Source organism: Cynocephalus volans, chromosome 1, assembly GCF_027409185.1.
Source record: "Cynocephalus volans isolate mCynVol1 chromosome 1, mCynVol1.pri, whole genome shotgun sequence".
Classification (NCBI taxonomy): Eukaryota; Metazoa; Chordata; class Mammalia; order Dermoptera; family Cynocephalidae; genus Cynocephalus; species Cynocephalus volans.
In genome coordinates, this window is record NC_084460.1 from 80,986,128 (window position 1) to 81,130,306 (window position 144,179).

At 38.1% G+C, this 144,179-nt stretch overlaps 1 protein-coding gene across 4 annotated transcripts; it reads left to right on the forward strand.

Moving 5' to 3' along the window:
• The first annotated feature begins 10,843 nt into the window (after window positions 1-10,843).
• On the forward strand, window positions 10,844-105,003 carry MME (membrane metalloendopeptidase). 4 transcript variants are annotated; one of them, XM_063087633.1, is made up of 23 exons: window positions 10,844-11,005; window positions 15,274-15,443; window positions 16,318-16,353; window positions 44,108-44,269; window positions 45,223-45,303; window positions 45,396-45,491; window positions 45,614-45,732; window positions 47,404-47,469; window positions 60,234-60,368; window positions 62,396-62,497; window positions 64,036-64,172; window positions 64,282-64,375; window positions 65,493-65,621; window positions 66,362-66,460; window positions 69,098-69,178; window positions 70,455-70,558; window positions 80,679-80,737; window positions 86,755-86,874; window positions 88,373-88,506; window positions 88,617-88,682; window positions 92,006-92,101; window positions 92,445-92,521; window positions 99,654-105,003. In XM_063087633.1, the coding sequence occupies exons 2-23, from the start codon at window positions 15,284-15,286 to the stop codon at window positions 99,751-99,753; spliced, it is 2,253 nt and encodes a 750-aa protein (XP_062943703.1). In that variant the 5' UTR covers window positions 10,844-11,005; window positions 15,274-15,283; the 3' UTR covers window positions 99,754-105,003. The 4 variants fall into 4 exon arrangements, with proteins under 4 accessions (XP_062943703.1, XP_062943713.1, XP_062943707.1 ...); XM_063087643.1 differs by lacking the exon at window positions 10,844-11,005 and adding an exon at window positions 11,136-11,243; XM_063087637.1 differs by lacking the exon at window positions 10,844-11,005 and adding an exon at window positions 11,258-11,421.
• Window positions 105,004-144,179: the final 39,176 nt, after the last annotated feature.

The window sequence follows — 144,179 nt, forward strand, 5'->3', positions numbered from 1 at the left end:
GTGTCTTTGAAAGAATAATGGTTAAAACATTAATGTAATAATCCAGGAAAAATAAGAGAACAGAGTTAGGCTAGCTAACATTCGCTTTGGAAAAGGAATGTAGGGGAAGGATTTAAAAGACCCTGTGGAAATAAAAATTTTAGGACTTGGAAACACCGTTTATTGGGGAGTAATAAAGAAGTCATCAAAGGCCACTGAGTTGTGGCAAGCCTAGGTGAACTGGGACAATGCTGATTCTATAATGTGTGTAGGTTCACAGGAGCACGGGTATGTGAAGAGTCCTGCAAATGGAAGGAAAGTAGGATATATGTTGAAGTAATTGATGTGGGTACGTTTGGGAGTCATCTGCCATGAAATGAAAGCTGAAATAATGAGAGTGGATAAAAATAATCAAGGAAGAAAATGGTAGAAAGAGAAGAAAAGGTAAAAAGGAGGAAAAAGAGGAAAGGAAAGACTAGTGTCAACACAATATTGTGGAAGCTGAGTGAAATGAAAGTTCAAGAAATATATAGGTTAAAGATTAAGGAAGGTCGCAGGACTAGAAATAAAGGGGAAATTAAAGTTTTCCGTAAGAGGAATGAGAGGATTGGTCAGAGTGGAGCAATTCAGAGTTAAGGGAGGTGTGTTGAGGCCCAGGTACGGGGGAGCCCACAAGTGACTGATCTGGAGGGAAAAGGAGCATCCTTGTAAGTGAAGAGTACTAATCTTACTGTTTCTCTTTGGGACAGCTTAGAATAACATTTAACATTAGTCATTCCCTGCTGCAATGTGAAATTGTGCCTTAGCAGGTAATATTACAGGAGGAGAGAAATTGTATCTTAAGGAGAAATCTCTTTTACTTTTATTAACACCTACCTTAAATAGTTACTGGAGAAATTAATATGACCCTGAATTCCTTAGCAGAAAAAAAGACTTACTGAGTTTCAAATGAATAAAAAGCTATGCCATCAGACTAACGAACTGGGAATAGGCTCCATTACTTCAGCTATTTTAATACCCTGGTACTCATTCAACTGAACACGAACATGACTGAACCCATCCCTTGTCTTTGTGGTGTCAGTCAATCCCTACAGAAAGACCTTATTGGTAACTGCCTGCCTACCCAGCTCCAGAAGCATGTTACAAAATGGGCATAACCAGAGGGAACAAGAGATTTTCTTCCCTGGGGAAGGTAACTGCTGCTTCTGCCAATAACCATTATACAAGACAGGTGGACTAGGTGAATGGACAACACTTCTACAATAATACAGTTACTTAGATAAAGGCAAAAACACGACAGACCACATCATTGAATGTTTTTGGAGCTGTCTTTCAATAATGTACAATTTTGCACTAGTCAAACAGGTCTTATTAATACTTTCATTCCTTTAATTTTTCCGGGCTAATTTTAAAAGTTACAGTGTATCAATATGCATTGAATGAACTTTTGTGTAATAGCATCCCCAATACCTGAAAAAACTTTTTACATTAAAAAGCATCCCGCAGGGCTGGCCACTTAGGTCAGTTGGTTGGAGCGCAGCTTTATAACACCAAGGTCACAGGTTCGAATCACTGAACCGGCCACCAAAAATAAATAAATAAAATTTTTTTTTAAAAAAGACAAAAGCATCTTGTAACAGTTAATTTTCTTTAGGATTTGGCATTTAGATACTCTAAACATTATAATAAAAGTATACACTAAAAGCCACTATGTACAAACATCTGCATCTACAGATCAGGTTGAATTTGCCATTTTTTGCTTGGACTTAAGAATTTAGGTAAATGCAGAAAACTGAATTGATAAGAATGCTTGCCGCAAGAATGATGGCCTGATGGAAAAAAGAATTAAGAATGATGAGGCTGAAGATAAGCTTTATCTTTGCAAAAGGATTAGTATGGTATAAAGCATAAATAAGTAAAGCATAGAACATGAGTCTAAAATCCAGATATTTCTATTTCACTTGGCACTTTTCCTGGAAATGTTTCAGATCCAAGAGAAGCTGGAAATTGATTACATGTAGAATATGATCATTTCAAGGTTAGACGCAAACTTTCCCACTCAGGAGTTGCTTAGAAGCCACATTTCTATATCTCTCTTGTCCTAGTTTTGACTACTTGGAATCAGCACCTCTGTCCAAGGTCAGGGTCAGAAACAACCAGAGATTTAGAGGTTAACCATGCCAAGGCTGAACAGCTGTCCCCCCTGAGGAAAATCTGGGGTGTCTGGGTTCTTTCTGTGGCTGTTGTTTTGTAGGATTCAACTTCCCGCTCTCACCGCCAGAGTCAGGGCCACAGATGTCCGCAGGAAATGCATCAGAGAGGTCTCATGTGAGTGAATCAGATGCACATGTTCCTTGGTATGCGGTGAAGGGCACACTGAGGGCTCAAAATCAGCCTCTCTCCAGGCCAGAATCAGTTCCAGCCCTGTGAAGGCCGAGTGTCCACACAAGTTGCACTGTGAAGCCACCCTCCTTTCCCCTTTCTCTACACGTTGCTGTAAAGGAATTGCAGTGTGTCCCTGGGATGAAACACGTAACCATCTGGGGACGTGGGGAGATGAGCGTATCTCTGTAATTGAGTTTAATCACATTCTCATGTGAGGGAAAGCGCAGCCTTGTCCGCACAGGGACTTCCCTGCTCTGCAGTATCAGAGCACATGGAACAGTTTAGCCAGAGAACAGGCTCAATTCCATATTTCAAAATTTAATTTTCAGTCACTTCATTATAGCCAATTGCTTGGTGAATGAGTGTTTTCAAAATAATCCTTTCATGACTACTGGCTACTTTTTCTTGAGTGAAACTTGAAGTTATAGTATTTTGTCAGTCTTATTACTTGTCCCGTCACCACAGTTAATTATTGCCTTTTGGCAGGTAACAAATATTTAAATGTTTTACTAGATTATCAGAAGTAACAAACAAACATTGTTATAATCTATCATATAACAGAAATGCTACAATTTCAACGGGATGTCCAGCATCCTATCCACAACTTACCACCACCACCACCAAATGTTCTCTCTCTCAGTGAAGTGACAGATCTACCCAGTTTCCCAAAACTGTGGGAGTCATTCTAGATTCTTTCTTCTTTACCTTCAATATAAAAAAATCAGTAAATGCTGTGGATTGCGTCTCAAAAATCGTTTAATTGCCTTAAATCACTTACGTATTTTTAAAACCTCTCTCGTAAGAATTATTATACTAGCCTTCTAACAGATCTCCCCGCCTCTGTCCTTGCCCCCCTCCAGCTCTCCTTCCCTTTCCCATCAATGCCCCATAGGCATTCTAACAGACAACTCCGATCTATTGCTACCTTGCACAAAATTCCACCATGAATTTTTATTGCATGCAACAAATGTAAGCACTTTTACATCACATACAAATTTCTCCATTATCTGTATTACATTGCAACCTTCTCTCAAGAAACCGCTCCCCATATCTTCTGCCTCTCCACGCCTTTTACATTCCAGCTATACCTTCATTTCAGTAGTTGTAGTTGACATGAAGTCATCAAAATATTACACTGTATCTCATACAATATTCAAGACAGAATGCTCTCTATGCTGTCTTGAGAGACATGCCTTTACCCACCTCCTTTATCTGGTGAATTTCTACCCATTCTTCAAATCAAATAATAAATGATGAAGGATTCGGATATATGCAATAACAAAAAGTTGCTTTATCTTATATTTCAAGTGAACTTTGCATGTAACTCAATTATGAAAATTACCACATTCTGTTGTAAATGCTTGTTTACATTTCTCTTGCTCATGCAACTATGGACTCACTGATTACATAAGCATTCCATATTTGTGTGTGTGTGTGTGTGTGTGTGTCTATGATATCATGCACTGCATTTTATTGGTTTTTCACTCAACATTATTATTCTGAGATGATCATCCATTTTGATTTGTCTAGCTGCAATTGCTTATTTGCATTCTGTTTTATGACTGTACTACAATATTTTATCCATTCTCCTTTCAATGGACTTTTGTGTTGTTTCTAGTTTTAAAAAAATTATGATAGACAATACTGCTATGAAGTCTTGTACATATCTCAGAGTGCATGTGTCTAGGTTTTTTTCTAGAGTATGTACTTTTAGAATTGTTGGGTTGTAAATTATGTGCTTCTTCAACATTTCTAGATAATGTCGATGTTTTCCAAAGTGATTTGCTAAAGGGCAGTTTTTTTCAAAACTGTGTTGGCCTATCAAAACTTTTATTGGCCTATTGAAATGTAATGTTTGGGTTACTTTTTCCATGGAAATCCGTAAGATCTCTGCCAGAAGACGTTTATTTCCATGGTTTTAAACAAGAGCTATTTGCATTGCTATCAGTTTCCTACAAATTCCTACTCTACTTCATTTACATAACTGTTAGTTTCCAACAAGGGCAATCTTTTCAGAGTTGTAAAATAGCCTGGTCAATGGAAAGTCAACCAAAGGTGCACATCCCAAAAGAATCACATAATCCCTGCAGGATCTGCTAGCAGGGATATGCAAACTGCAGCCAGCCACTCAAGTCCAGTTCTGTTTTAGAGCCCACTGGGTAAAAATTATTTTTACATTTTTAAGGGGTTGTTAAAACAAAAGAATGAAAAAAAGAATAGCAATAGAGACTTTTGTGGCCCTGAGAACCTATCTGACCCTTTGCAGAGCAAGTTTCCCTACCCTTGTGCGAGCCCAGGCCGAGAGTTCCACTGAAAAGACAACCAATAATCTGTTTTGCCCTTTACAGGGGCACTTTTTTTCCCCCTCCTGGCACATTGCACAAATTCGTACTTCTACCAGTGTTTTATAAGAATTCAGGTGAGTAAAACTTGGTTTTATGTTGGAGTTTTAATTAGCACTTATCTATTAATTGATGAGATTGTACATCTTCTATGCTGTGGTCATTTCTATTTATTCTTTATTTTAATGCCTGTTCATGTCTTTTATTCAATTTTAGGGATTGTTTGACTTTTATTTATTTGCAGCTCTTTATATATTCTGAATACTAATATTTCTTCACTTTTATATGTAGGAGATATCTTCACCTAATGTGTGGCTTTTTTGAACCTTTTTTACAGTGTTTTTTGGTAAACAAATGAAATTTAATTTGTAAGTAAATTTATCTCTATTGTTTGAATTTTGGGCTTTATCTCAAGGTCATGAAGATATTCTGACCATTTTAGCACTTCAAAAAAGTTTTCCCTGTCATTTTTAAATTCCTAATTCACGTAAAATTAATTTGTTTTTGCATATCTATTTTGTTCCATTGTCTATTTTCCCTGAATCAATAAAATATTACTAATTACTACATTACTATAATATTGCTTTACATATCTTGTTATCTGGTAGGTTAAATTTCCTTTATCTTTTTTTTTCAGGAATATCTCGGCTAATTTTCCCTTGTTCTTGTACAAACATTTTATAGTCAGCTTATCATATTTCTAAACAATACATTCTATTGGACATTTGGTTGACTTTTAATTTAATCTACTGATCAATTTGAGGAGAACTAATACCTTCTTTATATTGAACATGCAACCCTAGGTACCTAGCTTGTCCCTCAATTAACCTGGTCTTCTTTGGCATCTTTTAGTGAGGATTTATAACCTGCGCGCCTCTTTTGGGATTTATTTTTATGAAATGTCTATATCTATATTTATATCATTACCCATCTATACATAAATATCTTTTTAAGATTATGTTTTTAAACCTTTACTTTCTCTCTTATAAAAATGAAATTAATTTTTAATATTGATTTTATACCCCCAAATCATTTCTCTCTTATAATATGAATAATTTTTTGTAGATTGCTTTGATTTTTCTGAATTGATGATTACACTATTTTTAAACAATGACTGTTTTGTCATTATTTATTTAGTTTTTTCTTTCTTTCTCTTCTCTTCCCTCCTCTCCCTCTCTTTCATCTGTCTCTGCCTCTCTCTATTTCTTTTCTAACAGCACCATCTAGGCCCTCTAAAATAATACTTAATGTGGAGCCAAATTTGTTTTCTTAGTTTTTTGGGGTCATTTTTATACCTTGCTGCATTCATTTTACTGTCATAGAATTTATTCTGTTCTTTTTCTAACTCTTTAGGTGTTAGGTGCTCACCTTTTAAAATTTCAGCTTTTTTCCTCTGAAGTAAAATCATTTAAGGCCACAAATTTCCTTCTGTATACCTCAATTGATATATATTAATATGCAATATTTTATCATCATTCAGTTATAAGTTTTTAAAAAATTTTCATTATGATTTCATCTTTGATTTATGTGTTACTTAAAAGTTCGTGCATCGTTTAACAATTTCTAAATGTATGTGTGGTTTTAATTTACCTTTCTTTAGTTGTTTTAAGGTCCAAGAATTTGTTATTTCTCATGAAAAATCTTTGAAATTCATTAAAGCTTATTAAATACGTTGGCATAAAATCAATATTTATAAATATTTCATGACTGCTTAAAAAATGTGTATTCTCTAATTATTGAGTGAAATGTTTTATATACTTCCATTAGACAAATTTTTAATATTGTTACTCAAATCTTCTCTATCCTTACTCATTTGTGCACTTGATTTATCATCTATTGAGAAAGGTATACTAAAATCACCCATCAACATGGTAAATTGTCAGTTTCCCTTTTTAGTTCTTGTCATTTTTTTGCAGAACATACTTAAAATTTATGCTACTGTTTGGAATCGAGTTTAGAATTGTGACATCCTGCTGAATTGATTGGTTTTTTTTAGTAAAATTTTATTATACTTTGTCTTATTACAATATTGCTACACCAGCAATCTTTTGATTTCACTTGTTTGATATATCTTTTTTCATCATTTTGCTTTCATCTATTCTATAGTGTTATGTTTCAGGTTTGTCTCTTTTAAACAGAAGCTGGCTGGATTTTGTTTTTGTTTTATTCCAGGCTTTGTTTTCTAACTGGAAAATTTGTTTCAATTATATTTATTGTGATTAATATATTTTGATTTATTTCTACCATCTTATTTTCTTTCTGTTTATTCTTTTCAAATATTTTGTTTTTTCTCTTAACTTCTTTTAGGTTTAGTTTTATTTAATTCCAATTTTTTTCTTTTAGGTTTACTTTTTTTTAATTCCAATTCCTGAAGTTTCACTAAAATCAACTGACAAACACAGATTAATAGGGAAAAAAAGGCAAAACCAATTTATTTGGTCATAGTTTTACATCACACAGGAGCCTTCAGAATGAAGACCCAAAGATGTAAGGAAAACTGTCTACTTTTATGCTTAGGTTTTGTGAAGTAGGAACAGCCGTATAGAAATGTGATGGGACAGGAAAACTATGATCTGATGCTAACAGACTGAGTGGGGAAACCCAGCACAGCCTGTGTGTTCAGACTCTTCTTGGCCTCTCTGAAGCATTTATTCCTCCAGGGTGTGGGGGTAGGACCCTTTCTGGAATGGAGGTCTTATAACCTACGGTCAAACAAGGTAGGTTAGAGAATGTCTTTATGACTAGCTCCAAGACAGAATGTAGTGGAGGGAAAAAAATTAAGTCTTTATGGCTAGCTTTGGAGAAAAGATGTTCTGGTTTCCAAGACTAGCCTTGGGGAAGAAGGATTCTAATTTCTATGGCTTGTCTCAAGGAAAGCTGAGAGACTGGAGAGCAGGAGAAAGTCTGAGGAAAACTTTGCTTTTGAGGCTGCTTCTGAGGCCTTCACTTTGGAGTTTCACTTTCTGAACCCAGGCCCCATGTTCTTTGCTTACCATTCCTTCTTGCATATCAGATCTTCCACCAAGTATCATTCCGTTTCATAAATTCATTCTCAAGAAGTTCCTTCAGTGAGAGTCAGATTTTTATTTGACACAGTCTAGTTGGGACCACTTTACTATAAATTTTAACTTAGGAATATTCAGGCCACACAATTGTTATAAATTCTAGGCCTACATCCATTTGAAGTCCAGCCTGATCGTGAATTCTCACAGGAAATTTTTGCTGTTCATTTACCAACCTGAGTTAAGGACGAAAAAAGCAAGCATATTTATATTTCTGGGGGAAGTGCTGGAGGGAAAGTGGGAGTGGGATTTAAGTTTTGGGTTTTTTGTTAATCTTTTTCACTGTAGATGTTTCTTTTCAGTGGCCCCAATTTTATGGAGGAATCCTTTATCTGACTTTTCTCCTTGCTCTGGACTAGGTTTTGTATGAAGTCCCTAGACTTACAAGTCCTGTTAAAACTGAAGCTGTAAGTCACCTACGTTTGGCGAAGCCTCCTGATATAGATGCCGTGAGGGCAGCCTCTGTCTTCTGCACTCACATACCTGTCTAGCTTACTGGTTGTCCTTGCTTTTGGCTTCTAAGGTTTTCCTTCACTTTCTTGCTGGCACAAGGGTGCCTTTAAAGGGCCTTTTAAAAATAGTTTATCAAGCATTTGTAAGTGTTACATCCAGGGACAGTTTTTAAGAATCTATTGTGCTTACAGTCAGAACCAATGCATTCCACTCTTAATAATTTATGCTTGGCTGCCAGGACTACTTTATCCCCCATTCCTATAATTGACCAGATTGAGTGATCATGGACAATCTCAGTAAGCCTCAGTTTTCTGTGTTTACTTACTACAGGTACCTGGGGGCTCTTTGTTAGATCCCCTACAGGGGAATTTATCTCAAACTTGCATAACCTCCTTCTGGGAAGAGATTTTGCATTCTTCATGAATCCTTTAAGTTTCTGATGAATTTTAAAGAGATTAAGACTTGTGGAAAAACCAGTTGCACACCTATTTGACTATCAGCTGAAAGTCACAGTCTAAAACTAACTTTAACTAGGCATTTTTTTCTTTTGATCTATGTTCTAACTAGATTTATTCTTTTTCCTATAAAAGGCCCCCAACAAGAGTGAAACTTTGAATTGGCTTCTTACAGATTGTTTTTTTCTCTTGCAACAAGATTGAAATAAAACTCTGACATATGTTCAAAACTGAATAATCTGGTAAATTTTCATTAGTGACTCTTATTTAAAAAAAATTGAAATCAATTATGCTTTCAGTTTTCAATTCTAGGTTTAGAGGCAGTATAAACAAATCGACCGCCCTATTTTCTACTGGTATTAAGATTTTTCCTGAACTATAAGTGTACTATTACCTTCCAAAGGAAATTTTTTTGTTTAAAATTTTTGTGCACATTGGAAAACAGAACATAATTTTTTAAAGTTTAAATAGAAAGGTTAAAACTGGATAGATGAGCTTAATTTGCATTTACTATTGATATGCAAAATTTTAATTCCTGTCTGATCAGGCCACTCCTTTTACCAACATTCATTAATATGCTAATTAGAAAAAAAGTATTAAACTTTTAATGCACGTGGCTCCATGTGAAGGAACTGAGAACTGACGACATGAAAAAAAAGAAAAGATTTTTCTAACTCATTTTAACCCATTATTGGTTATGTAAGGCTGAAATAACATTTTGATAATTTACCGGAAAAGTAATAAAAATTAATCACTGAAGTGTTAGAAGATCTAGATTTCTCACCTAATGAATTTGAATAAATCACCTTTTTAATGCATCAATCCCCTCAGTAAAATGAGGATAACAGTAACTCAGCATTTGAGTCAAAATAAACTGAGTTTACAGGGTTGTTGAGGACTAAGTAGGGTCTACAGAGGCACAGAGAGAGTAAAGCAGAGAGATATGGATAGCACTTTTGAAGTCTATTCATTAGACTTCTCTGTATTAATCTAATTATTTAAAGATCGGTTAACTTTTTTTTGAAATGTCTCTCCATCGTATTCCACTTACTATTTCATTAGCAGGTATTCCCTTCTCTGCTCTTCAGCTTTCTCCTAAAAAGGATGTAAAATTTGTCAATGAAAAGGGGCTGCTCAAGCAGTAAGTTATTTTGATGTTAAAGTCAGATAATTTCAAGTTCAGGAAAACCTAGCTGCATTTCAGTGTGAGTTCCCCAGGGTGTGTGTGTGTGTGTTTGCAATTATACGTGATTCATATGAGGAAAAGGATAATGTTAAAGCTACTTAGGTATTTGGCATTGAAAAGCTGAATTAAAAATCCTGGAAGCAAAAAAAGAGTGTGTGGGGGGGTCAGATCCTCTGAGTTCCTTACTATATATAGCGGATAAAGACAACTTTGTTAAAGGAATTACCTTTGTGCAAAAAGTATTTCCTTGTTGTTTTACCCTTTTGAGAAGGGGTCACAGTTTCTTAAGTGAAGATAGTGTGCTGCTTAGCTGCATTAAATTGACATGGGTCCAGACACGTTACGCCTAATTTTAGTAGGTAGGGCATACACACGTTAGCTTATTTTGCCTTTCTCGCCCTCCGTCCCCCCTCTCCCCGCTGCCCCCCACAGGTACACACGTTGTAAGGTTCCCTGGTCAGCAGGTGGGAGTGGAGAGTTTCGGTAGACCTTAACGTCATATTGCTTTGACCAAGAAAAAGAAAGGAAAGGGAGAAAAAGAGACAGAAAGCAAAGAGGAAGGGAAAAAAGAAAGGAAGGAAAGAAGGGGAGGGAGGGAAAGAAAAGGGAAGAAAAGGAAGGGAGGGGGAGGGAGAAAATTCTAAAAATAAGAATGGAAGAAAGGCAGCTTGGATGCAGGGAGGAAAAGAAGCGAGAGAGAGAGAGAGAGAGAGAGAGCGAAAGAAGAGTGTGGGAAAGAGAAGCATTGTTGTTTCGGGTCCGCTAGGGAGAGAACCTTCACCGCACTACAGAATCCGAAGAGACAGTTTATTGTTTTCTTGAAAGCCCCGAAGCTAAGCAATTCCAAGAATGTTTGGCAAAGCTCTCTTGGGAATGGCGAGGTGGGCGCCTCGGTCGAGGGGTACTTTCCCACCGCCCCGCTGCCGTCCCCCTCCCGTGATGTGACAGGATTTGGGAGACCTAGCGGAAACCTTCAGGTCACCCGGGGAACTGCTCCTCTCTGCGGTCCTGCGGCGGCGAGCGGGGGGTGGGGTGAGGGCGCCGAGACGCGCGGGGCGCGGAGATGAGCAAGTGGCTGAGCCTGACCCGGCGCAGGCGGGAGCAGCCGCCAACTCCCGGAGCGGGACCTGCCGAGAGGCCACGGTGAGTCCCTCCGAGGGCAGGTCCGAGGGGTGCCCGGGTTCCCCGTCGCCCCGCGGCGCCGGCAGAGGCGGGCCCGGAGCCTCGCCGGGGTCCGGCCGCCGCTCGGCCCCGCGCGCCCGGGCGCACGCACTGGCGGATCCGCACGCGGCGGGGCTCCCGCGGCCGCCGCCCGGCCCCGCGCGCTCATTGGCCGGGATGTGTCTGCTCAGCGGCCGCCAACTTCTCCCGGATCCCACTGGTGAGTCCCGGGAGAGCGAGCTGGTACCGCCGAGCTGGGCGCGCAGGGTCCGGAGGGCGGGAGCGCCAGGGCGCTGGAGCCGGTGGGACAGGGACCCCAGGGCGGAGGAGGCGTGCCCTGGGCCGGAGCCGCAGCCCCGACCTGAAGAGTGAGGGGAGGGATCTGCGAGTGATGTCAGGTCGGCGCTTCAGGTTCATTTCCATAGCTGCCTGCAGCCTCTGCCTCGAGGAGTTATGTGTGGTTCCCGGGATCAGCGCTACCAAATTGCAGCGGGGCTGATTTGGGGGCTGGGAATTTGCCATTCCGCTGTACCCAGACACTGATTTTTTTTTTTTTTTAAGCAAGGTTTGTTTTTATTTTGGTTTCTGTCGGATTTTCTCCTCGTGTGTAACTCACTTTTCTATTTTTACTTTTCTTAACCTGAAAATCTTCTCATTGTCCCACCTCTCCGTCTTGCTTTGAACCTTGATTTCCTATTATGTAATTTATGCGTAAATCACGCAAGGGTTGGTTGGGGGGTGTTCTTTTGTAGATGAAAGTTTTAAGACCTTCTTTATTAACACTTCCAAGTCTGTGTGTATTTGAAAATACGGGTAATTATAATCGAACATCCGTTTTTAGCCTCTTGATCAAGTCTGTTCCTCCCCCATATATGATCCCCATGGCAATTTTATTAAACAGAAAATTAGTACCTGACTTGCAGCGTCAGCGTTTGGAAGCTGCTCTTCGGCAAACCGTCTGTGAAGGGGTGTAGCTTCATTCCCTTGCATTATTGCTGGGTTCCAGCACTTAAAAAAAAAAAAAAAAGGAGTTTCTTAGACTTGATGCTGTGTTTTTGGTTGTAGAGTAACACTACACATGGGAGTAATGTGGTTGGGACTTTGTGTCCAGAACTGCATATTTCAGGCCAGGGAAACACCTACTAATTAAGTTTCGGGAAACAAGATCATTTCTCTTCTCAGCTTCTCGTAGACACAATCTGAATATGGAGCCTGTTTCTCCTCTTTCTGTGCCTCAGTTTCCATAATGCAAATTGTGATTGCATGGCACAAACTCAGGGACTTGGAGAAATAAGTTAAGGTTGTAATAAGCTGTGAAGATGAAAATTGATTAGACACAGACTTCCCTTTAACAAATCAGTAATCTTCCGGGTTTGGTGATTTGCCTTTATGATAAAGTGATGCTCAATTGGTATAAGAATTACTGGTTTACGGGGCTTTGAAATTCAGCTTATACTTAAGCAATATAATGATTTATTCTTTGGGCTGTGCTGTCCAGCTAAAGTTTGCAAGGTTCTTGTTGGGTTAGACCTCCTAATTCTCTATTTTCTTCTGTGGTAATGTCTACTTTTTGATTTAAACTTTTTAACACATCTCCAGTTGAGGTGAAACATTTTAAGAATGTAGATATATAATTGCATATCCTGCTTTATATGGGACTACAAATATCAACTTTATAATTTTTGGTATTCTTTTGTTTACTTGTCCCCTTTTAAATGTGGTTGGGTGTGGTTGAGTTGGATATTCAGGTAACAGGGGGTTAATGGTACATTCGGTACTGAGGCTCAAGATTCTGACCGCTATTTTCTTAAATGAAAACAACGAATCATCTAGAATTAACTGGAAATGAATGACAAAGTTAATTAGGAGGTTAAACTTGCATCATTTCTGCCTTTGATCAATGCTTTTGAAAAATGCTACTTAGGAGCAGAAGACTTCTTTAAAGAATTTACAGAGCATTTACAAGAGGGGCAAATGGAGAAAGAATTTGAAAGTGATCCAAAGATGATATTCTTTTGGTGCAGGTAAAAGGACTAAACAGCCTCAGTCACTGCCTTAATGTCCCTGTAACTATTTCTGCAGCCTTAGGTGCCTAACCGTTAAGAGCACAGCTGCCCCGGTACCCGGATCTCAAGGGTAAGGAAGGAAAGCCAGGGTAAAGTAACCCGAAGGGAGAGAGAAATGCCTGCCTACTAACTTTACTAAACCAGGAAACCTCGCAGTACCCAAGAGCACCTTTAATTAAACCCCGTGGTTGCCCTGGTTCGCTGCCCTAAGTTTAACTTTACAGAGACACCAATATGTCGTTTCTGAGAAAGAACACAAAGAATGATGTGGGTCATTTTATACCAGTAAAACATTTCTCTAGATTGTCTTCTGAAATATCACTGGAGTAGGGGGAGAAATATTTAAGAAAGGGAAGTAGTCAAGCAAATGTGATTGATGTTCAGATATTCTTTACGCCAGCCTTGAAATCTGGGGGAACTGGGAAAATTATTCTTTTTATTGTTTACCTCTGTGTGGTGTCCAGGTGTTACATTTGTTCCCATCTTTTCTTTGCCAACCACCACCCCTATTAAAATAGGACTAGGATCAATGCAATTCCATATCATAACCCCAGGGGCTGAGACTAAGCCAACATGAGTTACATAACCATTAAGTAAGACATTTTAACATTCAGGTACATCACATTCCACTGTTATTGAGCAGACACAGTTTTCATTGTGTAATAAAATATTTTTATTTGATCGTCTGCCCTTGCTTATAGCCTCATGTAATCAAGGGGACAGCATGCTTAAGACCTTGTATCCAGAAATTTAAAGTCCACTTGTGGTTCACTTATTAAGAACTCACTGGGGAGGTTAAATTCATAGTTACCTGCTGGATCTCCCCGACAACTCTTCCAATGTAGAATCTGTTTGTACTTTCTCCTATGCCTCAGTTTCCATAAAAGACACCCTCAGGAAGTTGTGTATATTCAGCAAAGATCTTTAACTATAAGGGCATTTCTGGGCAGTCACTTCATCTAAAAAACTACGTTCTGATTACTCTGTATTTAGCTATAAACAGCTAACCTGTTAGTTTAAGATGTTTTCATGCAGTCATACAAAAAAAATTGAAGTTGTCTGTTCTAAGCTTTGGTGACTGATAAAGAATCACTAGGCCTTTAAAAGAAACATTTAATACTAATATTAAAATTTTAATATTTAGGCTTGTGTCTCCTTAATTTTTCCCCCTAAATTTCTGCAATAAGTTAGAAAATAGCTTTTATTGCATGGTAGTTTTATTTCAAACAATGACCAAATGTATTTTTTACAAGGAACATTGACTAGCTGTGCAGCCTTGGGCAAGTTACCGGACTTCTCTGTGCCCCTGTTTCCTGAAGTATAGAATTGGAATACCAGTATCCATCTCATGAAGGTTAAGTGAATTACACACTAAGAATCGTGACTGGCACGTGGGAAGTACTTAATAAGTGTCAGCTATCATTAGTAGAAGTATTAATATTATTAATTTAAACACAGATTAAATATGATAACAATTGACCTGCAAGGTAGGTTTATTTTTTTTAATCATGTATTTTTTTCCTCCTTCAGTTGCACAAGGAAATATTAACATTGATATGGTTAATATCTCTCATCCCAGGGTGTAGACCACGGACTTTCAGAATGTTGTGTACCTAGTTAATAGATACCTATATCAGCAGTAATAGTAATTTTGAGCTAAAAATGAAAGTTGTTTTTATGACTAAAATAAACTATCTCAAGTGTTTATTTCTATTTGTATTTCAAATTATTGCTTAGTCAAAATCTCAAGATATTATTCATTGATTTTTGAGCTTATAAAGGAAGCCACTGGAGCAAGATATAAAGTTAACCTTTGATGTTGGTCCAGAGTTCAAAAGGGTGAATTTAAAACTTTCTTAATGATGGTACAGCAATTATTTGCTTCTGAACTGTTGAAATAACCCTACGTGAGTATTTAACCAAGTTTCTGTCTAATTTTGCCCAGAATCTTTAGTGATATATCAAAAAAAACATAAAGTTGTGACTGGGACCTGTCAGCTTCATCTGTTTCTGTATTGTTTCAGCATCAAAATTTTGATTTTTCAACAGAAAACTTTTATTTCCAATTTAAAGTAACTTAACCTTTTACTTTTATTCAGCCACATTAAGCATTTGGAAAACTGTATATACATTTTCTCTTTTTACCTATTTATTTGTTATTATAAGTATTTTCATTTTTTGCAGATTTTAGGTGATGGGCAGATCAGAAAGTCAGATGGATATAACTGATATCAACACTCCAAAGCCAAAGAAGAAACAGCGATGGACCCCACTGGAGATCAGTCTCTCAGTCCTTGTCCTGCTCCTTACTATCATAGCTGTGACGATGATAGCACTTTATGCAACCTATGACGGTGAGTTCCTCCCGCACCTGTGCATACAGAAAGCCAAAAGAGGATGAAGACTTCGTCTTCCGTTTTTACCATCTACCTAACAAATATAGTAAGGGTAGAGACACTTAAAGATGGTGATATAAAAGTTCATTTATAAAATGTAACATCAGTATGTCAAAACAATTACCTTTGACTAAAGTACAATGTCTTTTATGTCTGAGCTAAGTTGTGAATTTTCAAGTATATTTAGTGCACTCATGCTTACTTTATGAGAATTCTTTTATTTATTTATTAATTTTTTTTTTTTTTTACATTCTATGTTGTTGTGGAGCAGTTGGAGGGAAGGGGAAGAAAGAAGGAAATAGGGTGGGGGGAAGGAGGGAGGGAGAGGGGTGGGGTTGAGGCCTGTGGCAACCCTAATGTATAATTTTATTTAATTGGAGTATGCACAATTTTATTCCCAACTTTAGTAATAGTCATTAGTCAACTTTAGTTTTGTCATTGAAATTCTGAACGAGCTTCACAGGAATTTAAGAAGTCTGGTTTGAGTCTTGGAAGTTTTTCACAATAAAAATTAGAAAGATTGGTTCTTTAAATGGGAAAAAAGTGATTACCAGATTAAAACAACTGATTATTTCAACTTAATAGGCCTATGACTTAGTTGGTAGAGGGGATATAATAACATTTTTCTTTATAATAAAAATTTCACATTTAGAATTTGCCTATTTTATTTCCCTATATTCATTTCTAGCCACTGATAATGATATATTACTTAGTTTTTAGTTCTTGCTTTAAGGAGCTGCATAATTGGTGGTTTTTAAAAGAACAAAAAAGGTAAGGAGAAATTAGAAAAAGAGTGTTGCAAATATTTATGAATATACCCTCCTTTTTCTAGATGGTATTTGCAAGTCATCAGGCTGCATAAAATCAGGTAAGAAATGGTTTTCAAATTTGATAGTCTTACAATTAATGTTTAACATTTAAAAATCAAATTCTAATGTATATCTCTACATTTGCTTTGTTTATGCTCTTATTCGCTAGAGATCACTTATTTATGTGTCTGGTTTTATAGTCAAGGAAAATCAAAATATATTTAAGTATTAAATTAATTAACTTGTTTATTCTAAAAAATGACTCACTGTTTTCAGTCCTGGGGTGTATGGTAGGGCAATGGAGAACAATCACTCTATTTTTATGGAGGCTGCCATGTATTTGGAGAAAGAAAATGAACACACGTGAAATGGCGAGCATCATAACATCAGCTATTACATTTCTCAACACACATCATTGGAGGGATGGCAATCAGAAGGGAGTGATATGTCAGTGGAGAAGTTGCTATTCTTGAAGGGCCTTGAAGAGGAGCTAGGATTTGGAAGCAGAAGTGCAGACAAGGGAATTCCAAACAAGGACAAAGAATGACAAGAGTAAATCATGTTACTAAGAAGTAGTCAAAATGTAGCTTTGGTAGATAGGGGTACATTATGGAGAGCCCTGAAAGGCCTTGATGTTGTAATGAAGGAGAAACAGATATTTTCTTGAATGTTTTCTTGAATGGGAGAGTGATGAGACAAAAGTTGAAAGATGCTTGTGGGAATGCTAGGGTAGATGGATTGAGTGAGAAACAATAAGCCTCGGAGGAAGGTGGGCAGGTGGGGGGTGCTGCTGTGATCCAGCAGTGAGCTGAGGAGGTGGATCTGTGTGGGGTAAGAGTGCTGTTGAGACAACAGGAAGGAGAATTGGGTGACTTGGTGGAACTGACTTGCTAAATTGTTACACTTCTCACTGTAACAGGGATGAAAAAAAGATTACTCAAAGCAGCATGAATGCAATGAGAAGCCCGAAGGGACTGCACCTCAACAAAACTCCTGTTAGAAGGAGAAAACTGGGTACAGCCCCGATTCAAAGTTAGCTTCTGTTTTTTATTGTAAAGACAGGGAAGTTTCACAAGAAAACTTGTGAAACTTCAAAAGGACACAAAGACATTGGCAGTGTGACAAAAGTTATCCATGGCTAAATATAGCTTAAACAATGGAAACTAGTAACATCAGTAAAATCACATGACATTCCAAAGTACAATTTATGAAAAGCTAAGTTGGTCAAACTGTGATCATTATCTAAAATATAACTTCTCCTTAAATGATTTAAGCAAAAGTTACATTCTTACAATTAAATCTAAGTATAATTGTCTCTAAAGTTCTATCAACAGACAGCTTGCCCTTAGCAAACATTTTTTTTACATCTTTCCCTTCAGCAATTCTTAAAATCTCTTATTAGGATCAGTATGACAACCACCTGTTAAATCTAAAATCATTAAAGTATACAATCCCATACCTAAGCAGTGATTAGAGTTGATTAGATGGGCTGTTGCCACGTTATCTATGGGCCTTTGCCCCCTGGCCAGAGACTGTTGCCTCACACATGTATTACCTAAAAACCCTATTCTAGAAATCAAATGAGAATGAAGATTCCTAACCCTCCATACTAAATGTAACAAAGGATACAAATGAGTTAAAAATGAGGCCTAGTTTAAAAACCCAAGGGACTGAGGAAAGTCGTGGCAGCTCATACAGAAATGGAGAAATTAGGAGATGGATTTGGATGTGTTTGGTTTAAGACAGGGGTAATATCCAGGTGAGAATGGACAGCAGGAAGGCAGAAATGGGGAGGAATAAGAAGTTGGAATTTGGATTTGTGATCTGTCAGCTTAGGGGTGATGGTGGAAGCCTTGGGAGTATTTTGAGTTCCCAGAAGGAGAAGAAAATAGGTGCATGGGCTGAATCTAAGGCAACATCAATAATTAAGATAGAAGGAAAATAAAAGTCAGAAAAAGAAACAGAGAAGTATATGGAACTATGTAAGTCACATCAATTAGAGTGTGGTGAAAAAACAAGATCATATGTCCTCTCTTCAAGGAGAAAGATGGTAGCTGGGTACAGCACCCTGGGATATGAATACAATACGTATGCCCTTTAACAAGAGATTCTAAACTTCCTTTCTAATGTCTACATGTCTTCCAAGAAATAAAGTGTCCCAAATAATTTTAACTGTTTTCTGTTGGATATTCTTATCTGGGTTTTTGTTATTCACTGAACTTTGCAAAATAATAATGGGATAATATCTTGGAGTCCTAGCATATGGTCTGATGTCCTGAATATGTGCCCTTTGCTTTTCTCCATTGCTGTGTGGTAGGTTTTTTGCTCTGGGTCTCAAGTGCAATGGCCATATACCCTGAGATATGACATGGGGCGCTTGAGGGAGACCTGATTTGGACACCATCTGTTTGCTGTTCAATATAAGAACATGCTCGTTTCCTTCCAAGGGCTTTCTCAGAAACAAAAGAAGTTCCTTTATTCCCCAAGGGAATGGCTGCACAGGTACTCTGGCTGAGAGATATCCAGGGTCACTGTGCACAAGTTGGTAGGTGCCCAAGTTGTCAAAGTTACCATTTACTCCCATGCCAGATCCTCCTTCTCCTTTCTCTATCTACAGCTACTTATTATAAGTTCATACCTGTCCTGTTTTGAGAAACTTACACTTATTTAGCTCTCTTTCACTGTATTGGGTTCTAGTGGTTAGTTCCTTTGTCCTTAATACACTTGACATGTTTTTTTAAATCTCTTAATCTATAGGTTCTCTCTTCTCTCTCTCACTCTTGTTTTCTCTTTCTCTCTCTCTCACTCTTATTTTCTCTTTCTCTCTCTCTCTCTTTTTTTAATGCATTTTATTTTGGAAGAAACTGGATCCTTTGACTAGGTGGGCATATTTTTGTGAACTCCTACAGGTAATTTTTGCCCCAGAGATCTACACAAGTTCCTCTAACAATACCTATCCCTAGATTTCAGATTCCATTTGGAATCTTGACTTAATGTTTAGGGATATAATTTCCAAATAGTGTTTGACAAGTCTCAACTCATTAAAATATATTTAACTGCTATCCTTTAATTGTAGCTTAGAAATCATACCAAATGTAAAAATACCTCCCAGAACTGTATCTTGGCAGAGAAATGTACACAGTAGAAATAGCTCCAGTGGTAAACAAGGTTGCCGTTCATTTAGCTCTGTTGGTTCATAAGCTATTAGAATACTTTTATATTAGTGGTTACTATTCTTCCTGGGGAAGAAAATGAAGATTATGCACATCCTCCTGGATATACTCTTCACGGCCATGCACTTACACACACACTGTCAGGAAATTTTTTTCTGCTTCAGAAAATACATCTATTTCTTTTAGAAGTTGCTGCAAATTAGGAAAACTTCTAGAGGAAGTCTTGGACAGAAGCAAGTAATCAAGAAGAATGAGAAGAGAGGAGTGGATGGAAAAAAAGATGTTGACAAAAATATAAAGTATCTTACCAGCCATTTTATAGATCATTTTTAAAAACTTGGGAGAGTTCAAACCTGAACATAGAAATTCTTGAGAATTGGAAAAGTGGGTATTTATATCCAATGTGCTTGCTTTAAGTGAAAGTTGGTTTCAACTTGAATCTTTCTCCCAGTGGAAGGGAATGTCACGGCAAGTGTATTCTCTCTTTGATCTTTTGAAGTCAAGTAATAGAAGTCAAGCCATACCAAGGTAAAATAAAATATTGCAGAAAGTTGTAGATCATCTTGAAATTGTCTGGGGTTATGTGTTTTAAATCTGAGCATCTGTGATTTAAATATTTATAATATATATGAAATGATGTTTATAATAATACTTTAAATTAACTTGCCCATGTATGAAATGCATCAGTATGAAAGATTATACCAGAACTAAAGTAAAACAAATACTACTTACCAAATAACAACTTAAGGCAGGGTTCAAAATCCTACTATTGAAGTATATTATTCATTACTTCTTCCATATAACATTGTCAAAATCCTGGACAGACTTCTCTATATAAGTCTAAATCTTGAAATTGGCTTCCATTGCATTGTAACCTCCATAACTCAGAAGATTTCAAGGGATCTTGTGCTTTAAATCAGGGTTTCTCAACTTCATCACTGTTGACATTTTGGAGTGGATGGTTCTTTGTGTGGGGCTGTCCTGTGCTTTGCAGGATGTTTAGTAGCATCTCTGGCCTCTAACCACTAGATGCCCAGTAGTAGCCCCCTCCAAGTTGTGACAATCCCAAAATGTCTCTAGATGTTACCAAATGTTTACTGGGGACAGCAGAATCATCTGTGGTTGGATACCACTGGTTTAAATGATCTCAGGAGGTCATCAGTGCTTTCCCTTCTGTGGTAGGCAGAATAATGGCCATCCAAAGATCTCCAGGTCCAATTCCCTGGACCTCTGAATATGTTACCTTATATAGCAAAAGGGACTTTAAAGATAGGATTAAATTAAGGCTCTTGAAATGGGGAGATTATCCTGAATTATTAGGGTGGTCTTAACTAATCACAAGGATTCTTATAAGAGGAAGGGAGCAGGAGGGTCAGAACCAGGGAAGGAAATGTGACAACGGAAACAGAGGAAGCAGAGGTCTGAGCAATGCAGCCAGGAACCAACGAATGTGTGCTGCCTCCAGAAGTTGGAAAGCGAGAGGAATGTCCCCTAGACCACCCAAAAGTGACGCAGCCCTGCTGACCCTCTTTAGACTTCTGACCTTCAGAACTATAAGATAATAATTGTGTGTTTTAAGCCACTATATTTGTGGCAACTTGTTATAGTAGCGATATGTAATTAATACACTCCTCCATAATTCTTTTGTTTTAAGGCTGTCTTTGAAGAGTTAACACACACACACACACACACACACACACACACACAAGCGTTTCCCATCAAACTGCTGTTTTATTGCTAAATCGAGGTATGTAATATAGAGGGATAGGGATGGGATGCTAAAATAGATTAATAGGGAGTGCTATGGTTTCAGTGCATCCTTTCCAAAATTCAGACATTGCCAATGTGATAGTATCAACAGGTGATTAGGCCATGAGAGATCCTTCCTCGTGAATAGAATTAGGTGCCCTTATAAAGAGGCTTCCCACCCCACCCCCATTTTTTTTCTCTTTGGTGGCTGGCTGGTACAGGGATCTGAACCTGTGACCGTGGTGTTATAAGGCTGCACTCTAACCAAAGAGAAACCAGCCAGACCACGAAGAGGCTTGATGGAGAGAGTCGGTTCACTTTTGCCCTTATACCTTCCACCATGTGAGATGCAGCAAGAAGACTCACCAGATACCAGTGCCTTGATCTTACACTTCTTAGCCTTCAGACTGTGAGGAAATAAATTTTTGTTCTTTATGAGTTACCCAGTCTCAGGTAATTTGTTATAGCAGCACAAAATAGACTAAGACAAAAGTAAGTATAATAATAGACTAGAGGAGGCTAATAATGGGCTAACAGAATATAATAAAATAAAAATAAAATAGAATAATAATAGCTAGCACTTAGGTTATTTGTCCAGCACTATTGTAAACAGATTACATGTATTAACACATTTGAACCTCATAATGGCCCTATGAAGTAGGTACCCTTATACCTTTTTTTCACAGGTGAACATACTTGGGCCGGGATTCCTAACCCAGACAGTCTGGCTCCAAAGCCTGTATTAATGACCACTTCTCTGTGTTGCCTCAAAGGACATCAGGAGTCTGTCAAACTTTTAATACCCTGTGTCTGTATGTACAGCTTATGAGGAGTGAATTGCCTCCCCTCCTGCTAGAATGTGGCGCTAAAAGACATAAGATGGCTCTCAGAGAATTGAAATAATTAAACCAGACTGGGAAATAGGAGAATAAATATCTCAGACCCCAGAAACCAGCTACTTTACTAAGAACAGTGAACAACTTTATCAGTGAATTTTGTACATCAGAATACAGCAGGGAGTTGTGGGGCCTAAAGGAACAAATGTTAGCAGTGTGGTTGTAAACTATCTAGGGACTAGAGAAGCCAAGTTAAGATACACGAGCAGTACAGTCCACAAGAGAGCCCACTCAGAATCGTGCAGGTTCGGGCTGCACAATCGTCTCTGGCAGCCCAGAGAGACAGACTTGTGGAGCATCGAGACCTGGGTGACTCACCTCTCAGAACTATCCACTCTTTAATTCTGTTCTTATTAAGCAAAATTTTGATGAATATTTAATTATTAATACTAGGAAAGGGGGTATTCTGTTTACTTGATATATTCAGCATGGTAAGATAATATATTAACATTCTGATGTAACTATCACTTTTGTGTGGCTTGAGCTATAACCCTTGAAATAAACTGAACCTTCCAAATGTCTAGTCATTTCTGCAAGGGCCAGATCATAGTAATGTCCTAGGTGAAGTATCTTGGCACCAGCTGGCTTTTTCCTAGCAGTAACTTGGCATCTCTGCCTCACTGTTGGCCATGATCTCTCCTTTCTTGCCTGATAACACCCTCAAACCTCTGAAGAGAAATGGCACAACTACATGCATATAGGAACAAATGCAAGACTGACTTTTGGGGACTGCCATCCTTGTAGCAACTTCTTTCAGTGTACAAGATGAAGCTATTTTATTATGTAATTAAGTTTGAAAAAATCCTTCAGGCAATAAGAATGCAGCAGGTGTCTCAGTGGAGAGACCACTGAAAGACACTTTTGTTAATTTAGATGTGGCATGTGGCAATTTGCTTTGGGCGCCTTCTCTGACACAGTTCCTTTAACAATTGGGAAGCGATACTTGCTTTAAAATTTCTCCTGTCAAATTAGCATCTGCGAATAAAATCCTTTCCAAGAAAGGAAGTTAATTATGTGATAAATACACACATGTATAACATGTTTTTCTTACGTTCTGGGGAAATTTTCAGCTGTGGTGCACCATCATTTTTTTATGCATGGTTAAGGAATGGAAAACATAGATAAGCTAAATATAGTGGCTAAAAGGAAAGAAAATTAGCAATGTCTGGTAAATTTAGTGGGAATACAAAGATTTGCTTTACAGCTACAAAAATTATCTATTGGTAAAGGGGGTGGATATAAATTGTAGCTTAGGCTGGGATAAGGACCCTGCTTTTACACTTAACATGTTAGAGTGGGAGACATGGGAAAATCCTTCTGTAGTTGAATGGTCCTGCCTTGTCCAGCTCTTCAGCAAATCCATGGAGTAGCGAGGTGCTTTCTACCAAGCCTTTGACATGATATGAACTCAAGTTGTTAAAATTAATAGATTATTTAAGATAAATTGAAAAACACAGAATTAAAAAGACCATGAGAGGAAAGTTGCACGAACCCTTGAATTCTGAAAATTTTAATTCTTTAAGACCATTCAGAAAAGGAGATTGGGTGAGGTGTTGGGAGTGGCTTGTTTTGATCCTAACTCTGGACTAACTGAAAAACAGAATAAATTTTCTCTGTTCAAAACAACTTCACTCCACTCCTACTAAAAGGGCTATGTGTTAGTCAGAGTTCTCCAGAGAAAGAGAACAAATAGTCTAGAGAGAGAGAGAGAGAAGAGGAGATTTATTATGGGAATTGGCTTATGATAATGGAGGCCAAGAAGTCCCATGACATGCTGTCTGCAAACTGGAGAACCAGGAAAGCCAGTGGTATAACTCTCAGTCCGCCTATGAAGTCCTTTTTTTTTTTTTTTCCGTGGTGGCTGGCCAGTAAGGGGATCTGAACCCTTGACCTTGGTGTCACATAACTGAGCCAACCAGCCAGCCGTTTGAAGTCCTGAGAACTGGGGGAATTGATGGTGTAAGTCCCAGAATTTGAAGGCCCAAGAACCCAGAGTTCTGGTGTATGAGGGTAGAAGATGAATGTCCCATTTCCAGAAGAGAGAGAATTCGCCCTTCTTCCGCCATTTTATTCTAGTTAGGCACTCAGTGGCTGGGACAATGTCCACCCACATTGGAGCAGGCAAGCTGCTGTACCCAGTCTACCCATGCAAATGGTAATCTCTTCCAGAAACATCCTCACAGACACACCAGAAATAATGCACTATCAGTTGTGTGTATCCCTTAACCTCATCAAGTTGATGATGCCTAAAATTCACAGGCTATAATAAAAGAGATAGACAGTACCAAGTATTAATGAGGATGGTGACAAACTAAACCATCATACATGGCTGGTGGGAATGTATATTTCAATACATCCCAGCACAAAACGTTAAGAACCATTTTGGAAAACGGTTCAGCAATTTTTACAAGCAGTACAACATTATAACACCAAGGCCTACCGCCAAAAAGAAAAAAAAAAAAAAATAGAAAGAAAGAAACAAAAAAGTTAAACATGTATTTTCCACACAACCCAACAATTCCACTTCTGGGGATTACCTAAGAGAAATGAAAACACATGTCCTCAGAAGGATTTCTGATTGTTCATTACAGCATATGCAACAATATGGGTGAACCTCAAAAACCTCTATTATCTAAGTGAAACAAGCCAGACACTAAAGAATACATGTTATATAATTCCATTTATATGAAATTTTTAGAAAAGGCAACACTATAGAGGCAGAAAGCAGGACAGTGGCTGCCTGGAATTGGGGGTGGAGCAGGGATTGACTGCAGATGGGCACAAGGGAACTTTGTGGGTTGATGGAAGTTGCTCTAAAATTGGATTGTGATGATGGTTGTACAACTATGTAAATTTACCAGAAATCACTGGGTGAATTTTATGTCAGTTAACAACTCAGAACTGTTGAAAACAAATAAGAAATCACCCTCATCCCTTTTTTCCATCTCTCCAATGTCCATTTTTAAGTAATTATCTTATATTTTGATCTTAGTAAATGTTGAGTTCATTGAAATCCATTTTCACAATTCAAGTGATTATGTGTAGTTTTCAATGTCTACCAGATCTTCACTAAATAAACTCAAGTTTCCCAGTTTGAGTGAACTCCTATTATTTGATTATATTAGGATTGTACTGATGAAAAGTTTATGGAAATAGTAAAACAACTAGGAAGTTAAAATGACTTCAGGATTAGGTATTGAAGCACTGTTTGCATGCCCTGGGATTTCACCTACAGGGGAAATCAGAGATAAGTGTGGCCAGGTGTACCAGCATCTGAATCAAAGCCAGACCACTGGCTCTACCAGAGCAGTTAGCAGGGGTGGTCCTGCTCCTGGAAAAATGTGTTGGTTCTCATACAGGGGCTATGAGATATTTCCCTTTTCACCTTGACTGATAGAAAGTCAAGAGCTAAATTTGTTTGTAACCTGTAATTATAGGACCTCTTTGTATAAACTTAATTTATTAGCATTATTTCTGTCCCTGTTTTTCTTTCTCATCTAATGTATATGTGTTTATTTTATGTATCCTTGTAAGGCCACTTTGAATTCTTTTAGGAACAATGGAGATTAATAATTAGTTGAATAGAATATAGATAAATTCCAGCAAGAGATATGTGCAGGAGAAGGGCTATTAAATTATAAACTTTGTTTCAAAGAGATGAAAATGTTATGAGGCACAATCTTTTGAAAGCTTACTGCTTGTTTCTCTACTAAGCCCACTTTTAGCATGGGAGAACTAAGATGTAAGTTTTGGCCACATCCTATGTTGTTGTGTGGTATTAATTAAGTCAGTTTAGCTTTCTGCATTTCATTTTCCTTATCTGCAAAATTAGAATTAAAAGTGTCTCATTTTACAGAGAAACAGCAAAGACCAATGACAGCCCATTTCATGTTACCTGTGCTTTAGGGAGATGCACTGTAGGTGTAATGCACAGATATGTTTTCTTTAACATTGTATTTCATGAGAATTACAAATACACCATTTAAAGCTTTTTACTGAGAATAAAAAAGCAAACAATATATTTTTAAAGAGGAAAGCGTGGCCAGTGAGAAAGAGAAAGAGAGAATGTAGTAAGTACATTTTAGATATTCTCAGGTAAAAATGTGTCATCCTTTACTAATACTTTCTTTGCTACGCTCTAGCTTGGCATAGGGGGTGACAGTTCAGGCTTTGAATCAGTTTAAATGAACACAGTTAGAAATGAGCACTTGAATCCGTGTTTCCTGTAAAGCAAAACCTACCAACAGAAACACCTCGATTTGAAAATGTAGCCACTCTGTGCTGACCCCTACAGACCCACACTGTTAACCCTTCCCTCACACTGACTAACCCCTAAAAGTAAATAAGCCAGAAGTCTGCAGCAAGAGGAGAATGACTAGATCCTTGCTATTCAAAGTGTGGTCTGTGGACCAGCAGCAGGGAACTTGCAAAAAAAAGTTGCAGATTCTCAGCCCCCCCCCCCCCCCTCGACCTACTGAATCTGCAGCTGCATTTTTAGTGACGTCCCCAGGAGATTATTCTGCACAATAAAGTTTGAGAAGCACTGAATAATAGTGATTTTTAACTGTGGCTGCTTGTTAGGTAATTTGGGAAGCTTTTAAAAATATATCTATGCTACTAGGCCTTCTATTCTTCCCGGACACACACAATTCCTATTTAAGAGTGATTTCTGCTGTGTGTTAGGAGGAAAAGCAATTTAAGTAAATAAATAGATGTTAAGGTGTATAGGTTTTGCCTGGATATTTGCATTTTTTAAAGAAGGTCCATGTTAACCAACTGATTGCTTTGACTGGTGCAATTTCAGACTGTGTACTCAGTGAAGACTTTAAGTTAGAGCCGGAGAGACACTGGCCTTGTTTTTCTGCTAATCATGAAGAAGCAGACCTGGAATGCCTCCTGAATTTCCCCAATGTAATGTAGTCATGAATGTTTCCATAGAGACCTCAGAACAACTTCTTTCCTTATCCACTCATTCATTTATTCATTCATCTATTCGTTCATTCAATTTTATCAAAAACATTAACTGAGCACCTTCTAAATGTTGAGCACTTTTCTGGACACTGGTAATATGAACTCTAATACCCCTTGTTCTTGAGAAAATGATAGTCTGGTCAGTATGACAGATCAATAATCAAGATCACTGTGTGGTTTGGTAAGTGCCCTGACAGATATGCAGAATGTGCTACATGCACTCGAGAGAGAAACACCTAAACCAGACCAGGCTTGGGAGTGGGTGGGTGGAGTGATAGGAGCAGGCCAGAACATTCCCAGGAGGCGACATCACCCATTAAGTTCTGAAGGATAGTCGGGCATTGCCTGAGCAGAGAAACAGCACAGCGTGTGCATAGGCTGGGTGCAGGATGGAAGTGAGAGCTTGGGGAGTTTAGGACCTGCCAGTGGTTCATGATAGCTGGAGTGTGGTTTGGGATGCACCAGGCTAGTGGGACGTGATGCTGGAGAGGGGCCTTAAATGCCATGCCAAGTGGGTTGCCACTCCTCCTCAAGACAATAGAAAATAAATAAAATAAAAATGTTACAGGGAGCATCTAAAGGATTCAAAGCAAGGGTGTGGCGTTCTCAAGTTTGCCTGCTGTCTATCTCAGTCCAGGTGAAGTGGTACCCAAACAAGGGAATAGCATTTCAACATCCCTGGTGTGAGGAAGAGCTTGGCAAGATTGAGGAACTGAAAGAATATCTGTAGCACTAAGTCATAGAGCGTGTGTATGAAGATGTGAGAGTGAAGGCGACACGGGGAAGTGTTCAGTGTTGGCAAAAGAGATAAGCAGGAGTTGTTCTTGCAGTCCGTGTCAAAGCGTTTGGAGCTCCTACTAATAGCAATGGGAAGTCACAGACAGAAGGGTTTTAAATGAGGCATGACTTGATCAGAATTGTTGAGAAGGATCACTGACTGTAACTAAAGAACGGCTGTGGGCAGGAAATTAAGCTACTGCATTTATCTGGATGAGGGTTATGGTTGCCTGGATGTGAATGTTAACAGTTGGGGTGGAACGAAATGGGTAGACTTGATGAGTATTTAGCAGGAGGTAGAATTCAGAAGGCGTAGGCCTTATGTAAATAGCTGAGGTGGTGAAAAAGAAGTGAAGGAAAGATAACTCAAGTTTCCGGCTTGAGAAACTGGGTGGTGAGTGTGGCTAGGGACATGGGAAGAGCTTGTTGGGCAATAGGTGGGGACCAATGCAGTGTAGAGTTCACTTCAGGACAGTTAAATCTGAGGGACTGCTAAGTCTTCCATGTGGTGGAGTTCAGGGAAGTTGGGGTTGGAGATAAGGACTGAGGAGTCAGTAGCATATCGATGGTGTGGTTGGGATTGCCCAGGGAGGGAGCACAAAAGAGAAGCCAGGATGGCATTGTAAAAAGAACTTTTAAAAATGAGAAGAAAAAATCCTCCAAAACAGACTGAAAAGGAGTAATCAGGGAGGTAGAAGGAAAATCAGCAAAGTGTGAAATTACTGAAGCAAGTGGAAGAGAAAATTAGAGAGTGATCATTGGAGTTAAATGCAGCGAGAGGTTGAGTTAGGTAAGTATTGAAAGCGGAGAGGAAGAGGTTAAAGATTCAGGTGGAAGACGGGGAGGCTGATAATCTTGTCCAGTTGTGGAAGCAAGCGAGAGTATACAGGAGAAGAGGAGGCAGGATTACTCTCAGAGCAGAGACTCCTCTCCCTCTTTTACTAGGAAGAAAGAGGCCACGGTGGTTTGAATGCAAGCACATTTGGAGGTGGGAAGGACAGCAAGCTGAGTGGGTCATCATCCAGTTGCTTCAGTCTTCTCTGTGCAGTAAGAGACAGATCCACCCCTGGGAGTGAGCTGGGAGAGAAGGAAAGTGAGGACAGTAGAAAGACTGGGAAGGGCCCATGCGAGGAGCAGGCCCTGCACACGGAATTGATAGCCCTGTTGAAAGCTGAAGGCCATAATTTGAAGTGACATTAATGGCCAGGCAGTTGTGGGATTTCCCCAGCATCACTGATAATATCTCCAACAGGTATTTATTGCCAGGCACAATTTTCAGTGCTGAGGTTACAGAAGTGACGAACATAGAGTCCATCCTCACAAAGAGCTAACCATAAAAAAGGAGACAGTAAATAAATCGATAAATATATAAGACACACTATTAAACATCTTGGCCTAGAGTTGGAAGGGAACAGGAAGGCTGCTGGATCGATTCAGGAGCAAGTGCATGCAGTGCATGGCGAGGTGGTGGTTTTAGTGATGCAGATAGAAGAAAGAAAGAGCAGGCACGGGGTGAAGGTTCTCAGTGAAGTTGGAGAGCAGGTGCAGAGGGAATAAAGAAATGAAAACACTTCTAGGAATAGAAGGGTCAGAGAGGGGTTACTGGAGTTGAAGATTTCAGAGGTAGAACAGTTCTGTGTGAGGACAACATCGGGATGTTGTCATGAAGTGCATGCACCTGTGTGGAGTGGAGGTGAAGGTCAGGAGAGTTCAGGTCAAGAAATTCTTAAGCTGGAGTGTAGCACAGGTGTCCACATAGTCCCTGATGTCTCCTGCGAAGACAGTAGAACTAGTGTCGAGGGCAGGCTGGGAGTGAGACATCAGTTCGTAGGAAGTCAGCAGATGACAGATTAAGCAGGAGAAGCTGGCACGGTCCTCGGGTGGAGCCTGAATAAGTGCAGTGAAGAGTAGTGCTGTGGGTGCTGGGTGGAGTGATGACAAGGCTAGGTTTGCCTTCGATGTTGTGGCACAGGGCAGAGCTTCAGGGCAAGGGGTTTAGGACTTACCATGCCTTCTTGTAGAAGCAGATTCCAGAAATGCTCTTCTAATCCTGTTCCCTCTCACAATCCAGACCCGTTTCCTTCCCTCTCCCTGGAGGTGGGTTTGCAGGAGATACTCTTCTGAATGGAGGTAAATGTTTGCTGACGAGAGTAAGATTCCAGAATCAGAGGATGTGCCACCTGGTCTAGAATTACTTCATATGGGTTAGGGTTTTTCAATTCATGTGCTGTCCTATGTAATTATATCACTCAAGAAGGTAAGCAGCACCCGGTGAGAGGAGGTGCTGGGGGGCCACCTGTCTGGCATATTGTTGTGGGACTCTGTTTGGCAGAATTAAAATTACTACTGAATTAACTTTTATTCATCTTTTCACTCTCTGAGATAAAAACTCAAAATGAATCAGTGAGTTCTTAAAATGTTTTCTTTGTTTCTCAGAGGTACAGTCTTCCTTCAAAATTAAAAAAAAACAAAACAGCTGAATTGTCACGTTTCAGAAGCTGAAATGTCTTCTTTGTTTTCAAGTCTTCAATCCAGAGGAGTTTACAGTACCTTAGCTCTGAAGCTAATGTGCAGGGGGTTGGTCCACTGCATAGACCAGATCTCTGGAAGTCTAACTGAAGTCAATTAGCAGGTAACCAACAGCCAGAGGGTCTGTTTCTCTGTGTCCAATGCTTAAGCGAAAACAAGCAAGCCAGGTGTAAAATGGTGGATGTGGCCCAGGCCATATCTTTTAAGTAGTTTTTTTAACTAATCAAAGCTTTTATGAACATCAGATAAATTTTTATTTATAGAACTCCGACATTGTTAAAGACATGATAGGATGTGCTTGAGGATACCGTAGTTACTTAAAAATACTTCCAAAAAAAGAAAGCTTTTGTTAAATTATTTGGCTTAATTTTCTGGTATAATGAAATTAGGATGTTTTTGATACCTCTGCCAGTGTGCAGCTAAAATGAATTCATTATCCCCAAAACACATGTATACAGCAATTAATGATTTCACTAATTTAGAAGCCAAGAGGCAAAACAGGAATAATTGTATTTGTGACAGAGAAATAATTTTAATTATGTTTGAGTGAATCAAAGGACACACTGTACACATAGTCATTAACTCAACAGTGAATTTCTCAGAGCACTGTACATAAAATTCTGTAGCAAGGACCTGGCAATATGATGAAAAGAAATGACACAAGTCAAACCTTGAAAGCCACCTTAAACTTATATCCATGCAAATATGAATCTTTTAAAAGAGAATGTAAGATAGTAGCAATAGGTGCTATGAAACTTTGCATGATGCCTATTAAATATGGTAATAAAATGAAAACAAAGAAATGAAGTTGGAAGATTGAAAAGTTGTCACACTGTGGTTGAGGTCAACCACTTTGCATGATCAACCCCATTGCAGGCCCTGGTCCTCAGTGGGCCAAGGTCAGTTGCTCCACATCCAGTCACACCACTCTTGGTGCTCTGCCTCTGACCCTCGCTCTAGTAATTGGGTTTCAGCCTTGTCCCCTGTGGTTCGCACTCCTGGCTCATTCCCCAGTTCTGGAAACTGAGTTTCTGCATTTCTTTCCAGTTTTCTGGGTTTGAAATCTAGCCTAGTTCCTAACCTCAGAACCTTCCGGCAGGCCCTGAGGAACTGAAGCTTCGTTGGGTCACCACACACCATCTGCTGGTGACAGTCCTTCCTCACAGTTGCCTGTTGGTCCCCTCGCTGTGTAGCTTTTCTGTTGTTTTTTAGCTAGAAACTTCTTCTGTTGTCAATCTCTTATAGTCTGTCTTAAAATAGCATTCAGACTCACTGGACTGGTCAAACCACTTCTACCTGAGCTCAGTTTATGTAAACGACCAACATTTTATATGGAAGAAAAATGTTTCCTCCTTCACACAGGACGGAGTAGCAGGCTGATTTTGTGCACCAACACAGAAAGCCCAGGGGCCTGCAGGTCTCTCAGCCAGCAGTCACCACACCAATTAATTTTTAAAACTTGCAGAGGAGGAATCCATTTTTTGTTTTGCTTTACTTAATAAAAGAAAATTTAGTTATGTGTGAAAAGTTCGAAAAATTTTAGATACTGCCTGTCTGACTTTAAATGAGCAATACATTGCTCATTTAAAGGAAGAAAAAACAGTATTAAAATATTTTAAGATTCTGATACAGTGTGTATGGGTTTTAGTGTCTAAATAGCAGATGGTGACAATTTGCTGTAAGAAGACTTAATTGATTGAGAATGAAGAATCCTTTTGGAGTGTCCATTATGGGCCAATCATTGTGCTGGTGCTGAGGTTAGAATCCTTACCCTGGAAGGGGGTGTACTTACAGTTATCGTTGCTTTTGTGTTGTGTGGGTAGCTTTGAAATATACTTTAAGTTATTTCTCAGCAATTGTGTATCCCATACTGATCTGATAACTCACTGCATCGTTGATTGGTCTGAGGCTCCATCATTCACCTAATCATGTGGTTACGCACATATACCATGACGATGGAATCTTTCACAGAAGTCAACCGGCAGCTTAACATCTACAGTCCACAAGAACTCTGTCTGAATTTGTGGAGAGAACTTGCCCAAACTCAGGCTTGTGAAAACACAAATTGACTTGGCAGGGCATGTGTTCAAAGGATGATTTACAACTTTATGACCAGCCATTAAGACAGCTTGGAATAAAAGGAAAGCTGTTCCCATGAGACGCCTGTGTTGAGGATTTCTAGAACAAGGCGACCTGCAACCTCAACAAGAGTGAGTCCTCTTTCCCATGATAAGATCCCTCCCCTTCACTGGACAGGGTGACTCAGGCCAGGCCTCTCCTTCCACCAATCGAAGACAGGTAGGGCTCGCGGAGTGCCGAAGCCTTGGAAACTGAACTCCTCATCCTTTATCCCTTGCTTCAAAGGATGGCCTACCTGTGCCTGCTCACAGAGAGCCACTTTGCACGCCAGTCCTCTTTCAGTTGACCTCTGTCGAGGTCGTCACCCACTTTTTTTTTGCCTGGAACACACAACACCTCAGTACCTGACTCAAATATTTGTTGAATGGCCAAAAGAATGAATCAGTCAATGAATGAAAAGCTCTTCTCTCCTCTACCTTTGACTAGTAACTCCTTCACTCCCAGAGCACCCAGTACACTTACCCATAACTTATATCTCACTTGTTCAATGTCTACTTTTCCCCACTAAAAGGTAAGTTTTGACTGTTTCTATCTTACTCATCGTTCTGTTTCTAGCAACTAGCAAGGTGCATGGCACATAGTAAGTTATCAATAAATATTGGTTGAATAAATGAATATACTCTCAGCTTCCTTGACTTGAAGTCACAAAACCACTGTTGCCTATGCAAGGTGATTTGTCAAGGAAGCTGATAGACAAAGACAGCACCAATAAATGTGTTCAGTCTGGCTTTGTCCTGCTTACATAAGATTCCTCGGTTCTGTTATTCCTCTGTCAAGGCTCCTAGGTTTAGCCATCTCCTTTGCTAGCAGTAAAGGCAATGACTCTCTTCTCGGTTCTCTAATTCACCTTGCTAATTCTACCCTCCTCAGCTAGAACTAGGTCAGTGAGGAAACAGTTTCTGTATGTGTTTTTCTTTCCCCCTTATTTTCCTGTTTTAGGGAGAGTTTTCAACTAATTTCCTACTCAGGTAAGCATTTCCAGCTCTCCAGGACCAAAATCTCTTCCAGTCCAGTTTTCCTTTTCCAACTCCAGTTCTCTCTGAATTCCTTCCTTCTCAATGACTAATTTCTACTCTCCTTTAATTAAACCCCTGGACTCTTCTTCTCTTGGACACCATTATTGAGCTAAGTGTTGCTGTCATCCTCTAAGGTTATTCTGTCCCTGGTTGCTCCATTCATAACATGCCAATTCAAATTCCTAGCAGCTCCCACATACAAGCATAAACTCATTTTTGGAGCACATTGCAAGTGACTCTACCTCTGGGTTACACATAAAGTAGGAGCTTTGCTTGTCAACTGAACACTGGGTGAGTCTGGGAATGAAAATGCAATGTGAGCATAGCAAAACAACCCTTCATATGTAGATGGAGTTACGTTATAGGAGTTTACGTGCATTAGAAAAGAAACCATCTTGTTTAAGATGAAAACCTGCAAGCTTTATGAGGGCATTATAATGTCTGTTTATTCACCACGGTGTATTCAGTTCCTGATAATGTCGGATGTACAGAGGTACTCAAAAATATTTGTTGAAATGAAATGAAAAGTTTTGGAAGCTTCTCATGCTTCACAAGGGAAAATTTTTTGGAGAAGGCAAGTGATTTAACATAATCCTCTGGGTTTTCGATCATAGGAAGAGCTATTTATTTCGTAAAAAATATAAATATGTGGAGCCAAACACTGTCTTGTGTCAGTTGAATGCTTGGTTTATTAATGTTGCTAAATTTAATAGTGTTCACTAGAGAAGAGCCTTTGACTTCATCCTGGAAGCACTGTTGACCCAGCTTGTCCTCTTGCTGTTGTTTTTTGCACCACTCCCTAACCAAAATTGAAGCAAAGGCAGATTGCTTTGAGTGACTCTCAGTAATTATATATTATTGAAGTCTGCTGGTCATTCTTGGCGAACAACATGATCCAAAATAACAAAATGTTTAGACAGGAGGAACATGGGTATGTAATCTCTCTGCTTCCTCTACAGAGTTATCCCCCAGTGTCCAGGGAGTTTGGGATCTACCTGAAGAGTGTTGCTAAGGGAACAATTTAGCCTTTTCATGACCTTCTATAGCTTTAGCTAAAAAAAGGAACATTATTATTCGTTAACATTATAATCAACAGCAGACCTGATAACTTATTTTAAGTGATATGTTGTATTTAAATTACAGTATCATTTCTCATAGCTTCTTACCAGCAGAGTATTTTAGGATTCAAAATGCAAATTGGACCTGGAAAAAAAATTATTTTTAGACTTATGGCACTTTAACTTAACTGTAACACTGTTACAGTGCTTTCGTTTATTAACAGAATATGTTCTGATGTGAATTTTAGAGGAATTCCTACCAGAAAATTATTGCCCATCCTCTCTTGGCTGTGAGCCATTCATTGAATTGGGCTATGAGATAAGGCTGAAGAATTTCACCAATTTTGGGAGTACCAACTAAAGATTATTATTATGGGTCCATTGGACTTGAGATTTCTGTAATTATCTCAACAAGTTTTAAAATACAGGGCCAAATGAGGTGAAAAAATTCATATAGCTATAAGCATGTTATGGAGCAATTAAAATCCTGATTGGATGTCAAAAACAGTGGTTGCTGTATAACTTAATTTGGATTCTCGCTCTCTGTAGAGCTTCTGAAATTTCTTTAATACTATTTGACATTATGGCAGAATGACACTGTAGAAAAAGCATCAGGTTAAAATTAGACCTAGGCTCCATCAAAATTTGTATTGGTGACCTTGGGCATGTAACCACTCTGTGCCTAGATTTCCTTAAAATAGGGGTAATATGCCCTACTTTGTAGAGCAGCTTTAAGGAATAAAAATGATTAAAACCAAACAGTCAGCTTAGCATAGTAGTTATGAGCCTGGATTCTGACTACTAGGCTACTTGTGCTCAAACCCCATCTTTGCCACTTGCTGACTATGTGACCTTAGGCACAAATTGCTTACTCTCAATTTCTACATCTCTGAAATGGAGACAAAATTAGTTACCATATAAGGTTAGTTGAAAACAAACATTAAAGCATTTAGAAAAGTGCCCAGCATGAAGTAAGTGCTTTGTGCCTGACACATGTCAAACATTGGCTTCTGTTATTTTTTATTATTACATTTAAGCATCTTTGGCTGAACCTAAGTGAAAATCCTATAGTTTCCATTCTATGTGTAACGTAAATCTCATAGTGAGTTTATCTGTAAATCTGATAGTGAAGGGATTTCAGGTTGACTTTGTAAAGGCTTGTGCTTGTGTGTGTGTGTGTGTGTGTGTGTGTGTGTGTGTGTGTGTGTGTGTGTGTGTATTTGTGCTGTCTATATGACCTATGCATTTAAGGTGAATTAGTCACATGTATAAATAAGATACAGTTATAAACTAAACGTTCCTCAAGCTAGAGCATTAAAAGTCAGTCTTCTTACTTGAGAGTGCAACTGTGCAGAGTGAATTCTCCCAGATCTACTTGTGTAAATCCACAGTTTCTGAATAGTTGTATCATGATGGCTTTTCTTGGTGCTGACCAATAAAACTTGACCTTGCTGATTCTTAACCAGTGATTGACAGGGAGAGTTTGAATTAAATTATAAACTAGCAGCCAAGATTACATTTAGCATCTGGTATCCCCCCACTCCCCACCTTTCTACAACCAAGGTGTCATAAAAACAATTTGGGATTTTCATTTAAAAAAGAAGAACGGATCGTGGAAGAATCCAGAATGTTTGAAATAAGAGCCATTGGATTTTGTTAGCATTAGAGTCTGTGTTTTTGCTAATTTGCAGTCATTTTCTCTTCAGGAATAGTCCCCTGGATTCTAGTTTCCACATTACTGACGTTTGAGTGGAGTCCTTTGTGACCCATTGTGATTACATTGCATTTTCCTTGTGTTCTTTCAGACTGTTTTGATTTTGCCTTAATTTTACTTGGGGGGATGGTGGGAGGAGGGTGACAGCGGGGAATGAGGTCAGCAGTACTTCCAGAATGTTGTCAGTGGAGATTTTTAAGTTGTCAAAAATTGCCTTGGAAGTAATATCCAGTAAGTCTGTTAATAAAGCAAGCATTTATGATAGGTGGTTGTGTCAGAAATGGGAGTCCTAAGGTCTTCACGAAAGAGCATTTGCTCCTGGGTGTCGCAACATTTCTCTGACCTCTTCTGGACACTTCCAGAACAGTCATAAGTCAAGCTATTTATAGTAATTTTAAGATACTGAAACCAAAATGTGTGCTTGGGGTCAGGAAGCCGAGGGCTTAGGCCAATTTGGAGAGAACAAGCTGAAAACTGTTTTGCTCACATAACATTCCCTAAATCTTACTTCCATGTAGAACTAGAGTAGTCAATGAAGAAATTTTGCCATGGAGCCAGGAGTGTATATATGGTGCATATATTGTAAATAGATGCCTAACCTATTTAAAGTGTGGCTAATATATAGTAATCAAGAGTTTTTAAAATAGTAGTAATTGAGAAAGAAATTATTTGTATCCCATTCTCACAAATTTTGTTGCCTGTTTTGTACATTTTTCTAAATGGTTTTAAAAGCCTCAAAGAAAAATGGGACGTAAGTACAGAACATTCTCATTATTTGTGGGTTCTGTGTTTGCTAATTCGCCCATTTATTTAAGTTTATTTGTAACCCTAAATAAATACGCACAGCTCTTTCACAATCATTTGCAGACACCTGCAGATTGGCAAAAAAATTTTGAGTCTCTCTATGCGTATGTAAAGAGCTTAGGTGGAACAAAAAGACTGTGAGTAAGGGTACTTTTTGCAATCCATTTAGTGCCACCATTTCCACATTTTTGTGCTTTTTGTTGGCGATTTCTCTGTTTAAAATGCTCCACAAACACAGTGCTGAAGTGCTATCCAGTTTCTTAAGCGCAATAAGGCTGTGATAAGAGAAAATATTCATGTATTAGATAAGATTTGTTTAGGCATGAGTACTGTTGGCTGTGAGTTCAATGTTATGTATTGATCAGTTGTATGACCAGGGGCTCACAGGAACTTAATCCTGTATTTTCCCTAGGGTCAATGATTCAGTCTCCACCAATTCAGGGTTCGTGGTGACGTTATAGAATAAAATTTGCGCAAATAGCAAGAATTGACCATATTTGTTTTGTGATTCCCATGAATTCATTCATACGGGAAAGCATCAATGACCTCCTAATTAGGGACCAACATTTCAAAAAAAGTTAAGCCCTTAAAATAGTACTACAGGACAAAAGTCTATGCAATCTACTTGATTCATTTGCTGTTTGTGGTAATCAAATTTATTTTAGGTTTCCCTTATTTTACTAACAATTTCCCCAGGTACTTGACAAAAGCAGAAATTTCTTTTAAAATCGTGCACATACACACACAAACCAACAGTACCAGAATCCTAGCCTCTAGGGAATGTACATGTATAAACATTGAAATATTTGTTGTGTACAGTGTCAAAAATCCTATTTTCAGTTAGCGAACTATTGATATTGTTCGAAAGCAGGGCATGCAGATAGGAAAGAGATTTTGAGGCATGGAGGCCATTGGCATTCAAAGGCAGACCAAGGATGACCTCTTCCTGAGAGAGACATGGAGCAGGTTCTACTGTAACTGGAATCCCACCACATCTAATCATGTCTGGCAGACGGGTGAGTGGGGTTTCTAAAGTCTCTTCCTAGAGGCCAAGGAACCTCCTGAGACATCAATAAAAACATCCCTCAGCCATCAGAGAAGTAATTCTGAACATAGTACAGTTTTTGCTTTATGATCTGTCCAAAACCTGGCCTGTTAGTGCTTGTGGTTCTCGGCAGAGGCGCATGGAGGTGAAATCTAAGAAGGTGTTTAGCTGGAAATACCAGAGCCCTGCTTGACACTCAGCACAATGAGGGATGTGGGAGGGAGGAATTTTCCCGCATGGTACAGCTCCAGCACCCAGAGGGAGCTGGATCATGACTGGGGTCTGGGCAGCAAGTGGTGGAGGCTGACGTCAGTGGAGCCGAGTGGAGGCCTGTGGGGAGTGGGCTCTGCATGAGGCACATGTGAGGTTTCCTGCAATACTTTGCCAGGCACTCCTAGGAGACTGAAGTCACTGCGAAATACGGGTTGCCATGTATAATCCCATATGCACTTGTAGGCTGAAAAGGCAAGAGGACGCATTCCTGATTCACATAAGTGTGGGGCCATCTTTCCTTTCTGATATGGGATCCTCTTGTCATTTTTCTTTTTTCCCTATTGTCTGATCTGGTGGGTCTCCTGGCTGTACATCAGAACCACTCAGGAAGCCTTTAAAAAAAAATGCCTGGACCCACCCCAAATATTCTGATTGAATTGGTAAAGGTGGGTCCCTGGCATCTGTCGGTTTAAATGGCTTCGCAGATGATTCATGTTTAGCCGGACTTGAAGAGTCCTGGGCTAAAACGTATCGCTGAGATTTTTCACTTTCCGTAATCCAGTGTGCTCGAGATAGAGGCAGGAACCCTGCTCCATGTCTACCTCCAGAGCATGTGCTCCTGGATGTGGTTTTGAGTATGAGTGGCATCTATGCCACTTTCCTGTCTGCTTACCCCGCTGCAAAGAGTTAATCTGCGGGCCCTCCAAGCCATGTTACTTTCTCCTGCTTTTTCCCCAGCACAAGTTGCTGGTGATAGGCAGATTTGGGGGAAGGAGTGAAGCTGTGGTTACAGAATGGCAGGGAGAAGAGTAAATGAACAAGAGGGCAGAGCAAGGGGAAAGAGAAGGATTAACCAAGGAAGAATGGAAAAGAGAGTGGTCCGAGGCACCACGTGTGCCGCCTTCCTTCTTATCCAAAGCATGGAAGGAAGAGCGTGAGCTCAGAGCCTCACACACCCAAGTGCAAATCCTGGGGCACCGTCACATACCAGCTGTTTGATCTTGGGAAAATTACTTAATCTTATACAGCTAAAAAGTGGTGGAGCTCTGAGATTCTGAACAGGTCTGTCTGACTTAAGAACCCAACATTTTCCTAACTTATACAGCATCTTCCAATCCATACCCACGTAATGGACCCTTGGTAATGAACAACTTCCTAGGTGGTAGTTAAGCTTGTTTTTAAATTGCTACGGTCACATAAGTTGGAAGAATGTTACAAGAAGATTAGTTAGGAAAAAAATGGTGTGTCATTTATTATTAGCCCAGAACATTCAGAATTGTCATTTGTAAGAAATAAACTCATTACTAATAGATTACCTTCTTTATGTGACTATTTTTTTAAATAAACAATAAACTCTTTTGTTTCTTACTGCAAAAGCAATGCATGTTTATCTAATACAAATCGGAAAATAAGCAAATAATCCCAAACTAAACACACCCATATTTCAACCCTAATATAACCACTGTAAATGCCTTAGTATATGTCTTTCTAGACTTCTTGTGCTTTTATATAGATTTTTTAAAATCATAATCTACTTTTTTTTTCACTTTACAACATCTGTTCAACAACATTCCATGTCAATCCATTTGCCTGTGCTACATCATTTTTTAAATTATTTAATCTACTTGTTAAGGTGAATAATTTTATTTGATTTTAAACCACAATTGTTTACTCAGAAGTGACAGACCCACAGATAAGGAAACATCTGAAGAGCCCAGGTGTGGTTATTTGGAGAGGTTGAGTAATTCAAAACAGAGTACAAAACATAAAAACAATCACCAGTTTGACAGTTGTGCGTCTGTTTCCTGTGGCTCTTCTGCCCACGAGTCTACGCTGACTTCAAAGAAAAGTCAGCACTGAGGAGGTCCGGAGGATAAGGTGCAAAAGGAGAAATCAAACCCATGATAAGAGATAAAAGGAAAGTTGATCAAAGACCCAGCTTAAAAGTGCTAGCCTGTGACTTGCCTTGGCCAGTGGCCCCGAATATTAGTCAGAACACAGCGCTCTCTTTGAAGTGACTGGGAGCACCTTGCTCAGATGAGCTCTCCGGTCAAAAGGAAATTTAAAAAGTGGCACAGGAAGGAGTCAGCGAAGTCGCTTCTTTCCTCTGCATGTTCTCACCTACCGTATGAATGCTATTTCGTAAGTTTGCCCTGCAGAGAGTCTATCTGTACTGGGTATCAGGTGAGGAAATTCTACCCAAGAGGGGAAGGCTAATCTTTTTTCCTCTGGGAGATGTGGGAAGTACATGCAGTTGCATTCACATGACACAGGATTTGCACCCATGAGCACAGAACTGCGACTACCGCCTGTCCTTTGCGTTCAGGGTGTTTAAAAGGCGTGTGGTATTTCCAAATAGGCAGTGAGACTTGTTCATGACTCTCCTAGTTCATTATGTTTTCACTGCTCTCCTGAGAAGGAGTTTATTGCTGTGTGGTGTTAAGTCATCCATTTCCCCAGAGTAGGGAAGAAGATAGAGATGCTCCCCAAATGACAGTAGCCTTTACAATGTTTGGTTAAAACTGTTAAAGTATTTTAAAAGGGAGGAGTTATGTAAAATTGCTAAAAGTGTGTCCTTAGAACATCTTTAGTTAGTGCTTTTTTCAGGTTCTAATTTTCTGGTTTTTCACTTTATGCGATAATCTTCTATGTCTTTAGGGTCTTTATTTTCACTTCTCCCTGTCATCATCTTTGCTTCCTTCAAAGTTCAGGGGAATTACTTTTTCTCTCTACCTTTTTTCTTAATCTTTATCTGAAGTTTTAAAGTTAGAGTTTTGATTAAGCACAGCAGTAGGCCCTGTAAGAGCTGAAAAATGCATTTCCTACTTTAGCAAAGCCACAGTCCAGGTGAGGAGATAATGAATTTTCCCGCAAAAAAATGAAGATGATACGGGCTGATATGGGCTTTGAAAGGACACGAAGTAGGATTTGAACTGGGCTTTGAAAATGCCTGATATTTTAAAATGTGAAAAAATGCAAAAGGATATATATTAGTAGGGATGGGGCTAGAGCAACATGATCAAAGTTCTAGAAGCAGAAACTATAAGGTGTTTCGCAGTAGAAACTGAATATATTTATTTACTTAGGGCAGATGGCTCATGTGAGAAAGTAGCAAGAGAAGCTTTATTAGATCTATTATGGTTAGAACATGCTATGGAATGTGGTTTTTGTTATGAATGCGAAAGGACCGTATTAAAAACGTTGGAGTGGAAAATGGCATGCTGACATGTTTTGAGAACATTAATCTGCCTGTGGAGCTCAGGATGTGAGGCAGCAATAAAACAGGGACACGCCCCAGGGAGGCAGCTCATAAATATTCAGACTGGATTGGCCAGAGCCTGCGCACTAGGCGGGGCAGGAGGGCAGGGCTCAGCCCTTAGGAGTTTACCCGTGGGATGGAGAGGATGGAGAAGGGGTGTGTGTGTCTCTCTGGCAGAGATGCCTGTGCACGTTGGTGGGTACCTTCGTTTGGTAATAAAGCCCTATCATGTTCCATTTGTCTGTGTCTCTCTTCCTTTTCTTTCATCGGTCCATGAAAGATTCTTTCATGAACCAAGAACCTGGATATGCTGCCTGGTAACCGGTGGAAAGGGGTGGGGAGAGGCTTGGGCCACAGCTTAGGTAAAAGGGCACAAATGGAGCCTGAGAGACAGAGGGCCTGAGATAATGGAAACAGTGGGAATGGGAAGGATGGAAGGGACTCTGGAGACAGTGAAATGAGAACTTCTCTGGCCTGCGGGAGCAGGGGAGGAAGACGTGTGGGAGGAGGGGCAAGAGGACTCATAGGTGATTCACTCACATGTAAACATAATAATTGTACCCTGTTACCTATGTGCTGGGTGATAGGAATACAAAGAGATGAATGACATCAACAGAACAGTTATGGTAGACAAAGTAGGTATCTGTAGCGAAAAACCCAAAGTAGCCACATCTAATCATTAAAGATTGAGCAATGCAGTGAGCTCTCAGGAGTTCAGAGAAAGAAAAGTTCCTTGAAGTTTGGAGTCATGGACACTTCAGGGGAGAGATGACATAGCTGAACCTTGATGATGGGTAGAATTTGGAGAGACCGGGACGGGAGTTAGAGTGGCGAGAAGGTCAGAAAGAAGCAAAGCACAGGGCTGGGGAAACACCAGGAGTGTCCGTGGCACATTGAGTAAGCCCATGTGGTTGGAATAGAGAGTTTGTATAAAAACCACAGAGAGGGGGGAAACGTGTGAGAGAGAAGGGTAGAGACCTATAATTAGGATGATAGAGGATTAGAGGCCAAGGTAAAGAGTTTGTGGTTTAACCTGGGAAATGTCAAGCATTTTTGAGCAAGGTTGTGGCCAAAGGTATTGGGGGGAGTTTAATTTGTGAAAGATGTGCAGAATGTATAAAAGGAGGGGAATAGTACAACCAAGATAAATAGTGGGGTGACTCGTAGTCAAAAGGGAATGAAGATGTAAACTAGGCTGGTACTGATTTTAGAATGCGAGGTACAGAAGAGAGGCAAAGGGATTACCAAAAAGTCCGAGGGGGAGGGAGAAATACAGAGTTTTACCCAAGGCTTCAAACCTGGGAGGCGGTGGGCGATAATAATTATGCTGTATACCAAAGCATAAAAGTCAAGAGAGCACTGGTGTGGAGACACCCCCGAGTGTTTGGTGTTACAGAGCTGGAGCCTGAGGGGGCTGACAAGCAGACGTGTCTCGAATGTAGTGCGGAGTGGGGGCTTGAGGCTCAGCTGGAAAACAGACTTCCCATATTAAGTTGAAAAAATCCACACAGCTCAGCAATTGTTTGAAGTTTTAAATTAATTAATTAATTCAGAATTTGAAAGATTTTCAAAAGTCTGCTTGAGAGCTTATACTCTTGATACAGATGAATTCTCAATTGCTCTTTTGTTTTTGCTGCAAAATAGTTCGGCTTGTATGAGACAGAAAGTGGAGAGGGCAGTAGCTGGATTTTCTTTATTCCAGGTGTACCTTGTGGGCATTAGGCCATATTCTCTTCAATGGTTATAATTCATATTTTATACATATTTCTATCAATTGCAGCAGAGTTGGTGTCTTGCACATTATAAAGACTCGGTGTTGGTTGATTTGCATTTTCATCATCTTGCTCAAAGATGAAAGAGTGGACATAAAAACTAACAAGCTTACAGCCAATTTTATAATGAGAGACTCTACATAAACAAATGCAAATTGGATGTCAAATTTGAATTGCAAAAATTTTGTAAGCGAGGTCCAAGAAGTAATAAGTGTGGCTTCAGATCCTTACTAAAATGAGACAAAATCCATTAACAGTCCTCCATCCCTTGGAGTCTCAGAGACATTCAAAAGTCACAGGACTTGGAAGAGCAGAGTCAGCAACTTAAGTTATCAGAGCATTATGTTAACCCCAGGCCCAGGATGGCCAGAGCAAAGTAGACCTTTCTTCTGAGGTAGGAATTAGCAAGAAAACTCAGTTATGTGGGTGTGGGTGAGAGGGGGGATGTGAAATGAGCTTGTGAGGACCCAGACCGCACAAGAACAAAACAAACCAACGATAGGAAAGGAAAGGAGGACTGTACACAGATAATATTCATCATTCCACCTAAATTGACAGTTACCTAAATAAGTAAGAAAAAGAGGTCTTGGTCTACTTGACGTGATCATAAACGGGTCAACATGCCTCTTTTTCCCCTTCCAAAGTACTTAAGAAATGGACACTTTATTTTATCTGAAGTTCTTTCTCTGGTCTTTCAGCTGCCCGACTGATCCAGAACATGGATGCCACCGTTGAGCCTTGTACAGACTTTTTCAAATATGCCTGCGGAGGCTGGTTGAAACGCAACGTCATTCCCGAGACCAGCTCCCGTTACAGTACCTTTGACATTTTAAGAGATGAGCTAGAAGTCGTTTTGAAAGGTTAGTGGAGATTGTGTCTGTGCATCAGAGATTTCTCTCTTAGTATCATTTTTAAAGATACAGCTGTTAGCCATTACAGGGAACATCGTAAAAGATTAAAGTTGATAACTCCTCCAGGATTTGTGACCACCACTGAGTCACACTCTGAGGGTGGTAGACACTGAAATGGCTATGCTGGCATCTCTTAGCATTCCTGCTTTCATTTGTAGGTACGCAAACGGTAAAGCTCTATCATCCCCAGAGATAGCATCTTGTTCCCATTTTACAGAAGAAAAAATTAAATGATTGCCACTAAAAACTACTTCCACAGTCTTCCCACTCCAGCCCTGTGTTAAAGTCGCTTGTAAGACGTTACTCAGGTTTGCTGTTCTAGAGCAGGTATATTATTCTAACCCAGCTAAGACACTCTCCCTGGAAAGCTGAGGAAGTCTGGATGGGTCCCTATCCTCCATGCTCTGTTCTCTCTTCTAGAAGTTACTTTGTAGAAAAACAATTTTTGCTAGTTTTTAACATTCGCACAAGTAGAACAATTCATTTAATTCATTTGGAGCATGAACAATACAATCACACAAAGATAATTATTTCCCAGCCTTCGCAAGGGCTATCCATATTAAATTTCAAATTCCTGTGTATTACTATTATTTTTCTTTTTAATCTCAATTTCAAGAAAAGTAACTTATCTAAAGGCAGGGCAGTACATGGCATTCTTGACAACAAAAGATAATCTATTCAAAAAGTCTTTCATCTAACTTGGTAATGAGACTAACTCCCAGTTCTGTTTTAGTAATAGTGATCTGCTAAGGGGTTTGGTTATTCCTATAGGCTTTTGGAATAGGGAGGGAGTGAACATACTCCTGAAAAGCAAGTTTTTTTCTGAGCCTACATTGAAAATGTTAATTATAACTGCAAATGAGCAGTTATGTTGATGCTTTTTATTAAATGCCCTATTTCAGATGTCCTTCAGGAATCCAAAACAGAAGACATAGTAGCAGTGCAGAAAGCAAAAACACTGTACAGGTCTTGTATAAATGAATGTAAGTGCTGTTCATTTGATTTCATTTGGAGTGTATTGATGCTAAAATATGCATTGACTTCATATTTAATTTATTTTCATTGTTTTCAAAAGCTACTATTGATAGTAGAGGTGGAGAACCTCTACTCAAACTGTTACCAGATATATATGGGTGGCCAGTAGCAACAGAAAACTGGGAGCAAACATATGGTAAGGCAGTTTTCCTTCTTTTTGTAAAAAAATAATTTCCACATAAAATCTATATCATTTTATTAAAGTATCATATTAATGAACTAAAGCTTCTAAAGATGTTTCACCTTTCATTGCTTTAGGTACTTCTTGGACAGCTGAGAAATCTATTGCACAACTGAATTCTAAGTATGGGAAGAAAGTCCTTATTAATTTTTTTGTTGGCACTGATGATAAGAACTCTATGAACCATATAATTCATGTAAGTTTGGATGGCAGATAGCTGAAGTTATTTTTAAATTTTAATAAAACTTCCATAGACATTGTTGTCATTAATATTTAGAAATAATGTGTATTTTCACTTGAATCACAAGAGCAATGTGGTAATAAATTCTTGCTCTGTCCCTGATACCTGGAGTCCTAATTTCAAAGTATTGCCTTGATGCTGTGTTTTAGACATTCACCTCTCACTTCTACCTCTGTTTTAGATACCTCTCCTTTCATAAAATAAATGATAGGAGGTGCTCCAGGCCCCTCTTATTTAGAAAAAGCACTTGACTTCTTTGTATGTTTCATGAAAGAACATGCTTTGGTTTACGTAAGTAATGCAGGCCTGGAAACCAGAAATTCCTAATTGCTTTCAAAAAGGACATAGAAAAGCAATTTCAAACATAATTTTGATTCTTGTTAAATATCTGTGCTTTTTTCTCAATGAAGATAGTCAAAATGCCATTCTTTTTAAATGGCTTTATTAGATTTTTTAAAGTGTAAATCATTTATTGAGATGTCACCTAAGATGATATTAATGAATGTTTGGAATGGACTAATAATTTTACAGAGCTTTTGTTTAGTCTTCTGTAAGAGAAAGTGCACCAGAAATTGCAGGTCACAGAATCATATCCGTGTCTCTATGGAATCATGGAAGAGTTGAACCCAACTGCCTTCTGCAGTGGACTCCTTTTCTCCCTCTCAAAACTCTCCTTGAGCTCTCAAATCACCTTGAGCATTGGAAGGTTGGAGAAGGAGCAGGGCCCTTCATGTGGAGATGACTTCTGGCTCTTTCCTTACCAGACCGTTGGGTTAAGTTTCTTTTCTATTAGCTTAGGCTCTTCCCAGCTACTGGGATTCTCTGTCCAACCCATCTTACCAGGCAGTGAATAGAAAGCAGTCTCACAAAGCTGTAGGTATGCCCAGGGAGCTCTCACTTGGGTCCAACAGAGCAGAACCGAGTCTCCTCTTTCACATACTCAGCTGCTTTCTGGGTCTGCTAACATCCTTCTGTGCAGAGCAGCTTTGGAGAGAACAAAGGAGGAGTCTCTTCCATCCCCCTAAGGTAAAGGATCTCAAAAAAAAAAAAAAAAAACCTGGCAAGATTTACACTAAAAAGTTAAAAAGTTCTAGAATTACTGGAGAGATTTTCCACTTCTCCCCACCCATCCAAATAAACTTGAAGGATATGATTTACTCCCACCAATAAGAGTGGATCCCAATTAAAGGTGGAGGGTAGACGAGGACACCTCCCAGAGGAGCATATTAGAAGCTGGGGAAGCTCGGAAGTCCATGAAATGTGTAATGTAGAATCTCCCTAGTCCTAGATTCTAACGTGTTTTTGTCCACCTGAACCTTCTGCTCTGCATTAAAAATCCTTCACAGTATATTTTTTGTTCAAGTTTTCTTTGGTTTTCTTCAATTTCATTTTTCCGTGAACTTTTTGAAATACCCTCGTATCTGCAGCACCGTCCTCTAGTTTCACACTTACAAGTAGTGTGGAAACCATTTCCTGATTATGTATTTACTCAGTGTCTGATTATTACCCTTATAAACAGCAAGGAGACTAGGATCTTTTGCATAGCTAGGTAGCCATGCTTGTATTTGGTCCACCTGCTCTATATCTGCTGAATGATTTACTTTCTTTTGTGTATATTTTGTTTAGATTGACCAACCTGGACTTGGCCTTCCTTCCAGAGACTACTATGAATGTACTGGAATATATAAAGAGGTAAAAACATGTATATATATTTTAAAGGAAAAAGAAAAGAAACAACTGAAAACAATCTACAAAACCATCTGGAGTAAACTTATAAATAATAAGAAAGATGAAAGCGAAACTTAAACTTAACCTTCTCATGTCCTTCACTCAGGACAGACACTTGAAATCACACACAGCATCAAGCTACCTTTGATAAAGTGAATATTCTCAATAGAATGAATGAAGGTATTTTAAAAAACAGGGAAACTTGAAATTCCTTATTCGTATCTTGATTCTTTGTATTTAAATTATATAATGCACTTGAAAAGTCAACTTTAAATGCTTTCATTCACCTTTAAATTGGATCATTTACAAAGTGAACAGATTTATCATGGTCTAGAGTGGTGCCAGCGAGGACCAGGGAGTTGTCCAGTGAGAGACACATCAGATTCTGCAGCTCCCTTCCAGAGTCTTCTGACTTGACTTTCAGAGGACTGTGCAGGTAGGGGCATTGGGCTCTGGTAAACCTTTGCAGCCACCTTCTGACTCTAATATTGGCCAATGGATGTCATATCCCACAGAACTGCTGGGCCTTCTGGATGTTCTGGAGGTCTTTCTGGTTGTCTCACAACCTTCATTCCCTCGGGCTGATGTTTATGTACTCTAGCTTACTGTTGTAAGGAACAACAAAAGGCAGAATCGGGCTGGCCAGTTAGCTCACTTGGTTAGAGGTGGTGCCAATAACACCAATGTCAAGGATTCGGATCTCCATACCGAACAGCTGCCAAAAAGGAAAGGTAAAACCAGTAGTGTTATATGTTATTAAATATTGGGGGGTGGTGTTGGTTCTACACGTTTTCCTCATAATTATTTTGTAGCTCAGAAGAAGTAAGTTAAGTTTACCTTCAGTGGGCCTAATGGGTCAGAGTGTGATGGTGTGATTGAAGTTACTTCTTAGGTAAAATGACTAGCTAAATATGTTTATTACTAACATTTATTTTGCCTAAGTATTAAGTTCAAATAACATGAAATAAATTCATCGTGAGGTATCTTTTGAAGTGACTACATAACATTGAAAGGAAGAAAAAGGTACATTATCAAAGGCCACAATTAATAGCACAGATAATAAAATGGGTGTGGGATATTTGAGTTAGTGCAGCCCAGTTACTATGTGGGTTGCAGCTATTGGCTTTAAGAGTTGTCCGGCTGCTTCCTGTTACAAATTTGAAAGTAACTAAAGAATTTTGGTTTATACTACATTTTCATCATCAATCACTAGGATGCTTTTCATATTTAGGACTGTATCCTTACAAACATACCAAATGTTTTCAATCCTAAGATATATACTTTCTTTTTTTTTTTTACAATTTAACATTTTTTATATCAAGGTATACCTGGCAATCAATATATACATTTAGCAAGGCAAAGTTTCCTTTTTAGTTTTAAAAAAGCTGTTTTTTTAAGATGATGGTGTATTTGCACATTCCATTGTTAAGAAGATGGTGTATTTGTGCATTTTATGTTCAATGCCATCTCATAATCTAGAACGGGTCACAAACTCAGTCTGGTTTGTCTGGTTTGAATCCGCTATAGAGGCATTCTTGTTTAACCTGCAGTGTTTTTTCTTTCTTTTTTTAACTTTGAATTAGTTGTGAGTATTTTACAGAATTGGAAGGTTTCACCTGAGAATCTAGATTTCTTGATAAATTAGTAGAATGAAAAAGCCTGGGCTTATATTCTCATATGGTGGCAATTGGCCAGAGCTGTGCTGTGGTTGCTCCCTTTAGATAGGGCATTTGTTGTCCAGGTTTGAACAGTCCTGTCTAGATGATTCATTGATTTAAATTGACTTCCTGGTTCCTGTAGACATTTGAGTTTGCATATTTGTTGGGTCTTGGCTAAGCTGGAACAGTAAAGGCACCCAAAAATACAGTAGCTCAAGTAAGAGAGAAGTTCATTTTTATTTCCCATCCCAGTTCAGAAGCAGGCAGCTCAGGGGAGGTAGGAAGCTCTGCTCCATGGGAATGTATGGGTCCCTGGCTTTCTTTTATCTTACTGCCCTAACATCAACCTCCTCTGGTGTTTACATTAGTCTATTCGGTCAAAGTTGGTTCACCAGTGCCCTGTTGATATTTCAGGCCACAGGAAAAGGAAAAGAGGGAAAGGGATGGACAGTTTTTTGGTTTTTTTTTTTTTATGTCAGTGATGCAGAAGTTGCATACATTCCACTGGTTAGAACATTATCATGTGGTCACAACTAAATATAAAGGAGGCTGGGAAAAGCAGTCTTTAGTGGAGTGGCCATGTGTGTGGCTTGTTAAACCTCAGCTGGCGGGGAGGAGGGTTCTATCACTAAGAAAGAAAAAGAAGAGCATGGATACTAAAGACACTGAGAGTCTCTGCCACAGTTTACATCCACTGATCTAGAAGAGACTGTATTTGTCGTCAGATAACACAGTGGTGATCAAATCTAGAATCAGTAATATATCTATGGAATTTATGGGTGAGACATCCGAGGCTCAGATGTTTGCCCTGGGACACTCGGCAAAACAGTAGTAGAGCCAACAATAGAACTTTTGTCTTCTATTACATCATTCCAATGTCGTAAGAGTAGTACTTGGTACTAGTGGAGTTCTTTAAATGAGCAAACGATACAGAAAATGCAGCAGCACTGGTACTTACAGCCTGGCAGTTACTGTCAGTTCACACAGTGCCCTCCCGTGACCGGGATGAGACTAGCGAACACGCAGCGTGCTGCCTTGCTCCCCTTCGGTGACGGTGGCTGTTTGGTCACTCTCTCCTGCTAGCCTCTGACCTCAGAATCCTTCTTCAGTCAGAGCGCCAAGCTCTGTCCAATTGAAGGGAGTTGGCATATGAGATAAAAATCTGCTTGTCATCCCAGAAATTGGTAATTATCTGAATATTTCTGCACCCTCCCTCTCTCTTTATGACACCATGCTCTAACCAGCTGAGCTAACCAGCCAGCCCTTCCCCCTCTTTTTAATTCCATTCTTTTGGTGGGGGGTTGTAGTTATGAAAAAAATTCCAGTTTTCTCCTTATTTCCCCCGTGATATTTACTACTCACTCCCAGTCACTACCACCTGCAATCCCTCACTTAGTTTCCTATGAGTCCCCAGCCAGCAATCAAATAAAAGTTAATTCCAGTTTTTCCACTACTCTGTTATCTCTGAAAGAAGTCAACCCTGTTAAGTATATATTTTTTTTAGTGTTTTATTTCTTCATGAAGAAAAAAAAGAAAAAAAAAAAAAAACCCAAAATAATGTGGTGAGAGGGTAGGATAACAAAGCAACAGCCAGTGGAGAAATTATAAACCTGGGAGAAATCTTTATGTCACTGTGTTAGTGTGTCACAGGCTTTTATGCATGTTGTTCCCTTTGCCTGGAACTTGCCCCCATGCATACCTGCCCACCCTCTGCCTTTTCCCTTCGCCCTTTAAATCTAAGTTTACGTGTTGTGTACTTCCTCATGAAGACCTTTTCTGGAACTTGAGACTAGATGAAGATACCCCTGTTACAGTTTTCCCAGAACCTGCGTTTCTGTATACTTTTTTATTTAATGTCAATTTTTTTCTTAAAAACCGTGAACTACCTGGGCGTAGCTGTATCTCATTTGTCCGTTGCTCTTTTCCTGGTGCCTAGCTGAGTTTCCTGCCCCTAGTAATGGTCAAATAAATACTGCTGAATCAGTGGATGAATGGTTGAGAGGAAGGTGACAGGGAAGAGAGAAGAACCCAGTCTACTGGAGGTCTTCCTGTTTGCTGACCTAATTCTTGGGAAGATATGAGCTCTGGGGTATCCACAGCTAATACTGTGCATTTCCTGAGCACCTTACAAACATCTTACAAACCACGTGTCCCTTTTCATCTGTTCAATCCTCAGTTATTTCTCTGCTATACTCATTTGCCTGAGGCATATTCGCACTGTCAGTGGGTCTCACACTTTTGCTTTCCTCATTATTTTATTGACAATAACCAGGAGAAGTTTTGAGGATTGGCATGGGGTCACCAACATTTGTGCCAAGAAAAGTGTTCTGTGTCTTACCAGAGTAGCCTGGCTTTGCCTGTCACTCTAGCTAATGACTCTCAAACTCTAGTATGCGGTCTAAGTTCTGCAGATAAGCCTCAGGGTCTGGGGAGTAGGAGGAGCCACACCCCCTCTTCAGTCAAAAGAACGGTTAATCATAGATCTTCTTGATCAAATCATTAACTAAGCCCATTTCCTCAGGTCCTCTTCAGTCCCTCCTTCAGGGTACCCAGTTCATCCAGGAGAATCATTTTCCGTAATCCTAAAACCAAACTTCTTATGAACAGTGAAAATAGCACCTGCATTACTAAGAAAGTCCATTTTACTTTACTGAAGCACTGTTATGGTTTTGATACCCTCAGAATGGAATTTCTGTGATGTAAGCTATGTATGGCATTAAAAATAATAAAGTGCCTGTGTCATTACACTATTAAGTAATGAAAATGGTTGATGTGTTTTATAAAGAAATATGTATCTCACCCCCTTATGTAAAGACAAAACCTGTCTTTTCTCTTGTTAAAATTTGCCTTTCAATTTTATTATGTACTTTTATTCTCACAGATTTAAATGTTATTTTGAGAAATGCATATTGTATTGATCTTGTTATCATTCTAAATTTGAATACTTTAGTTCCTTTTCTATTTCTGTACTTTCCCTCAATTAAAGGGAACATACTCTAAGGTAATCAAAACCCAAAGATGTATATTCTTGTATTTTTTACATGGCAGAATTGTATGTTTTCTTTAGTAATTAAGGTTACTCATGCACAAACTTTAAGAGCTTAATGAAACATTAGATAATTTAGTTTAACCCCTCATTTTACAAATGAAGAGATAAAGACCCAAAGAAGTGAAATGACTTACCTAAAGTTGTAGCTTAGAGGATTCATGTGTCAGTTAGGAACATTAATTTAATTTTTTTAAAAATGTGTTTTGCTTGTTTGTTTGGATTCCCTAACTGAAAAGTCCATGGGATGAATCAGGTATGGTTGGTTCCATGAATTTAGTTGGGTCATTTCAGATCTTCTTTTCCCATTCTCAAGGTTCTACTTTTTTCTGTGTTGGCTTCCTTCTCTAGCAGGCTGTCTCCATTGTGGCGCCAAAGATGACCACTGGCGGCTTCACAATCCAGAAGAAAAGAAATTCCATCTCTTCCTGTGTCTTATCAATTTCTGAGGAAAGGGCTCTGATTGGCCCTGCCTGAACCACCCACTCCTCTCTTGACCAATCACTGTGTCCAGGGGCCTGAATTCTCTGATTAGCTAGTTGGTAGGACCTCCCCAACTTGTTACCCAAAGAAAGATCAGAATAAAGGGTTCTGTTATGAGAAGATGAAGAGAAATAGCTATCCTGCTATGACCCAGTCTCCTGGTTCCCAATCTAGCTTTTCTTCTAGGTGATGCTATTTCTACAAAAAACCTGGAGAACAAATCTCATTTAAAAGTATTAATTAAGCCAACTCATGTGCATGACATAAGCTGCCAAACAAGAATAGATAAAATCTATCTATTTCCTGGGATTTATAATCTAACACTGACAATTCTTGTTGTGCAGGCCTAATATTAAGCTGAAATTCATACAGACATTTGTGTTAATACTGAACACACACATAACGTTCAAAAGTTGGCATGTCTTACTGGTTTGGATTTATTTGTGTGACATCTTGTTGTGTTAAGCTTCTCTTCCCAGGAAATTTAAACATGACAGAAGGATTTGGTCCTTCCCATCTCCAGTGACAAGTAAGCTTCAGTTACAATAAGATTTATTGAGAATTACCTGAGTGTCTTTGAATCCTAGTTTTGGTTCTCAAAGCATGAAATAGATGGTGTTGACATGAGGAATGATACATATGTTTTTGAAATGATCTGGTCCCTTTGACAGGAGATGAAGAATAATAATATTGCTTGTCTCAGGCAGTGCAATATCAAATATCCTTTCATTGCCATCTCTTATATGTATCACACCTCCCTCTTTTTATGAGATATTATAAAGCATTTTGTATACTGTTACCATCTGGAGACTATCATATTCCTATAATGCAGACAGTAGGCTGAGTACTCTAGGCTCAGGGTACAGGTGGACTATAGATTCCTTACTAAGGGATCTATACTGAGTGGGTAATGAAGCCAAGAACGAATCTTATCCCCTGTCTTTCAGTGATTCTATTTAATGTTCTGTTTTACAAAGGGAAGTTTCGGGCAAATAAAGAGAAAGCCTCTACATACATACTATGTGGCTATTAAGGCTGGATAAAGAAATTAAGGATTATAAAATATATTTTTCAGAAATAAAGTAGCAAATATAGGGATAGTAGAATAGGAAAAGAATGAGTTTTAAAATATTGCGAAGGCAAAAAAACCCCACTAACTAGCAATTGTAAAATAATGGAAAATTTGCATAAAACTGAGAAGTAGATGCCTAAAATGTAATAAGGGACATGAGATATTCTTAGGCAGAAAAATTTGAGGTAACACAGTAGTGGGCCAAGACACTTTGCAATAGACATGTCTGCACTTAGTGGAATCATATTTCTTATCTCATTCTAGGTAGACTGCAATATGACATTAATTGCAACTTACTATATAAAACATTCGGGGGTTATATGATATCACTTGACTGATTGCTGTCAAAAAAAGCTTACTGACTTATAAACATTACTCTGAATGTGATAAATACAAAATTTTGCAGTGTCTACTGCATAAGAAAGTCATATATTATTTACTTTAGGAATCCTGTGTCATCTTTTGTGTCCCATGTTATATATAAAGAATTTATGTCTTTTATATGAATTATCTGTTTTTCCAATTTTGGTTTTCAAATCTAAGATACTTCTTCTTGAATGCCCTAAGATTTTAGATAGACCTTCCCTCTAGGATTAGAGGGAAGTTGTAGAATCAAGAGCACAACTATGAGAAAAGAAGAGACTACCTCACTCGTGCTCTTTTGGTCTGTTTGTGAAGAGAATGCTAAGGCACTTGGCTAGGGCTAAAGTATAACCCAAGGGCTCTGGATGTTCGGGAAGAACAGGGAAGTAGAAATCTTGATCCATGTGTACATCTTTATGAATGGTCATGTGCCCACTTGTTCAGTTGTGTTCAGCAGAACCTATATCTCCTAGCATGCTAATGAATGAATACACCATCAGACTCCAGCTGACCTAATTTCTAACAGCCTAGGACATATTTTTGTTGGCTTTTAGTGATCTCAGTAAGCTGCACAGCACCTATGGGAGTACCTTGACCACAATGAGAGGTGTGTTCAGTTGCCAAAAGAATTGTGGTTCTTTGCATTTCTGTTTAGGAATAAGGGTACATATTCAGTCCAACAAATTGTCTAGATTAACTGTCATTAGTCAGTCTGGAAAGGATTGGTGATACAGAACAGACCCTTTATTTCAGAAAGGGGCACACATTGACCATGTCTGCTCTCAAAATGACAAACCGTTCTCAAAATGAGTTCGTCAAGGAGTCTGTCACACTGGTTCTCTCTTGTCAAAGAGGTAGGACCTGAGTTCTGAGGTATTCTAATTATCTGAAGAGATCACTTAATGACACACTGCTATCCCAAAGGACAGAAATAATGAGATGCAAAACAATTCTATCCCTTACAAGTATACAAATGTCTATGATAGCAAAACAAAATAATCATTCCCATTCATGAAATTTTAAAATGCAACCAACCAAACATCTCCTGTGGAAAGTTCTCATATGTTGATTCACTGAGAGGAATGATGACCTTAATTTTCTTAATTTTCTTTATTGGGGGTGAATTGGAACTGGTGTCAAGCTTCCCTTTCTCTACTCTTAGCTTACCTTAGCTTACTCTTACCTTGTTGTCCTCCATAAGGAAATTTGTAGGTTAGGACTCCAAAGTATTTGAGCACAATTGGGTTATAGGTATGTTTATGCTCTGTACTGATGTTTGTCTGAGAAGGTAGAAGAGGGTAGTGGTTTCCAAACCTAAGGACTGCCTGGTGCGTGCCAGTGACAGGGCTCTGTGTAGTCCTACCCCTCATATATGCACGCACTTCCAGAAGAGCCATCATGATTTATTTCACTTGTTCATTTATACATCAACAAACTATTTATTTGAACAGAGCATTTCAGGGCTAAAAGAAAAGTGAGGAAATCACTGAGGCTGGAGGATGAGAGCCTGCAGAGGTGAGGCAGGAGCTGGGGATTGGAAGCATTAGGATATGGTGCTGCAGGGCATGGCAGGGGAGGAGAGGGCCTGAGTCACAAAGACATTCGGAGCTCTTACAAAATCTAGAGATTCATAAAAAATAAAGACATTTTACAGATGAGGATACAAGACTTGGAACATGGCTGGGATGAACCAAAGCCAGAAAGACATGACCTAGTGTCTGTGTGTCTTGATCAGAGAAAAGACAGACCAGGGAAGTTCTTGACACTGTACCTACCTAGGAAAGAACACAAGCTGAGGTTCGCAGTCCTTTAGATGAGCAGGTATGAGGTGGAACTGAGACTAATTTAGAGAGCTTTTTGTTTGCCCACTTACCCAAAATATAAGCTGGGAGAACATGCTCAGGATTTGGGCTGAGAGTAGAAGTTCTGATGAAATAGAAAGGGAGTGAAACTTGCTTAATGTACTTAATGTACTTAGAATTTAACTTCATTTTTTTGTTCATTCAACGGATATTAATTGAGCTTCTACTACATAGAAGTAGGGATGCCAAGGAAACGAGGTCCTTGTTCTCATGGAACTCATGGTCTAATGGGAAGAGATAGATAATAAAGAAACAAGTAAGGGCTGGCCAGTTAGCTTGCTTTGGAAAGCATGGTGCTGATAACACCAAGGTCAAGGGTTCAGATCATCCCTGTACCAGCCAGCTACCAAAAGAAAGAAACAAGTAAATAATTTAAGGAAGCAAGATAAATTGAGATAGTGTTATGAAGGAAATAAATAAAACAAGGTGATATAACAGGTGACTGGAGGTAGGTGGGTGGGTAACTTAGATGTGATTCAGTTTGGCTTTCTAAAGATTACTCTGGCTGCTGTTTGTAGAAAGAATTGCAGCGGAAGCATGTCAGATAGATAAATGTGAACAGAACTAAGGTTTCTTTTATGGGTGGCTCTCTCATCATAATGAAATCGTTTGTGTACTTTAATCAGCCAACATGTGCTGGGGTGATTTACGATAAAGCTAGTCTCGCTGTATAACCCAGCTTTGACTTAATAAGACATATCGTGCAAGAAACTGCTGACCTCATTTTATCCTTTCTGGGCATCAGGTTACTAATTGTCCTAAGATTTTACCCAGTCCAGGTATATGTAATTAATAGAACATTAAACACATAGAGTATTAAATTAAGGAGCTTTTAAACTTGGGATTTAGTGAATATGACAAGAGAATTTTTTGAGATCAACTGAACCCAGTTTGTAAAAGGAACCATATGCACCTTCCCAAATATATGCAATAAAACCACAGAAGTCAGACAATAAGTTCTTGTACGAATCTCCAGGTTCTTATTAACAACTTGATGAAAGTCCTCAACAGTCCCCACACCGATCCATGGTGGATCCTCTTGGGACCTGTGTTCCTCCTGCCCTAGCATCCTGCTCAGGCTGTTTCTCATTTCCAGTCCCTGGGAATGGCTGTGCAACTCTGTTTGCAGTCCCTCTGTGGGGAGCAAGCTTCTCCGTACTGGCGACTCCATGCTCCCTGATGTGCTGCTTCAACTGAGAAAAGTTTTCAAACCTTTTTGATAAGAAATGCATCTTTCCTGCTTGGTGTTTCTGTGTGTTCCCCCAGCCAACTTCCTGTGTAACACTGTTAAGTATCCCCCAACATGAGTGGCTAAGAATAGCACAGTTCTGTGACTTCTCAGCACTTCGTGCTCCACATTATGTTTTTCTTTCTTGGAAGGGAAAGACAGAAAGTTGGAAAGAGCTGGGTGTCTCAAACAGAATCTTTGGAAGCAAAACCCCTGATCCACAGGGAGTTGGCCCACTAAGGTCTGGAGAGCTTACTACTTCCCTGGGTCTTGCTGTCATTCATTAGCAGTGATTCTGAAGTCTGAAGGACAGCAGTCAAATGGCATTGCTCTTTTCCTCTTTGGCAACTCTAACAAACATCAGCTTTTTTCCAGGCAGGAGGAGCCCCATGTTATACAGCCGATTTATAAATATCATTGCCTGGTCTTGCAGAATGAAGATAGTGCTAATTAGACTTAACAATCCATGGTGTTGGGTATTGCTACATATCATGTCATTGATAATGTGTGATTTAAAAACCCACAAAACTGCTATTATATGGATTTTACCCAACAATTTAAAATCAATTATTACCTTTGAAATTGCTATTGAAAATGCTGGGATTTACAATTTTTTTTAAAAGAGAGGGCTACACAGATGCTCTTCACATGAACGATCACTGATTTACTATGTTAAGGCTTCAAAGAAGCTGCCTTATGACTGTTGACTCTGGCTCCTCTCTTAATAATTAATTGCTCTCTCAGTCACAAAAAATAAAAAACAAATTTCAATTTTAAAAATGTCCTGGCCAATGCACCATTTGAATTTTGGATAATTGTTAAAATATGTGTTGATTACTTTCTCCCCAAATCATGACAATTATAATCATTTGGCATTTTACACATCTAGAATGACCTTAAGAAAGAAAATTAAAACCTTAAGGTAGAGTGGTATCATGTGAAAGGAATCTAACAGCATCAGTAAGCTCAGGTTCTGACAACTACTAGATAAATTTGGAAGCCAGGAAAGATAATCAAGATACTAAGACATGTGTTTTAATCAGTTACATTGGAGTAGTTACCAGGTAATCGAACTCATTAAAGGAAGTAGTGTACTCCATGTAGCTGTATTAAATAGTCAAGCATCCCAGAAGCTAGTGCTATCATGTGCTTCCGGTTTCCTGGAAACAGCAGGCTAGAAGCATCGAAAGTTTTGTTCTTCCCTTATACCAAAGCTCCGTAGTCTTTAAATACATCCATAAGAGTAAAGATACTGGAGTAGAACCAGTTTACAGAGTCAACAGAGTGCACAAGAGAGTTCCTATTATTATTTTCTTACCTCATTAACAAAAAAGCATCCCAAATAGGAAAGAAAAATCAGTACATTGATACTTGGAAACTCAAATTCCATCTCCTTCATAGTTAGTAGTAATTCCCTGCTGAGGTCAGATGGATTTACATGCTTTGAAATACAGTTAATTCAAAATTCTGCATGCTTACTTTGGAATAGTTGATCCCATGAGATATGAATTTAGAAATATTTGTTTACTTAAAAGTGAAATAAGAATTCTGATTACCTATTAATAGGAAAAGAATGAAATTGGCAAGAATATACATAAAGTCATCTTTTCATTCTTGTTACCTCAGTGATTGGGTTTTTAGTGCAGATTCACAGCTGAAAAATTGTTCTGTTGAGTAACAGATCTGTGGATAGAGATGCTAGCTAGATAGCCCCAGCATTGCAGGGTACCCATGAAAAGAGAAAGCCCCTCTCTCTGGAGAACTGTTTACTTAGCCTTATAAAAGGTCATGGAACACCAGTATGTAAACCTCTGGACTTTAAAACTGATAATAACTTTGTAATTTTGCTTAGATTCTTGCTTGATAAAATATTTTTATTTCCCTTTTAGTTTTAAGTATGATTAAAATAGTCACTGTAAATTCAGATGTTCCTTTTCACTTGGTGAATATAAGGGTGTCCCTTTCACTAATAATTAGGAGCGATATAAAATGCCCTTGAAACTGAAAATGTTAAGCACTTCATAGTACACTTTGTAGCCTTCTTTTGTCTTGTGAACAAGTCTTTCCCCACCTGTCTCGAATTATAGTTGCCTGCTTTACCGGTAGTAAAGCTATGCTGGGATTTTGAATTTTGCCTAAAGTTTAAATGAGGTGGGGTCATAATATATTTTAACTGCTAATAGATAATGGCTAATAAATAGCAATAGGTTGAGAGTTAACAAAAGTAGGATTTGATTTCTTGGTGTTAATGCTACTCTGAACTTGATTAGGCATTTATATATTCTGTAGAATGTTGGTAATACAACTAATTTATAGCTTACTTTTACAAATTAAAATGTGTATGAAGATAATATATAAAGAATTGGAGTTCCTAGAAGAAAGCTGGTATCTAAATCTATGGTATCTTATGGTGCAATTTCACAGTAACAGTAGCCAGTTATGGAATTAACTAAAACCCACAGGTGTGTGTTGGAAGAGCTCCTGAGAATACAGTCTCATAAAAAAGAAATACTGCTTGACCTGAGGAGACAGGAAAAAAAATGGCCTGTTCATATTGTATGAGTTTGTGGCCATTTCTTCATGAATAGTTGAAAAAATAATTATGATATATATGAGCACAGAAAACCCAAGAAAAAGAGACTCGATAAAAGAATTTATTGTTATTTAAGAAAAAATAGTATATGTTATTGCTTACCAATTGTTTTTCAGCTATATTCTTAATAAAATAAAATAACTTGATTGAACATTGAAAACTACAAAATCTCTATAACCAAGTGGTTATTATAAATTACTTAGAACTTTCAAAGTGATACTTCATTTCTCTAATTCAAAGACAGGTTGGCCTAAGAATTTGTGAAGGTCATTTCTTTTACTATTTAAGAAAGGATTCCTATTTTACTTTGCTTTATCTGTTACCAAAAATTAATATTGAGTTGAAAATAAATTTTAAGTTAAAGTACTGTGATGAATATTTAGAAGCTTCTCCCAACAATTTGCTGCCATTTATTTCTTGCAGGCTTGTACAGCATATGTGGATTTTATGATTTCCGTGGCCAAATTGATTCGTCAGGAAGAAGGATTGCCCATTGATGAAAATGAGCTTTCTTTGGAAATGAATAAAGTTATGGAATTGGAAAAAGAAATTGCCAATGTAAAACATCTTTTTCTGATACACTGGATAATGTCAGCTACTTTTTTTTCTTTCCCCTCTATCTTATAAGGGTAAAAGTTGCAACTCTTTAACCAAGTGATAAAAATGCAGAGCTTGGTAATAGATCATTGACTTCAAGAGAACCTTTGAAACTATAGAATTTTATATTGACAAATATTGAAATAAAGTAACTGGCCACTTAGGCTGGCCAGTTAGCTCACTTGGTTAGAGTGCAGTGTTGTAACACCAGGATCCCCATACCGGCAAGCTGCCCACCCCCCACATAGATACGTTTAATTGCCTATTTTAAGTGGATTACGTTAAAATCCTACCATTTACAGTCAAACTGTTGTTAGATGCCCTTGAGACTCAGGACACAGGAAAAGCTATTTCAGTTTTGACATATACCAAGTTTATCTTATTTTAAAGTTAAAGTGATCATGAAGATTTTCTCTATCCCTTCGCCTAAGAAATTCTATCTGCTGCATATGGTCACATGGCAGTGTGATAGCACTGAGTTTAGACCGTCAGGCTTCTGAGCTGAGGAGAGCTCAGACAGGAAGAACTTAGCCACAAAGCCCAAGGGATGTGTTCCTGAATTTCCTCTGGTTCTGGGTGAGGAAGTCAGAGTTGGCACTTTCCTTGACAGTCCTCTGACTGGGCCCTGCAGTCTCTGACTCTAAATCACATACTGATTATGAATCCTTGATTGGATTGCATCTAGGAGGCACAGCACTATCTTTGACATAGCAAGCGATAACCTGCGCTCCTAGATTCCTGTCTGCTCACCACTGCTACCTGGCCTCATCAGAATCTTAAAGACTGAAGATCTTGGAGGGCAATTTTAGCTTTCCTGGGGCTACATGAAACCAAAAATCTCTGATCAGAGCCAGGCTATGCTTGGAGCTGCAGCTGGACAAATGGCAGTTTGATGGTGACGTGTGGTTAGTTCTGTGTTGGTGACAGAATTGCTAGAGCAGAACATTTCCTGCCCTGCAAGTTTCCGCCACTTGCACCTTCCCAGACTGAGCTCTCCCTTGACCAGACCTGGCTCTGCAGTGGCTCTGTCTGACCTCAGAATTGTTTGTGTCTATATATTTTCACTCCTGTCGTGGACCCCAGGATTGGCATGGGGTCTTAGTCATCTCCGAATCACCTGTGTGTCTCTAACAGTGTCCAGCACGGTATTACATGCAGGAGATGCTTAATAAGTAGTTGTTTTCAATAAATGAATAAATACGTGACCAAAAGGGGAAATGAGTGCCATTGACACTGAGAAATAATTCCCATTTTAACCCTTTACCTTTTGTCTCTTCTTACCTCAAATTGCTTTTTACTTGTTTCCACCACTAGTTGGAGGATTGCTATTGCATTTTTTTGTTTTCTTTTTAAGATTCAGTGAAAAAAAAACCAATTGGATGTTGCCGAGTATAGAACACTGAAACAGTTAGGCAAAATGGGAGGATGCCTCGAAAGTACGAGGTGTTGTCATTCTCAGATAACCTGCAGCCCAACTGTGCTATGTACTAGGAATTTTCTGTGTTACTTGCCATAAATTCCTGTAAAAACTGTTGCATTTTTTTTTCGTGGCTGAATTTTAACTACCATTTAACTGAATGGTAGTGGTGGGGGTGGGAGACAGAGTATTTGAGAGATAAATCGGAGATGACTATACTCAAAAAAGTTATAATTATGAAATTGCTGCAGACTAAACTGAGCTGGCCATTATCCACAGCCCACAAGGACTGCTTATGTGGCTTGGCAGCTACCAAAATATAAAAAGATTTTTGAAGAATTTTAAACTTCACGCTGTAACCAAATCTGAATAATTGTTACTGGAATACACTTAAAATCTCTTAAATTTTACTTTTGTTCTTGATATGACAAAATAAATTGCAAAACAAGTACAGAATAGAACTTAAATCAGATTCTGTTGTACCTATTCTATATCTTTTTTCCTCATGTATAGTTAGATTTTTCTAAAGAAATCTTAATTCTAAAATAATGATCAAAAATTAAATCCATAGGCTACAGCTAAACCCGAAGATCGAAATGATCCTACGATCCTTTATAACAAAATGACATTGGCCCAGATCCAAAGTAACTTTTCACTAGAGGTCAATGGGAAGGTAAGTAGCAAGTTTTATATCTCTTATTGTGCCATTTCCTAAAGTTACAACATTGGAATACTGTTTTTTTAAACTTCATTGATTTCTTATTTTCTGAATAAATTGAATTTTAAAATAAATTTAGATGATGCCTGTTGTTTGACTTCATGACAAAGCCTGAAAAAAAAAAAACAAAAACTATTTGCAATCATTATATAGACATCAAGTTTAAGTGAATTTCGAAGGTAAAGTTCCTATCAAGGCAGGTAGGCAATAATATTAGAAACGACCACAGAAAAGTGTTTAGATATATTAAAATTAGAAATTTTTCTGAAAGACCATTACATAGTCATCAGACTTGAACAGTCAAATAATAAAAGCACTAGATTTCTTTTTAACTCCTAAAGAGGATAATTTATTCATAGAACTTTCCATGTTCTCATCAAGGCCATCTACAGAGGTATTTAGAACAATCAGAGAAATAGAACATAGAAATAAACAGAAAATCTGTCTCATAAATTGCATTTATAAACAGCAGTTCACTTCTTTTTGCTTGGCTGGTATTTAATCATCTGTTTTGGGAGATGGGATGCACTTGTATTTTTGTATATTAGTTGATACACACAGTCAAGAAATGAAGCAAAATCCATGAGAAAATCTACAAACTACCACAGTCAATGATGGAATTCTTTTTGGCAGTAATGGTAGTAAACAAAGACTTTTTTGAAGTCATAACTTAATGACTTAGATATTTCTTACATAGAATTTTTTCATATAATAAGTGTTTAATATATTTTGAAGAAGTCCAGACCACCAAAGGAAATCAAGAAAAGTATACAGCATAGCACCTCATGCTTAGTAAACGATCAGTGTGTGTGAAAATATATATACACAAGAGAGCCTAACATTGATAAACTTCTCAATTCTCATTTAAGGAATAATAGAAAAACCAGATTACATTCCATCTTTTGGCAACTTCAAATTTAGGTTATAAAAACTGCATGCCTGTAGACCTAATATTGATATTTTAAAATGTTTTTTTGTTGTTGTTGGGCTTCATAACATTACTGTACCTCCGCTATAACGTGTTTTCATTTACAGCAGGATCTCCACTGAGATGTAATACTGTGTTCGAATGAATTGCTTATTAATATCCGCTTTTAAAAGATAAATACTTTACACACATTTTTGGTTTTGTATAAACCAAAAAAGCTTTATTTTTAAAGCTAAGGGTTTTTTCTTTTTTTTTCTTTTGGTTAAACCAAAAAGATGACATTGAGCCTGATTTGTTGTGTGTTCTCTAAATTTAGAGGCTTTGTTTTTACTCTTAAATGGTTGATTTCATTCTGCTGTCTAATCATGTTACAGAACTAATTTTTATTCAAAAACTGAAACAATTGAAAAAAAAATCCCAAACAAATGTCAAACTGATCATTGTGATAATTATTTAGTGATGCACTGATACCCTTTAATGTCTGACTCTCTAACCCTAATTGAATCTTGGAACTAAGAAGAGAAATTCATAATTACTGAATGTTTATATACCTCCTTTTTTCCAGCCATTTAGCTGGTCGGATTTCACAAATGAAATCATGTCAACTGTGAATATTAATATTTCAAATGCAGAAGATGTGGTTGTTTATGCTCCAGAATATTTAATCAAACTTAAGCCCATATTTACCAAATATTCTGCCAGGTAGGTATGTCAGAGTGCCCATGTCCTTAAAGTTTACATTTCATATGACTCTTTAGAAGCTTTTCAGCCTCATCTTTTCTGTTGCTGGGTGGTGGGTTTTTTTATACAGAGATCTTCAAAATTTAATGTCCTGGCGGTTCATAATGGATCTTGTAAGCAGCCTCAGCCGGACCTACAAGGAGTCCAGAAATGCTTTCCGCAAGGTGAAGAAAAAAATCTCTATTTTCTTAAGAATAAAGTGATACATGGTTATGAATGCTTACCATGTACACTGCTAGAATGGGGTGAACTTTGCCAAGAAACAAAGTGCCAGATATTGGTTATTTTGCACGTATTTAGATATGTTGCCTAGGAAAGAGGTCAGTCTTCCTGGGCTTTGCCATCTTACCATGGTCTATGGTGGTACCATGATTGCTTTGCCCTGAAAGTAATTACATTTGGTTATTTGAGCAGTTCATGAAAGAATACTGCTTTAATTTTTTTTGTTGTTGTGTTAAAAGTAATTGCAGGGATATGATCTCAATTAACTTGGTTTTCAGGTGCTCATAGCACACTGGACATAAGCACAGATGGACTACATTGATGCGGACAATCATTGAGAATATACCTACCTGGAGATAACCTTTAGGCCTCTTCTTAGGCTGTACCTACATTATTTAAACAATCATCATTTTAGTCCTGTTGTGAGGGGAGCGGGCAGTGGGGATTGAGGAAGGAGAGATTCTAGCAAACATTGGCTGGTGTCCTAGAAAGAAAATAACTCTGATGGATTGGAATTTCAAGTTTTTACCTTTAAAAAGAAAAAGTAGTTACATTTTTAACATATGCAAAATTGGTATTATGCTAAATATCCCTTACCTGGGATAATCCCCTTATTGGTAAATATATACGTGTTTTGTTCTTTTAAGTATCCAAAATTCAACTAAAATATTAAGAAACAATAATGTGTTTTCCTGTGTACCAGAGTTCCCTGCCCTGTTACATCTATTGAACACTATTTCACATTTATGTTTATACATCACTTACACTGTCATATTTTTTCCTAAAGCTTTCTAGAAGGATATTAACTTGTAATAGCCAAAATTTCTACTGGGACATGCTACTGAAAATATACGTTGTTGTCAGATCATATATAAGTAAACAGTCCAGTCAGACCACATTTTATTGTAGGCTAGGGACATGTGCCTTGTGAGGAGAAGAGATGAATATTGCAAGAACTTAGAGGAGACTTAAAGGATAGAGTCATGTGAAAGGTGTGCTCTTACCAAGCTCCAGCCATCTACCCCTGGTCAGATGCCATTTCCTTTTTCTCTTCCGTAGGCTCTTTATGGCACAACATCAGAAACAGCGACTTGGAGACGTTGTGCAAACTATGTCAATGGGAATATGGAAAATGCCGTGGGAAGGCTTTATGTGGAAGCAGCATTTGCTGGAGAGAGTAAACATTTGGTAATATTTTCAGCACAATGCACTGTTACACAGTGCCCTGTCAGTTTGTTTGTACTGGCGGACCATTATAATTGTCTATAATTTAGCTAAAATTTTATTAATTAAGTAGAGAATGTCTGAATTGTAATATGCCATCGTTTCCCAATAAATTTCACCTTCCCTCTCCCAAGGGTCCAGTTATATTACTGCTCCTATTATTTAGTCCAAAACCAATTGTCCATTTTCCAAAAGCAGTGTATTCATTATCTCTTCTATTTCCAAAACTGTCCAAGAATTTCTAGGCTTTCTTAAAAACCTGGAAATTAAGCCAGAGTTTATTTGAGGTGTAAGAAACGCACTCCATTTTTCATTGCTACTGAAATGAAGACAATAGAACTTAATGATGTGGTGCAAGAAGCTGCTGAAATGCTGCTTCGTGCTTAACTGAAGCACTAATGGTAATGATAGCTAATATTTTATGTTAGTTCTTCCTATATGATAATGGAAATCATTACGTTCTGAAGAGATTTTTTAAATTAATGTATATATTAAGACCCAACTAGTCATGACTATTGATAGTAGCAACATTGCTTTAAAAATATAATGATCCCCTATATCCATGTCACAATTTGTCTATACAGTTACACTTATTGACATATAAATGAGTCACATAAAGACAGCATGTAGCTCTATTTTTTCAAACTTGTGTTATAAAGAATGAATTAATGTCCTCAATTTGTGCTGTGTTGTTTTGATTTGAGGTTGAGGATTTGATTGTGCAGATCCGAGAAGTTTTTATTCAGACTTTAGATGACCTCACTTGGATGGATGCTGAAACAAAAAAGAAAGCTGAAGAAAAGGTAAAGAGCAAGCAGGGCTAACTCAAAGAAAATTTTTGTATAGAAAAAGGTTTACTTTTAAAACATTTAGGAAAAAGTATAATCAAACATTGCATAAAAAATTGAAGGCTCCTCCAAGATAAAATGTTTCCAGAAACAGTTTTTATGGATAAAGATATTTTTTCTATGAACTTCATCTCTTATCCCTACAACAAACACTCACCTTCCATCTTCAATTTAAAATTTTGACAGCACTGGCCATTTTCTTTGCTTTTAAAAGGAGACAGAAAACAAGAGGAAAACTCTCTTGTTTTCTATGAAAAAGAAAGAATAAAAAGATAATATGTTAACTTTTCATATTTTTCTCCTTTTATAAAATGTACCTAAAGATCTCTGCCAGTGGCTAAAAATGTCCCCTTCAATTTGTAATGCAAAATTCCAGTTAAACTTTGAAAACATGCTATTTAGCTTTTTATGTGACCAAGGGAGGAAAAATTACTACATTTCTGTTCAAGCAAATGTACAGTGGTGCATTATTTGTGTATTACAAGATCTATAGTTAAGAGATGTTGAAGCTTTTTTATAAACTATTCCTATCTACCCTCAATGTGGGTATTTTTATTTTGCTGGGACTTTTAATATCTTACATAAGAATAAGAGTAATATTTCTAAGAAATTTTAGGTTTAAATCTACTGTGATCATTTGTCTTTATATAAAAACTAGGGGGAACATGTCCTGTGCAAGTTGTGAACATGCTTTGTGACCAGCATTCACACGCAGCCTTACTATTCCTCTGTAGTTACGGTGGCAGAAGGAACAGACATTCTTTGGACTGGTATAGAAGGAGTTCATAAAAAACCTACTGTAATAAGATAATCAACCTCTGGTCTAGTTCTCTTTCGGAATTAAATCACACGGAAGGACTATCTCATTCTAGCTGTCAAGGGACACTGGGTGGGTTAAGCCTGGAATTCAGGCCCTCAGTATAGGAAGCATCTTTCTGTCACTCTTGCCATTTCCTCAGATGTTCAGGCTGTATTTACTCCCTTCCCATAGTAGCTGTCCATGACAGGGTTCTGTCTGATGTAGCCAACTGAATTGTTCTCGATCAGCATCTCCAAAGTAGCACCACAAAACACTGGAACTGCAAGTTGTTCCACGAGAGTCCCATAGTCAAAAGAGTTTAGGAAACACTCCATGTAGGAAGACTTCCCTGATCCCACCTGAGGCTAGGTTACGTGCTCCTAGGATGTGATTTTTGTGGAGCCATATGTCACACGTGAGAGTTAATACTGATTTCCTCATCTATCATTGCTTTTTACAGTAAGCTCTATGGAAGCAGAAAATTTTGCCTAGCATTGTATCCTCAGTCCTTTATAAAGGACCTGCTAATGGTGGACACTTAAACATATGTTGAATGAATAAATCTGCAAATTAAATCGTCCTCCTGGCCACTTATAATAACCTAAGATTCTAACCTTAAGATCTAACTTATTTTCAATTCTAAGAAACCTACGTAATGTTTTTTTGCCATAGTATTTGACAATAAATCCTTTTTATGTAAAACCTTTTACTTTCTGTAGAATTGGTGTCCCTTAGAACACACTATGGGGAAATGTCTTGTAGGGAATAAAGCACCGTTGAGAGGGGCTGATTTGTAATGAGTCAATGGTGTGGAAACCTATAAGGAAATGGGCTTGGCCTAAGTGGCTTCAGTGATAAATGTGCTGCCTCATCCACTGGGGAAATCCTAGGCTTATGGAACAGATTTGTAACAAAACACATGCATTTGATGGCAGACCAGGTAACCCTCAGAGATACAAGCTTCATTCTCCATGAAAATTTTAAATGAATTAAATCATTTAAGAGCAATATGATATGATAAAATCAAAAGTCAAACATCTTTAGGAAAAACAAGAGTGAAATAAAAATATAGAAATAGCAAGTAGTAAACAAGTAGCAATAGTGAAATAATAAAAATAAGTAAAATAAACATTTTTTTAAAATAAAAAAATTAGAAATAGTAGTAAATAAGTGGTAAATAGGAGTTAGGGTAACAAGGAAAACTGTTTTCCGCTTGTTTAAATAATGTCATTCATTGAACTTAAGAAGACAGGTGACTTGGAAGACAAATCAGTTTCAAACCTGAAAGCCAGGTTGCTGACTTTGGATACCAAAGTAAAACAAAAACTCTAGGAATCAATATTCAGAAAGAATACTAGCACTAAACATGTAAGCCCCATATCTGTTTTCTCAGCCAAATAAGTGAAGTGGAAAGATAATTATAACCTGCTACAATGGAAACTCTAAATATTACCCCTTCTATAAAATTAAAGAGAAAAGGCTTTCAGGGAAAACGTTCACAAAAGTGCAATACATGTGGAATGACTTTTGCCAGTTTTCATTTGGGTTTTTGGGGGGAAAGCTGCAGCCTATAAGAATAGAGCACTAGAAGCTAAATTTCAGACTTGTTTTTTTGTTTATTTTTGAACTTCAAGAGAGAGCCACTGCAACGATCTCTGTTTAAGTGTTGTCAGATACTCTTTTTGTAAGCAATATTGATCAGGTTATCCAATTGCTAGTCGTGGGAAAAAAATTTTTTTTTTTCTATTTGAAAGTTACATAATCATTCACATTCAATATTATAATTTTCATAGGCTTTAGCAATTAAGGAAAGGATTGGCTATCCTGATGACATTCTTTCAAATGATAGCAAACTGAATAATGAATACCTGGAGGTAAGTCTCTATAAATAGACTCTGGGCTAAGGATACCTGGGGCTTGTGGCAATGTAATTTCTACCTATGGGGTACCAGAAATTATGTGAAGTAGCCTAAAATCATAGGTCTTATTATAGAAAGGCTTTAACACTGATGGCAGAATTATGTTTGTCTTAGCCTTTTGTTTCATTAGCCTGGACTGTATTTAGTTTTTGTTATTTTGGTGTTCCATTTTAAGAATAGTAAGGAAAATGTGGTGTCCATTAAAAAGCATCAGGGGTTGGACATCAAGGTGGTAAACAGCAGGCAGCCCTCAGACTCCTTACCATGTCTTTTACAGGACTGAAAAGTCAAAGCTTCAGGTTTCCTTCCATTTTCTAGTTATTCCACCACTGGATAAACTAGGTCATGCCTCCTCTATTTAAAAAACAACAACAACAAACTAGTACTTGAGAACTGGAAACTATTTTATTCTCCCCTGGTAATGTAACAATTAAAAGAGAAGAGAGTTGATTAAAGTCATTACAGCACTCATTTCAGACTCCACTGAGGGTCCTATTGCTAACCTTGTGGTCACCTCAACAACTTGATGCCCTAGTCTCAGGTCCAGAGATGACACTGGGTCCTGATTCATTGATTACCAGCCTACCATGCAGGTTTTCAAGCCCGAGTACCCACTCCTTCCTTTCCATTTGTAGAAACAACTTTCTCTTCTAAATGAGCTGGCAGCAGCTTGGAAGTCACGGAGGCCCTCCTGTCAAGAGTGTAATGGCTAAGAGCGTAGATTCAAAGCCAAACTCCTTGGGTTCACATTTCAGTTCCACCACTTATTTAAACTTGGGCAAGTAACTAAATTGTTTGTACCTCAGTTTCCTCCGCTTTAAAATGAGGATACCAGCCCTTAATTCATTGGATTATTGTAAGGATTAAATGAGGGTAACAACATACATTTAAAGTATTTAGAACACTGCTTGGCACATAGTAGTACTAAATAAGAATGTGCTGTTATCCTCATTTGTTATTAATATGAATATAGTGAGGCTTGTATGATACTTAGTTTCATTTGATTGATTGCAGAAGAATAGACTGAAGTTGTGATTTGTCTAGAGCAATGCTGACCTGTATATATAGGGCTAGGCTAACTTGGAACTAAATCCTTTTTTGGCAAGTTTTTTATGCTTTCTGTTAACTTTATTAAGTGATACAACTTAAGGAAATATCCTCTATGTTTATTAGCAAAAATTTTAAGGATACTGGTTTTAATGTTTCTCCCACAACCTTTTATATGATATAGCTGAGCTACAATGAAGATGAATACTTTGAGAACATAATTCAAAATCTGAAATTCAGCCAAAGGAAACAACTAAAGAAGCTTCGAGAAAAGGTGGACAAGGATGAGTATGTATATTCCGATTTCTAATGTGTTCATTCAGAAGAGGGCTTTTCCCTCACCTCTTTGCTGGATTGAGAAGAAGAGCCTGACTTAGAAAAATGTTAAAAAGTATAATGTCCTCTTTCTATTGAGAACCTCTAGGAGTATCTAGTTATATTATACTAAAGATATGGTTAGGAATTAAACCAGATTAAAATGTGTTTTTCATTAAGGTGTCCTCATTTCTTTAGTTTCTTCTTACATCATTGCTTGTCCCTCTAGTTTGTTTGCAGACAAAGTTCTCAAAAACACCTTAACTTAAAAAACCCATACCTCCTTCAAGCCTCTCTTAGGTATTACTCTGTATCCAGAATTTTCTTCTGCTGACAGCCTCATCTTTTTCCTATCAAACATTGCACAACTCCATTCCCTTCCTAGATTAGTTCATGTAACACTTTTATTAACCCTGCATTAGCCAAATAGAGATGCCGCAAATCACTCTCATTCATAGACTTCAAATGTTCTTAATCTCTGCTTGTTAGTGACATCAGTACTTCATGTTAACTATTAGTTTAGTGTTGATTTTTCAATTAAATACATTCACTTAACATTTATCAGCATGTGTGTTTGTGCACTTAATCCTTAGAACTGCTTATGTTGCTTTTTTTTCCCCTGAGCTCTTAGCCCCTAGAAAACAGGCTATTCCTTTTGACCAAAAGTCTCAGCATCCAGCACAGAGAAGGTTCTCAGTCAAAACTGGGTTAATGAATGAATGAACAAGTGAAAAATTAATATACTAACTTGATTTGTGTGGTAACTAACACAATAACACGCCAGAGCAGTGCTTGGTTCATTCATGCATTCATTTATTTATTTAACTAATAGTTTGGAGCACAGACTAAGTCCAGGTATCATTGGGTACTGAGAGAATCAAAGGTGAACATTGATTACCTACATTCCAACAGCAGAAGGTAGACAAGACATGATGTAATAAACTGTACCACAAGGAAGGAAATGATGTGCCAAGAAAGGTACAAAGTGCAGTGGGACTGTTGATGACAAGGCCATTCTGTTCTCAGTAAACCAGGTAGGGGTTGGACAAAATTACTCACAGAAATGCTGATGCATTTCAGTTCTGCTCAACATTTTGTACTCTTGCAACACTGTGGTGTCCTGAAAGAGAGACTGACTCTTGCTGACTTCTGGGCTTATACTGGAGCAAATATTGTGTTATCTGGTGCTAAAAATGGGGCTGCAAATATCAAAGTATGTTTAGTGTCCCATATGGGAAAGAAGAAAGAGTAGATACATGTAGTTGGTTTTACAGTCAAGTTATCAAATCCTGTCTCTAGAAACTCATAAAAAATTATCAAAAAGAATACTCTGGGTAAATTTATAATCTGAGAAGTTTCTTATAAGTGTGAATATTATTTCTTTAAAAATACATATACTTAGGTTTAATCATTGTTAGCACTGCAGAATATCTGCAGGCAAATATTGTCAAATGTTCTTTCTGAAATGGCTAAAATAACCTGAACCTATAAGACAACAGAAGATTTTTTCATAATTTAGAAAAAAAATTGTTGAATTATTGAATTATTATTGTTACATCTCTTAGAATTACATTTTCAGATGCACAAGTCTCACTCCCAAGGTTTTGCAGGAGAGATGTGTGTGCATACCCAAAATTAAGGGTACAGAGATGAAACTATTGTAGGATTATATGGTAGATACTTTAGAGAAATGATGATGCATTAAATTAAGGCAGCAATTAATTGAAATAGATTCTTAATCAGTGCTTTCTTTTGAAGTTAATGTAGTTTCAGTTTTATAATCATTTTATAGTAGAGTTTGCAGTTCATTCTCTTTCACTATATGTGTTGATTTTCTCTGAACTCTTCTCTCTTTAAAGTAAGCAATCAAAAGCCAAAATTACATATGATATTTTAATGAATGTTTGGTCAATAGTATGCATGCATCAGTAGTAATTTTTGGTGTTCTTTCCATGAGCTTCTGATAGACACATGTGCAGTCCAACTTCTAAGGTCTTCTCTACTGTGCAGTGGTAGCATTTCTTCCTTTCCCACCTTCCACCTGAATACGAAATACAAAGGTTCAAAACTCTGGCTGCATATGGGAATCCCCTCTGGAACATTAAAAATAATACTGACACCCCCGTTCATGCACCCTAGATTGTGATGTAATTGCTCTGTGGCTGAGACCCAGATACTGCTGTTCTTTTTAAATACCACTCCCCAAGTGAGAACACCTGAGTTAGTGTTAGTTGCTTTTTTTATTGTATAATTCTTGTTCATATTTAATTTTATGGCATTTTTCACAATGTAATGTCTTTAATTTGACAATTTAATTTTGAAATTTATTTTTTGTCTTCCAAAATAACTGGAAACACTCTGACAGTAACTCCATCAAATCATTAGGACTGAGCCCTATAGGAGATACAACATATTAAGTTCCTCTTATTTTATTGAGATTTCTTCAGTGAAAAGTTCTGACTTATTTTGCACCTGCTTAATAGTAATAAAGTTACTACCCTATTTTCTTTCCTTTTTTATGTAGCACCAAGTCAAGTCCTCACTATGTATTTCAGACAGATGGTATCTGTATCTTCTATTTTGTTCACATGGCCTGTAGTTACGTCTCAGAGAATTACATGTTCAGATGCTCAAGATCCTCACTCCCAGCGTCTTGCAGGAGAAATACGTGTCCATATCCAAAATTGGGGGGCTAGAGATGAGACTACTGATTATTATTATTATAAGGTTATATTGTAGGTACTTTAGAGAAATGATGCAGCATTAAATTGTCAAGGCAGCAATTAATTTAAATAAATTCAATTAACCAAATAGTAAACTTCTCAACATTTATTTTTACCACTCCACATGCAATCACTGGGCAAACTCACACTTCTTTACATCTCCTACCATTGTTATGACACCTGAATATTTGTGTCTGGCCCAGCATTTGATGAGCTCCAGACCCACACATCTAGCTGCTTATGAAACACCTGCAAGTAGATGTCCCATTGACCCTACAAACACAGCATTTGCCATTTGGGCAAAATTAATGATCTTTTCTCCCCATATCTGCCCATTTTCTGACAGCCTCCATCTTATTGCTACCAAGACAGAAACCAGGGACTCATTTTAATCATTCTAGACAGATGCCTTTCTCTCATTCCTGACATCTACAGTGCTAATTCAAATCTCCATCCCCCAAAATGGTCTATACCCACCAGCTGCTAATTAAATATTATATAGGAATGGGGGGGATCTCTCTCTCACCATCCTTAATTCAGACATTTCTAATTGTTCACCAGAGTTATTTTAATATCTTTTTCTAATTTTTATCACCAATTATCACACATTCAGTTTATCCTCTACATTACTGCCCTAGAGATTTTTTGAAAACAAAAATTTAGTCATGTTATTTTCTGATGAAAACCCTCCATCATATTCCTGTTGCCTATCTCATGAAGCATGGACTCTTTTAAAAGAGGTCTGAGGCTCTTTACACTCCCACTAGCTCTGAATTCCTTTAAATTCACCCAACCCTCTCTCTTCCCAGTTGCCCAAGGCTCCAGCCATGAATTACTTCCACATCATTCCTCTGTTTTTCCTCTTCTTTCTCTCCTACCTTGGACCACACTTTCTGTTCCTGTTTATCTAACAGAAACCTACACAAGTTTTAACTCAATGTCACCTCCTTACTCATGCACCCTTTTGCATGTTTCTCTTCACCTTCTGCCTGCACTATTCCTTGCACATTTTAGTCAAAGTTCCAGTACATTTTATTATATCTAGTTGGACTAGCCCTTGTTGAAAGCAGAAACCATGTATTTGTGTCACCAGAGCTTGAACACCGATTAACAGAATATAGACCTTTTATAAATGTATTTGGAGGGAACAAATGATAAAATAGCCAGTTTGTAATAATGTTGATTAAGGTGATTCAGCTGCTAAAATAAAAATGGTCATATCCAGGCATTTCACCATCATGGTTGGTGAAGATATGCAACATTATCTTTGCTGCTCTCTCAGTTTAACAAATTCAGAAAATTAAGGAAGTCTGCATCTGATACACCCAAGTCAATCATTGGTCTAAAAGAATCTCCCTCTGCCCCTATGAGCGGCTGGCACCTACAAAGGAAAAAGCTCTTGGTTCATGTGGTTTCTGAGTGCCTAGGTGTGTTTCCAAAATTATCTCAAACATTATGTCTTCTGGCAATTTGCTGCCATTTTGTAAAGAATTTTAAACATGTCATGTTGTCAGATAGAAATCGTGCTGAACTGGGAATACAATATCCATTGGCATAATTACTTAGTAATATATCTAAAATTATTTACTTCTAGCACCATGGTTATTTGCTTAGAGTTCATAGAACATACATAAACCTCTAAAGAAAAAAATGTAAAAGAACAAAACAAAATGAATCCCCTTTGCTGTTTTTAGACTCTGTTATTTTGTTAGTTTCTTGGGGCAGTATTTTCTGTGATATAATTGTGACATGTAGTGCCAGTGTTTGTGAATCATGACTGTTGAGCTCTGAAGTCACTTTTGATAAACTACAAAGCCTTACTTCATTGCTTCATCTCTCCTGCTATTATGCATCAAAATAAAAACACACTGACATTTACAAGGGCCAACTCAATAAACATTTATTGAGCAGCTACTAAATGCAAAGCACTGTGCTAAACACAGTGGAGGATGAAGAGGTGAATGAGATACTGCCCTTCACTCAGGAGCCCGCAAGCTCTGAAAGAGGCCAGTGAGTACCAGTTAGATCCGATGAAAGGCAGCGTTTGGTTGGTGCTAGGACAGCACTTTTTTTAAAACCACAATTAAACCTTTACTTATTAGTAAAACATACTGTAAAAACAACATGTCAACATTTAAATGAATGTTGAGGTGAACAGAAGATTCACTAAAAACAAAACAAAAAAGGCTGGCTCATTTCTGTCTGCCTCTAGGTTGCTTCGAGCCTGCTGTTTTTTTCTAATCTGGTCTCACTGCATAGTGGTAAGCCCGTGAAACGAGTGGAGCCCCTGAGGCTGACATCTCCACACCTGTGACTCTGTCGTTCTTCCTGAAAGGCCAGCACCACCAAAAATGGCAAGGAGGTTGGCACCCTGTGAAGTGACACCATACTTCTGCCACTGCAATGAGTCATTAATACTCTTTTAGTGTCCCAGTTCTGCCATTTACTACCTGTGGCCTTTTAAAAGCCATGTGACTTCCTTATTTATCAAATGAGCAGGCTGCCTAGACTGTCTGATGTGTCTAAGGTTCTTTCCAGCTCTAAAATTCTATGGCCCTTCTGGTGAAGTTTTGATAAGAGCCAGGACATTTCGCTCTTTGGCTTCTCTATATCAAGGGCCCCAAGAGAAAAAGAACATTTTCTTGAGAGGTAGGAAAGTACCTCACTTCTTTCTAAAATATTTCTTATGATTTTTCCTCTTCACTGATGTTTCTAGAACTAATCTTTTTAATTAAGTCTCGTATCGCTCAACTTAGATATCAAAGGAAAAATAGCTATGCAGGACTTATCTGGTGAGTGTGATGGCACAGAGGTGGGGAGTTGATAGAATCTGTCCAGGGTGGGTGTGCAGAGTGCTGGAGAATTGAATCGAATCTCCATTAGTGTAGACGGAGAAGATTTGTAAAAAAGGTTATTTGACTCAGCAAGTATTATTCAGCCAGAAAGACTGAATAAGAGATAGAATAAATTGGGACAAATCACTTTAAGTTCCCATGGTAGTCTCTACCATGATATGTTCATGTTGGGCACATGTTGTAATAGATGAAAATGTCAGATTTCTATCTTTTATGCTCCCATTAAGACAACAAAGTCTTTGCAGTTTTCCACTTGGGGTTGTAAGCAAAACACATTTCATCTGCAAAAACATTTCTGCTTTTTAATTAGCACCCAAGGAAGGGTTTTGTTTTGTTTTGTTTTCAGAGGGGGAAGACAGAAAAACTATTGTATTGCACTGCTGATTTCAAAGAAGTTGCTTTAAGACCACTAGATGCTGAGAAATTGAACACTTGCAAGGAAAGAGATGTTTACAATTTTGTTGTTTTAAGTTTTAAAGTTACACAAGAGAGGGTAAAAGAGAAATTTTATTCCAGGTGCTTTTGCAATCCAGTGGGGCTATTATATCCAAAAAGCCTATAGGATCAGGCTTTTCTTCCCTGTTATAAAAATGATGTTTGTGTGCTTTTGTTTCATCACCACTTAGCTTCTTCAGGGTAATAAGAGATGGAGGAGAAACACCTGGTCCCTCTCTCAAGCGTATTTCAGTTATATTTCCCACCACATTGATAGTTCAGCTTTGAGGGTCAGGGTGCTTATAGCAGCCTCTCTTTGTTCTACTGTTGAATGCCCCAAGACAAAAATAAGCTCACCCGGCAAAATTACATCTCAGAAATTAAAAATAAAGTTTCTTCCTTCCTGATTTCTCACTCTTCACCTTATACTGCACCCCCACCCCCACCTTGCCCCCAACTCATGCACGTACAGACACTGGAGACAGGAAGAGAAATGGAAGGACAGGGAGCTTTCACTTCATCTCTCAGGTATGATACTGCCTGCCTGTGGAGGCAGTGGGTGTCTTGCCTGCATGCTTTAAGGTAACCTACACTGTCCATTATTTTAGAGAAAATATCACCACCATCTGATTTTCTTTTCTGTATGTGCCATTTTCTCTTCTCTGTGCTGCCATTCAGGGTTAAATTAGTTTGTGTTCCACAAATAGAAGCTTCTCCATTTATGGAGAATGCATCCAAATCAAAGGAACTTATGTTATTACATCACGACTTAATTTGAAAAATATTTTATTTACCCTTTTAATTTAGCTTTTACGTTAACATGGTGGGATATTTCATGATTGACCACAAATTTTAGACATTGAGTCTGTAGCTGTTGTCACATCTTATTTTAAGATGTGATAATCTGGGGCTGGCTGGTTAGCTTGGTTGGTTAGAGCACGGTGTTGTAACACCAAGGTCAAGGATTTGCATCCCTGGATTGGCCAGCCATCAAAAAAAAAAAAAAAAAAAAAAAGACAAAAAAACAAAAAGAGATGTGATAATCTCAGCACAGTACTTCAAGTTTTGATCATTACCAGGGATAAAACGTCCTGTGCTTTTGAATCTGAATTCCCAAAGGTGATCTGAGGATACATCATGAAGATCTCAAGGAAGAAAAGGTGAATAGTATACACTAGTGCTCTGTAAACACAACCATCATAATTCTAATTTTATTTGAGTGTTCTGTGGTCATAAATAGTTACCTATTTTCTTGAAGGTGTAATTCACATTGGACATTTTAATATGTAAAAGTGTTTCTGCCAGAAAGTTACAAACATTAATCAAAATGCAGTTGTAAACACTTCAAAGTAATGTAACAGAAGAGCCAAAAAACACTAAAACAGAGGGTATGACATTTATTTTTACAAAAGCAATAAACACAAGACAGGTAATACATGTACTTTTGAGATCTATTGTTTGAAACGTTAGTTTTATATATCTAGATCCTCTCCTCTGTAATAACACGTAATTTAAAAACAATTTGAATTTGCACCTTTTCTATGTTATTATTAGGATTTTTGACTAGTTCAGAGCCAAACACTTTTCAAGTATTATTTGTAATTACCCATAAAAGTCCATGCAGAGTTTACTGTCACTAAATCAGGAGTTCATTACTGAGAAACAACCTTAAAACCAATAAGACTTGGAAACATGTTAAATTAACTTTTATAACAATTAAAATGTTAGTAATTATAAGACATTTATATATAAATTTGCTGCCATATTTGCTATCAAAATGTTAAGGACACATCAGAAATACCTTTTTCAAATCATGCAAGGAACAATGTTTCTCTTCAGGAGCACATTTTCCTTTTTAACCTTCTTGCCAGGCAACTTGGAACCATATTTGAACCTGATTCACAGTAACTGTGAGTATATATAAACGTAGTACTAATATGTTACTTTTCCAGATCATGATTTTTGTTTATATAAGTATTTTATAATATTTGTTAGTCACACAAACAAAATACACTTGTTGTATGTAGTTTCTGATCTCTCAATTTTTGTTTAACATCCCCGAGTTTAAGGCCAGCCTGTGGCTCACTCGGGAGAGTGTGGTGCTGATAACACCAAGGCCATGGGTTCGGATCCCATATATGGATGGCCAGTTGCTCACTGGCTGAGTGTGGTGCTGACAACACCAAGTCAAGGGTTGAGATCCCCTTATCGGTCATCTTTAAAAAAAAACAAAACATCCCCGAGTTTACAATTATGTTTTTCTTGTGAGTCACCACAAATTATGTGGGAAGCAAGTGGTATTTATTTAAATTAAATAAAATTATATTCTGGTAAAACTCTACCTGAAAGAAATGTTAAATATATCGATGACTCAGCTGTGATGAAATTAGGGAGGAATAATATCAGTCACACATTCTGTTTAAAAATGTTTTTCTCTGTTTAAAACACATTGATCAAACATTTTTCCCCATCTGCAAGCTTTTTTTGTCTCTAAAGAAAAAGTCACAGAAATACTAACTGGATTTTAAAAAAGAAAGTCCTAAGTCCTCTACCTGAAAAGTCTTAGTTGTGTTATTGGAAAAAAAACTCATACTTACTCAGAATTTATCAGACATTTGATATATGGCCCTCTGCCAGTTATTTTTAAGAGATCAAATAGGACTCATATCTGACATCCCACAGTAGTTACTGACATTGTAGCAAAACCGCTGATTTAGGCAGCTGACTTTGTACTGCTTACCTGGCAAAGCAGGGTCTAGAAACAGTTCTGACTTAACTCCATTGTAATAATTACCGTAAACTTCTGTGAGTAGGATAATAATTGTCACACTAACTGTTGCTCTGAAAGTAAAATAACTATAATGAAGCCATTAGATAATAAATATATGATTGTCGTAATTGTATGCACGTGTGCTGACATTTAAGAGGTTGTCTAAAGTCAAGCTTATCCATTTTTTAATGAGTATGTAATGATATGTGTAATAGTCTATTAAGATGGGAATATTACTCCTGTTGTACAGTAGTGCTTAACACATGATTATTGATATACAGTCATCATAACATCTAAGTAGAAAGACATAGGAGCGTTGGCTCCTAAACTTCAGCTCTCAAATTATCATCTGGAAACTATTTTTTCCATTTTCTTATTCAGTCTTATAGTATAGTTATTTATGCATCTTTCTCATCTCCTGTACTAAAGTCTCCTGAAATTAGAGACTGTATTTTGTAAAACCTCTAGATTCTATACACAGCCTAAATTGTGGTATAGACAGGCAGACAAATAACTCTACTTAAGAACCACCTGAGGGCCAGCCCATAGCTCACTTGGGAGAGTGTGGTTCTGATAACACCAAGGCCACAGGTTCGTATCCCTGTATAGGGATGGCTGGTTAACTCACTTGGGAGAGCGTGGTGCTGACGACACCAAGTCAAGGGTTAAGATCCCCTTACCTGTCATCTTTTGGGGGAAAAAAAAAAAAGAACCACCTGGATTTCATTTTATGGTCATACAAAAATGTACCTTTGCTCAATTAACTGGAATGTTGCATTTTTAAAAAATAGTTTTAAATGGCAATAATCAGAGGAACATAACTCCAAACTAACTACCTGATATATCTTAGTTCCCAAAAAATGTTTTTAAATCAGAAATTAAAAATTTTTTAATATACTTGAATTTGAAGTTTTAACAACCTGTATTTCAATATTCTGTCAACTGATCTAGAATTGTTGGCATGATTACTGAATACTGGGAGCATAAAGCTAAGTACATTTGAATCTAATCTTTACCCATGGCATTTTCTAAAAAGATGTATTTCAATAGGTTTTGCACTGTCAGATGCCTCCATAAAAATTCATGCAGATGAAAAAACAGATTGCAGACCTGGATATAAGCTGGATTTTCAAGAAATAGAAATACTTTTGAATGAGCTCTCTCCTAGTGAGCTAATTTTAATTTGTTGATCATATTTTAAACATAAAGTTAAGATTCATCTAGGAATAGTAATAATGCTTTCTTTGTGGTAAGCGGATTGAATCAGATAATGCAGTGTCATTTGTAACATGTTCTTATGTTTTCTATAGGTGGATAAGCGGAGCAGCTGTAGTCAATGCATTCTATTCTTCAGGCAGAAATCAGATAGGTAAGGTGTATTCCTAAATAATTTTTTAATATTTTTCTAGTGTTCCCAACCTGCATTTTACAACCAATTTACAATACCCCTAAAGAAGCACAGCTGGTAGAGTTATTGATTTATTGCAAATGAATGCATCTGTGTGCGTTTTTTCACTATAATGGGAAAATTTTAATCAGTACAAATCATGTTAAGTACTTTTGTTTCTTTTATAATATTCCCATTTGTTGCTAAAACCATTTATCTTATTACTGAGTACTTTTATTTCATTCCTAAGTACTTTTGAAATATCTCTATAAAGTTATGTTGACTTTAAGACTTACCTGAGCATCAGCATCTTAAGTGATTTAAGGTTCCAAGAGCCAACTTTTCACAGATCCTATTCTCTTGGCAATTCTGCATGCTGGTCCTATTCTATGTCCTATTTTATGTGTTCTTTATTGCAGAAGCCTCCAAGGAATTCAGAAAGTTGAAAACTCAATTATATTAGGTTGAATTATATGAAATTGTATTTACCTACCTGTTTTTGATCAAACAGGATAAAAAGGTTTTTCATGTTCACTAATAGTAATATCTTAGAAATATGCATAAAATTAATATGTGAATGAACAGTATAATAAATAACTATGACTTAATATGACAAAGATATATTTTTCCTTTTTCTGGGAAGGCCTGGATGTCTTTGAGCTCTATCTCCCTTATCACATAAATGAGCTCATTTTTTGGTAAGGTTTTTTTGCATGTAGAATGGTACACAACTGATTCAGCACTTCCAGAGGTATTCTAACTAACAGAAATGCAGGCGTCTCCAGGTGCCCTCAGTTCTTTGGGTATACGCAGTTCAGCCCTTTATCTCTAAGTGTAGTCCAGAATCAAGAGGGAAGACAATTTCAGCATTATTCTAAACCACTCTTTTTATATCTCAGAGTCTGTCCTAAGTCCCGTTTTTCTTGAATTCTATTACCAGTTAGATTGGAAATTATGAAAAATTCTTCAAGGTATTATCATTGATTAAAAAACCAACCTTAAAGAAACTATATCCTTTGATTCTAAAGTTTGCTTATACTTGTACCTTTCTCCATTAGTTTTATGCCTAGAAAGAGTTATATTAAGTTACCTACATTTTCTTCTAGTATTTTAGTGGTTTCTATTTTTGGAGTAGGACTTTATCAGGAATTTGATTTGGTACACAATATGAAAATGAATTATATAAAATAATTAGAAAAGGTTGTCATTATATAACAGATAGATATTAAGTAAGACATGTGTATGCAGCATAAAATCATTTAGCTCAAAGTCTAGACTAATTTGTTTTCCAGCTAGGGAAATGATTAACTAAACCCAGACCAGAACCTGCTTAATGATTAGCTCCAAGGAACCCATGAAGTCAATCCTTTTTGTAATGCATTTCTAGAAACCATTCAGATTCTGTCTTAGAAATGCCTTTATCTCTGGAGGGTCTTCAAATTAAAGACCTCTTTTTAATATTCAGTAGTTCTGTCAGTGTAAGATCTAGTTCATTTTGCACTGGGACTCAAACAGAAAAATTAACTTTGAATGGAATTTCAAGGCAAAACAAGGCAGCCTAGACTCTTAGTTCTGCATTAGGGCAGACCGAGGGGTATAGCTTCATTTCATTCCAGCTCAGGGAGGACTCTGGTTCCTATCACTCCTGGTGCTGATTCATCATCAATGACAGGAGCCAGACAGGGCCTCTATAGGAACACCCTGGCACATTCATCCCGTCAGCCTTTCTCTAGAGCAGTCCAGGCACTTATGTCAAGACAGACCTTGCTTGACTCTGATCACCTCAGATTCCTGGGGGTGCCACGAAATTGGTCCACTTCAGAGATTTCCTGATCAGAGAAGATCTGGGAATGTTCTCATTTTGAGTTTAATGTCTTCAAACCAAACAAGCACACAACAAATGGAAAAAGAAGGTAAAAGTGGTATAATGTTTCACAAAGTAGACAATTATCCTTTGAACAATCAAGAATTGGCTGTAATAAAATTCTTAATATATAAGAAAGACTTTTTAAAAAATTGTCAAAATAAACTCACCTGCTGGAAATGTGAAATAAGAAAACTTGTTAACTTCTTTTCACATGCTTGTCTGCTAATAATAGTTCAGAGAAGGGGAAAGTGTCATGCAAGAGGGGAAATCTTTCAAATGTGCTTTTTTTCTCTCTTTTATGATTAATTTAAATCTTCAGGGTAGGAATTGTCTTAACTAAAAATCACTGAAGATTCAAATCTTCATCTTTCTCCTTGAAAGAAATATGTATGTGTGTATAAATACACACTTACATACATACATATTTTCTGCAACACTGTCTTAATGGATTTGGTTTGGTGTCACTACAAAATTAGAGTGGGTATAGAATAGCATGTGCCACATAAATGAATCCCCACCCCAAATTAAATTGCATACTGTTTCTCATGGGATAGCCATTTTATGTTATGTTAAAAAATAACTTTTTTGTAATTTTATGTTATGTTAAAAAATTTTTAAAAAGCTCATATAGGAAGTTACTTATCAAATTTTTTTACTTTTTAATACAATCCCCTTCATTTTCTGGTTAGAACTGACACATGTAGGCTATATTCCAATTTGTGTGCACCCTCCCACCACCTCTTCACATCAACAAAAAAGTCAGTTTCCAAGACAAGAAGGCATTAAAACTGTTCAATTCATTGTTCCTCTTTCTTGCACTTTTTGCTTCATGGAGCTCTAGAAGCCTTCCACGCCATGCTATTAGGAAAGCTACACTTGATTTTTTTTATTATTAATTTTTTATCAAAACTTATTGATTGTACATATTTGTGGAGTACAGTTCTATTTCAATACATGTATACAGTGTGTGATGATCTAATCAGGGTAATTAGCATATTCATCGTTGCATAACTTAATCATTACTTTGTGATGTGCACATTTGATCTCTTCTAGTCATTTGATAACATGCAATAAATTATTGTTAATTACAGATTCCTGAGTCAACTGTACACCAGTAGAACTTATTTTTTCTATCTACTTGTAATTTTGTGTCTACTTATCCGCATTTCACTAACGTTTTGTCAAATGTTTCTAAGTTCCAAGCCCTATTCAGTCATCTTATTAAACCTTAAAATCTTGTCCACGGAAACGATCAAGTCAAATGGAAAGTCTTACTACTGCTGTATTCTCCTTTTTCACTAAAATTGCAGTAGGAGTCTTTTAAATCAAATTTTCTTTCAGTTGCAGAAATGTATGAGTTATTTAGTGTATTCAGCATGTGTGGTCTATGAATACCTTGAGATAGTTAAATTTTCTAAAATGTCTTATTTGTTCTTAGAAGTGTTATTTTCACAGTCTTGAAGATTGAGTAAATATTTCCAAACATGTTGCTATTCTATTTAATATAAAAAGAATGCTTAGTTAATTTTCCACTAGAATTTTTTACCTGATTGCAAACATGAACTTTATATTAAATGTTCTAAAATTGAACTGCTTGCATCCTTAAAAACATAAACCAGAGAAGTTGCAGTGGGGGGTGTAAGGCAGAGGCAGAGAACAGGGAAGAGGAGACACAATCTTTTGTTTCATGGACTAGTGATTATTTAATTAACTAACTTATTGACAATCATGAACATAAAAAAATGTGTAACTAAGCAGTTGGTTATAAACAGCAGTTGTGAAGTCTACTAGTAGCAGTGATAAGGTTAATTGGGAAAATACTCCTTACAGAGATTTAGCTGACAGTGTAAAAGGGGAGATCATAATTTGCAAAGCTGAACTTGAAGACTAGTATTTAATATAAGCCATAAAAATCTTATCACTTGTCTGAAGAATGGCATATCAGGGTATAATTAAAGCAGCAGGATCTTTACAATTAATGTTTAGTCTTGATAGCACATTTCATAAGAACATTTTATATAATGGGTGGATATTAATCAAAGTACATAGTGTGGGAGATGGTATTCACTTTAAGTTAATAAAGTACTGCACAAAATTTTTGTGCTTTAAACTAAAAATAATTCCTTGACACTGTTTAGCTCAGGCAGATACATGTGAGGTATAACTTTCACCAAAATTCTCCAAGGACAAAGTATTTTTTCATTATTTTGTCATTTGAATGTTTTAAAGGTCTGGAGAGCAATTCAATTGCTCAGAGTATTTTTAAAGTCTCCTCTGTAAATATTTAATATATATTCCTGAAACCCATGCAAGGTTATGTCATATTCAGCTCACCTGAAAGACAAAGAAACATTTGCTACTCTAATGTTAAACAGATCTTAAATTTCTTAAGGTCAGGGCCCTTGTCTTATATTCATGATATCCCACGTAGCAATTTTCCAGGGCTTTGCATGTAATAGGTACTAAATTTGATACTAAAGATTTTCTTTTTTCAATTACAGAACACAATGTTTCAGTTACTCAGTGAATACTAGAATTTTAAAACATGAAAGATAAAATTATTAAACTATGAGCATTAATTTTAATTTCTTTCTAAGGTCAAAGATTAACCACCTCGAAACAACATAGCCCCAAAACAATGATCTTTTTATTAAACAGGGAAAATGTATTCCAAGAGAAGAGAATAAAGACACATTGTTAGTATATTTCAGAAATAGTTAACGTGTAGTTTGGCTGGAGAATACACTGTCACAGCATAATGGCAGGGAAGGGGAGTCCCTGAGCGGGGTGGAGAGGTAGGAGAGGCCCACGGAGTCAAAGGCCAGGAAGAAGATGCTGTGTTAATTAGAGAGCAATGATAAACATCCCAAGTTTATTAGCAGAAGAGTGGTAATGACCAGAGTTGTACTTTCATCTGGCTGCAGGATAGGTTTAGAGGATAGATTAGGTTTAAGATAGATTATCATTGGGTAAGACAGGCAGTGGGAAGCCAGATCAGGAAATGAAGTAATTCTTGAGACCAGCAATGAGAGCATGAAGTAGGCTGATGGTGTTGAGCAGGTAACAGGAGATGCTGCCAGAAGGAAGGTACTTTACCCAGTCTTGCCCAAGTTGACGGTAAAGACTTTGTAAAAGGAAGGACTGTAAGATAGATAAAAAGTGTTCACTTTTGGCAATTGAGACCCTTCAGGTTTCATTAGCAGAAATGATACATCAAGAGAGTGATAGCTTAGAGGGAGAATGAGTTTGGTGTTTGACACATTAGATTTGAAGTGTTTGTGAGACATCTAAACAGAGAAAGTTAGCAAGTTAATGCAAATGTCAGGGTGGACATATAAAAATGACAATTTACTTATTTACTAAACTCTGCAGGACACCTTAGTAAATTAAGATGATTACTCAGTCATTCATTTATCATTGATTACTTATTTACTCAACACGTTTTCTGAGCACTGTTTATGTTCCAGACACTGTTCTAGGTTTCGGTACTAAAGATAATGAACTGAAAAAACAAATGGACCAAAACACAAACAAACAAACGTATGTATAGACATACGAATCTCTGCTCTCAAAGGGCTAATCTCTGAGGTACTGGTGTGGCAGTTGGGCGGAGAGAAAAAGGAAGGACACAAACAGAATATTAGGTAGTCAGAGGTGCCTTGATGAAAATAAAATAAGGGTATGTGATTGAGGGATTCCTTGGACTGAGTGGCTCTGTTTATTTAAGATGATATCGTAGATGGAAAAATTTTAGAGATAACATTAAAAGTAATACTTATGTTATTGAGTAACTATTTCTTCTAAATATTTACAAGGGAGAAAGGACCTTCTGAATGAATATTATAATTTTCCCTTGCTTCAAACTCCTTACACTAGAAAATACTCTTAAAAGAGATTGTAAAGTGAGTTGTGGTTATAAATCATAGATTATGGTGCCTCTCCAGGATGAGCTCTTTGTTGTCATCATAATAAAAGATGTGCATTTGTTTCTATCACAGAAGATTTTTGTATATACCTAAGTGAAACTGACATATTAAAAAACAGCTTAGCAAGCAAGGAGCCAATCCCAGGCCTGCCATCATAGAGTAATGCCACAGATCATCTTGAACCATCTTCTCTTCTCTCCTTGTAGTCTTCCCCGCTGGCATTCTGCAGCCCCCCTTCTTTAGTGCCCAGCAGTCCAACTCGTTGAACTATGGGGGTATCGGCATGGTCATAGGACATGAAATCACCCATGGCTTCGATGACAATGGTAAAGTGCAGTTGACATTTTCTTTTGGTTGAAACATATCCTCATAAATTTGATTAAGAGTTATTATAATTTATCAATACAAAACCACATTTATTCATCTATGTATCATTGGTCCAATTTTCACCACACTTTCAGTGTTCCCTTTAGATTGTTGCTTAAGAAGATCAAAAATTTCTAATAATGAGGTAAGCAATGTGTGCTTTACATTCTGAAATAATATAGCAAATATTTATATTGAGAAATACTGTGGTATTTGTCAACACCAGTGATAATACTTGGTTTTATCTTCTGATTGTATATATCCATGTCCTTGTCTTAAAATCAAATGTAAAATCAGAAAGTATTTCCTATCAAAGTGCCTGTAAGTCTCTTAAGCTGCTTGTGGTCAGGGACTTTTTTTTTTTTTTTTTTTTTTTTTTTTGCATTTTATACCTAGTACCTAGTTCAGGCTCTTGCAAACAGTGGGCACTTAAATGTTTATATGCTGCCCTAAATGGCAAAGTAGACTTAGGGTTTCCATGAAAGCTGAAAGGAAAAGAAGTAAAGACATGAGCTATTTAAAGAGGTGATAGTTGAAGCTATGACAAAGATTAGTTCACAAGTGGAAGGAAAGTAGAAAGAGAACAATAGTGAAAGAATAATTAAGCCTTAACTAGACCCAACTTTAGAGTGCCAGAGAAAGAAAGGGGACAGGAAGAATACAATTTTTAAAAAGACTTAGGGTCTGTTAACTCAATTAAACTGTGCAACAATCTTGATAGGTATGTACTAATCCTATTTCTGTTTTTCAAATGGAAAAAAATAGAGGCACGTAAAAGACTTGCTCAAAATTACAAAGCTAGAAATTGGTGGAATCAGGATGTAAGTTCAAGTAGTTTGGCTTCATAGCTATTTTCTTATTCACTACATCACAGATAAATATTTAAAGATGATAAAATTAAGTGTCAAAACATACGACATATATATGCAATCGGACCTCAAAAAGGGAAAGATCAGTGTAGTTCAGGTTTGGCAGGAAAGCTCCAGGAGAAAAAGGAGACTTTTTCTTTGTGCTTGATGTACAAGGAAACTGTGAAACCACAGTGTCTCATGTGGGGTCTGTGAATTTGAAATGAATGGCAGAATAAAAATGTTGACCTTTTAAAAATCTCAAAATATCAAGTGAAAGAGACTTGATTCAACTGAAAACCATCCAACAGAAAAAGGCATAATTTCAGGAGTGTTTCATGTGGTGGCCCGCTCTGAGATATCAAGAGCCAAGTGGCTGAAATATCTAAGTCAATACCCAGTGAGGCACATTGGCAAAGAAGGTTCTGGCAGTGCAGGCTTCACCAGCTCTGTGTGACGAAGGATACCAGTTTCTCTCCTCATCTGTCCAGTTTAATGTTCTCTCACACAGCACTCTATGAGTCCTTGCACTTTGAATTAAAGATGTCTTATTGTAATTCTTGTTAATATATAATAAGTTCCTATTTTGCTTAAATAAATATTTTTATAGGCAGAAACTTTAACAAAGATGGAGACCTCGTCGACTGGTGGAGTCAAGAGTCTGCAAATAACTTTAAAGAGCAATCCCAGTGCATGGTGTACCAGTATGGAAACTTTTCCTGGGACCTAGCAGGTGGACAGCACGTATGTTGTTAGCATTCTCTTGCAAAGTTTTAGATATGTTCAATCTTATGTCAATTATTGGTGCTTTTCTTAATAATCCTAATAAAGAGTCTTTTTTATTTTCTTACCAGCTCAATGGAATTAATACACTGGGTGAAAATATTGCTGATAATGGAGGTATAGGCCAAGCATACAGAGTGAGTAATAATATTTTCTTCCCATTTTAGTGTTTGGAGTATTTATTTATTATATTTGATCATTTATGTAAGGCCTGTCACAAAAGACACATATAATATAAGCAGTAAACAATGAATAAAAAATGGAAAATATGTGAGGAGAAAGGGGATTGTAAATAGGCTAACCGTAAGGGTCAGTACACTTGACATGATAGAACTTAACAAAAAGCCAAGGAGAAGAGGAAACACAGAATCTTATATCAATGGAAATAAGGAGATGTGCAAGTTCCACAAACAAGGCAACATTTTTCTAGGAAATAATCCCCGAAATAATTTTTTTAGAAAAGTTGTTCCATAAGGATTATTTCAGGGCCATTGATCAGTGGAGGGATAATAATCAGCATAAACCCAGGCATGATATTAAACCACAGCCCATTTACAGTAAGGGACTAAGGTGATATGGTTTCAGCATGTGACCTTGAAGGTGACCAGACTATTATACTCAGAGAAATGTTGTCAGTGGAGCACCCCTTAGAAGCTCATTTAGCCTTCCATTCATTCTTGCATTCAACAAATACTTACTGAGGGCTTTACTATGGGCTTGGTGCTACTCTAGGTGCTGGAGCAGTAGTAACGAACCCTCCATAAAAGATGTCACTATTTGGTGATCTGAGCAAGAATTAAAGGATGGTCTGGCATGCCATGCATACAAGAAAAAGTAGGAATTTTCACAAAGTGGTAGAGGAATGATGGTCTTGGAACCCACCAGGAGGAGTAAGGATGATTTTGAGTGCTTCTCTCAACCCTGGGGTAGCCATGTGACAGAGAATGAGCAGAGTCTACCTAAGATGGTACAAGGACAGGTGTCCCTAGGTCGAACCAAGGCTTCCCTAAGCTGAGGGTGAGTAGAATGTTCAGTGACGTGGACAAGGATTTAGGGTTGTTTGTTCACCATAGAAATTTGGGGGTTAGAGGAGAGGAGGAAAATATTGGTGGCTGGTCAGGGAAGAGGAAGCATGAGAGCAGTGTAGGGAGAGATGACTCGTAGGGCATGTGATTCGACAGTGACCGAGGATGATGAGAGTATGAGGCTTGGGAGAGTAAGCCAGATACAAGGCTTCCAAAAGAAAGAGTCCCAGCTACTTCCTGGGGGATGGTAGATTGCTGCTGCTCAGTACGCTTGGTAACTTTTTACATTGGATGCCAAGTATTGTGCATTTTACCACTTTGGGTGCTGTATATTTTTTGTTTTTCTATAAGTATTCTTGAGCTTTACACTAGGATACAGTTAAATTCCTTGGAAATAGTTGGATCCTTTTAGATCTTGCTTTTACCGATTGTTGGGTGGGACTGGGACAGTGCTCATTGTAGGAACGATTATTCCCCATTGCTGAGGCAAGACCCTACCGTGTGAATCTCGAGGTTCCCCTCCTCACCCTGTTCTTCCCCTACCAGTGGGTGGTTTGCTCATGCCCATCTCCAAATCAGTGCTAAGCTGAGTACTGGAGGGTGACCATAGGTGATCACTGAAGTTCTCTTTCCATGCAGCTTTCTCCTCTTCAGAACCCTGTACTCAGTGTCCCTGAACTCTCAGCTTCTCCTCAATTCAAGGAGTCCCCTGGGCACTGAATGGGTTTCTCCTCTCCACGTGTGGCCTGAAAATTCTCAGGGCAATAAGCTGGGATAATCATAGGACTCATTTTGTTTGCTTACTGTATTAGTCCATTTTTGTTGCTTGTAACAAAATACTTGGAACTGAGTAATTTATAAAGAAAAATAAAATTTCTTGCATATAGTTTCTGAGGCTGGGAAATCCAAAGTCCATCTGGTAGTGGCAACAGTGACCCAGGGGTCTCACATTGCAAGATGGTGGCAGCAAAGAGAGCAGAGAGAGAGAAAGACAGGCTCTCCTCTTCTTTTAGAGCCCTCAGAACCACACCCTTGACCACCATTTTTAACCCATTCATCACTGCATGGTCCTACAACCCAATCACCTCTTCAAGACTCCACCTTTCAACTACCATAATAGGATTCCCACCCTCTTAACAGTCACAGTGGGGGCTAAATTTCTAATACATAAAACTTGGGGGACACAATTCAAGTTTCAGGGAGTTTTGGGGGTACGTAATTTGATCCACTTCATTTACCATCTCTCAGACATCATTCTCCTTTTGCCTGATGTCTAATGTTGCACAAACCATTGTTTTATATATTTTGCCCATAATTTGGTTGTTTCAGTGGGAGGTTAAACCATCTAGTGCCTGTCACTCCATCTTGGCTGGAAATGGGAAGACACTGGCATTCTTAATATTCCCCTGGAAATTGTAATATACAGCCAGATTGAGAATCTCTGCTGTAAAAATCTAGCCAGAGTCTGAGCTGGTGGTATTTCTAGTGAGATCCTTCATCTAGTGCAAATATTTCATTACACTTTGAAAATACATGAATTCTTGCATGTAATTCTTTCCCCCCCTGCTAGATTATGAGCTCCCTGAAAGGGAGAAGGCTCAAGTCTTCCCCGTGTCCCCAGCATCTTTACATAATAGAGGCTCAATAAATTTACATTGATGGCGAGTAGGAAGAAATGAAATATATTGTCTGCTTATTTAATTGGTCACCTTCCTTTGTATTAAATTGGAAATTTCTCAGAGAGTTTGTTATCAGTCCCTTTCATAAGTATATTTGGTAGGGAAAAACTACATTTTTAAAATAGTATCCATAAATCTTTAAGAATTAACACTTTTTGCCATTCAAGTTACCTAAATTCCTTCCTCCTAAAGTAACTGAGATTAAGTCTATTTTGTCTTGTCTTTAGGGGGCCACAATAATTGCTAATCCTTACCTTTAGACTCATAGGATACTAGGTCTCTAAGAGACCTCAAGAGAATCTCTTGATTTTTGGCAAGGAGCACTCAAATGAAGTCTGGTATGAGTCCACTTTACTAAGAATACTAACTAAGCTAAATATAGCAATTGCAGACTCCCTTGGCAATCCCTTCATCCAAGTGGCTGAACCTATCTGTCTGTCTGTAGAACAACAATAGATAAGTTTTTCATCACTTATTGAAGTCATTCATTTATTCAACTAACATTTTTTGATCATCTGACATGTGCCAAGCTCTTGTCATCTGCTGGTCAGTATCCTATTCTTTCCAGAGCATTTGTAAATAAATTCTAATTTTCTTTCTAATCCATGAAATAGTTGTAGGTTGCCATATCTAAATGTATTATTATGGCAATTTTGATATAAAAGTTTAATTATTTGGTTAAACAATCTATAGCATAGGTTCATATATAAATTTAGAAATTATAAACATCATGTTTCTATTTTGTTAACTGCCTAGGCCTATCAGAATTATATTAAAAAGAATGGTGAAGAAAAATTACTTCCTGGACTTGACCTAAATCACAAACAGCTGTTCTTCTTGAACTTTGCCCAGGTATTATATCTTTCTTAATTGATAGATATGAAAATCATTTTGAGTTATAATTTCACAGTAAGTTAGATATCACATGCTGAACTTTCTTGTTTTAATCAGTTGTGGCAGAGCATTCTACTTGACTGACTTCATTGTTATAACAGATTGTCAGATCCTATTAATGATAAATAACTATGTTTTTGGTTGCCTATCATTGAATTTAATTTGAAGAGTATGAATGGTTACGGAATGCAGAATTCCAATTTAATTTTCCTCCTCCTCCCCTCCTGCCACAACCTGCTCAAACAAATAATTCTTTATTGAATCTGAGCACACTGCTTTGATTTTTCTATTCTATCCCTAGGTGTGGTGTGGGACCTATAGGCCAGAGTATGCGGTCAACTCCATTAAAACAGATGTGCACAGTCCAGGCAATTTCAGGTATGAACAGCAATCAAGGTACTCCAGTATGGGTTCCATTGCTTCCACGTTTGGAATTTGTTTTTTTTTTCTAACTCTGATTCTATACCACTTGGAAATCCAGTGTTTTTTTTTTTTGAGGGTCACAGACAGGATCAACAGAACACATCTGGGTAGTTTACACAAGCATAGGCTTGGCTGCTTTTTTGCTCAGAATGTATGTGTCCCAGGCTCAGTGAGTGATGTATTCCAACAAAGATGTCACCTCAGAACAGTGGCTCTATATAAAGCTAGCACAAAGACATTTTTAAGAGTCTGTGAATGGTTTAGGCCTAGAACAATGAGTTCCAAATTCGAAAGAAAAATTTCCATTCAACATAAAGGGAAACTTTTTACTAACTAGAGGTTCTCTAAGATAGAATAACATTATCCTTCAATCTCCAGGAGAGAGAATACTGAAGAGGTAAGAGACTAGCCCATCACAATGTTAGAGAAAACGCTCCACAGAATGGAAGATTAAGTTAGAAGATTCCTAAAGACCTTCCCAAATTAAAAAATCTAAGAGAAGAATGGATTAAAAGTGAATTACTCTAACCAACATTTGAATATTAAATCCTAGATCCTTGAGTATCTATTTTAGGACTGAATTTCTAATGCTATCCCTTTCCCATGTACTATATCACTAATCTCTCATTTGCTGCTCAGCAACAACACCTCTCAGGTAAGAAAGTATGAAAAAAAAAAAGCGAAATTTTGTAGGGTAGTTGGAAGATGGAATTTGTGAATAAGAGAGAACTAATGTGCTAAATTTTAAGAGCCCTACACAAAATGAGAGTGAACATACTGCCCCAATCATTTGCTCCTGCAGAAAAACACATTCAATTTTGAAACAATAAAATAGTGCATTTAAAAATTAGAGAATTTACTCTGCTTGTTCTAGGATCGGCATTGTCATCATCGTCATCACCGTCTAGCATTTGCCTTAACAGGTCTTTTAAAATTCATTCACTCAACAACTGTTTATTTTATGCCTTGTTGTCTGTGTAATCCAAGTTAAATTTAGTCCTGCTAAAATTCCCAAATCAACTGCTTTTTAGGTGATGAGTAACAAAAGTCGCTGGATCAATTTCCATTATGGTTTATCCAAGAAACTTTTAATTTTTAAAAGTTGTCTTTTTTCTTGCTGAAGTCTTCAGAAGTTAAGGTATGAGAGTCTAATTCTGAGAATAGTAGAGAGCATTTATAATCTCACACAAACCACCAGACAGTTTAATTTGTCAAAGCTTTACCATGTATATCCCCATGAACTAACACATTTATCCATACAAACCTAGGTAAATATGAGTAATTTTACTATAATACCTGATACATCTGCCATTCTCTGAGAATAAGAGATCACAAATTAATTTTTTGATGGGTAAAGTTTGTCTCTTTTGAGTATTAACATTTTTATGTTAACCATTGGATTAAAATTTCTTTAAAGTACATCATCTTCCTTTCTGCCTTAACAGAAAACTTAAATCATTTTTTATGATGCAGACTATTTTTATGGTCATTAATTATGATTTTGATATTTATTAATTTAGTGAAATCCTCAAAAGCTATATAGTGTGGGAAACTATTCCTATACCAGTGGTGATGCTCTGTGACTTCTCATTTTGGCTTTTTGTTAGGATTTTTCTGTGTGTTTGTTTCTTCCCTAGTTCTCTTTCCTGTAACTGTATTGCTGTCTTCAGCCATCTTCTTCTCCCTTCTGGTTAGCTCAGAAAAAAAATCATGACACTTACATGGTAAAAGTGAATGCAGATTTTGAAATAAGAAAAACTTAAGCTCCAGCCATGATTCCACCATTTACTGTTACTTAACCTCTGTGCCTCAGTTTCTTGATACGTAAAATGAGGATTAATTTATCATGAAAGTTGCTGGAGTATTAATGTTAATGTATATGAAGTGCCTGTTTTTTATGTGTGTGTGTTTAGAAATTAGTGCTAGGGTTATTTTTAGATAAAAGGTATGAACAAAATAAGAATTCCTATGAAAAATGTTTATGGACTTTGTAACATTTTCATATCAGCTGACAGTCACTTGTTGCTCATGTCTTCTGCCTAGTTTAGAACGTCAGTAATCAATTGCTGGTTAAATGATATGTACGTAAGTATGTAACTTTTCTACCCCCAATTTCAAACTAAAAATAGTATTTTATTGTAAATATGTGAAATTATTTGTATCTTTAATTTTTTTAATTTTTTATTTTTTGGTTCTGGCTCCAAAGATGCATCTTTGACTATTTTTCATTCATAATAAGAGAAGTCTGCGTGTGTGTGTTTAAGGGTAAACAGAATGCCAACCTTTTGTCAAGGAAACTATTATTTTCTCTGGAGGTAAAAGGGATTTCCTTGGCAAAAGGTTGAGGTTACATTTAGTTTTGGAAAAAGGCTGCTTCCTGGCTGTACAAAGTAAAACATTTTTTAAAGAACATTAAAAACTAATAGATATTGAGTTGCTATTTAAAAATGTATGTGGTGGTTTGTGTAAAAATATTTCTGAAATAGAGGGAGATTTGTAACCTTATGCTTAAATAGACACTATTAAAAATAAAAGGCAAAATATATCTGATATAAAGCTGAATTTATAAAATATATTTGTTAGGTCTAATCTAGAATTGTGTTTTATTTCCTAACTAAAGCCTTATATACTTTAAAATAAACTTTTTAAATCTTTAATATTTAAAACAAAAAACATTTCCGCTTGGATATTGTAGAAATTGAATCCACAATTTAAATATTGACTTCTTTCTGGAAATCCAGTTTTGGTTAGCCATCCACAGTCACTTCAGGGAATGGTTAATTTGTTATAATAATATTTACCATATAATCTATAAATGCTTTTCCAAAGTTATTTAGATATAATATTTCTACGTAATATATAAGGGCCTGATAACTTTTTGAAGCAAGTCAAAACAGACAAAGTGATTTAGATCCTTAGATTGCTCAATATTATTTTCCGGTCAGAAAAAAAGGGCACTTTATAGAATTAATATCACTATCAAGGCAAGAAGTGTTTTTCATAGCCTAATTTCTAATATTTCTGAAAGAATATTCTTTCTAGTGTTTTTTTTTTTTTTTTTTCGTGACCGGCACTCAGCCAGTGAGTGCACCGGTCAGTCCTATATAGGATCCGAACCCGCGGCGGGAGCGTCGCCGCGCTCCCAGCGCAGCACTCTACCAAGTGCGCCACGGGCTCGGCCCTCTTTCTAGTGTTTTATGTAGAAATTTTCAACTAATATGGCTGTTTTGTTTCTTTTTATTCTATAGGTTGGCATGCTTAGGCTCAAATCTTTGAAATACTGATGTTTCCTTCATGTACCTTAAATATTAAATTGGTTTGTGATATTTTATAAATGTCAGCATGGATTTTGGTGAGCTTTATAGAATTCCACTTAGCACCTATTAATCTTTAGCTCATACCTAGGACTCTTTTCAGGCATTTATTTCCTTATGAATGTATAGTGGTATATATGCTCATCAACGTGACTTTGCTTTGAACGAATTATAAAAATTAGTTAATGATAAAGATTGGGTAGTTTATCCATGAATGAAGCTAGTTAACTTTGTAACCAAGTCATTCATTTAAAAGAAGTAAAAAAGGTTGTCAGAAGACCCAGTAATTGCAAAAAACCCATTCACTAACTCAAAAATCCAGTTTCTTGCAGGCAGGAGTAGTCAGATATGTTATAGGATATAAAGTCCATTCTTTGTCATATGATATTCAACTCCAGATCTCTTAGATGTTTTTAATACAAGTAATTATTTGCCAAGGGAAAAAACAGCAGCAGTACAATAACTTATTTTATATAATAAAGTAAAAATTTCAAGTAAGTCACCTTAAGAAATAACCAAGTCTTTATTATCTTCTGTTATTAGAAACACAAACACAAGAACTATATAGTATTCATATAGCATGAAATTCATGTAAGTATTCCATGTAATATTAATGAAATATTACTTCACTCTTAGAAAAGGGATTTATTTTATTAATAACGTATCTGCTTTTCAAAGTAGATTATTCATATCATCCACCCAAAGATTTGATGTTATAAACACCAAACATTAATTAGAGTCCTAGGAAAGTAAGTGAAGCCCTGGTGTGTTGTTGACCTAATTATTCAGGATCAAATTCTCTAAGTGAAGTGTTTGGATGGAAGGAGAGGAGATGGAGTGAAGATGGAAAGCTGACTGCACGTTAGGTTGAGTGTTTCTGCCTTGCCAACTCCCAGCGGTGTTTTTCAAAGACTTTTCTTTTGTGGGTTTTTTTTTGTTTGATTGTTTTTAATTTCTTTAATGTTTTTAAGAGAAATGTAGAATTAAGTCATAGGTTTGGACATTTTTACTGAAGTACTTATCCTCATATGACTAAGTCTAAGACATAATCCTTTGAAAAAAATTTAATAAAATAAAATTAAAAAATGCAGCTCTCCCAGTCAGTGACTCTCAAATGCTTACCCTGTTGACCAAGGAACTTGCTCCCCAATATGAGGGATGCCCAGGCCACCACGATGGCTGTTCCTTAGCCAGTATCCAGGGCTGCCTGAATTGGGTAGAAGATTGAATTAAATGAATTAAAGCTCCTCTTTAGAGTCATTGAGCCTAGTAAATTTCTAATTTCTAAGATCTTTTGATTCCTACAGTCACTTTTGACTATGTTACAGAAATTAATTTGTTCTTTTTTTGGCTTTTGAACAATAGAAATTTATTTCTCACAGTTCTGAAGGAAGGAAGTCAAGATTGGGGTGCTAGCAGGGTCAGGTTCTGGTAAGGACCCTCTTCCAGGTTGCGGACTTCTCATTGTATCCTCACGTGGTTGAAAGAGTAAATTTGTTCTTGAACATTTAAGATGTAAGAAAGGGGACACTTTTTTTTTTTTTTAATCAAATTATTCAAGCGCTAAGTTCCTAGCCTAATCTGGGAAGTAAGATGAAATTTCAGTAGTTTGTCAGTGTACTTACTTTCTAGAGTTATAGAAATCAAAAATCCAGTCATCACATGGGCATGTAAATTAGAAAATAGCCTCCAACTCCTGCCTGCCATGGTCACTGCTGGGCTCCTTACAGTCTGAGCACTCCATCTGGAGTCAGGTGGCTCCTTTCCTTTCAAGGGTCATGGGCAAGGGCCTCCAGAGCCTGCAGTCTTCACGTTCAGATTCCCCAACAGCCACAAGCCATCCTATCAGAGGTCTTCTCAGGGTCCTGCTCAGAGTGTGGGGCGTGACCTTGTCATTCACACAACCTGGCATTACTGGGCCCCCAAAGTGAACTTACAGATAAAAATTCCCCAGCTCTGGCCCCACTTCTTATCAACCCACTCACTTCAGGAAAGACTCTTTTCATCTTTAAGATTCCTCTTGGAGTCCTAAAAAACCACCAACCAAAAATGTTTACATCCTCCCTGAAAGACAGGGAGTTGTGGTAGAGGCGGTGGAGGGTTACTTGATGTGTTGCTAGGTGACACATAGAAGTTAGACATACAGAAGAAAGTCAACATGGATCCCTCTTTCCTGGACTGAGAAGAAGGAAAGGAAATGCTTTCTTTCTCTTCTAGTTGGTCCATAGTAGCAAATCAATAGCAGAAATACTAAGTGGTGTTTTTCTACATAATACCTTAGGGCTCCTATACAGGTAATTACAGTGAGTCCTCTGATGCAAATCACTGTGCTGGGCTCTGGAGGTGCAGCAGGGAACAAGATATACACAGTGTTTTGCCCTCCAAGAGATTCCAGTCTAGTGGGTGTGTCAGGAAGTAAAGGACAAATCATTGTAAATTGTGGTAGGTGCTTCGATAGGGGTAGTACAAGTACGTGGAACTAATTTAGACAGTATTCAAAGAAGGCTGCCAGGGAGGGATATTTAAGCAGAGTCATGAAGGCTGAGAAGGAGTTAGCCATGTGGGGACTGGGCAGCAGCTTTGCGGGGAGGAGTGGGGTGGGGAGGAGCTGTAGGCCCTGACGAGGGAAAGTTGGCTTGGCGGGTTTGAGGAATGGAAAGTAGGTCAGCAAGTTGGAGCCTAATAAGGAACAGGAAGAGGAGGCTGGGAGGGTCAGGATACTGGAGGCCATGCAGAGGAGTCTGAATTTTCTTCAAGCCTCGGGAAGGTTTTAAGTAAGAGAATTATGGCATTGAATTTAAATATTCCAGGATCATTCCGACTGCAGTGTGGAGGACAGGTTGGAGGGGACAGAAGAGCTCAGATGTATACACGTTAGTACACCTGCTGCATGTAGGGCTTTCTGAAAGTCAGAATGGGCTCCCCTGGCACTTGCCCCAGTCTTTCCACCTCTGCAGGCCACTTGCCTCTGGGTCCCCCCTACCCCAGGTGAGCGGGCAGCTGGGCCCAGCAGGGATGGGCTGGTTCAGGGCGGCTGCGAAAACATCCCTTGGCTTCATTGCGCTGACCCGCCCCTCCCTTCAGATGCGGCGTGGTGCCCATAGTAGGGTGGACCGTGTTGTTTTGCCCATTGGGGTCAGAGATAAGAAGAAACTGACATTTTGCCAGCCCTTTCCAGTTACTCAGGCTGAATCCAGTTTCTGATATTGAAGGAGTCTTTTGGAAGAAAAGAAAATTATTATCTTCCCTACTAAATTAAATCAACAAATAATCTATTTAAAGCCTACTGTATTTAAGTTATTGTGTGAGCCCTTTCATGATATAGTGAGAAATCATGATTTTATTCTTTGACCAAACTCTTCTTAAAATAATTGCACCTCCAAATATGAATTATTCATTTATTTTACAAACACATACAGAGTGTGTTTAAATTAACTCCCCATGAGAACCTTAAGATGCAAGTACTATTACTATATGCATTTTACAGATGAAGAAACTGAGGCAGAGAGGCTGTGTCACCAGGATGCACACTATGCAGTCTCTCTCCAAAGTCCGCGCTCTTAACTCCTGTACTTCGTTACCTCTCTATTGAACAAGTCTGTTAACGAGAAGGATCTGACTCATTGTCCCAGTTGTTTTGTTTTTTGTTTCTTCTTTTAAACTTTAAGTTTGAAATTCACTTTCTTGGCCTGCATAGAGATTCTACAGGGTTCAATGCAGTATGGACGTGAGTATCAAATGCGGATGGTGACTTTTTTCTGTTTGTTTCAAAGGATTATTGGGACTTTGCAGAACTCTGCTGAGTTTGCAGAAGCCTTTCACTGCCTCAAGAATTCATACATGAATCCAGAAAAGAAATGCCGGGTTTGGTGATTTTCAGAAGAAGCAATGCAGCCCTTGACTAGACTTGCGGACACCGCAGAAGTGGAGAAGTCTCCAGCCGAGAGAAAATGGCCCTAGCAGTCACTTTGGTTTTGGGGATAATTAACAGAGATGAGAGCATCATAATACAGATGAAATTAGGTTTTCTAGAAAGGGTACGGAGGGAGGAAGGGGTCCTAAGGTCTATCAAATCAATCACTTCCCACTGTAAATGCTTATTTCTAAAGATAATATTTTCATTCATTTCTGTTTCTCGTATGGTCTGCTGGTTTGATGTTGTCCCTAGAAAACAGTATCAACCCCTTGAGGTAGATGGGATTCTAATCAAAGGGAGAAAGAAGATGTTGAAGAATACACCTGGGCATCAGAAGAAGAGCAGTGGTGACATGACGTTTAAAACATGTCGCTGAGGCTCTTACTTTTACTTGCAACATGTGTCCTCCTTCAAAACCCTTCCAAAGAATCTTATGCACATGGGGCCTTGGAGCTTATAGTTTTAAACTTATTTTGCCATGCCTCTGTTACTCATTCTGCAACCATGTTATTTTAAGCACTCAGGCAAAAATGAATGTTTATTGTACTCGCTTTGACTGATACTGAGATTCTTTGAGGACCCTTGCAATTTTCTAATCAATTTCTTGCTCGCTCGCTCTCACAAACCTTGGCCTTTTTAAGAGATTTTTGGTAATGTATAAATAATAATTTTTATATTTAATTAACTACATTTATGACTAAGTAACTGTTATTATAGATGATGATTGAACATTGAAGTTTCAGACCAAGATATGTAAAGTGATGTAAAGGTGAAAATGTGAGACATTTTAAACTTATCAATCATATTGATGAAAAGCTTTAAACACAAACTTTGGGGCAAAAATTGGCATTAGACAGTTGTCTAGAGATATGTATTACTTGTGGTTTACAAGCAGGATTTTCGGCATTAAATCTGTCCCTGATGGTGGCTACGATAGAAGGACAGAACTACATCTATGTAGCGCTGGATCTGCTTATCTTTTCAGGTTTGCCACCTGATGGAAACATTTTGATAATAAATTGAAGTTGTGAGCCATTACTCACTAGGTTTGGGTGCCAGCTGTCTAGCTGTAGGAAGTGCGGTTCTGAACAGCAGTGAAAGGCCTCTGGTGGATCTGCTGCTTCTACAACTCTCAGTCACATAGAGTTCTGAAAGGGGACTGTCTAGTCCCTGATAGGAATTCTTCTCTTGAGGCTTTCATGTTTCTCTCTTTTCCTGTCCTATTGGCTAGTTTAGTTCATTTCATTACCTGATTAAGATTTTACAAAAGAAATGCACTTCCAAAATTCTTATTTTTCCCAACAGAAGATGAAAGTGAGGGAATTTTCTTCCAAAATATAGGTGTTGGTTTTGCTGCCTCTTGAAAACTGCCCATATGCCTTTAAAAAAAAGTTATTGAAATATAACATATATACAGAAATCGCATAAAGCAGGTGTACAGCTCAATGAACTCACTCCAACTGAACACAGCCCCGTAGCCAGCACTTATAACAAACAGAACATTATTAGCATCCCAGAAGATCCCCTTATCACTTTATTTTTCTAAAGACAACTACTGTTCTGACTTCCAATATCATATACTAGCTTTGCCTTTCTCTCTTTTTTATATGAATAGAATTAATCATTCTGTATGCTTTTGGTCTGGCTTGTTTGTCTCAGGCTTACACGTGTGATATGCATCTATATTGTTGCGTTGATTGTGGATCTTTCATTCTCATTGCTGAATAATATTCTGTTGTGTGACTGTACTCCAATTCATCCATCCCTTTGGTGTGGGCACTTGAGAAGTTTCCAGTTTGGGCTGTTACGAATAGTGCAATTATGAATATGCTTACATATTACCATCTTTACTTGAGCCTTTAATGGACTTATTTCCCCTAGTCCTTCTGAAAATTATTATAAATATTGAAAAGATAGTTTCAGACTAATATGAATATCCTTAGCCTTTCCCAACCACCATTATCACAACCACCATTATCATGGATAATTCGAGTATACTTAACATCTATATTTCCTTAAAATAAACTTAAAACATACCTAAGTGATATTTGTAGTTGCAGTAATAGGAGTTTCCAGCTCTGAACCAAACAGCTATTTCTTCTGAGTTCTTCTATTCCCATCCTGTCAGAGTGGGTAAAGAGTGACTAGTACAAATTATAAGAAGCCACTGGATTCCCCACTGCTAGCTCTCTCAAACATCAGGCTCCCATGCCTAGGGAAGAGCAGCTTTCCAGTGCCTAGATCCCCACTCTCTAGACATATAAGATTTGCTGAGGTGAAGGGTAAATCAAAGTCAGCATGGTGAAACCTCTATCCTTCACACATCCGTGTACTCTTTTTGAGGCATATGGAGGCTTATGATCTCTCAACCACCACCAGTTGTTTGGAGTTGTCACATCATATAAGACATATCTATAATCTCACTCATAAATCTAGGTCAACCATGGCTGAGTTCTGGTCAAGGAAAGAGAGTTTAGCAACTGAGTCACGATGGGTTGGGAGCTGATGTCACTAAAGAATGAAGATGGAAAGAACCTCTTGGCAGTACCTGTGGATAAGGTGTCTGCCCCCATAGTACAATGTCCACATGGATTCTAGGTGCAAGGTGGAAAGGATGTTATCCTGGGAGAAGAGTCCTTGTTCTGGTCCTATTCTGCCACCACTGTCAAGGGGACCTGGGGCATTTGCGATGTTTTTTTGGATCTCTGCTTCTGCCACCTAAGTAAAAGAGAATTAGATTCTATCAGTGGTTCTCAGGAAAAGGAGTAGGTGTCCAATGCTGCCTTATCTTTAATCCATTCCCCCAGTAAAGAACCACTCAGCAAGATAATCTCAAAACTCCCATTTTTAATGCCTGTGTCCAATTAAACCACATTTTAGTCCAAAGAACAAGAACCAAGGATTTATTGAATTTGCGTCTGTGCTGCTGTTCGTATTAGGAGTTTAGATGGGGCAAAAGCTGGCTAGTTTTTTCAAAAGTATGTATCATTTCAGTTGCCACAGAGGGAGCTATCAAAGTAGAAGATGCCTGTTATTTGGAAAGAAAATAAGACTCCACTCTGTCAAAGATGGACAGTCAGAAATTTATATCAGGTTCCAGACTCAAAATGCAAAATAAAAACATTTTTTATACTATTGTTTTTATGCCTAGTCAACTCTGTTCCAACCTCCCTGTAAACCTCCACCCCATTTATGTCTTGAAAAATGTTGAGACTAACTGGAGCTTTTATGTCTGTGTGATCTTACACTCCTGCTAACTTCAAATCGAATCTTTTAAAAATGAATGATAGAAACTATTTTGCCATTTTTTTTGTTTGTTTGTTTTTACCACCCCTTTTTCCAAAGATAACCATTGTTTGCTGATTGCATTTGTTTTCAGAAGTGAAGTGAAATGGTTGCCAAATGTTACAGGAAGTTGCAAGCATTAGCAGATGATTTAGAGAGCCAGAAGTGAATGTCTCTGTGCACTGTCTCTGGGCTGAGGAACTTGACCTTTTGTCTGATCAGTCAGAAAGAGGAGTCACATCTGACTGGTGTCAAAATGGCACGTTTCTTGCATTCTAATCTTTTCTCTAACAATTTTTTTAAAATTTCAGCTCCTTTGTATTTTGCGTTTTCTCTAAAGCAGTGAAAAACACTACTGTCATTTTCAACTTCAGACAAAATGCTGTGTTCCTATTTTGTTTGATAGAAAAAATCTTCTCAGTTGTGCAGAGGAAGCATGGCAGAAAAATATGCATTTCTCCTGCTGGAAATGATGATGGGTCCTCAGCTTGGGAGTGTGGATAAAGACTGGAAAGTCTAGTGTTTATGCTTAATTTTTATTCTCCTGAATTTCCTTTCCACCCACAAACTAAAAATTTTTGCAGGTATCAGGCATATTAACATTTGATTGCATTCCTATAAATGTGCTTGGTATATCTCTAATCTGATCATCTCAAATTATAATAAATCCTAAACATTTACTCTATGTGCAGGAAGACACATATGGGGTCGAATACCTGGTTTATCATGTACCTTGGTGTAAATCTTTTACACATGCCATAAATGCTCTATGTCCCTTGAAGTACAGCACCAAAGAGGTAATGCTAAGATTTTCATGGCAGCTTTATAATACCAAAGAAATAGGGATACAAAAACTAAATAGCAGAAAATGTTTAGATTTGTTAAATGAAAATACAAAAAAGACACAATGTTGAATATGCATTATCATTTCAACTATATTAAAGTACAGTTACATAGAAATAGAGTTGGAAGAATAAATTACAAAAATTAACCCAGGAGTATCTCTAGGTGGTAGTATTGTAAGTGATTCTTATTTTCGTTTTTTGGTTTTTCACATTTAAAATTTTTCTGTAATGGGAAAATGTTACTCTTAAAAAGTAGTTTTTAAAATGTTACATAGAGGAAAGGCAGGAAGTATGGAAGGGAGGGGAATGAGGGAAAAATCGACCAAAAAAGAGAAATATAATTTCCATGAATTTAAGGTTTGTTAATTCATTTAAGGGGCTATTCAGTTTGGTGTCTTAGGCAACTTAGACCCAAGGGACCTGGTGCAGTGGATTTTGGTCAAGAGTCTCCCCCTGTCCCTCAACCCCCTTGTACCCCCCACAGAACAGGCCAGATCTCACAGTCGATGAGGTCGGCTTGACACTGCTTAATACAGAGTAGAGGAAGTTGGTGGACCTTCCTCTGACTTTGCTTGAAATGGTCCTGTGAGAACAAAGCATGTGCTCTAGAGGGCTTTTGGAGTTTTTTCTTGAAAATGCTAAAGGGTTGACTGATCCAGCCACACTCTCCCACCTGGTATATCCTCCAGGCAAACACCTGGCATTTGCCAAACCCTGAGCAGGATTAAGGATACAGCCTAAGTCTGTGCAACAGAAACCAGCAGATCATATGGTGATCAGACCTAAGTGTTTCACCTGGTAGGCACCATGGTTTAACTGGAGGTCAGATGCTAAGATTTAGAGGTCGAATAGGAAGGAGACAGAAGGTTACAGCTAATCCCAGGTGACTCGCTGTTTTTATATGCTTGCTTGTTAAACTTTGGTTGCAAATGTGAAAATTGAACTTACACTAGGTTAGCCAAAACTGGAGATTTTGTTGATCCACATTACAAATACGGAGTAACTGGGCCTTCTTTCCATATGTCTGTTTTCACAGACTGGCTTTCTCCAAAATAAAGCCATGTTGGTCAACCATAATCAGGCTCAAAGAATCTCTACTTCTTCCTCAGAAGAACAACATTCTAACTACAGTACACACTTGACAAGTCCTAGGGAAAAAAAACCGAGTTGACTCATTTTGGAAACATGCCCCACCCCTGTGGATGGGACATAGGGAAGTGCGGAGGTTGTACAAATTGTGAACTTTGATCCCCTGTGGAGTCAAAGGGCAGTTTCCCCCCAAAAAGAAAAGTACTATTGCTGGAAGAGAAAGGAAAAGAAAGAGATGACCAGAACACCACTAACTTCTCCAATGCATCGCAAAACGTCTCAGTTTGGATTACATTTTGCATATTCAATTTTCAATAAATGTCATATTAATTTTAATTTTTGTTTGACCGAAATGAAGACATTATGCATTTTAGTTAGATTTAATATTTATGAAAATTAAGTCATTGATAAAGGAGGGTAGGACGGAAGAGCAACAATGCTTATTATTTAGTGTGAGTTGGGCACATAATTCAGGTTGTTGGTATAAAGTTTACTTTTAATATATCTAACCTGTGAAGTTAATGTTAGTACCCCAATATTGCAAATGCTGAATTTGAGTTTCAAAAGAGGTTAGCTGATTTGCCCAAATTCACACAGATGATCAATGACAAGACCAAATCGAGTTATGCTGAAGTCCAAAGTCTATTGAAATTTGTTATCAAAGCTCTCTCTACATCAGTATAAAATGAATTTTAACATATCAAAATTAACTCATTATTTATAGCTAAAATTTCTCAGAACATATATCTCTTAAGAAAAATGAATGAAAACAATGTATTTTCCATTTTCTTTATTACTTTATACAGCCTTTGTTATTTTTAAAAGAACAGTATTTTAAACGATTATACCAATAGACATTTATTGAACATTTGCTAGTTCAAGATACTATGTTAGAAGCAAAAATAAAAGTAGTTAGAAAAGAAAAACAAGATATGTTAAATATACTAATTATCCTGATATAAGCATCACAGATTGCACACAGGTATTGATATTCAATGCCGAACCCCACAGGTATGTACAATCAATTGTTTCAATAAAAAATAATAGTACAAAAAAAAAAAAAGAAAAACAAGATAAAGTAGTATTCTTTGGATGGCACTACACTTGTCCACCACACCTATTCACTTATTCATTGATCAAATGTTTGGTACCATTCACGTGTGATACACTATTAGTAGGACCATTAGAAGATTAAACAATAAATGAAAACAGCTAGCTTTTTAATACAGTAGAGACTCTAAAAGATGTACACAAATGAATGTATTACACAGCTAAATGTACAGTATGCCAAGAGATACAGCGAAAACAAAATTCGAGAATTCAGAGGAATTTCCTTTCCTAGCATGCCAAAGACATCCTGAAGGAAGTAACATCTAAGTTGCACTTGACAGTATAGATGGGATTTTGACAATTAAAGAAGGAGGTAAGGAAATATTTTGGCTTAAGGATTCCTCATATACAAAATTAGGCAACCAAAGAGTAAGCACTCCCCAGTCACTGTAGTAGTGCTAACTGGTAGAACACAGCAAAAGAAAGTTGACAGAAAAAAACTGTCGACAGTTAATCAATATTCACAGTTGGCTTTTTGATTTGTCCACCAAGAAAAGCTTTTCTTATTCAGGCATCTTGGGCTGTTCTCAAAGTTTATTCATAATCATTCTACTTAGCAAGTACGTTTTTTTGTATTTGCTAGAAGTTGTGTGATTACATGTTATAAGGATAACATTTGGTCCTATTCCTGGGAATTTAGAACTCTGCTCTCATTCTACTCTTGTTGCTAATTCACTGCACTGAGCAAATTAATTTCTCTGCTTTGCATTGTCTCAGAATTAAAATCAGAGTTAGGATCAAGGCCTTCTCAAAATCAGAAGGCAGGCAGATAAAATGTTTTGCAAACAAAACTCCTTGAGAATGGAGAAAGATATCAGAGTGCAGAGGAACTGGGGCACAGTGTCGTGGAAAAATCTCAATCCAGAGAGAGCCAGATAGACCCGGGGACACTTAGGGTCAAAGCAAAGACCAGGGTTGCACAGTAAGCATTTGGCTCCTCTGTGAGCTTCAATTTCCTCCTCTACAAAATGGTCATAATCACATGCACCTTTCTGGGACGGATACAATACCAGTTGCCAACAGATTGTATTTTTGAGTGCATTGAAATTTAATACCTTGATTGTTACTATGACTTTTCCCTGGCAGTAATTAAGCTCTGTGATCTTTAAAAACATGAGGGCTTTTAGCTAAAAGACCAGAATTTTGTTTTTTCTTTTTACCATATTATCTTTCATGTGGCTGTCAGTCAGTCACTTGCTTGATCCCTTTTGGATTGTTTTTCTCAGTCTTAAAACAGAAAAGGCACAGAAAGGCAACCCTTTAAATAGTAAGAGATTTCTTCAAAAGTAAAAAGAGCAAAAGCAAGAACATACTCAAAAAAAATTTGAAGTTTGGGGTAAGATGAGAATTTGGGAGGAAACAGTTTGCAGCATTATGCAAGCATTATCCTCACGTTGCTCAGAAAATATCATTGGTCCAGGGACTTTAGGAAAGCCATTTAACTCCTTTGAAACTTAATTTACTCAGAAGTAAAGTGTGAAAATGCAAACACATTTTTGCCATTCAGGTATGTAACATGTAGAACAATGGCTCCCAAGATGTCCACGTGCTATTTCCCAAAACCTATGAATTTGTTAGTGTATATGGCAAAGGGGAATTAAATGTTGCACATGGAATTAAGGTTGCTAATCAGCTGACTTTAAGAGAAAGTATCCTGTGTTATTCAGGTGGACCTAATGTAATCATAAGAGTCCTTAAAAGTGGAAGAGGGAGGCAGAAGAGAAGGTCAAAGTGATGTAATGTGAAAAGGACTGGACCAGCTCTTGCTGACTTTGAAGATGGAGGAAGAAGGTCACAAGCCAAGGAATGCAGACACCCTTGAGAAGCTGGAGAAAGCAAGGAAATGGATTCGCTCCCAAACCCTCCAGAAAGAAAAATAGCTTGCTGACACCTTTGTTTTAGCTCAGTAAAACCCAGGCCAGATTTCTGACCTATAAAACTGTAAGATATTAAATTTGTGTTAGGCCACTAAGTTCATAGTAATTTGTTACAGCAGCTATAGAATATACACAGTATAAGTAAATATTTAGTAGATAATACTCCAGAATTGTTTAAACCTTTCAAAAGTTATGCTAAGTTCAGATATTATCTTCTAATCATGAAATATATACAACTATAAATTCTCAAAAAATTTAGTCACTTTATCTGTTAATAAATATTGAATGTAAGGATTGTGTTAGTCTTTTTCTGTTGCTTATAATAGGATACCTGAAAATGGGTAATAAATAAATAAATTAAATTTGTTTCTTACAATTTCAGAGGCTGGGAAATCCATGATCCATGGGGCGCATCTGGTGAGGGCCTCCTTCCTGGTGGAGTGACTCTACAGCCACTTAGGGCATCACATAGTGAGAATGGGCTGAGCAAGAGACAGCTAATCTCACCTGGTCTCCTTATAAAGCCATCAGAACCATATCCATTACTCCATGAACAGATCAATACATTCAGGAGGGCACAGTCCTCACAATCTAATCTCTTAAAGGCCCCACCTTTCAAATGTCAGAATTGGATTTCCCACCCTCTTGACACTGTTATAATGAAGGTCAAGTTTCCAATGCATGAAATTCTGGGGGACACATTTAATCCATAGCAAGGATACAACATCAACTTGAGATAACTAGAGTTGGTATTATTCTAAACTAAAATCAGTAGTTATAGCTGATACACTCAGGAAACGACTAAAACATTGGCCTTTATAAAGCAAACATAATTCATCATACAGAGGTTAGGTATTTGGCAATTAACAAGCCTTGCCTATCATTCACCTTTCGTCTCAGCATGCAAACTAATTAACCACTGAGAGGACCTTCCTTGTATAAGCACTCATATGTCAGGAAAATATTTATGGCTTTATCCACTAAAGTAGCTAAAATATAAATTGTTTAGGCAAACTTTGAGAAAATAGAAACCAAGGACCATGGAATAATGCAATCTTGAGATTTTACTGCACTTGGCACATTGCATTTTCCTGAAGTTATTTATAGGTATCATTTTTACCTTAGGCAAGCTAATAATGAATTGCTGTGTTCTCAGGAGCTTCTGCACTTCAGCTTTAAGGGGTATGTCATAAAAAAGATATATTGCCCAAATGCTTAAATATTTAAACATTTAAAAATAAAGGAATGGTCACACTGGCACTGGCAAGTGTGTACTGTCCTTGGTAACAACTCAAAGAATGTAGCTGGTTTTTTAATGTGCAACTCCTATAAGTTCCATATTTACATTGCTCAAGGCTTCCTCAACATTTATTGAGTTCTGTAGGTAGAAAAGGAATGAACAAAGCTGGCCTGTGGTGTGCTGGAGCCAGCTCTCAGCAGCTCATGAGAGCTGATTGTTAAACTTTCAGAAACTATGTCAGCTAGTTGATGACATATTTAAGTAGCTTGACATCAGCCAACACTACAAATCAGGGTTGGTTGGTTGATTTTTCCCAAAGAATCAGTTGCTCAGCATTTACCAGCACACCACTGGCCCTGGCCAGAGGCAACTCACAATCCGGGAAGTGAAACAAGGCTTACCCTATAAAGTCATACACAATCTAGAGAACTTCTTCTATGTCTTAGACATAGTAAATTTGCAACTTTTCCCACAGATGACTGTGATTTTCTTATGCTAACATAATCAGTGTGTTACAACAATTTTCCAACAGATGAAAGTAAAGTATTTTAAGGAAGGGGTGCCTTTTTCTAATTCACACAATAGTAACATGTGGACTAAGGTTAACTTGAGGTGTTTAAACTAAGTCAAGGCTACAGAGTGAATGTCAGTGTCCCTTCCCACAGATTCATATGTTGAAACCTAATCCCTAATGTCACAGTATTAGAAGGCTGGGCCTTTGGGAGGTGATTAGGTCATTAGGGGATTCCAGGGTAGTTTGGAGCCTTTCATAATTGGAATTAGTGCCCTTATAAAAGGGACCCTGGAGAAATCCCTGTCTGGCCCCTTCTGCCATTGAAGACACAGTGAAAAGATGGCCATCTGTGAACCTGGAAATGGGCCCTCCCAGACACCAAATTTGCCAGCACTGACCTCCAGAGCTATGAGAAGTTTCTGTTGTTCGTAAGCCACCTAGTCTATGGTATTCTGCTCTAGCAGCCTGAACTCACTTAAGACAGTCAGAAGAACTAAATGTGACACAGGATTTAATCATGATGGAAGTGATGAAGGAGTTCAGATGGAAAGGAGATTGTATCCATTTGTGAATATTTGCAATGCCTTTAGGAACATGTATCATTGAGGTAGATTTTAAAGATGAACAGATTCTTCCAAGGGAAAAATGACAAGATGGGGATGTCAAGAGAAGAGTACAACCTGAACCAACATTGGTAGTTGGGACAGTTCTTCAAAGAGCCAATCAGGTTGTGTCAAACTAACCAGAGGAAAATTTATTTCACAAGGTAGTTTGGAACCAAATAGTGGGAGTGTAGAATACCAAACTGAGAAGTTTTAAATTTGGAAGTGCATTCATGATTGTAAACGTGATTTTCTGCTAAAAAGATGGTTATGATGACATGAAACTAGAGACCTACTAAACAACCTGAGCAGAGTTCACGTCTCTTTTCTTCACCATTGTACCTTCGGGGCCTGTTACAGCACCCAGCACAGTGTAGCACTCAATTTTTTTTTTCTGTTTGAGGATTAGGAGCTGAGTTTATGCAATTGTCTTTAATCCTTCTACCACAAAACACACCTTTCAAAATATTTTCAACACATCCCAACTAAGCCAACCCCCAAAACATTTCTTGAGTCATTTTACAAAATTGACTTTTATATCCTTTCCTCTGGTAAAATATCTTGCCAGATTAAAATGTTTAGAGGTGAGATTAACGATCAGTAGAACATGATTAGAATAGGAAATTGTTGACAAAAGCCTAGAACAAGGGAGACTTGCTGAACAGTGTGGTTCTTTGTCATGGAGCCTTGAGTCAGAAGCAGAATATGGCATTCAAAGTGAGGCCAGGGTGCACAAAAGCGGGGTGAAATAAAACGAGGTGGGCAGGGCGGATAATTCAGTGAAGAGACCCATTTGATTTCAGCCTCAGCATTGCCTGTTGCTGAATAGAAAGGGTGCTACACTGGGTCCCTTCCCTCTTCCGGGAATCCTGGTAAATCAGTGACAGGCCAATGGTGGGGGCGGGGGGGCAGCAGGGGTACCTGCCAGATAAGCCTCAACCAGTAGATGAAGTAGATCAAGAGCATTAACTATGAGGTCCCTATTTATAATACAAGCAACAGAGGATAGGAGAGGCAGGGAGAGATGGTGGAGAAGCTGTCATGGTAAATGTCATCAGTCTGTGTCTTAACTCCCATCTGCCATATAGGAACAAATTCTAGACCCTCTCAAGTTCCTCCCAAATATTTCTGAATCTTACAGACCCCACATACACATTCCATATCAAACCAAGTCCAGCACTCTTGACTACCAAATAATTCTTTCCTCTCTGGCTCCACTTTTCTGCACAGATTTTTCCTATTAATGCAAATTGCTGATGCAGCAGCTATGCTCCAGTGCCCACAAAGGGGGCTACTGCTGCTAATCCCTGTCAAAGGGACAGCCACTGCTACCTGTCCCTAGTGATACAGCTCCAAGCATGCTGATGCCAGACATTGAGGGCATTGTCTTCTGACCCAAGGGCTCTCTGTCTCTTGTTACTGCCAAAGATTCCAGCATAGTCTTTCCATTGCATCAACTACTGTGTTAGTGGAATCCTGTGTTTCCACATCCCACAGACATTTCTGTGGGGGAGGGGGGATATATCTCTATCTCTCTATTGGATCATTTGCCTTGTCGCAGACCCCTTGACCTAGGACTCAAATTTGAACTCATAGCAACATTCTGAATGACAGACAAAAACTGCTAATTGTGTCCCATTGTCCATTCTCCTTCCTTTTTGTAACAGAATTCCTGAGTTTTGTCTGAGCACTAGACCACCTGGCTAGAGACTATATTTTCCAGCCAGCAGTGGACCACGGATTATGTTTTGGACAACAGAATGTGAAAAGAAGCTATACATCCAACTCTGGGTCACATCATTTAGGAATGAGATTGCTTACACTCCATTCTGCAGACTGGAACTTACAAATGTGGTGCTGGTGAGCTGGCTTCAGGCTGGGATGATAAAGCAACAAGATGCAAAGACATGGCATCTCTGGTCAACCTTGCTTTGAGCCTATTCTGGACTGTTAAATGAGAGAGAAACTTCTATTTCACTTGAGTCTTGAGTTGTTGGCTTTGTTTTTGTTTTGTTTTGTCTTGGGGCTGGGGTGGGGTGTCTCTTTGTTCGTCAGCTTAGTCTGTATGCCAAAAAATACAAGGAGCCATTATAAAGGCATTAGTCTCTGGCAGGAATAAGCAAAGGTTTAAATATATGTATTTGAATGACCAAAAAAATGCAAGATAAGAACCTCAGGGACTGTGTAGCCAAAGTGGGAATAATATCTATTGGGAAGAAAAACTGTGGGCTTAAACTTCAGGTGTTGTACATTACAAACTACATGACAGCATGGAAATCAAACCCATTCAGGATTTAATATGACAAAAGAAAATTGTATTAAAATAAAAAAAAAATTCCTGATGATGTCCTCTGTACCCACTTCTCTCATACGAATTCTCAGTCCATCATGGTAAAATAAATAAATAAGTAAAATTTTAAAAGCAGTTAAATTTGTCAGGGCCATTAATACTAGCTACTGTAACAAACACTCCCACCGTTTGAGAACACAATAAAGTTTTGTTCTCCCTCAAACAAAATTGAGGCAGGATGGACAGGTTTCTTCTCTAACTTGTGACTCTGTTACCTGGGCTGCTTCTAGGACTTTCAACCACCATCTTGGATTCTTTGTTTCCCACCCCATGATGGCATGGGGGTGGTAGAGAGCGTGCCTGGGACGGGGAGGGGGTGGACAGAATACTTTGTCATCTAGGCCTAGGAGTGAGATCCAGAATTTTCACTCAAATTTCATTCATCAGAACTAGTCACATCCAAGACTAGGAAATGTAAGAAAGTCATAAATATTCAACAGTATTTACAGTCTCTCCCACAGCAGTCATTTTGATGGATCTGGAAAGCAACAGTCCTAAACGTATTGGTTATAATTTATTGGCCCTTAAACTCCTGACCCTCTGAAGTTCTGTGAGTATGCCCTGAAGTACGCCAGAAGATATGTTAGGAAGGATTCAGAATAACTCTCATTCTGCAATATTCGCCCTAATTCCATGAGATTTGAATGATTAAAATTTATTTTCTCATCTCACTTGAAATCCTTGGTGAAATGCTGACATTATATCCTAACTTAGTTGCAACCAGGAATTTAGTTGGCCTTTTCAAGATATATCTACAAACTATTATTTATGCAAGGATGAACCACCTTCAAAAAGAGCTGGGCCAGAACGCAGAAGACCTGTGCTCTCCATCAGGCTGTGTCCCTAAAAGGCTGAGTGCATTTGGGAGAATCATCTTCTCTGGGCTCCATTTCCTTATCTGGGAGTAAATAAGCAAGCAAAATACTGAAAGCTAGACAGGAGGGAGCTGAACTAGATGATTTCTGAGGTGTCTGCCACATCTCGTATTCAATGGATCTCTAATTTTAAATATAAGTCTTTGACCATGTTGACATTCCTAGAAACCAGGGCATTTTAAGAGCTCCCTAGACCTTGTATATTTTCACTTTTAGAAGCTCCACTTGACTTTATATTAGACATATTAAAATGTACTCAGATTCTACATGAAATATAATTTATGTACAAAAAAGTTTGCATATATGGAGCCAATAACTTTTTCCAAGTCTAGAATATTTTATTGATCTTAATACTGTGTCTATAGGGCCTAATAATACATTGATCCTCCAAACAACCATTCTCCTGGTTCTCACAAAATGGATTTCAGCATGGCTCAGTAGTTCCACCATGCACAGCTTTTACAAGATGGAGCATACATTAAAAACACTTCATCTTTAAAAAATATGACCACGCATGTCTCTACACTCACTTGGGAAACCAAAGAAGCTGGAATAAGAATATGTGGAAACATTATTTATAGTAATTGAGCTGCAAGAAAATGGGAACTAGACACCTTAAAAATTACACAGATTATTAGACTAAATGGGCTCTGATTAGAAGCCATTCAGCATGTTGAATGCTTCCTACAAATGGTTAGGAAGCTCACTCGGTCAATATTCCACACTACCCTCCATGAGCTCCCCAGAGAGAATTACTGCTAAAGTGGAGATCTGCCATATTGCCCAAAAGGGCAGTGCAGCTGGAGACACTACTGGGGGACTTGTGAAAAGAACAACACTTCTTCAAAAGGGCTTTCTCCCCAGGGATCTTCTGATCCTGAGCAGAGAAAACAGCCTAGAAATCCAGACTCAGCCCAATCAGGCAAGCACCTACTTACACTGCTGACTTATTATTCCAACTCTTCCTTGATAAGTCATCTTGGGGTCAGTGCAGATAATCTGAGCTGGTGAAGACTTTGGCAACCCAAGAAATTCTTGTTAATAGGCCTATAGGCATGCTACATACCGGTCAACATAAAACAACATTTGTGGCAATGCAGACTTCCAAACTGTCTATCACCACTGGTTGACCCGGTGGCTAATAAGCTCATCATTTATTGCTTGGATCTTCAGAGGGAAAAGAGACTGCTTCTTTCTTGACACTAATAAAACTGGGTATTTATGCAATAAATGCCTACGAGATACCAGCTTTATTAAGAAATATAAAACTAACATAATCCTTTGTTTGAATGCCTGTGGCTTATGAACCATGAAGAACAAACTTAGAATTACTTGGCATTCTCAGCCTTGAACCTTATGAAATAACTTTTAAAAAAAAATCCAAGACTACAAATAAAGTTGTCATGTAAGGCCAGTATTAAAAATTAGTGAAAAATATTTTAAAACCATGGCTCATTTTGAAATCAACTGGACTTGGCAAGCATCTAATTACAAACCTATTTTGTAACTTGGAATTAGGCCAAGCCATTAAGACAGTCTATACCAAACAGTCCAGACTAATAAAGGAGGAACCCAGAAATGAGGATGAACTCAAAATGAGGAAGCCAGCTGCCTAACACCTGGCAGTTAACAGAAACCAAAATCAAATGGAAAGAATAGCTGGAGGAATGGCTGAAGTGTATAGCAATAAACCATGTCAAGATGACTGTTCACAGAAAAAGAAAGAAACCTGCAAGGAGAAGGAAAGAACTGAAGTTTCCCAAGCTAGTGAATTTCATTTCAAACAATCCCAGCTTAAATCACAGAGGATCTCAGCACCAACATTTAACCTGAATTTGATAGAAGTGGGGGGAGGGGTGTGTGTGGAATATACCAGAAAATCTATGTCCCATTTTTAAGTATATAGAGATAGATCAACAATTTAAAATTTTAATTTATCTTACTGCTGTTTCTTACTAGCAACTCCAAAAGGAAAGAGAATAAAATTGGAAGTAAGGAGACCTGTCCTGAAAGAGGCTGTGACCTTGACTGAGTGACTCCTATTTCTCCTCTAAATTGAGGTGCTTGGACTAGATGATCTTGAAAATCTGTTTCAGCTCCAACTCCATATTTCACTGAGACACTTTTGAAGTCTCTCTAGAGAACACTAACATTTTTAAAGCAAATGTATTTCACAGGGCCTATTTTCCAAAGCCCTGTAGTCTCAAGTTTAGCCTAACCTTTTGGAATTACACATAGAAATGTTAAGCTTGCAAAAGACAGGAAACTTTCCCCAGGCTAAAGTCTCTGTTGTAAATAAGAATTGTAACACAGCAAAATTGCGGGCTCCAAGGACAGATGCCCTTGGTGCAATTAAACCTTATGACTGTTGCCATGACAATTATCTTACTATTCTTTTTGTAACTGTGTATGTTCCTTTTCTGTAAGTTTCTGGCCCGGAGAATAAATACTGAGAGAACACCCAGTTCATAGTTAATTTCCAAAGGAAAGAATGCCTCTCTCTTGAGAGTTCCAGGAAATTAACCCCTTTGGGGTCTCTCACTGCTCGGAAGAAATGAACTTTGAGTAACCCTTTTTGCATCTCTGTCACTCAGTGGAAGAGAGGTGACAAATCTGCGTTAGGCAAAGCAACAGTCTCAGCATGACTAAAGAAGAATGGTATGTTACCACGAACAATAAAAACTAGAGCCCAAGGGAAGCACATGCTTGTTTTATTTCTCACCACTGCATAGGCCTATAGTACCTGAATTCCAAGGTCCTTAATAAACATTGTTTCTTGTGCCTGGTAGACAACATGGCTGCCTTTATGATGTTGTGCAAACTTCCCTAGTAATTTGTCAATGAGCTCTGCTTTGTGCTGTATTCTTAACAATACAGCCACAACAAAGACATTTACCCTTACCTTATCATAGTAATCACTGTGGGGGGGGGGTTGTGGCCAGAGGTTTTTTTTTTTTTTTTTTTGGTTCTCTCTCCATCAGGAGCAGTTCTAAGACATAAGTGAAGTGGGTCCTCAGAGCCTTACTGTCCTCACCCATAGCTTTAATAACATCCTGTCTTTAGTACCCTCCCTCTGGCTTTATACAGTCCTCACATACAGGAATTTCTACACAGCCAACTTCCCACCCACAGAAACACAGGCTTCCCATGGGAGGAAAAGGCAAGCTTTTCAAAGGTAGATGCCCTGTGCCAATCACAGTGCCTAGCACAGAAGAGAAGCTTCACCTAGTACTAGGTGAACAGCTTGAAGCCTTTTAGACCTAAAAATCCTCACCTTATCACTCTCCATCACAGCGCTGCTCACTCATCCAGTGTGTTCATGTGACAGTTTCTCAGGCTGGAGGAAAGCACTTGAAAGGGAATTGCTGAGACCAAATGCCTTAACCCTAAATTTCAGGACTTAGAATGGAAGGCAGAAGAACAGTTCAGAATCTTTCAATTTTGCAAGACATATGCAGCTTCATCCTTCAACAACTTATCTTAAAAATTTACAATATGATTCCATGAGTCTGTTTCTGTTTCTTATAACAGAAATACCTGACATTTGGCAATTTGTAAAGAAACAATATTTATTGCTCACAATTTTGGAGGCTGGTGTAGTGGATTGAATTATGTCCCCCAAAATGCATTGAAGCTTGAATTGTGTCCCCCAAGTTTTATGTATTAGAAACTAAGCCCTCAATGTGACTGTTAAGAGGGTGGGAAATCCTATTATGGTAATTGAAAGGTGGAGCCTTGAAGAGGTAATTGGATTGTAGGACTCTGCCATAATGAATGGATTAGAAATGGTGGTCAGGGGCGTGGTTCTGAGGGCTTTAAAAGAAGAGGAGAGTCTGTCTCTCTGCTCTCTCTGCTTCCACCATTGTGCAATGTGAGACCCCCTGGGTCTCAGAAACCATAAGTAATAAATTTTGTTTATAAATCATTCAGCTCCATGTATTTTGTTATAAGCAACAGAAACGGACTAATACAGCTGGGAAATCCAAGGTTCGGGGAACACACGTGATGAGGGCCTTCTTTGGTGGTGACTTCAGTGATACAGGGTGTCATTTTGCAAGAAGGACAGAAGAGAGAGAGAATAAGAGCTCATGTGCTCTCCTTTTAAAGCCATCAGAACCACACCTATGACCACCATTAAACCATCAATGGATTGATCCATTTACTAGGGCATGGTCCTCACAATCTAATCACCTCTTCAAGGCCCCACCTTTCAACTACCATAATAAGATTTCCCACCCTCTTAACACTGTTACGGTCGGGGTCAAGTTTCTAATACTTTAAGCTTCAATGAGTTTGGGTGAACATTCAATCCACAGTAATAATGCTATAAAATTTTCACTTATTTAAAGTCACTAGTATGAGCAATTTTAAGACTTAAGAGATAGAGTGAAGGAGAATGGGAAAGGAAGCAAGAGAGGAGGGAAGTCATATTTTTGAGGCTGCTAAATTACAGGTACACTTCTGGGTACTTTACATAAAGTGTCTCATTTGAGCCTCAAGCTTTTAGATCTTCCATTTACAGACAAGGAAAATGAGGCTTACAGAAGTTGGTTTGCTTATACAGGGTGACTTAGCTGGAAAAATTGCAGAGCTGGGACAGAAATCAAGCTCTTTTTTACTATTTATCTCTCTCGAAAAAGCCTTTCTGTTTGTGTTGGGCTTGGATATTACATAGCAATCAAAGGAATCACAGTAAATCTGTATTCCCGTGGCTCATGAAGTGTTTGGTGTGTCTCTACCAGACCTTGCACTCTGCCGCTTCAGGGCCCAGCTCAACACTCACAGACATTCTTATTATTTACCTTACCTTACACCACTCCTTGACAATGATACGCTATTGTTATGATGTGAATTGTGTCATTCCCAAAAGATGTTGAAGTCCTAACCCACTGTAGTTGTGAATGTGAGCTTATTTGGAAAAAAGGTCTTTGCAGATGATCAAGTTTCATTAGGTATCCCCTAATCTAACACAACTGGTGTCCTTACAAGAAGAGGAAGTTTGGATGCTGAGACAGAAATGCACACAGAGAGAATGCCATACGAAGATAAAGGCAGAGATTGTGGTGACACTTCCACAAGCTAAGGAATGTCAAAGATTGTCAGCAAACCACCAGACAAAGTTAGATGAGAGGCATGAAACAGATTCTCCCTCACAACCCTCAGAACCTTGCTGATACCTTGATCTTGAACTTCTAGCTTCCAGATCTATAAGACAATAATTTTCTACTGTTTAAGCCATCCAGTTTGTGATACGTTATTACAGCTGCCCCAGGAAACTGAGATAGCCATCGTACAGTAAAAAAAAATAATGCACAGGACAGTAAGAGAATAGCCGCAAATTACATAAAACAAAATTATTCAGAAAAATTAAATAAAAATTCAGAAGGCAAAAGTAACCCAATATTTGATCAATATGTATTTATTCTACTCTGATCACTACTGCATTCAGAAAATGAGGCCATCACATATAACCAAGGATTTTCGTTACATTAATTGCTCACAGTATAAAAGCTTTTCGTCTTGTAAGTAATTTTAATGCCTCCTAAAACTGTAGTCCCCAAGAGTCGTGCGTGTGATATTGACAAAAGTATTTTCAATTCACAGAGGAAACTGATATTGCCCAGTAACTGAAAAATGTTTAACTAATGAAACTCATTTATAAATTTCAGCTCGGTGTAGGCAGGTTGTGATCCTGATGATCCAGGGAATGAACAGTGACAGGCAAGGGCAGGGATCATAGACAGCTTTTTCCAGAACCTTTAGGAGTAGCCTCCAACAATCCAACCCAGGTCACACTTTCACATGCTTTTCTAGTTTGCTTGAAAGCACAAAAAGGATAGGATTTAAATAATATGGAAAATACTGTGGTTTAGTCAACCCAATTCAATTTGTTGGCAAATATTGAAGTTCATTTGTGAATTATTTGGAAAATCACAAAACAGAGAGTTGAGATAACCATGCTTTCACTGTGTACCATGTGAAGTTAGTTGGCACCAAGAAAAGAAAAAGACACCATGATACTAGGTTGTGTACAGATCAGCACATTCCACATGTTTCTGTGTCTGTATCTCATTATTCACCAAATACCACATTTCTTCTAGCTCCAGCTCATTGGAATATATTATTCAAGAAACTACTTAAAAATTTACTGAGAACTATTAATTTTTCATCTGTTCAACAAATATTTATTTTGCTTTTAGTGTGGGTGTAAGACTCGTGCACTGTGCACAAATCCCACTCGTCGGGATGGCTCACTTCACAAAGACCACGAGACAGAGACCACTGCAATCAAGCAAGAGGAGTTTATTCCAGCATGCTGGGGTCACTCAGTCTCCTGGACAGGAGCGACCCTGAGCCCTTAACACAGGAGCTTTTTATACAGTTTTTTAGACAGACTTTTGCAACAGGATGAGTTGTATACTGCTTACTGGTTATCTGAGGTGACCTTTAGATTCATTGGTGGGCTTTAGCGGGCTGGCACACCGATAAGGAATAGTGTATTTCCCAATCGTTTATCCTCCTTGTGGCCAGGTAGCCTCTAGATAAGGAACTGGTCACTTCCTGGAACCAGGTGGTGGTTATTCCCTTCCTGGAATTTAGCGTGCCTGGGCCCATCTTAGCTATATCTGGCCTCTGCATAACCCCTTAGAAGCTGCCTTACTCAAAATGGCATTAGTTATGTTTTCTCGTTTTTAGCCAGCATTAGTACAGAAGCAAATTGCGCATGTTAAAGTTATATTTTTCTCTACATGGGCCAGGCTGGGACACAGTGGTAAACAGAACAGATGTAATTTCTGCCATCATAAAAACTATCCTTGAGCTCATATGTAAACGTGTTTGGTGCAAAGGGAGGGCTTAGAAAAGTTATATATATTCCCACAGAAGTTTATGGTGTATGGTAATGGCCAGACCTACACAAGATCTCTCAAATGACAATATAATATACAACACAGGATTAAGGATTCAAGTAAAGAAAACTGTTGTTTGTCACAGACATCCATCGCTTTTCTGCCTAGAGCCTCTTTTATGAATTGTCCCGTCGTCATTCCATGTCCATGATTATATCAAAGACAGCTGGGTTTCATTGTGACCCTGCCCCCAAGACTATACACATCACCTACAGTCATTTACAATTTAACACGTATTATGGTAACTGCTGTAATTGAAACCCAGATCGCAGCTAAGGTTTTGCTGTCCCTTAAAATCTAGAGAAGATTGACATGAATCCCCATTTTTGTCCTATGATTTATGAGCACCTTCAGCCTTGACCTTCTGCTCTGCCAACTTATTTTTTTCTTTGTGCCTTTTGAGTGTACCTTTGTTTTCACCGTATTCAAACCAAATATGCCTCCCAAAAATAAATAAAATAACCTCATTTTCATGAGGCTTTTAAATGTGTCACATACTTCACTGAAAGTTCTGAAAATATAGGTGAGACATCCTTCATAATGATACAGCACCCAACACTGAGTATCGGCATCCCTATTCTAAGCCTTCAGGCTCTGCAGCCACATTACCCAGCTGTTTGCCCCAATCCCCTGTACTCACTGCCCTCACAAATTCCTGTTTATTCTCAGGACAGCAATTGGGCCATTTATTTTATTGCCAGAACTTTTGCTAATCTATCACCTGTTTGGGGGGATTATTGAGACCTTTTCCTAAACAAAAGCAATTTCTTCTCCAAGAAGAATTCTGTTAATGAGATTTTTTTTTTCACCTCACTATAGACTATCATTGGTCAACACTTTGGAAAAATGTAAAAAGGAGACAGTCATGTCAAGAAAACAAGTGAGGAATCAACAATTAGTTGGGTTTAAAAGCATTAGCAAATTCCTCAGGCTCATTCCAAACATGAGACGAAGTGAGGAGATTGCATAGGAAAGGGCAGAGCAGCGTTTAAGAACACAGCATGGGGCCAAGAGCCTTAAGTGTATTCCAGGCATCTCCCAAGTAGAATCCCAGCTCAGGTTGAAATCCCAGCCTTGGGGGGGGTGGTGAGAGAGAGAGAGAGAGGTCTTGAAAGATGGTGCATCATAGAAAGGCTTTATTATGCATCCCCAGAAGCTTTTGCTCTTCATGACGTGAGTAATCTGTGTTTCAAGATATGAGCTCTAGAAATTTATACCAATTCAACAACATATATTAGGTACTTAGTATGTGATAGGGACACTGCTAAGAATTGGTGATGCAAGATAAGTAAATACTCAAAATTCTAACATACTGAGAAGAATCTATTATAGAGCTTCCTACCCAGGGTATCAGGACAGACACATCACCTGCATCTGTAGGTGCATCAAGATATTGATGTCTTCAGTTTCTGGGGCAAGTAGGAGGAGACTGGGGTAATCAGAATCTCAGTCTATTTGCCTCCAGCCACAGCAAACATGTCCACTGATATCAGTTTGCAATATAAATATTGTACGCATTGAGTACCATGCTGTAGATACAGTCGGGAAGCACTGGCAGAGGATTGTGACACCATTGCACATGTCCAGATGAGCTGGATCAGGGTGTGGCTATGGTGTCAATAAAGAGCACATAGGCTTGGGAGCTATTTATGAGGTAGAATCAACAGATGTTCATAACTGTGTTCTTGTGGGAGGTGGGGATGAAGAAGAGGACATTGGGTTCAGCATGCAAGGTGTCTAGAGGGGAGGAATTTCTGCAATGAGCCCTCTATCAGGGAAGAGTAAAGCAAAGCTTGAAGAATTGGAGAAAGCTAAACCTGGTCCTTGGGGGAGTGAGTTTATAACCAAGAACTGAGAAGTTTTCGAGGCAATGACTTCTTTTCTGCTATGTCTCTAATTTTTTCCCTCGGTGAACCTCCCCAAAACATGAACATGACAAAGTCTTAGCAGTGTCTCAGAAGGGGAAGTCAGAAACGGAATATTTATAGGGCTTTTGAGTCTGGACTCAAGTAGTTTAGTGGGGGATCTTTCAAGGTGGGAAACTGGTTGAGATTCAGCAAAGTCTGTAACATAATGGTTTAGGATTGGTGGGCCCAACAAGGCAAGGGTCTTGAAGCAAGTCTTGATATGTAAACCATTTGATCAGCAAGAGTTTGCAGGTGAGCAGACTGCTAGCTCCAATTAATTGATCTGCAGGAATTCCCTGAAGCAAATAGTAGAGTTATTTATTAATTTATAGTATTTCTTCCCAAGACAAAGTTTTTCTGGAACAAACACCAAAATCCTGTTGACTTAGGTTGTCTACAGTCTTGTTGTCATAGATGGTCCTAGTTACTACTCTCAACTTTCTAAAAAGTGTTGTTTTCTGTATATGATCCAACTAGAATGAAACTTAGCTACTATTTCTAGAATTACCAGATCCTCCCCATCCATCTAAGATAAGAAATCCCTCAAGTAAATCCCGAGTAACCACATCCACCTCTACCCAACCCCTGTCTGTGGAGGGGGGCAGGAATTTTTGCAGCAAGATGATAAAAAGGAACGATAAGTGCTTGGGAAGTGACAGTGTGGATTGAAGACACCAAGGAAATTAATGACCATAGGTCGTGGGGCCTTGTAGATGTCAGAGGCTACAAGGCTGCTGGAGAAAATGATGTAACACAGACTGCACAGTTCATAGCATCATCTGATCTCTCAAAACTATCTAGACTCTTTCTATATTTTTTCAAAAAAGCTTTATTTCTCATTTTCCATGAAGGGAATTTCAAAACCCTCAACTTGCCTCAAACCTCCAAACCCACCATCCCCTTTCATTCTGAGCAGATATCCTTGGTTCCTACATCAAAGTTAAAAAGGATCAAGCAGCTTTGAACTTGTCTACTTACTGCCGTGTAAGTTGAAACTTAGATGTATCTGCAATCATCCTTTTCTTCTTCTCTCCTGTTGAATTGGAGGAGACAGCATCCCTCCCCCTTTATCTGAAGCAAGCTTCTTTTCTTTTCTTCTCAAGTACACTGCTCTATTAATTATTCCCACTCTTCTATATCTTCTCTTTTCCTTCTTAATGGGATCTCTGCCTTCTGGGTTTTCTTCTTTCCTCTTTGGCCACTTCTTTTTAATTCCTTCTTCAGGCACCTAATACTCTATTTCTTTAATACTGGTGCTCCTCATGGTTCTGTCCAAGAGTGTCTTTTCTTCTTATTCTCACTTTTTCTTTCTTTTTTTGGTGGCTGGTATGTATGGGGAACCGAACCTGTGACCTTGGTCTTACAAGGCTGCTCTCTAACCAACTGAGCTAACCTGCTATCTCTTATTCTCTACGTTCCCCTTTCATAATCTTTTCTGTATGCATACTTTCAACTATCATCTAGGACTCTCAACTTTATGTCACCTGTACAGTTGTCTCTCTAGAACCCTTATTTTTTATGTGGGTACTTCAAAAAGTTCATGGAAAAATAGAGTTGAAAGACAACGCAAATCTTTGCAGGAAGTTTTTGAAGTACTCTCGTATATTTGAGCACGCATCTTCACTTGGCCATTATATGCTCATATAAATCTCATTATGACCAAAATGGAACTAAAGATGCTTCCCTTGGAACCTGCTCCTCTTCATATCTTTGAGAATTGTGCTATTATTCATGCTGTTACACCCAGCACCTGGGTGTCTTTTTGGCTCCTCTATTGTCCTCAACTCCCATATTCAACCAATCACTAAATCCTAAGTTCTATGGATTTTACCTTCCAATATGTTCTGCACTGGTTTGCATCTGACCATTTCACTGCCTCTTCCCTAGTTCAAGCCAATATCACATAGACTGCTGCAAAAGCCTTTCATTTTCCCTTCTTATCCCTTCTAGTCTGTTTTATACATAGCAGTCTTGTGTGTAACTCTTAGTGTCTCTCTGTTTCTCTTTGGATAAAGTGCACAATTCTTACCAGGCTTTATAAGGCACTATTGGATCTACCTCTTTGGAATAATTGCCTTTTCAGCCACATCTTTTTTTTTTTTTTAAGCATTTTTTATATTATTATTGAGACATAGTTGATTGTACATATCTGTGGGGTACAGCATTGAATATCAATACCAGTGTGCAATATGTGATAATCAAATCAGGATAATTAGTATATTCATCATTATACAATGTAATCGATTTTCATGGCCCTTTACTAATTCCTGCCTTTTTCCCCTTCCTGTCCCCTTTTCCCACCCCCAGCAACCTCAGTCCTGTTCTCTTCTCTAAAAAAGTTCAACATATTATTGTGACTGTTGTATCTTTTTTCTTTTTTTATTTATTTGTTTATTTGTTTATTTTATTAGCCCCCACATAAAAGTGAGGACATGCAGTATTTTTCTTTCCATGCCTGGCTTATTTCACTTAACATAAGTTTCTCTAAGTTCATCCATGCTGCTGTGAATGGCAGTATTTCATTCTTCTTTATGGCAGAGTAGTATTCCATTATGTATTTATGCCATATTTTACTTATCCAGTCATCCAATGATGGGCTTTTAGGTTGGTTCCAACTCTTGGTTGCTGTAAATAGAACTGCAATAAACACTGGAGTACAGGTGTCCCTTCGACAGGATGATTTCCATTCCTCTGGGTGTATTCCCAGCAGTGGGATATCTGGGTCATATGGTAGATCTATCTGTAATTGTTTGAGGAACCTCCATACTATTTTCCATAATGGCTGCACCATTTTACAGTCCCACCAACAGTGTAGGAGGGTTCCACTTTGTCCACATCCTCACCAGCATTTGTTATTCTCTTTTTGATAATAGTCAGTTTAACTGGGATAAGATGATATCTCAGTGTGGTTTTGATTTGCATTTCCTCGATGCTGAGTGACATTGAGAATTTTTTCATGTGCCTGTTGGCCATTCATATATCTTTCTTTGAGAAATGCCTATTCAGCTCCTTTGCCCATTTTTTAATTGGGTAACTTTTTTTTACTGTTAAGTTGTTTGAGTTCCTTGTATACTTTGGACATTAATTCTTTGTTGGATGTGTATTTTGCAAATATTTTCTCCCACTCTGTTGGTCATCTTTTCGTACTGTTAGTTGTTTCTTTTGCTGTGCAGAAGCTTTTTAGTTTGGTATAATCCCATTTTAAAATTTTTCCTTTTGCTGCCTGTGTTTTGGTGGTCTTGTTCATAAAGTCTTTGTCCAGTCCTACTTCCTAAAGTGTTTCCCCTATGTTTTCTTTTAAGACTGCCTCTTCAATAAATGGTGCTGGGGAAATTGGACATCCATATGTAGAAGGAAGAAACTAGACCTGCATCTCTCTCCATATACCAAAATCAACTCAAAATGGATTAAAGAATTAAGTATACATCAGCCACACCTTTTTGTGGTCTTCTTACATACATCTGTAGAACCCTGTCCTTCCCCGTCATAGCACCTACCACCCTATTTTATAACCATTTTATTCCCCCACTAAATTTATGTCCAAATGGAAATTAATCATCTTTCCCTGTTATATCATTCATCCAAGACAGTGCAGATGGTCAGTAAATATTTGTTGAATAAATAGTTGAGTAATGATATATTAGATTCTTTGATCTCTTTAGATGGCTCTCCCTTCTGATGCAATTCTCTTACCTTAAAGGAAATCTAGGGCAGGTCTAATCCCTCAAAGAAGTTACAGCTCTTTCATCCTAACATGTTTTCTATATTAATATCTCAATTCAAAGGGTTTTCTGTAGAAATATCTGGTTGATCTCCCAAATATCAACCTTTAAGACTAGGCAGGATCTGGCTTCTTTCTTCATTTTTGTCTCTGTTGTCTCTCAGCAGCTTGTCCTATCCTTTTGCTTTCTTTTTTTAGTCCTTCTGAGTTTTGTATTTTTTAATTCTTACTTTCATAAAAGTTAAATTTACACACAGTTTAGGAAGTCAAGTAGTTTTATAATAAGTCTTGTTGTGAAAAACAGCAATCCCTAGCATCCCAAACTATTTCTCACTCTTCAAAGCAAGCAGTTTCAAAATTTTTAGCTTTCTAAGTAGCGTGCTTGAACAGACTTTTTGACATTTCGTTTTAATGATTGTCTATTCACTCCCCACCATAGACGAGGAGAATTTACTCTTTTATATACGCACTCACCATTGCACACACGTACAGTTCCTTTCCCTCTCCTTCCCAGTAGGCAGAGTTTACATAAACTCTTTCCACAACTGAGTCATGTAGTAGGCTCAGATGACGTTTCCTTCCCTGCATATTTTTTGCTTCCCTGGAGTTAATCATTTTATTGTTCTTAAATTTGTTTGGATTCTATATGCTTATCATTAGCTCACCCTCAAACTCTACAGCAATTGTCTAAAGCCTCTCTCCACATCTTGCAGTAGATATTGTATCAATTTTATCTATTTGAAGAAATCTTTCATGGAGTTTTTCTACCTGCTCCATTCTAGATGGGTTGCACCCTGTTCTCAGTGCAGAACTTTTGTCCCAGAAGTTCTTCTCTTATCACAATGGGGATTCCCTTCTTGTCTCTTATTTCCTCCATGTTTGCCTTGAGTACACCTAAAATTCATTTGGAGAACTTTAAATAATACTGATGCCCAGGTTTTATCCCAGGCCAATTAACTCAGAACGTTTAGAGGTGGGATGCAAAGGTCAGTATTTCTTAAAGCACTCTAGTTGATTCCAATGAGCTAAGGATGAAAACAATTACTCTATCTATATCTTTCTTTTGTTACTTCCTGATTTTGATAGAACACATCCTTCAGAAGTTCTGAGAAAGAGTACATGAGAGATAACATTTTGAAGCTTTGCTTTTCTGAGCATGCTTTTATGTTGCAGTTCATTTGACAGGACGTGTCTAATGAAGAATTCATACTGGGAAATCATTTCTTTCCTCCAAATTTCTGAAGATATTGCTCCTCTATCTTCTAGCTCTCAATGTAGCTTTTGAGGAGTCTGAAAGGATTCTGATTCTAGGTCTTTTGTATATGATCTGTGTTTTTCTCTCGAGATGTTTATAGGATCTTCCTCTTGCCCCAGTATTATAAAAATTTTTAGTGATTACCTTCTATTCTCTCTCATATTCATAGCCACTTCTAATCTTGTAACTTGGGTTTTTTAATTAGGGGTAGGGGAAATTTTCTTAAATATTTTCACTGATAACTTTTTCTCCTCTCTTTGTTTCTACTCTTTTATTCTGGAGCTCCTATTTTTCAGATATTTGATCTTCTTGACCAGTCCTATGTCGTTCTTTTCTTTTTTTTCTCCTACTTCCATTTCTAAGTCTGTGCCATGGGCTAAACTTTGTCCTCCTCTAAATTCATATGTTGAAGTCCAAACCCTAATACCTCAGAATATGACAGTATTTACAGGTAGGGTTTTTAAAGAGCTATAGTTAAAATGAGATCATTAGGGTGGCTCCTAATCCAATATAACTAGTGTTTTTATAGAGAGGAAATTTGGACACAGACACACATAGAGGGACACCATGTGAACATGAATATGGCCAAGGGGAGCGGCCTCAATCCTGTGGACAGTATGACCTCAGACTTTCTAGCCTGCAGATCTGAGAAACTATAAAGTTCTGTTCCTTAAACCACCCAGTCTGTGGTACTTTGTTATGGCCGCTCTACCAAACTAATACAGTCTGCTTTACAAGAGCCTTTCTCAACTTTATTTTTCAACATTAATCTTATATTTTTCTTATATTTACTATCACAATTTTTGTTTATAAGAAGTTTTTTGTTGTTGTTGTTCTCTGAACGTTCCATTCATAATAGCATCCTGCTTGTGCTTCAAGAATAGAATATTTTTGCTTATCTCTCTGAGGATATTAAGGGTAGTTTTCGTCTCCATGTTTTCCATGTTTCTACATGGTTTGGGTTTCCTCCAAGATGTATAGTGTGTGTGTGCATGCTTGTGTGTGTGTGTGTGTTTAGTCTCTATCTTTCATGTTAAAAATTTTCCTTATATATCTGATTGCTCATATTTAAGAGTAGGGCAATAAAAAGCTGATTTAAAGTTCTGAGTGGTAGACGGGGCTTGTTGACCATGGTTTCACACCCTTTGATCTTTAACCTGAGGGTTGAAAACTGGCAACCCACAGGCTGACTCTGAAACAAGTGTGTCTGTACTTTGTTCTGTTCTTTTTCAGTTAGATTTGCATGACTCTAACTGGGTATGTAACCTTTAACTACCCACAAACCCCACCACTCCTTTTAGATTTAAGCTAATTTTAATTTTATTTTTATTTTTTTCATTTCTTGAGAATGCAGTTTATTTTTATTTATTTGTTTTTATTATACATACATGTGGGGTACAACGTTGATTTTCAATAATTGTGTACAACATGTGGTGGTCCGATCAGGACAGTTAGCTTATTCTTCATTACAATACACAGTCATTCTTTGTGTCCATTGACCAATTCCTCATTAGCCCCCATCCCTCATCCCCTCCCCTCCCCTTTTCCACCTCTAGTCTTCTAAAAGTTCAATGTATTACTGTGATTGTCCTTTCTTTCTTTCTCTCTATCTCTCTTTATTATTCATTTCTTTATGGATTCGGCTCCCAGCTGTGAGTGAGAACATGCGATATTTCTTTTTCTGTACTTAGGTTGTCTCACTTTGGATAATTTTCTCCAGGCTCATCCACATTGTTGCAAATGGTAGCATTTCATTTTATTTTACAGCTGAGTAGTATTCCATTAAGTTTGAAATTCCTGCTTAACGTTCTTTCTACCGGTCAAAATCTCCCTTATCCTCTAACACAAGCTCAGATGTCTCTTCCTCTGTGACATCTTTTTTAATGTACTCATGCAAAACTCAATTCTGCCTACTCTGGGTCCCAATTTTCATATCTGCAATAGAGCTCTCACCTCAGTCTTCTTGTTGTGGTAGATATTGGAAGTGTATGTGGGATTCTCCTTGAGATTATGCAACCTGTGGAGGCAGGGACTCTATTTCATGTGTGTTATTATCTCATATAGTAGCTCTAGTAAATGCTCAAGAAAAGGTTTCTTGAACATCTTCATGCTTAATGGGGCAGGGGTTGAAAAATGAAAAGGAAGACCGGGGAGCATAATTTGATCTTTTTCCTAAAACTCAAATACTTGAGTATTTAATTGCTAACATCATGAACTATATAGCTTTTCCCACCAAAAAAGCAACATGTCATGCCAGATCACAATGTGGTTTTAATATACTTTCAGATGATTGCACAGAGTGTAATCTGTTTCACATGATAGAACATTTCTCAAGCTGGAATGACAGAAAGAAGGAAAAACAAAAACCACAACATATCTAAATGAAAGAGGAAATAGTTTTGCTTTTGAGGATGTAATTTATCCTCATTTGTGATCACGTGCTTTCTCAGAATTCAAATTATAGCATAAATCTCAGCACATCTGCCAAGGTGTCCGTGAAAAATAAATCATAGTTTGCAGCAAATATTTTGAAAGCCGTGTTCAGGTATCTGAGGCCTTAGCATTGTATCCATCTCCATTTAAAGCTCCAGGAACACAATCAGCGTCCTGACCCCTGTAGCATCCCTTCCGTGACTGAACTATTCTTGTTGTTTTTTCTTCAGCCACTCATGCTAGTCCAATTAAGCAAGATTAGCTAACCCTTTGTTCCTATTAATCTTTTCCTCCCAGGACAATTTGAACATTGTGGTTTTTTAATTATTAAAAGATCTCTGGGAGTTACCAAATATAGACTCATTCTTGTGAACAGTAAACAGAGTATGTTTGGATTCACACAAATTTATGACTCTGGAAAGACCTTGAAGAATGATGGATTTTAAGAACTGCATCTCCAAGTTTAACTCTTAAACTAGACATGGTTAAGGGGCAGGCTGTGGTGCAGACAGCCTGAGTCCCCGTCCAGCCACTGCTACATACAAATGGATGGCCTCAGGAATGATTTAGCCTCTCTAAGAGCCCCAGGCCTCATCTGTAAAATGGGCAAAATAATTGCATCTACTTCAGAAGACTTTTGTGAAGATCAAACAAAATAATGTGCTTGGCTTACACTCCGCAAATATTTGTTGCTGTTGCTATATATTTTTTTTTTATTATTGACAAGAGCAGCAAGGCTGAACCATGACAACATACAAATTAACTGAAAGAACAATTGCCTACAGTTTTAGAAACTGATTAGACTTCTACACCTGCCAAGTACAAAACTGAAATGAACTGATTGAATTAAACCAGAAATATTGAGAAATTTATGGTTGAAGAAATAATTTTAACACAACATTTGGGAACAAAAATTATGAAGGAATTAGAAGCACATAGCTTCCAGTTTTTTTTATTATTATAAAGACAACTTAGAAGTGAAGCAAACTTCCAGGTCAAAACCAGTTTTTCAAGAATCTTTTGCTTTAATTAGAAATCTAAATTTGATGGGCTGCAAAATTCAAATTCTCCCTCCTTCCCAACAGTGTATATTATGCAGAAACCAGCCCACTCACAGGCAGGAGGGCCCAGCTGACAGTGACAAAGGCCACAAGTGACCCAAACTGAACAAAACAATAAGGCTTTGCCTCCAAGAGAATTAGCTTAACCGCTTTTATTTTTCTTTCTGTGTCAAAAAACAAAACAAAAAAATTTTTAAAGTGGGAATACTTTATAAAATATACTTATCTTTGTTTTCCATGTGTTTATTTTGTTTGGTCTAAGTTGTCAGTATGTTGACATGTACAATATACAGTAGTTAATGTTGTTTTTCCTAAGTATTTGAATAAATCGGCTGATTTAAAATTAATCTAAATCAGTCTTTCCCTAACTGTCCTCCACATTCCTGGAATGTTAATAAATATTCTAGGAGGAAGTGTAACAGCACAAATATATTTGAAATAGAGGCATTTATTATATATGTTTATCAGAATGCCAAATGCACATTAGCATATAAAAGACTCTAAGAAGTTCAATAGTGAAGAAATCCATTTTGTTTTCTTTAATCCAGGTTTTCCCAAAATTATCTGAGCCTGCAATTCATTTTTTTCACGCACCCCTTTTAGCATCTTATGAAATACAGCTTGCAGAATTCTGATTTGGGGTCCATTGTTTTTACATTTGAGCAGGGACCCTCATCTTGCAATTCACTGGAAAGCTGTCAGACTGAAAATTGTCAGCGTTTTACATGCTAATTACAATAATAATAGGTACTATTTATTGAGCACTCAGTAAATGTTAGGGAAAATGTTTCTTCCTCACTCCTTACCTTTTCTTTTTCCTTGAAGATGATTTTTCCTCAATACCCCTGACCTCCTATGACACCCCCCTGACTTGGGTCCTTGGGGGAGTGCTTTTATTGGATGACAGCCATTGGTCAACCTTTCTCAATAAAGTGGAAGTAATATATCAAAGTGGAAGTGACCGAGGACACTAAATCCCTTCTCTTTCCTCTGCATTTGGACTAGGGCAGTTAGTGACCTGGGTTAAGTGTCTTCTCCTCTGAAGGAAAATTTCCCTCAGATAAGTTGTTCCAAAGCCGAGGATGGGAATCAGCTGTTAGCAGGCCCGTTTTGTCCGTCAAACTAAGTTGTGTCTTGCAACCTAGTCATGATCACTGATAATGGTGAAATTTTAGTTCTCCATGGAATAACTCTAGTATAATTTAACTTAGGCAGTAAAGAGAAGTGTTATTTTGGGTCCCCCTAAAAACCTCAACAGCATGTATTATTAATTCTTCATGATGTTTTGCATGCATTATCTCATTTAATCCTCACAACAACCTTTAAAGGTAGATACTCATATATCTCCATGTAACAGGTGAAATTGAAATGAAGAAAGGTTAAGTAATTTATTGATCTTGCCATTAATGAATGCAAGTAACAGCATACAGATTATGTAATTGCACTGTTACTGTAACTAGTGCATCTCATAGGACGGAGTTTGTGTTTGGACACCTTCATTATTTACCTCTCAATTTCTCCTCTATGAGACCAAACTCAGTTATATGGATTGATGAACATAAAAGAACATAACCTCAGTCAAGGAGTAAGATACTCTGGGAAGGTCTAAATCAGAAATTTCAAACTGGGAGCAAGCCCACAGATATGTTTTGTTTGGTTCCCAAGGTGTTAAAGATTTCTATTAGTTCTTAACATAAAAACACAGATTTCTGGCTTCTCCTTTAAAATGTGAAGATCTGGGCAGAAATGAGCTGAAGTTGAAGAGCTATTGTCCCCTTGGATGGGGTACATACAGCACCCTAACTTCGGGCCCCGCTGTGTCAATTCATTTAACTACTTTTCCTGCAGGTGTTCCTGTAAACATTTCAATTTGCAATCCTGGTGATGGTGACGACGAGGAGGCCTCCCTCCCGTGCCCCATTCACCCCTGTTGAACAACATGGCTTTTGCAAGAATCCTGGAGGCTGTGATCAGGCCACTACCTGGACAGTAGGTGTGTTGATGTGAAAGCATCTGTGTCTACCACACACTCAGTCTGTATCTGCTGCTGGTATGGGCCATCTATGTGAATGTTCTTCAACTATGGACTTTCTTGGCACTAAAAATTGTTGTAAAACCATTGCCCTTAAGCCTTCTATATTCACATCCTCAGCAGAGACCTTTCTTTCTACATCAGTGTCTTTCATGTATCACTTGATCAGTAAAAAAATTGTTAAATAAGTAAACAGACTATGTGAATTCTAGGGATGGATGACTGTCCTTCCTTGAGGAGATGTAGATTTGAATGAATAATAAATACTCCACTGAAGCCTTTTTCTACCCTGTTCTAAGGCTCTGTTCCTGATTCTCATCCCCATCCTATCAGCAGGATGAACAAAGCCATTTTCCGTTAAGGTTAGGTATTACCTCTTCCAGGGGAATCTACATTCGAAGGATTCTCTAATGGTGATATGAAAAATCTGTCCCCTCTTACAGGGACATGAAGCATCAGAAAGCTGGTGGAATCAATATCTGGAGGGCATCCTGAAATATTTCAGAATATCTTTCTTACCCTGAAATCAGGTTTTATGAACCTAAATTTAAAAGCAAAAGAAACGGTGAGTTCAGAATTTCAGTAAATTATGACTTATGTTTAAATATGAACAACCATAGAATTACAGAAGGTTAGCTGTAGTTGTAAAGACTTTAGCACAAAACCATCAAACACAATGGTCTGTCAGGGAGATCATGACATTGAAATGCCACCTGTGCTAGATTATTATAAATATCAACTTGTTGAATGGCCATGTGATGTTACATATAGTGTGTTTCATGAAAAAGCTGATCATTGAAAAGTTATCAGTGTTGGATTTTAATAAGGGAACTACTGAAATTGTTCTTCAGTGTTATGTAAACCTGTTGGAGAGAAGGCATGCTCTGGGGGTAACAGCAAACAAACACCTTTTAGGAACTGTATTTCTGATTAAGAGTATTCGCTTCCATTTTATAAGACTTGGCTTATATTAAGGATGCGATTGGGCTGAAAGGTCATGTGCAAATATTTAATAGTCATGTGATTAGAAATGCCTCCCCAGCTGCCAAAGGTGCTGAAATAATCTAAGCAACTCAAACCAGACAGATTCATCATCTGGGGATTTCTTGTAGAATGCTCTAGTCTGACTGTTAGAAAATTCAGTGAACAGATTTTCTCAAAACGTTACTGAAGTGCCTACTGATAGCCATTTCAAAGTCGAAAATATAATAATAATTAACATGAATATGGGTTTGAATAGTGCTATTTTAATGTGCATGACACTTGGACAGCTGCAGAAAACAGCTGGGCAGTTCCTAAAGGGTAAAGGCCCAGGAAATTCAAAGAAATCTCGTATTTCATCCTTCTTTAATAGAGGGGACATTAGCCCCTAATAAGCATCCAGTTGGGGATCTAATTAACCCACCTTGGGACCATACTGAGCACTGGCACTTGAAGAGGCTGTGGTCTCTATCACCCTGTGGCCTGCCATTGACAGTTGGGGCAGGAACTAGCTAAGCCACCTGACCTTTCCAATGCTCTTCTTCACTTCTAATTCTACCACAGAGGTTGGCAAAGCTAAATACTTACTTTCCCAACTTCCCCGCCCCTTGCATTTAGGAATGGCCATATGACACAGTTTAGACCAATGAGGCAGCAGGAAGAGTTCTAGAGGATTTGGACAAAGTTATTGCTTTCTTTTTTTCCTTATAAAAACAGTGGCTGGCACCTACTTCTCTTCCCCCTCCTTGAACATGCATGCTTATGTCTGGGGCTTTGGAGGCAATTTTGTGAGGTTGTTGAGTCTCCAAACCAATGCCAGAGGCCCCCTTCCTCCTGGCTATGGCACTGTGAAAGATTTTTCTTCTAATTGCAGCCAAAATACACAGTTGAGAAATAGTAACACATTTTCTTTTTAGTTTTTAACCTATTTGAAATAACATTTCACTAGATGGATTTCTCTCTCTCATGGGAAAAAAAAAATCTTTAAATACTCTGCTTGAGGTAGCATGGCTCATGGCAGGCCCACCCTCACTGTGGAAAAATACCTCTAAAGGTCCCTGCAGTCCATCCATTACACATCTTATCAGGCAGTTTTCCTCTTGTGTTTGGGGTGGTCTATAGCTCCCTTCACTTTCACCTGACCAAAATGTTATTTGATTTAAGGTACTATTCATCTGAGATCTGCTCATTCTTGCTTTTTCATCAGAGCCTTTATAATTATTTTCTGTATCTTAGCTAGAAAATACAGACAACTGGTTCATAAAACAAAACAGTACAAAAAGAAATACAATGAAATGTTTTCTGCCTCATTGTCAAGTCCAAGTGTTTAAAACTATTGTCAGATATGCTTCTTTCTAATAAAACTATTAGCCACTTGTTGACTGCAAAACAATAAAAATGTCTGACGCCCACCCAAACCTGAATTCAATTTGCTCCCCTTACCCTCAACCATTTTATTTGTTTATTTATCTCAAAGATTTTTTTATTCAAATACAAGGTAATATAAATGTGCACTCTTTTTTCTCTTTTCTACCCTAAAGTTAGCTTATACACACTGCTCTGGACCCTGCTGTGTGTGTGTAACCATACATCGTGGAGGCTTTGCATATCCATGCCTGGTGTCCACATGTCCACAGTGGCAAAGCACTCCATGGTTTGAACGTACGTGAGCTATTTAAACCGTACTTCCTTGCTGGGCACTTGGACTGTTTCCAACAAATAACCTCATCCATATATCATCTTACACAAGGGAGGAATATCTACCTGTAGGATAAACACTTAAAGTGGGTTAAGTCAACGAGTAAATGCAGTTGCCATTTTGTTTGTTAGTGTCAAATTATTCTCTGCAGGAGCTGTACCAATTTACATTCCCACCAGCAAATATGAATGTGCCCGAAGGGAGACGTTTAGATTTTACCAATCCACTAGGTGAGAAACGGTATCTTAATATAGTCTTAACTTAACATTTATTTTATTATGAGGAATAAACATCTTTTCATTAGTTTGAGGGGCCATTTATATTTATTTTTTCTGTGTCTGCTCCTGTACTTTGTCAATTATTTAAAGGAGCTCTATATATGAGGGTACTTCAAAAAGCTCATGGAAAATAGGATTAAAAGAATAAGAATACTTCCATGAACTTTTTGAGGTACCTTTGTATATTAGGGATACTACTTCTCATTTGTAATAAGAGCTTAAGATTTTTTTTCCCAGTTTGTTTTTTGTTTTTTAACGTATTTCTTGTGGGTTGATTTTTTTTTTTTTTTTCATTCAGACTTTTTGGTTTTTACTTAGTTAATTTTTTATGACATCTGAAATTTTGAGTCATAGAAAGACCTTCCCTATTCAAATCTTATGATTTATCCATGTGCTTTTTTAGTAATTGTATAGTTTAAATTTTTCACATTTAAATGTTTAATCTATTTAGAGTTTATACCAGTGGACAGTGTGAGAGATCCAACTTATTTTTTTCCAGTTAGTTACCCAACTGTAACAATACCTGTTACTGAAAAGTTTATTTTTAGAGTCTTTAAATGTGAACTTTAAGTGTCTGGCTAAATGTAGTGGAGTTTCATTATTTTCTAAGTTAGAGTTTATAAGAGGGGAGGGGTTGGAAAAGTATCTATTGGATTACATACAATTCACTTGAAAATGATAGCAAAAAATTTAAATTTGCTCTTGAGATTTTTTTCCTTTGAATAAATAGTAAATAGATTGGAATGGGTGTAGAAAGATATATAAGGAAAATGTTAGATTACGTTAGAGAACTATTGCTGTGGCTTTTTATCATTTTTCTCCTAAAGTTTTAAGGCAAGTGATTAGCAAAGACTATACAGGGGACTCAAAGGAAAATCACCATTTTCGTATAAGTGAATAAACAATCTAAAATGGAATTTGATACAATTCTGGCTCAGTGACATTTCCAGGCCCCACTCCCAATCTAATGACTCAAGATATCTAGAACTGGGAGCAGGCAATCTATTTTTATAACAAATTCACAGATGACTGTGATGTAGGCAAGCCTGTAGAAGTCAGTGAACTCATATCCAGGAACTTCTGGCCTGAAAAAAAAAAGGGCAGAAGCCAACTTTGGAACCACAGAGCTAGGAGGAATGTGAAGGCATGGGCCCAGCCCATTGTCTTTATTCTGATTAAAGGATACAAATGTGGCCTGTCTTTCCAAAAGTCTCAGTAATCCACAAATGCCACTGAAGCTCAACTTTAAAGTCATCACCCCTACAATCAAGATTCTTAGCTTTTCGCAACTGATCTGTCTGGCTTTAGTTTGAAACCCTTTCTTTTTGTTAAATCCTACCCCAAGAAAAGAGAAAGGAACAAATATGCCTTGAGTGTTCGAAAGTGTAGCAGGCACGTCACATGCCTTTTAACTTGGTCTTCCCACACACCTTGTAAAGTGGATAATATGGCTTCATAGTCACAGTTAAGAAAACTGGAGCCTGGAGAGATTATGTAACTAGTCCAAGGGCACTCAGTATGTGCTAGAACAAATATTCAGGATCCATTTTGTCAAAGAAAATGGCTGATCTTCTCTCTCTATGACCCTTTCGATAAAACTTATGATTATCTGATGATAAAGTAATCATCAACTTTTAGTCTTTATACATTTAATTTACATACATTCTGTTAAATATTATTGTGGACTTACCTGAGAAGCCAATTCTAAGAGCATCCCCCCACCTCCTCTCTCTGTCTCCTCACTGGATCGATGTTTCTTCAGCACACTCTGAGTACCTGGCAGTACATGCTCCATCTATCTGCACATTTCTCACTTCTGCCACGAGAACAAAAGCTTCACCAGGACAGGGTCCTGGTCTGCCTTGTTCTCCCCCGTGCTTGGAACGCCGGAAGTGCTCAATGTTTGCTGAATGAATAACTGAATGAGCGAATTCTTCATTCTTACTGGCTTGCTTCCTTTACAGCTGCCCAGGTTTGAGGTTTTGTTTTGTTTTCAGATCCTGGGCATACAGCTGGTTATTTGGTTTAATAGTTGGTATAAGACTCTAATTATAATATCTTTTTTCTCTGCTCCTTAGGAAGATGAAGTCTGCAGAAAGCAGAGCTTTGAAAATCACTATCATAACATCTCAGCCTTCTCTCCTCTACTGTAACTGGTGTCCCTCTGCTTCTACTTTTCTCTTTTCCATATAATTCTCCCTTCTCCCCATTATGCACTATCTAGAACACTATCATTTTCTGAGGATTCCCTATGTGCCAGGCAGTGTAATTGTGCTCTATAAGCTACCTCATTAAATTAACCCCAAAACTCAATTCCTCTATCTTCATGCCAACTGTGACCATGGAAACCTTCTTTGTGGCCCCCCACTGACTGACAACTGGTGCCCAGTCTCCTAACAACCATGCAGCATTCTCCAGTATGAGGTTCTGACACTTCTAGGATGCACTGAGACAGAGTGCATCGTGGGGATAAAACAAGATGCAAGTCTCAGTCATCCTATCACTCACCACCAATCCCTTATTCTCAATCTTCGAGAGTCTACCTGTTTCAGTTATCTTTTCCACCATAACAAATAACTTTAAACTTAATAGCTTAAAATACAACCAGTGATTTTTTCAGGATTCTTCAATTTGGGCAAACCTTGGTGGGAACAGCTCATTTTGTTCCACATAGTGTTGACTAGGAACATTCATGCAACTGCTTTCAAATGGGAGTGCTTCGGGGCTGGGAAGTCCAAGGTCCTCTCTCCTCCAGGGCCTCTCTGCATGCAGCCTCTTACCATTTGGCAGCCCAGCCCAATCTTCTTCTGTGGGGGCTGGATACTAAGAGGGAGTATTCCAAGAAGGAGTGAAGAGCTAAGACTAGAACTGGCAAGATACCCCTTCCATCACATTCCATGTCTCAGAACAAGCCATAAAGCCAGCCCAGCTTCAAGGGGAAAGAACCTCCACATCTTAAAGACTCTGTAGCCGTTGTAATCCACCTTTTACACCCCTCCTTTGGTCTGGGTCACTCCCCCCTGCTTTAAACACCAGCTTCCATATACTGCATCCTCTCAGAAAGAGCCCATGATAATTTCTTGATGGACCTAAGCTTGCAAAACAAAGATTTCCAGGCCTGAAAAACAAATTCACCTGCCTCCCTCTAGGCAAAGGAGCCTGCAATTCTGGACATGAGCTTCTTATGAGAGACAAATGTCCTTTGCTTACCTTTTGGAAATGAGAAAACAGCAGCAAAAAGTCAGGAAATCCACCATTTCTATAACTTCCCAGTTATGGTCACATTCATATTTTTAAGTATAGTTAGCTTCTAATTCTCTGTTATAATTCTGTAGGGTATAGACATAGGAAAACAAAACCTAATGACGTTTATAAAGTCTTATTTTAACACTTTCAACCTCATTGGTACACAAACATAGTCCATCATACGCCTCAAAGGTAGAAGAAAATGTAATTGAGTTGGCTCTCAGCTTCTCCTCTTCACTGTTTAAGAACAATATATGGAGAGTCATTAGTACAGAAATTCAGCTCAAAGTAGCACAAGAAAAAGAGAACCTATTGGTTCCTAAGCCTGGGAAATCAGTGTTAGATGTGATTTCAGGTGTGGCTGATATAGATGCTCACATATTTTCATCACAGTCCTTGTTTTTATTCTCTTGGCTACAATTCTCAATCAGTTGGCATCATTCCCTCCTGCTTGAGATGATCTTCCTCTATGTAACTGGAAAGATAGTTGCCAGCTGCCCCAATATCATTTTCTTTAAGCTGAGCCACTCCCAGGAAAAATAACTTCTCCTCCCATCCTAGTAACAATCTCAGGGAAGTCTTTGATTTTTCCTATTTAGGTCATATTTTCACCTTTGTATGAATTACTTTCCCAGAAGGGTGATGTAGTAGACAGAATGACAAACACACACCCCAAGACATCTGCATTTCTAGTCTCTGTAACCTGTAAATTTGTTAGTTTACACAGCAAAAGGGACTTTGTAGATGTGATTAAATTAAGGAAATAGAGAGAATAGCCTGGATAATCCAGGTGGGCTTAACATAATCACAAGGGTTTTTATAAGAGGTATGCAGGGGAAATCAGAGACAGAGAAGGTGATGTGATGATGGAAGCGACATTGTAGTGATGCATTTTGAAGATAAGAAGGAGCCCCAAGCCAAGGAATACAGATGCTTTGCAGAAGCTGGGAAAGCCAAGCAAACAGATTCTCCACTACAGCCTCCAGAAGGAAGAAGACCTATGGACATCTAGACTTTAGCCCAGTGAGACTGATTTTGGACTCTTGCCTCTAGAACTGGAAAAGAATAATTTTTTTATTCTCTTAAGCCACCGAGTCTGTGGTGATTTATTGCAGCAGTATAGAAACTAATCAAGGGGGGTTCCTCATTTGGCTCAGTTTAGTTTACAAGCTTTGATCTGTAATTAAGGAAGGGGGTAGGAGTTGGCCAGGTATGTGGGAGTGAGGGTACATGATTAATGGTATACCCAAGACCACGTAAAATCAGGCTACATAAAACTTCCCCAAAGTGAAATTCCTTTGTTATAAGAAAAAGTTGATAGAAGCAAGGCTTAACAAATAAAATCAACCAGCACACATCAGCTCCACGAACAATAATTACTATAGTCTAACACTACTTAGTAGTAATAATGCTCAGTCAGGCAGAAGAAATGAGCAAAGCAAGGCAAGGGTGTTAGGACTTACAGCCATTAGGACTTACAGCTGGTCTTGGATAATCAAGAAGCCACAGCAGTGACAGCAAATGTTTTACTGCTCTAATGTCCTAAAAGACAGGGAATTGTGAAGAAGCGTGTCTTAGAATCAGTCCTAAGACTTAAGCTCAAATCTAATACTAAGAGCTGAGACTTTAATCTTGGTTTTCAATGGTAAAGTGAATGGGCTGGTACTTTATTAACTCTTCCACAAAGAACCCCTAATAGAAGAGGAAAACGAATGCATACACAGAGAACGTGGGAGCCTCACAAAATTTTCTTGAGTATTATTTTTATTATTTAAAATTTAGATTATTTGCTTTAATATAAAAATAGTATCTTAAAAGTCCTGCAAGTTAAATTACTTTATTTTCTCTTCTTAAATATTTGAGTTAATTGATACTCCAGGAAGGTTTACCATTTTTATTCTGGTTTTAATACTCTATGATTTCTGTGATTTACATGGCATGTATACCCCAGGTACTGGACTAGGATCAGGTCCCTTCTAGACCTCCAGTTCTAATACAGTCATCAGAACACTGCTGTCCCCACTATCACCCACCTGACACCCGAGCTAGGAGGAAGTGTTGTTAGCAATAATGAGAACTTGATTGTGGAGATGAAGAGGCTGCTGCTGATTTCCCTTCAGAAGACACTTCAGGGCAACACAGAGGGAGGGTTGAAGTTTTAGTAGTTTTAAAACATGTCCACAAATTCTTTGAAACTCTTCCCATCAAGAAGTAGATTTCTTCCCTTAAAACACAGAAGGACTTTCCATGAAACTGTGGAACTTCTGAGGCTAAGTTAGAAAAGGCAACACAGATTCCACCTTGTTCTTTCCCTCTTGAGATGTTTGCCTTAGTATCCAGCTGCCATAGTGTGAGGAAGCCCAAGCCACATGGAGAGCATGTAGGTGTTCTGGCCAACAGCCCTCACTAAGATCCCTGCTGAGAGCCAGCACCCACTGCCAGATATGGAAGTGAAGAAGTCTTCAAGACAACTCCAGACTCAGTCATTGTTGAGGGAGACTTTGAGATGACTCCAGACTCAGTCAGTGTCTGGTTGCAACCACAGGGTGATCTTGGGCAAGAACTGACTAACTTAGTCCAATCAGCTCACACAACCAAGAGAGTAATAATAAGTTATTGTTGTTGTTCTACACCACTAAGTTTATGCAGCAATAGATATTCAAAACAAGGGTAATTATCTGTAGAACTGAATCCCTGGATATGGAGCTCAGAGAGCATAATTTTCACATGTCCAGGGCTCAGATTCCAGCACGGCATCTCTGCTCTCACTCTCCATGTTGGATTATAATGTGTCTCTTTACTTCTGCACTTGTTGTCTGGAGGATGATAGGCGTGGCATAAACTTAAAGCGGAAAGGGAGTGAGGAAACGGTAGAGGTTGGGAACTGATTCCAGTTGGTGAGAGCAACAATCCCAGGACTGCCCTAAGATCTTTAATAGGTACAATGCTGCCTGAAGATACTAGAGATACTACCAACTCCATCATGTACCAATGGAAAGACCACGTGAGTTCAGATCCTAGGGCACATTTCTCACACTGAGCCACATGAAACAATAGACTCAACAGTGTATCTTCAAGAAGTATCAATTGGACTTTAATCATTTATTTTACAAATATTTATTGAAGATCTACTATATGCTAGGCATGAAGGTAAGCAATCCAAAATAAAATTTTATATTAAAGCAAACATCAATGTGTTATGGAGAAGAAGGCAAAATCAGCACGAATTTTTAAGGAACGAAGAAAGAGACATCAAAGAATATTCACCCTTGCAGTGACATTGTAGAATATCCCTAGAACCTCAGAGGTAGGTGTTCACACTTCTCAGCTGTTAGGAGTGCACAGTTTTAAGGCATTAACAGCAATGTTTGTATCGTAATGTCTTTCTATACAAGAGGTCAAAAATCGGTAGTCCTTGGCCTAATCTGCCTAATCTGCAGATGTGTCTTGTCTGAACCGCAGAGTGATTTGTTTTATCACAACTTGAATTAGTAGCCAATATTTAAGACTCAGGGGTTTCATTTACTAAGTTAGATTTCTGGCTTCCCCTGGAAAAAATTGTAAAGAGCGAGCAACCCTGAGTCCACATCTTCATATGGCAGTAACCAGCTGCTGCTGAGCTTTGGCTTCCCCTTTAGATTGGATAAGACCTGGCCCCAGCAGTCTCTGCTGTCCTCACCACTCGCTGCCCACACCACGCACCAGCCCCACACCACCCACCTGCCCCACACCACCCACCAGCCCCACACCACCCACCAGCCCCACACCACCCACCAGCCCCACTGCCTGCTTCTCGTGTCCATAGTACCTGCCTGGCCCAAGGGAGCATTGGAATCTGCACCCCCTGTTCCAGATTGACACTGAATCATTTGGGTTATTTTCCAGTATTTTACAATGTCTTTTCCTACTTCGATGTCTCTAAAATTTTTAAGACACTAGTCTTAACAGTCGAATCCAGCAATTGAGCCTCATCTGTCCAAGTCCCAAATCAGAGAATCACAGAGAGGGAATGGAATCACTTTTTTGATTATGGTCATAGGATTCCGAAGGTGGCCACAGAACTACAGCAATCAGAAAGGGCCCCAAGTTTATCTGAATTACTCTCAAGAAAAGAATCAGCCTCAAGACATGCATCTTCCCCAAATACAGAGTCCCAGGAAAATTAGGCAAAGAGGGAATAAAAGGAGGTTAAACAAGGTTATTTTAGAGCATATGCTCTTCTTACAGGACACAGACTCCTTCCCACAGTTGGGAAATGGAAGAGGGACTCCCAAACATCTTTGGATTCTGGCAAGAATGAGTTGGGGTGGCCTCCTCACCAGGACATAGATGGCCGGGTAATGGATCCCAAGTTTCCACAGCACCCTGAGTGTGTGGTTGTCACCATATCCACTTTAGGGACAGTGAATGCTCACCATGAGTCATGGTTTTGTTTTCTGGGCTTAGTAGCCTGTGGTCTGGCAGGACTTGAGGTCTGGGATTTTGCAACAGCTGTTTATGTCACCTGGGAAGGCAACTGAGCATGCAGTGGGATCATTTTTATCAGCTCATGAGCACAGGCTTTGCCTGCCAAAAGGCCATGTTTCTCAGCTAGAAAAATAATATTCCTATCTGGAACCAGCGTGGAGTCTTAAATGCCAGGTTCTAAATTTTTATCTTATGCCACATAGTCTTAAATTGCTCTCATAGTCTCTAATTCCAATTTAAGGCATGCTAACTCCTGAAGGGCACAGCTACAACATCTTTTTAGTCGCTACCTAACTTGGAGAGAATCATCAGCAAATAGGGTGGAGATGAAGGCTCATTCTATCTCTATAACTTATCTTAAGGCTTATCTTTCTTATGGCCACAGGGACCAGCCGCCCTGTTCCCCATTCAGGGCTTCATACATAAACTTCTCTCTCTCAGGCGGGTGACTGTTCCAAGGTCCTCCATGTCACCTTTTCTCTCTGGTCTTTCCAGATCTCATTTTTAGCCTATCTTCTATGGAAATCTGCCTAATCCCTTGATTTTGCATTGCCTTTTCCTGGACCCTTTCCAGCTTCTCCACGGAGAGACGCACAGTGTCCTTTGGA

What these genes read in the sequence shown, in the direction of transcription:
- MME (XM_063087633.1), top strand. Translation starts at nt 15,284, where the DNA reads ATGGGCAGATCAGAAAGTCAGATGGATATAACTGATATCAACACTCCA. An exon ending in CAGGTCTTGTATAAATGAAT is followed by an intron (nt 45,304 to 45,395) that starts GTAAGTGCTGTT and finishes TGTTTTCAAAAG; the next exon opens with CTACTATTGATAGTAGAGGT. An exon ending in CTGGAGAGAGTAAACATTTG is followed by an intron (nt 65,622 to 66,361) that starts GTAATATTTTCA and finishes TTTTGATTTGAG; the next exon opens with GTTGAGGATTTGATTGTGCA.